Source organism: Podarcis bocagei, assembly GCF_964188305.1.
Source record: "Podarcis bocagei genome assembly, chromosome: 16".
Taxonomy (NCBI): domain Eukaryota; kingdom Metazoa; phylum Chordata; class Lepidosauria; order Squamata; family Lacertidae; genus Podarcis; species Podarcis bocagei.
Window position 1 is genome coordinate 29,693,651 of NC_138142.1, and position 139,862 is coordinate 29,833,512.

A 139,862-nucleotide genomic window follows, 5' to 3' on the forward strand; every position below is an offset into this window, starting at 1 on the left:
AGGTGGCCACTCTGGAGTGCCAGCAGTGTGCTGTACAGTGGTACCTCGGGTTACATACACTTCAGGTTACAGACTCTGCTAACCCAGAAATATTACCTCGGGTTCAGGATGAGAACAGAAATCGTGCTTCAGCGGCAGCAGGAGGCCCCATTAGCTAAAGTGGTGCTACAGGTTAAGAACAGTTTCAGGTTAAGAACGGACCTCCGGAACGAATTAAGTACGTATCCCAAGGTACCACTATAATTGGTTACCGTGTTGGACTGGGGCTGTCGGAGGCATGGGGTCAAATCCATACTTCTCCAAAAAGCTTCCTTGGGTGATCAGTGTGCCAGGCACTCTCTCAGCCTGGTCTTCCTCACAGGGTTGTTGGGAGAGTAAAATAGGGAGGCGGGGGAGAGAGGAAATCACATACATCACCTCCAGCTCCCTGCAAAAAAATTGGGACTATAAATATAATAAAGTGGGGGGGGGCAGACTCAGACTTTCAGCACATCCCTACCATGCAATAATTACAGGGGGTGTCATATTTGGAACGTCTGTATTTATTTAGAAATTCCTCAAGTGTGCTGGTTCTACTTCACTTCCAACATGGATGGGAGCTGCACCTGTTGAATTTCTGCCAATGTTAAAGCCATGAAAGATGCCCAACTATGGGGAGATGGAGGGAGGGATATGGCAATCCCACAAACCAGCTAGCCCTCCTTATCCCTTTCCCGCATCTTGTGTGCAGCATCTTGTATAGCGTCACCTCTTTTGACCTACCTTCGTCTCTAACCACAAGGCGCTGCTGCCGCTGCTGCTGCTCGCAGACCCTAAAAGGGAACCCTGGCGTCCTAGTTCCCAGGCCTCGCCCACCCACCCCATTTCCTGGCTCCGTCCCTCGGCAAGTGTCTGTGTGTGGGCCGGATGGCTGATTTTCCCACCCAAGCGCTGCTCGAGCGCGAAGCCCGTTAACAAGGACGCCCGCCCAGGGTCTTCAACGCACACTCTCCCGTTGCAGGAAATTGGGGGGGGGAGGGTGTTGCGTTTCCCTGAGCGATGGATTCCCCTCCCCAAATTTGGGGCAGGGGGTTGGAGGAGACCAAAGGAAGGTTCAGCTCCAATTTCAGAATAAATAAACACGTGGGATTGAGCCTCTGCAGCCTTCTTTGTCTTCCTCTCAGGGGAGGTCGCTGGGGTTGGCAGACCTCTGCACATGCTCAGAGGCACTCTTTTACTCTGGCCACCAGGATGCTGGACGAGTGGGGCTACTGGCCCGAGCCACAGGGTTCTCCTTATGTCCTTATGAACCTCTCATTTATTCACACTGTTCTAGCCTTTTTGGCGACCAGTAACTTGGAAGGGGAAGGGAATGGACAGAATTTGAACTCCAGACCGCCAGTGTCAGGTAGAAAACAGCCAGCCATCTGCATTCTTTCAGAAACTTGCAGGACAGTGCTTTGCTCTCTCCACATGCTTCCTCCACAAAAACCAGTCATTAATTAATTTCTTGCTATTTGAGGGCTTGGTATTGAAAAGAGGACAGTAGAGCTGGTTAAATTTCGGTAAACCTGGGACTCACTTGAGCAAGAGCTTGTGGTGGTGTTGTTGTTTTAAAGGCTCAACTAAACTGGTGCTAAACTGGCCTGGGAAACACACCTTTCAGTAAAATTAGCAGATGTACCCAGGCTCTCACCAAACACAGGCTGGCTGGCGAATGATAAGAGGTGGGCATGGCAAGGCCCTCAGCCAAAGAATTAAACTAGTACCCTTCCAAGTGGACAATACCCTGGGACAACAAATCTCTGGCTGTGGGCAACAGGCGAGAGAAGTCCCAGAGTTGGCTTACTGTGGGACACCTGCCATTTTAATGACCCACAATGCCCTGGGGCAGCATCGCTAAAATGGTGTGTGTTTCTGATATCCAGCTGCTGAGAACAGGTACAGGTGGGAAGGATAAATGCTGGAGCTGATGGTGGGTGCTGGTAGGGTGTTTGGGCCCTGGCAGCTGCCCCAAGGAGGCGAGTGCTGGCAGCAGCCCTGTGCATCAGGAAGCATAGCTATGTTGCACTTGCTACTGGTATATGTGCTCTCAGGGGAGGAATAATAGCTCACTGGAAGAAGATGTACAGTGGTACCTCGGGTTAAGAACTTAATTCGTTCCGGAGTTCCGTTCTTAACCTGAAACTGTTCTTAACCTGAGGTACCACTTTAGCTAATGGGGCCTCCCGCCGCTGCCACACCGCTGGAGCACGATTTCTGTTCTCATCCTGAAGCAAAGTTCTTAACCCGAGGTACTATTTCTGGGTTAGCGGAGTCTGTAACCTGAAGTGTCTGTAACCCGAGGTACCACTGTACTTTGCATTGAGAAGGCCCCGAGTGCAATCCCTGAAACATCCAGGTAAAATGGACCAGCTGGCAGGTAAGGGGACTCTGAAGGGCAGCTGCCAGAGGATGGAGTAGACTAGGGGTGGCGAAGATTTTCCAGCCTGAGAACCACATTACTTTCAGGGGCACACATGCCAGTGTTGGGCAGAGCAGTGGATATAACTTTTACCTTTTGCACAGTAGGCTTGTTTTGACACTCTGTTCTCCGTCCAGGGAAGCAAGGGGTGTGGGAGATGAGCAGCCAAAACTAATAAATGCATATTCTTGCTAGTTATCATGAGAAGGGAACAAGTCCACAGAGCAGTATGGCTGATAGGTAGATACTCAGACCATAGAAACGCAATTGGTAGAGAGGACTATGTGTGATGTCATTTCCCCAAAGGAACATGTCATACTTTCTCTTTCTCTTCCTTTGAACCTGTACTGGATTTGAACATAACCTCTGCTTGCTACAGCTTTAGACACATGCCTGAAGCTGGTTACACTGCAAATAGAAGTATTTTGCCTGCATAGTTTTTACTGCTGCCATTGCTGTCAACCAATGCATGATTACAAAGTAATTTTTTATTTTTAAACTTGCTTCCCAGGTTGTTGCCCGATTCTTTGTTAAGCAGGGTAAGAAGGGGAAAGCCAGCTTACTTCATTTGACTGGACTTGCTCAAAAGAAGACACCACAGCTTAATTCCTACGCTTTTAAATTTTGCTGACAAGGATGGGATTTTGAAACTCTCTTTAAGCCACACACATGGAGGGTCAATTTGCAATTGATATCTCTTCTCCTGCCCATTAAAACCTATCCCACAAGGGGCATGGTCAAAGTTTGGTGTTTGTTTGGTGGAGTTTTGGGGTTTTTTTAAAGGCTTTTTCAAAGGTTTCCAGAGGTTTAGAGGGTGTTTGCAGGCTTTTCCAGTGGTGTTCCCAATATACGTGATTTCCCTGCGTAAATGGGGAGTTGCCTTTAAATGTAATCAGTGAAAGGGACTGAAGGGAGGGTGCAAAAGGAATGCACTTGTAACCCCTTTTCCACACCCTTCCCTATTTCAGGGCTCAGTTTCAGAACATGTGAGGTAATGTCAACAGTGATCCTGAGCATGCAAAGAATGCCCTTCCTCGACTTCCACTTAGTCATTAATTCATGAGAAGCTAAGAAGGGCTTGACTGCTGGATCAGGAAAAAGGCCCATCTATAATTGTGGACAGATGAAAGCATTAGCAGGATTTTAACCACACTTGTAAAGTAACAAAACTTATGGACAATTTAGACTGATGGAAAATTTGGGTATGAACTGTAAACATTGTTTTTAGGAACCATGGAGGGGATAGGGTCTCAAGATTCAGAGTAATCTCATTTAATGGATTCTTAATTGATTTTGTTATATGTTTATATATATATATATTTAAATCAAATAAAAAAAATTACAACAAAAAAAGGGAAAAGGCCCATCTACTCCACTGTTCTCACAGTGGCTGGCCAGACATGGGCATAGCCAAGATTTTTGTGGGGGGGGGGAGCCTCAGTTTGCTATGTATTTTTATTGATTTGGGGGGGCAGCTGCCCCCCTCCAGCTATGCCCATGTGGCCAGACGCCCGTTATGGGAAGCTGAATTTCCCAGGTGCCCGTGGGAAGAACAAATCCAGACTTCCAAACCTCTTACTCCCCCAAATAACTCTGGAAACACTTTCATGCCCGTTTGAAATCAAGGTTCCCATGCCTTTTAACAGCTGCTGCAACAGCAGGCATAAATTTAACCGGTGCAGTGTGTATCTCCCCAATAAAGTATGACAATGGGGGGGGGGGGATGAAAGTCCTGCAGGATCAGACCAGAAGGGTCCCGTCCAGTCCAGCATCCTGTTCTCACAGTGGCCAACCAGAAGTCCATTCTGGGATGCCTGCAAGCAGGCCCTGGATGCAACTGCAGCCTCTGTCCATAGAGATAGGAAGCTCTACTGGATGAATTTCTGCCTGTGGTGCAGATGCTGTAGCCACAGAGCCCCTTTAAGAGGGGGAGAGGGACCCATGGCACCCCTATAAGGTCTGAAGGGTGATGGGGGCACTGGGACGGGGCCTGTGTGGGGAGGGGGCAGCCCATCCCTTCCAATGTAAAGCCGCTGCCCCATCTGTTCCTTATTAAAAGTCTCCAGAAAGCTCACATTCCACCCTAAGGCTGATATTAACCCTCTCTGCACCATGTGCAAGGCAAGCACATTCCTGCCAAGTGCCCCCACACCACACCACCCCCAAGAAATTGCAGAAACTGCAGGAACTGGGCCTCCTCATTCTAGCCACACATCTTCAGCTTTAACTCATGTTGAATTTGCCTGGGAGAGGCTTGGGTCTTCTTCTTATTTCTTTTAGGGGGAGGGGGGTTTCTGTATCACGCTTGGTTTAAGGGGAGATATTTGCGGGTTTTGTGGGGGGAGAGAAATAACAGAGCAGGAGAGCTAAGTGTCCCCAGACACCCGACACTTGCACACTCCAAAAAATATTGGCGTTCTGACAATGAAGAGGAGGGATGGGAAGGAATGAGTTAACAGGAGGGGCTTGGAGGGGCATGATCTGCGCCCCCCTAATAGCACACATTCCTTACAACCTCACAGATCCCCCCATCTCCTCAGTTTCCTTAAGGTCCAGGAATTGAACAAGTTCTTAGATCTCCCTCTCTAAGTGCCACAAAGGGTTAATGTATTCCAGAGTTTGTTGGGTGCCCCACAGCCATCGAGCCCCCACCCCAAAATTAGGCCAAGAGTTGCATTGCCACCACACCCATCCATGCAAACTACAGCCAGACTTGGTTAGGCTGACTCATGCAGGAGTGTGTGTGTGTGTGTGTGTGTGTGTGTGTGTGTGTGTGTGTTATAGCAATCCTGCTGGGGGTGGGCTGGGAATAGGAAGAGGGGGGTGGCCTTCTTCATCTGCTGTGATCTCAGTTTCTCTGGCTTGCTAAAAGCTACTCTCACGCCCTCAGCACCCACAGTCTAGGGGGGTGAACCTAATTTTTGCCCCAGAAACTGTGATGAACAGCAAGCTCAGTTCTGCAAGCAGCTAAAGGATCATAAAGGGGCAGAAAGCCTCTAGGCATGAGCGGAGTGTATTCCATTCACCTCCAGCTAGCTACATAAACAGACACATCTGATGTGTTTTTTTTTAAAAAAAGGGGGGGTCACATCTTACTGGCTTTGATTTCTAGGATGGCTTCTCTGGGCCTGGAAGCCACAGCAAGTCAGCAAACCGTGAAAGCCAGTTTTCTGTGTGGTCCCTTTACACTAGCAAAGTGACTACCTCTCCTCAAATGTGCAAAGCTTAGACAGACTCTCACCAAGTCCACTGTTCCCTATTTGCAGCCTGTCGCCATTTCCCCTGACTTCCATCTTAATTGGGCTGCTAATACTTCAGAAAAGGGGTGCGTGTGGATATGGGAGACAATGATGATGAAGACCTCCGGGGGATGGGATGCGGTCCAAGTTATCATCCAGACTTCCCCCCCCCCTTTCTCCAAAACTAGGGGCTATCAACAGGGCAAGCCGTGGGAAAGATCCTGGGAGGTCGCTGTGTCAGTTGTGGTCGATGTTTCTGGAAAACCAGGTCTTTAATTTTGAAATTATGGGGTCTGGAAGAGAGGCACAACCCTCTCTCTCCTCTGCTGTTTCTCCCCTGGAGCCTGATCCCACTGGCCCCACTCTGCAAAAAAAAGAAGCAGCCCACTAGTTATTGTCCCTCTCTCTTCCATGGGTTCCCAACCCCCCTTGTCAATATATTATATATAGCATTAGAATGCATGGACCTTTATCTCCCTTAAGCTCCATTTACTACTGTATGTATTTTTGCACATTTATATTGTAAACCGCCTTGTGGTTTTCTGGCGGAGGGCGGTATAGGGATTTAATAATAATAATAATAATAATGATTCCAGACTTGATGAGGTGCCCCTGGTCACTAATCTCACCTTCCCCTTCCTCCTCTTAACAGACCAGAATCCACTTGCTTTCCAGAGAAAGAACCAGCACCCAGATCTCCTGATCTCCCTACCACTTGGCATATTACTACTCTTCAGCCAACTAGTCCTCATGTCCCACCAATGGCTACCAGCCGGCCCAGGACTCTAAAAGGGGTCACTGTTGCCACCCCCTAACCATTGCAGCCCCCCACTAACCTAGGAGGAATCTCCCTGCTCTGAATCTGGTCACCTTAACCTAATTCTGCCCTGAGCGCTATAAATATGGGGTCCTCTCAGCCACTCTCTCTCTCTTTCTTACCCCCCACCCCGTTTCCTCCCCGCCCACACCACCACCACCAACTGTTCTCATAAGACTCTCCTCTCATTCCAGCCAGGTGGAGGCGCCAGCCCTTTTATTGGACACACTGAAGAAAGAAAGAAAAGAAGAAGGAACGGGGGGGGGGGGGGAATGAAAAAGAAAAAATAACCAAGGGGGAACAATTCCCCCACAAAGGAAAAGTACATCAGCAGTCACGATCAGTGCAGACCCTTTCCTGGCATGCAGAGATCTGCATTTCCAACCCCCAGCCCACCTCGGCCCCTCCATACTTCCTTCCTCCCTTCTACCCACCCTCCACCCCACACCTCGCCTCTTTGCAACAAGACACACATGTACCCTGCTGGCACCTGGGAAAAATCTGTCCTCCTCATTGGAGTGTTCTTTCTGAATCTGCCTCCCCCCTCCACTGCGTGGGCCTGGAATGCACTTCTTTTGCAAAGGGGGCGGGCGGGAGGGGCGGGTGCAAATCATGAATTGGGGTCCCATCCCAGCGTGGGCCTTTTCCTCATCCCACACCCCAACTCAAGAAGGGCATGGAGTTTTTTGCCTGCAATGAGAGGGGTTCTTGTGACCCAGAGGCTTCAGCCCAAGAGTGTCCCTCCTCCCTCCGGCCCCTCTGACCAGATGGACAAGGGGGTGGCGTGGAGGGGGAGAGGCATTGGTGTGGGCCCAGCCTCCCCCAGCTAGATACCCCTTTTCCTAGCTTGTGTGCACTCCAGGGGCATTAAAGGGGTCATTGGCATCCTGAGGCAAAGGAGCCCATTCCTAGGGGCCCGAGGTCCCTTCTCCCCACCCCAATAAAATATCTGAGTGGGCTGGGCTCCCCTAAAGTTGCTGGGTGTTGCCATTCAAATGGTGCGTGCGTGCCTCGTCTTGTGATCGTGGGGCAAGGCTTACCTGGGCCCCCCAATATGTTATTCAAGTCGGCACCCCTGTCCTGAGGTGACAGTGCGTCCCCAACTAGCAGGGTGTGCTCTGTGTGGCAGATCAGAGAGAACTGTGCACCCCCCACCCCGCCCCCCAAGGTGTTGGGGAAGGGCGAGCCTCCCTGGCAGAGAGCGCAAATGCAACAGGACTGGTTATGTTTTGAAGTCGCACGCCTCTCCATCTGCCGAAGGCTTCGCCCCCATCCCCATAAGACCCCCAACTTCAGTCTCAGATTGCCCAACTGTGCCCCTGGAGGAGGGGGAGGGAGGATTCTGCGTGAAACCCTGGAGAGGCGCTGCCCGTCCAGTGCTGATCTGGAGGGACCCCTGTTCTTAAAGTTCCTGGTTCAGACGTTCCCAGCATTGTATGGCGTCTCTTGTGTCCCAGCCAGGGAGGGACAGCTCTGGTCCAGTGTCAAGAGTCTCTTTGCCACAGCAGCCTTCCAGCTGGCCTGGCCTGGACCCCTGGGCTCTCTTCCCAGTAGCTCAGGGACAGAACATCTGCCCCACATTTCAGGAAGTTCCAGGCTCAATCCGTAGTGGCATCTCCAGGCAGGCCCGGAATTATCCCCCATCTAAAACCCAGGAGAGCTGCTGCCAGTCCGTGTAGACAATACTGAACCAGATGGACCAATGACCGGGTTCCTACGTTGCTCCAAGCCAAGTAAGAGGCCTCTGTCGTTTCCTGGTTGTGGTCAGATATAACTGGCCACATGTGGTGTTGGTTTTCTGAGGATCCAGCTTTCCTGCCAGCTGTGAGCAGCGGAGTGTTCTGTGCCAGCCAGGCGTGGGGGGGCACAGCGCAGCTGGCCGGCCCAGGGCTCAGACGCTGGTTCTGCACGTGGCCGGCTGGCCGGGCCTGGAGGCCGTCGGGGGAGCCCCTTTGCCCGCCGAGCTGATCACCCACCGGTAGCACTGGGTGACGCTGCGGCTCTTGGCCTGGGCACCGCAGCGGGTGCAGTAGACGATGCCCAGTGCCAGCATGATGACCACGAAGACGCAGATGGGCACCAGCAGCGCCACCAGCAGCCACCGGTCATCCCTCCGCTGCCGCCCGGGCGCCCCGTCGGGGGTTGGAGTGGCGAGGGGAGCAGAAGTGGGGGGCGCTGCTCGGACTCCCCCGACCACCGCGGGACTCTCCTCCTCACCAGGCGAATCAGCCGAGACGGGAGGGCGGTGGAAGGGAGGCGGAGCGATCGTCGGAGCGAGCGGGGCCGTCGGGGATGTGGGATCCGCCAGCAGCGAAGGGGGACTCGGGGTGTCTTGGGGGGCGTCCGTTACGGGGAACGGGGATCGGGAGGCAGTGGGGAGGCCCCAAGCAGCGGTGGGGGTGGAGTTGGGGGGCATGCGAGAACGTCGGGAGGAGGGGCTGGCGTCTAAAAGGGGCGCGGTCGACTTCGGGTTTGGGGGTTCCGTGGCCGGCAGCATGCGGGGAACCAGGCGGGGGTCTGCGGGGAAGAACGGAGAGGCGACTCTGGCGTCCTGGAAAACGGAGAGGTGCTCGGAAAGGGCCAGGTTGTGATCGCTGTCATCCTCTTCCTCGACGCCGTCCTCGAGCTCGCCCTCCATCTCCAAACCCAGCCCGTCGTCGAGGTGGTGTAGGAAGCCGGCTCCGCGGTAGCTCTGGGCGGTGGCCATCGGGGGTGGGTGGGGCGCGGGGCTGCAGGTGATGCCGTCGGGCTCCAAGTCGTAGCCCTCGGTGCAGTAGCACTCGAAGCCCCCGACGTAGTTGACGCACATCTGCTGGCACACGCCGGGGATCTGGCACTCGTCGGTGTCGGCGCAGCGGCCGGGCTCCTCCTCCGACGGGCTGAAGCCCAGGTGGCAGCGGCACACGAAGGAGCCGTCGGTGTTCTCGCACTGGTGCTCGCAAGGCGCCTCCGCGCACTCGTCCAGGTCCTCGCACAGGTGCCCGTCGCTGCCCAGCTCGTAGCCCGCGGGGCATTGGCACCGGTACCCGTCTGCCGCCTCCCCGTCGGCCACGCAGCCGAACTGGCACGGGCGGCCCCGGCAGGCGTCTCCGTCGGCGCCGCCGTCGTGGTGGGTGTGGGAGGCGCAGGAGTGTCCGTCGGGGAGCAGGAAGTACCCGGCGTGGCACTCGCAGGAGTAGCCCGAGCCCTCGTCCAGGCAGAGCTGCTGGCACCCACCGTTGTCCCCCTCGCACCAGCTGTGCTGATAGACGGCCTCCCGGCACAGCGGCGCGTCCTTGGACCAGGCCACGCTGCCGTCCTCCTTCTGCATGCACAGTACCGACACCGCCGGCCCTGCCCGGCCGCAGGTCACGGCAGCCACCGTGCCGAAGGGGACGTAGCGGAGGGCGCCGCTGGCCGGGCCGAACGGGGTGCTGTAGGCGACCGTCGAGGCTCCTCCACCTCCTCCTTCCTCCTCCTCCTCCATCTCCTCCTCCTCTTCCGCCAGGCCCGCGCACATCCCCTGGAAGGAGAAGCGGCAGAGGTAGCCGTCGACTGGGACGGTGCACGAGCCGTCGAGCCACTGCAGGTCCAGCTCGCCCAGCACCACGCACCGGGGCGCAGCACAGCTGGGTCCCCCGACGCCGCTGCTAGGCGAGCGCGCCCAGTTGGTGTAGGACGTGTCTTGGTCGCCCGTCGTCCAAGTGAAGCCCCGCAGCGGCCGTTGCGGGAAGCACTGGCGCGGCTGGCGCTGCAGCCCTATCCAGAGGAGCCGCTGCGGGCCTTGCGCGTGGCCGCCGCCCCCTCGAACATCGCGGAGCAGCTCGGCCACCTGGGCCGCCTCCTCGGGGTACTTCAGCGTGGCCAGGTTGCCCCCCAGCTCCCGGCACCCGCGCCAGGCGTCCAGGAAACTGCGGCGCTGGAAGTAGACGGCGTAGCAGCCGTCGGGGCCGCAGGCGGCCTGCGCCTCTTGCGCCCCGGCGCCGGGAAGCCGCCAAGCTACAAGCAGCAGCGCCAGCAGCAGCAGCCGCGGCCTGGGCCGTCCTCGTCCTCCTCTTCGCCGGAGCATCGCTCTGCCTTGCCGCGCCGCTGCCGTCCAGCGCTCTGACAGCCCGGGGGCCCCCCATTCCCCTTCCTTTCCCCTTTTTCCTAGCCAGGGTGGGATGGGGAGGAGCCGCAGACGGAGCGGGCGTCCCACTCCCCGCCTTTGCCCTTCTAAGGCGCCGATCTGAGCCCCTGCCAGGAGGGAACCGGAGTCGGGGAAGAATAAGAGAAGGAGGAGGAAGAAGGAAACATCCAGCCGCGGCGGGAGAGCGGGAGGCAGGCAGGGAGGGAGGCCACAGACAGACGGAGAAAGACCCCCACCCGGAATCCTGCCCCGGCTACTTAGCAGAGAGAGACTCGCAAAAGCAGCCCGGACCCTCTCAGTTCTTCTCTATCTTCCTCCAGCCCCTTCTCTTGCTCTCTAACTCAGGTGGGGAGCTTTTTTCCAGACAGGGGGCCACATTGTATTCTGGGTGACCTTCCAAGGGCCGCATGGTGAGTGGGGCCACAGGCAAAAGAGCACAAGGAGAACCCTCAGGTCCCCCACCCCTGCTCTAACCACTAGGTCCAACTTTATTCTGAGCCAGTGTGACCTCAGCTGAAGTACTGTGAGTGCAGGATGAGAAGTCCAGAAGCAGATATAGACAAGTTGGTTCAGCGTTGGATCATAGAATTGTAGAGTTGGAAGGGACCACATGGGTCATCTAGTCCAACCCCCTGAAATGCAGGAATCTGTTGCCCAACATGGGACTTGAACCCATGACCCTGTGATTAGGAGTCTCTTACTCTAATGACTGAGCTATACTGATTCAGCCCCCAAATGTAGGCTTGGGTTTAAAGGGGGTCTGGAAAGGTTGCAAATACCTTTCTCTAGCCTGCTGTTGTTGTTGTTTAGTCATTCAGTCGTGTCCGACTCTTCGTGACCCCATGGACCAGAGCACGCCAGGCACTCCTGTCTTCCACTGCCTCCCGCAGTTTGGTCAAACTCATGCTGGTAGCTTCAAGAACACTGTCCAACCATCTCGTCCTCTGTCGTCCCCTTCTCCTTGTGCCCTCCATCTTTCCCAACATTAGGGTCTTTTCCAGGGAGTCTTCTCTTCTCATGAGGTGGCCAAAGTATTGGAGTCTCAACTTTAGGATCTGTCCTTCCAGTTAGCACTCAGGTTTGATCTTCTTGCAGTCCATGGGACTCTCAAGAGTCTCCTCCAGCACCAGAATTCAAAAGCATCAATTCTTCAGCGATCAGCCTTCTTGATGGTCCAGCTCTCACTTCCATACATCACTACTGGGAAAACCGTAGCTTTAACTATACGGACCTTTGTTGGCAAGGTGATGTCTCTGCTTTTTAAGATGCTGTCTAGGTTTGTCAGTTTTTGTACAGCCCGTGGTACAAAAATAAAAAAAATGTACACAGATTTCCCAGGGACATGTGGCCCCTGGAAAGTGGCCCCGAAGGGAACGTGGCCCTTGGGCTGAGAGAGCGTTCCAATTCAACCAGCAGAGGCTCACATTTTAGGGGTGTTCCTCACTGCACTCACATTCACACGCTGCCATGTGTTCCTCTTCCAGCCTCTCCATTCAGACTGATAGGCGGGGGGGCGGGGGGAGGACTGGGAAGGTGCAGATGTGGCACAGGGAGGTCGGGGTCCCTCATCAACAGCAAGGAAATAAGTGGAATTCCTTTTGCGTGGGAAACGGCAGGGGAGATTTTTTTGGGGGGGAGGGATGGGATGGAGCACATATATTGCAGGGAGGGGGGCTGCTGGGGAGGGAAGGGAGAGGAGGGGAACCCTGCAGTTATTGCCAGCCTTGAATCAATTAATGCAAAGGCCTGCTAAGGAAATGAAGCTGATGCTGGCAGAAGCCCCCCACCCACCCACCAGACCCACCCGCCTTCCCTCGACCTCCTATCTCCATTGTGCAGAGACTTGGCTCTCTCCCTTTATTCGCACAACCGCACACAGGCCTCTCCCGGCCATTCCAAGTGTGCAGGGGAGGAGGAAAGGAGGTTTCCCTCCCCCCCCCACACACACACAATCCCAAGACGTCCTTCAGATGGGATGTCTCTGGCTTGGCTAAGGCCCATCGTTCCCCAGCTGCACCTATTTACCAGGGAGAGACCCTGTTCTCTGCTTTGCGTGTCCCCATAAATCAAGGCCTGCCTGTTATCGCTGTTCCTGCCCTCCCAGGAATGCCTTGTTAAAATGGTTTTGGCAGCGCGAAACCGTGTGGAAGCACTGAGCTGGGTGGGAACTCTGAAAGCGTCTCCTCGGCAGCAGGGGTCGCCAACGTGGTGCCCATGGGTGCAGTTGCACCTGCAAAGCCTCTGAGCTCCTGCCACAAATCACTGCTCACTTGGTCATGAGGTGGGGTGTGTGTGTGGCAGTATCCTGTTTCTCCCTTGAAAAGCGCATAGAAGGAAGGAGGAAGAGTGGTGATCTCTCCCACTTTTGTGCTCTTTCAGCTTTATGTGCTTTTCCAAGCGCAAATTAATTCTGTTGGAACGGATCCTGCTTATAATTCTGATCTTTGGAGAAAGTGAAATGCATGTATGTAGCCTTCTCTGTGTGTGTGTGTCTCTCCAGGAGGTGGGAAATCTGGAGGAGTGGGTGTGAATTGACTTGAATTTCTCCCCCCAGCCTTCCCAGCCATGGGGAGGGGCCCAGGCAGCAGAAGCCCCTCCCCCAAGGCAGCACCCCCATGGGCACCCTTCTCTGCCCCCCCCCATCTCCACCACTGGCAGAGAAGCAGCACGGGCGTCTGTGCTGATCTGGGGTGAGATTGTGCCCATTTCCGTCAAGATCTCGCCAAAATCGCATGAGATCTTGCAGCGTATGCGAGGTCTCATAGGAAATTGGAGCAATCTCACCAGAAATCAGTGCGGGCACCGCTTCTCTGCCAAAGCTGAGGGGGCAAGGTGGGCGGCACAGGCAGCAGGGCAGGGCAGCACCTCCTGTTTTGTCTCAGGCCCTTGCAATGAGGGCAACCTCAGACACACCTCGAGTTGGAAGTTTGGGTGCAACCCAGCCTGCAAAAGAGGGGTTTTTATGGATTTAAGATAAAGAAGAGAAGAAGAAGAAGAGTTTGGATTTGATATCCCGCCTTTCACTCCCTTTAAGGAGTCTCAAAGCGGCTAACAATCTCCTTTCCCTTTGTCCCCCACAACAAACACTCTGCGAGGTGAGTGAGGCTGAGAGACTTCAAAGAAGTGTGACTGGCCCAAGGTCACCCAGCAGCTGCATGTGGAGGAGCGGCGACACGAACCCGGTTCACCAGATTACGGGACTACCGCTCTTAACCACTACACCACACTGGCTAAAGTGAGGAACCCCCAGATTCCCATAATGTACCCATCTCTATGCTGATCTCTCCCTTTTCCTGCTTATTGTGGTTTAGGTTGCATCCTGTCTGCAACTTCCTCTTCCTTGTACGACTCTCTCTCAGACCTGGAGGTGAGAGGTCACACTTTACCCTCTTGAGGAAAGAAAAGCAGCAAGTGCTGTGTGCCTGTAACTTGTTCTTGTCTAAACTAGCTAGTTCACAACTAGACACCTCTTCTATCCAAGTAGTGCATTTCCTATAATAAGCAAATTTTTTTAATTTTTTTTCTGCTCTCTAACCAAGATTCTCAAAGGCAGACCCTGCTTACTTTGCATTCCAAATGGCTTCAGTATGCAATTGGTCCAGTTCTCCCATACAAAGCTCTCTTAACATAGCTCTGGGTCATTTTTGCAGCCCTAAGAATCTAGGGTTGCCTTGGCTCAACCGTCTTCCAAACCAGTCTTGTATTTTAATCATGCTGCTGAAGGCTTCGTCTTGAGCTTCTCGGAGGAGGGATTCATCAGCGGAAGAGTATCTGTTCAGCAATTGCATGGTATGTTGGATAAAAAATAACTAAATGACAAGAGACATTTATTCTCATTACACTGTTTCCTTTGGGTCATTGTCTCTCAAGGGGATGATGAAAGCAGTAATTCATTCCATGCAACACACTCTCCAATGAAAATAGGGATATCCTATTTTATGTTGTTGTTGTTGTTGTTATAACCCGCCCATCTGACTGGGTTGCCCCAGCCACTCTTGGCGGCTCCCAACATATATAAAAACATAATAAAACATTAATAAACATTCCCTATACAGGGCTGCCTTCTGGTGAATTCTAAAGGTTGTATAGTTACTTATCTCCTTGTCTCGGGGGTCTCATGACTCCATACCCTCCAACATTTCTCTGATGAAAATAGGGACAGTCTAAGGAGAAGCATGACATTCCGTGATCAAATAAGAAACTAGGATGGCTTCTGTAAATCCAGGACTGTCCCTGGAAAACAGGGACAGTTGGAGGAGTCTGAATGCAACAATTGCATGATATCATGTTTTAGGATCAACTGTGTTACTTGAACAACTCTCAAGTGCACTGAAAAACATTGTTCGTTTATTTCACCAACCACCAGGTGGCATCGTTCAGCTTCATCCTGCTGGCAAGCAACAACCTAACTTAAAAGAACGCTGAAGGAACTGGAAGGCTGTTCCCAGGAAGATCTATAGAGAGCCTTCTTTTAACAAATAGGGTATACAGGAAGCTGTAGACGGCTGGCTTTCTCACCAGTTTGGAGGCTCACCAAAACCATACCCTGAGCATCTTCTGGCCAGTGGAAAGTGGGGCAGGGAGAGGCAGTCTTGCAAGACGTTTTACTTGGGCTGGGCTTGTGGTGGTGGCTGAGGTCAAGCTGCTACAGGGCCGGGTTTGAAAATTTATGATGTGGATTATCTGATTTTCCTCGCCGAATGTTCTTAAACATCTTGTTTAAAACCTTGGGGATGGGGCGGGCTAGAGAGGGGAACGGGGAAAGAAAACATGCTGTCCTTTGCAACGCATCATGTCCTTATGTCAGGAGCTCCCACGTCGCTAATATGCTGGGGGGAAATGTATGCGCTCAGATGAAGGACATTAATGAATAAGCGCAGAGGCATGATGGAGGTCCCTCAGCGGCAGGCCGGGGGGAGGAGGTCCCTGGATCTCTCCCGGAGTTTAAGAATAAATAGTTTTCTTCTCCCTCGTGCTCCTCCTCCTCCCCCCACTTTTGCAGAATGCCTTAAACGTTTCTTGCGCACGTTGTCATGTTCTTCGGAGATGAACTTGTGACTTCTCTCTCCGTTGGCACAGCTTTTTAACCATTCTCTGGAGCGCCGCACCGAGAAGCAGGAGAGCATAAGGAGAGGCCTGCCAGCTGGATCAGGCCAAAGGCCCATGTAGTCCAGCGTCCTGGTCTCACAGTGGCCAGCCAGAGGATTCAATGGGAAGGCGGCAGGCAGGGCTTGCGCACAAGGGCAACTCTCCCCAATTGTAACGCCCAGCAGTTGGTGACATGCTGCCTCCAAGAGTGGAGGGAGAACTCAGCTGTCATGGCTACTGTGATAAGAATTTTGAGGTCTTGGATATATGTTCAATGTTCATAAGTGTACCAACCAAGCACGTACATAGATCAGCACAGGAAGACCGACCTGAAACCATTTTTGATTCCCAAACTGACCTCAATTATTTCTCTGCAAGGTCAAAATGGAAAAGCCTCCGCATTGTCTTTTCCTTCACAAACCCTGTCTTAAGGACACATTTAAGATAGGAATAGGGTGTGAGGCTGTGACCTGGCTCAGGAACTAAGTATTTATCATAACAAAAGACTGGCCAGGCTCCCCAGGCAATCCAATCAAGTGACCCTTAAACAGGTAACCTGTCAGACAGGTGGTAAACAAACCACTCAGATTTCTGATGTAAACCGCCCTTTCGGTGATGTAGGTGTGATGTATGGAGGGGTGGTCTTGGTCTACAGGATGGGAATTTCAAAAGTCTTTATAAGCCCTTGCACAGCATTTTTGTGGGTCCTCCTCCCTGTTGCAACAGATCAATAAAGATCAAGCTTACTAGCTGCTTTGCTTCTCAATATTCTCTGGTTGGCCTCTGTTATTTTCTCCTACCAATAGGGAACCTATATAAGGACTCTATATGGACTCTTGGATACCCCATAAGGGGAAAAGGGCAGGTTTTGTTTACAACACTACTACCCAGTGCCGCAAAGGAACACTGCAGATACTGTAGGCCCTTCCTATCTGCTATAGGGAGTTCAGGGTCTGGGCGTTGTATTTGGGGGTTTGGGCAGGTGATCCCTTTTCAGAACAAATTGAAAATTTAGCAAGCAAGTCCAGCACAGAATTGCAAGGGCCACAGCACCTTTCTTCTTCTTCTTTTTCTTCTTCTGTTGTTGTTGTTGTTGTTGTTGTTGTTGTTGTTGTTGTTGTTGTTAATTTTTGTATGTTTATATTAAGTGGGTTACCAGTACAAAATTAACCCATGTAATTAAAACACTCAATAAATCCGTTCCATCCAAACAGCAAAGCATCTGCAATTAGCGTGTGCAGTAAAACAAGCCAATTAAAACGGCATAACAATCACAAGGGTTAAGGCAGCAATTAGCACAGGCAGTTTAGGTCAGGAGATTGGGGGAACGCTTGTCTCAACTGGTGTGTCTTCAAGGGCTGGTGGAATGCCAGGACTCTCGTATTTCAGCAGAAATTATGCTCATCAGCTCTACGTTTGTAGCTACGCATATTAATTGCACAAATCTGGATCAACTTTTCAAACTAAAATATCGCCTTAGCAGCAAGGAGGGGTTCATCTGCTAATTTTGGTTTCCCCGTTTCTTGTTTTTCCAATATATCTGCAACAATTTGTAATAATAATAATAATAATAATAATAATAATAATAATAATAATAATAATAGATTTAAAACAACAGCAGCACATACATAAAGCCAGTCCAAATTCAAAAGATACCAAATGCACTTTACCCTACTGTATCTGTTTTTTTAAGATCACTCGGCTGAAGAACTGCATTGCAAAATTAAGAGAAATGCGAGTTTCAAAGGATGGCTACGTTGTGGTGGCAGTGGCAACAAAGCTGAATAGAATGTTTTTATTGATTTTTCAGTTACTCCGTAGGTCTTTTCAGTCCTGAATTATTATTTGTGATATACCTTTGTGAATGAATGTGCAAATATACTGCTTTTCAGCATGGAGGTGGGGGGTGGGGGTCCGTGCCTCCCTGTAGGAAAAGGGTAAAGGAGATCCAAGGAGCAAATAAAATACACCGTGGGGGAGAATGAGAAATATTATGAGTTGCATCCAACTAAGCAGACCCATTGAAATCAATGAACTTAAAGTTAGCTGTGGGTATTAATTTCCCTGGGCCTCCTCTGAGCAGGGCTTAGTTGGAGACAACTCAGTAGAAAGAACTGTATACAGTAATAGAAAGGCCGTGACAAATAGCTCAGGCCTGGATAGCTCAGTTGGTTAGACCATGGTGCTGATAACACCAACGTTGCAGGTTCAATCCCTGTATGAACCAGCTGCATATTTCTGCATTGCAAGGGGTTGGACTAGATGATCCCCAGGGTCCCTTCCAACTCTACAGTTCTATGATTCTATGATTCTAATTTTCAGAGATATAAATCCTCTCTTGCTCTTTACATATATTTTTTCAAGATCTGGGGCAATGAATACGGCACCACCTTGAGGCAGAGGGTGCAAAATACAACTCTTCCTTTGGGGTTTGTTCTTAATCAATCAATCTAAATAAATAAGAGTTAAATACTCAAGCTAAGTGCACAGGGAGCATAGAAATTAATAAATATTAATCTATTATCAATTACTCAATATGCCACTTAATGCCAAGATTGCTAAGTAGATTACAAATAAAATGCTAAGCAGTTTGCAAGTATGTAAAAGGGATTGAAGCATACACCCCCGCCACTTATGAAAAAAATGCACAATTAAAATTCATCCCATTAAAGCGTTAAATTATAATCATCCACAATTAAGATATGGAATGAAACAACCCCATTAAAAGAGGGCAGCGATTAATAGCAAGAGACGCAGGTAAGCAAGCAGGTGGGTCTTCAGTAGACTTGAACGCCGGCTGGTGAATTTGAAGCAGCAAGTCTTTTGGTTTGGTTTTGCTGGGTTCCAGCTGGGGTGAGCATTCGAGGGAATGGCATGGCTAATCAAATGGTCAGGGAGACTCTGGAGCAGAGGGCTACGACTCTGGAAAGTTAAAAGCTGGTTTAAACGGACTCTGGTCTGTGGATGGCATTCTGCTTTTGCCCATAATTTTTTGACTTTTTAAACGGAAAGGTCGTGGTCTGGGAGCAGAGGGCATTTAAGGGAGCATGACAGGTTCACCCGCCAAACTGAGAGAGCGCCAAAGGGGTGCCAGAACAATGATGGACAACAGAAGGAATGAGGAGGCACTGGATTTTGGTGTCGCACAGGGAGCTGCTGAAATGTTATAGTACAAATCCACCACCGCTGGGAGGGTGGTGATGTTTGTGGGGTGGTGGAAATAGTTAACCTTGTTCTCTGGGGCTGTTTGCAGTCCGCGGAAGGGCAGAGGACCTCTCATACACAGGCTTCATGATTTGGGGGTTGCAAATTTGTCTGAAGGAGTCGCACTCCCCTATAAGACTCTCTGGGGTTTGGTGTTGGAGGGTTGATGGCAGTTTGTGAAAAATATGAGGCTCCGTGGAAGGCTGCAATGGAAACAGAATTGCAGAGTTGCCAGTAGGTGGCAGTGGCGGGGCCTTTCCGTGGCCTCACTACACCACTAAACCCCGATGAGGAGGAATGCCAATGCAGATGGGGGTGTTTCATATTTCATATGTTCCACCTTCACTGTTGAAGGCAGGATGCCTTTGAATACTAATTCCTGAGAATCACAGGTGGGCAGAGTGCTGTGGTCCTGCATGAGACATCTGGCTGGCCACGGTGAGAACAGGACATGAGACCGGGTGGACTTTACGGGATGTTAGCATCTCCAAATTGCATATGTAAAGCGCTAATTGCAAGAGCTATAGAACTCTATGATGCCATATACCTCTGTGACGGTTATTTTCAGTTGATACCGTTATCACAGTTTTAACAGACCAGCAGGTATGTTATGTTGTGCGGCTGTCTACCTCAGTTAGTCTGTAACAGTTTAATCCAGTGTTTCCCAAACTTGGGTCTCCAGCTGTCTTTGGACTACAACTCCCATTATCCCTTGCTATCAGGATCAGTGGTTGGGGATTGTAGTCCAAAAGCAGCTGGAGACCCAAGTTTGGGAAACACTGGCTTAATCTATGTAAGACGTATTAGCAACTTGTAGAAAAAAGACAGTCACGGAACCGAGAAATTACACAAAACAAATGAAATACCGTGAAAATCCCTGAAACGAGAAGTAATCGACTAGAAATATTATCTTATAGAATTAAACTAAATAACAAAAATCAAAAAGTTTAACAAAGCCTTAACGGGATGCCAGCTACAAACTTCATTTCACTGAACTATTCAGTTTCCTCAGAAGGAAATAGAGAAATCATAAACCTTAAATGATTTTAAACAAATTCAAACTTTTTTTGTAAACTCAGGGGAGCATATAAGCAACTTAAGCATCACCTGCCTTTTTTGTATATTTTAATCTGCAAGTGCATGCACTAGAAGTTATTTGTTCTTTAAACTTTAAAAGAAAGTGTCGTTTTTCTAGGAGGGAAAAGATAACTAATTAAAGAGCCAAATGACCCAGGGCTGACTTCTGCTAAATGGGAACTGGAGCTCATTTCCCCAGACTTTTGGCCTGATCCAGCTGTGGGGCTCTTCTTCGTACGTTCTTACGTCTAGCTTGGAGTGCATCCTAAACACCAAACACCAGTTTGGCTTCAGAGGTGGCTGTCCCCAATATTCGTTCTCAGCAATTGGAACTTGGAGATTTGTCCTATATGAGAACAGAACACAGAAATTCCCCATCCGAAGCACACAATGGCATGGTGCTCAAGTCTGTGGTGCAGGAGCTCACCATGATGGCCGCCATAGCCCACGGAGGGTCCATAAGTGCTGGCAGCTATGCTGCTCCATTTTCCCACTCCATCCATTAAAAGTAGCAGTACCACAATGCTCAGCTTATTAAACTCAGCAGGACTATGCAGATCTCAGCAGTGCTTGCTGCCGAATGCCTGGGTTTCAACATGTACAACAAACGGAAATCTGCTAAAAGATCTTCAGCCACCTAAAATGTAAACCTTTAGGCTTTTAATTAGAAATGCAATGAATTTGCTTTAATGGACAAGTCACTGGCCACAGTTAACGCTGAGGCATCTTGCAGAAGATGTTCACTTAAGCCTTGATTACAGCACAGAACACTTAAAAGCACCAGCGGGAACAGCTGAGTATTCAGAACTGTTTTTATTGGAGGGGTGGGGCAGTGGCAGCATCTTAACCATAGTTAAGGGTTTGCATGTACCACTAAACTATGGTTAACATGAACCGAGGTTTCTAAGCAAACTACAAAGCTTAGTTAATGAGTGCCTTTTGATCACCGTCAAATAAAGCCATACTTAAACTGTTGGGCTAGATTCACACAATGCCAAACCACAGTTTAATGTTATACGCAAACTTTAGGTTCAGGGAAGGTAAACAAAGCCAAGATAACTTTAGGATAAGACGGATAAATTTTATTCAGTTATAGCAGAAGGAGGAAGTTATGCCCAAGAGAGAGAAACTCTGGCCCTCTGGATGTTGCAGTTAAGACTTCAAATCTCATCAGTCCCAGTTAACGTGGCCAATCATGAGGGATGATGGGATTTGTAGTCCAGCAACATCTGGAGGGCGAAAGGTTCCTCATCCCCGCTGTTATAAAACAAACTTGAAAGCCTTATCATCACCTCATTCAATTGCCAGAGCTGGGAGGGGCCACCGGTTACTATGGCGCTCTGGCAGATGATGTCAACACTTCTGTTCAGAGTGGTGGGGATTCCTAGAGCTTTGCTTACCAGTGTTCTCCCCTCTCTACTGCACCACTGTAAAAGTGTATGCAAGGAGGCAGAAATATTTCAAGACCCCAGTATCTCATTTCTCCAGTTTGAGGAGGTTTCTTCTGTCAGGAATAACTTCCATTTTCTGTCCTGGGAAGAAGGGAATGCAGGAAGCTGCAAGAGTAATCAGACTTTATATACAGACAAGAGATTCCACTTCTGTTTTGTTTGTAATGGTAAACTGGGACTTTAAAGAAGCAGTTTATTTTCCATAGGGGAGAAGAGTGCGCCTGTAAAGCTTGATTTTAAAAAAAATATATGTGACACTGGAACCCCTGGGAAAAAAATACAGCCTGGAACAAAGGCATGAACAACTCAGCCAGAGAAACCAGGAGTGGAGAAGAGGGCCTCAGCCTCACTTCCCAAGCCACACCCCACACTGGCCCTGCTCTGCATCTTCCTTGAGTGTTTTTGCCTGGATGGAATATGTCCTGGAATTCTGCTAATGCCTCTTGCTCACCTGGCTGGGGGGCAGACAGGCACTGGTGTGTGTGTGTGTGTGTGTGGAAACTAGCCTCCTGTACAAGGGTGGCATGTGTATCTCCACCTGATTCTCCCTCTCTCCCCACCCATCACTAACATGTGACACACACACACCCCAAAAAAAATTGCCCAGAAGGGAATTCAGTCCCCAGGCTGCAAAATGTTCCCCAGCCCTGATTTGCAGAATCAACACAGGGTGGAACCTTGCTCTGATGGGAAAAAGTGACTCATCACCAGATACAGTTACCCAGAGGCTTTGCCAAGGCAGATAGGCTTAAATGCAGCAGGGAATATTGTTATTCCTTTTGTAAATGAAGAACCTGCAGCTAGACCAGGTTTCTCTGCTGCAGCAGAAATCACCTTATCACAAAGTTTAAGTGCATTGCAAAAATGTGCTGTAAATTTATCCACTTAATTAAAAAACAAATGAACTGCAGAATTAATCTCTCTTCTTCCTACCACCCACCCTGTGGGGTTTTTTTTTGGGGGGGGGATAACTGTGCATAATAATAAAACTTGCAAAAAAACAAACAGAAAGAAAGATGTCTGGTTTCCAGGCCCTAGCCTGGATTATCTACAAACTTCCCGATTTTGTCCTCGGCAGACTAGGCAGGTCACATTGGCACTGCTAATGCAGCGATTTGACTTCACCTCCAGAGGTGCGCTCCATTGTCTCTTGAGACAGATGGATGCCAATGACAAAAAATTAAAAAATTAATTCAGCTGTTTTGAAAAGTCATGCAATAACCATGCTTGGCCTGCAGAGGACAGCAGAGCCCACTTTTTGACTGTTGCACGAGCTCATTTCCCCTGCCTGTCATTCTCAAGAGCAACAAATTCTTCCAATTTCTAATTAAGTTACCATGACAATTATAATTGGAGGGCAAGGGGAGGAGCTTAATCAGAACATGCACATTTCTGTGGGAGAAATGCTTTGCCCTGTGTTTTATCCATATATATGCGCCTGACACAAACAAGGGCACTGATGAGTTATTTTCCAAAATTACAAGGTTCTCCTACTCTCAGACCTTCTTCTTAGTCACAGCCTCTTAGCTTAAAGCCCCACCCAGGGACAGACAATCAACAAAAAAAATTAAAAATTGCTTAAAATATATATATCAAGGGCTGCATTCCCTCTGGGATAATCTGTTAGGGGCCACATGCTAGCCATGGGTAGAGGCAGAGATGAAAGTGTTTTGGATTTAAACCAACTAAACCATTCTCACCAGAGCTAGCTATCTCAGATTAGAATGGCCAGGCCTACCCAGAAATACGCTCTCCTGGGTTTGATGGGTTTACTCTCAAATAAGCATGCAATGGATTTTGTTTTAGTGCCAACGGACTGTTACCAGTAGTGATTGGGAATCAAAGAGAAAGCAATTCCTTTCTGATTTTCATCTAAACATCCAATATACACATGCATAAATAAAATATACTGTATATATTTTGTATTACACAGAAGCACTTCTTTTCCCTCAAGTCATACAACCACGAAAAAGGGGTGTTGGGGGGGGGGGAATCAAATAAAACACTGCCACTTCCAGTTCTGAAATTACACAGGAAGAGACATATGATTAAAATACAGGAAGAATAATCAAACAGGAAAGAAGTCTGATGGCAGATTGGGGTGGGGCACCTATGCCATACACCTTGTCCCACCAAGGGACTTATTTGGTGCTGAAGGAACTTTGTGCAAGCTCAGAGACACTTTTAAAAAGAAAACTGGGTCATCCTCCCTGCCCCACCCGCAAAAAGCCTGGGTCTTTGTGTGACTCATTTAGAAGTTAAGCTCCGCCTCTACCACTCAGCAAGAGAAAAAAAGGATATGCGTCATCAAGAATAGAGACCAAGAGTTGAGACTCCTTAACCACAAGTTCGCTTTAGGGCAAAGGGATAGGAGAGGGGGGGAATTGGTCTTTCAAAATGCGCTCAGGAAACTAGTCTCAGTTGAGCAATGTACAGCCATCAATAGCAACTTGCTCTTAAAAAGAACTTGCTCTTAAAAAGATTCTGAACTTTAAAAGGACAGATTTGAAAATGTGAAGCTAACAGCAGTGCCTCTGAGCATGTGCAAGCTATCTCCTGTCCACTGAGAGCAAACGCTGACAGACACCTAAAACCAGGAATGGGGAACCAGTAGCCCTCCAGATGTTAATGAACTACAACTCCCATCATCCCTATCCATTGACCATGTCAGCAGGGAGGCTGATGGGAAGGCTTCACCACCCCTGGTCTAAAAAATGAACACTTGATGGCAGATATTTAACACACTCTCACAAATTATGAATAATCCCAGTTACCAGCAGCTATAAAAGCAACAAAATACCACCACCACCATCCCCGGTCATTTCTGTCCTTAAACATTGTACAAATTGCAAGCACTTAGAAACCAGTGCTGCCAGATTAGGCCAAAGATCCGGCATCCTCTCACAGTGGCCAACAAAATGTCTCTGGGAAGCGTGCAAGAGGCAGGCAAACTCCCAGGCTTCAGTGCCAGAGAGGTAGAAAACAGCCTCGCCGTGAAATTTGCTTTAAAATGAAAGTAACAGAAACCACGGTCGAGAGGTGGTGCCATCAAGGTGGGACTCTGGGCCTGGCGACCAGGGCCTCCCTCAGAGAAGCTCCACAGGCTTTTGAAGGAAGTGACACAAGCCACATCCCCAGCTAATAAAAGGGTGGAAAGGCCATTACATCCAGCCTCTAATAATCATTGCGCCACGGAGGTGTGACGCTGAGTGCCGGGCTAAGATGGCTCCGGACAGCCTTGGGCCCAACACACTTTCAGACCAGCCACATTCCTCATGGGCCTGCTGTTGGAGATGAAGGACAGGATTCCTATGGAACGCCAGGAAGCAGTTACAGAACTGGACCACTGGTTCCTCCAACTCAGTGGTCCAGCAGCCGTTCCGCAGGGGTTCACGGGGACGATGCCCACCCCTACTTGTAAATGCCAGGAATCGAACCTGGAGCTTTGTGTAGGCCATGGGTCAGCAAACTTTTTCAGCAGAGGGCCAGTCCACCGCCCCTCAGACCTTGTGGGGGGCCAGACTATATTTTTTTTTGGGGGGGGGGAATAAAACAAATTCCTATGCCTCACAAATAACCCAGAGATGCATTTTAAATAAAAGGGCACATTCTACGCCGGTTCCCGGACCGCCTGCGGCCCGGATTTAGAAGGCGATTGGGCCGGATCCAGCCCCCGGGGCTTGGTTTGCCTACCCATGGTGTAGGCCAAGGGGTGCTCTACTAGAGTTAAAGTCTTTCCCCAGCATTTGAGCATGAGGCGAAGGAGAATCTAGCACCCGTTCCCCCACGAAGCTTGGGTGTTGCGCTGCCTTTCTGAACCGAGCCCCAAACCTCTTTTGGCTGACGCCCAGTTGGGAAGGAGAGACTGAGCAGTGCCAGTATGACTCAGCTTCAGGGATGCTGGAGGCACAGGAGATGGCAGTGAAAGCTGCGAACCCCACCCAGGACTTTGGTCTGCCTTGGCCGACAGCAGGTAACCGGGCCAGCCACACCCCAAGGAGAGATCTAAGCAGGCAGCTAGGCAGCTGAGCCCGCACTGTAGGCAGGGGCTGGAGGCAGCTCTTCCAGGAGTCTCAATTACTACAATGTGCAAAGGGCTTAGGTGGGCACAGAATCCTGCCTTAGTGGGATTGGTGCTCTCAAGTGCATACTGCACTAGCCCCACAGGCAGGGGCTGATGGGAGTTGTAGTCCAAAACATCTGGAAGGTATCAGGTTAGGAGAGGCTGCCTTCAAGAGCCAGCAATGGAATTTATATAGAGTTGGAAGTGACTACAAGCATCATCTAGTCCAACCCCCCGTAATGCAAGAATCTTTTGCCCAACAAAGGACTCGAACCCATGACCCTAAGTCTCATGCTCTACCAATCAAAAAGAACAAAAAACTTCAGCCTGGGGCCAAGTCACAATTTTAGGCAATCCGCTTCTTACAAATCTGATTACCCCCAGGAGTTGAAAGGGATCCAAAAGGTCATGGAGCACAACTTTTTGACAAGGGAGGCGATCTGCTCCTAGTGTCTGTAGCAGGTGAATATGCAGACTCTGCTTAAAAACACTGTAAGCAAACAGCCCATCTAGCGATGCAATTCCCCCTCCCCACAAATAACTACGTAATACCCTCTGCAAGTTCTTCCCCAAGTTTGGGCAAAATCCCTTCTCGTAACTTGGGTTTGGGGCCTATATAATTCACTTTCCTCCGTGAAGTGTCAATAGCACCTTCCTGATGTTACCATTTCTGCATCAGACTTAACGCAGCAAAAGAAAAGCACAAAGCTCGTCCAGTGTGCTTTCACCACACCCTATGGACGGACCAAAGTCCAAGCACCAGACTATTTTAAAAGCCTTCTATGATAGGCCTGTGTTATAAATGAGGAAGTGCCTGTTTTGTATTCAGCTTGTGATATATGTATGTACACACACACACTTCCAGCAGGCAAGAAGTTCTGTGAAACGTGAAAGAGCATATTTTGAAGGTTACAAAGAGGAGGTTTAACTACTGAAAGTTTCCCCAGCAGTGCTTGGTAAGCTATTAACTTTTTAAGCCAGCAGTGAGCAAGTCACAAGGAGAGGCGAACATTTCCTCCATTAAATTTTCTCCATTTCCTCAGGAGAGACTTTGGAGGGAAAGGCGATGTTCCATCCCTTCTGCTTTAGGAGTCTTAGATGAGACAGAACCTTTAAGTGTTTGTTCTAGATTCATGATCAGGTTTTATTTAAAATGAAACCCAAGTTTCTAGCTCTTGTGGCTAGAGAGATGGGGTGGAAATCATGTGGGCATCACCTGGTTAATGCTGGAAGCAAACAGGTGGATGAAGGTTTCTAGTACCGATGGAGGAAAGGGAGGGGGGATTCTGTCTGACCTCTGGGCAGAGGTAGAATTTTGTCAGAACAACAAGCAGATTTAGTGACCTGGCGCAACTCACAGGTTGAATGGGTTGCTTTTCTTGGCAGAGAATTAGGAAAGTTTTAACACCAAGTACACACAGCCCTGTGCTTAACCCCCAAGGCTCAGGTTGAGTGAGAAAGAAAAGGGGGGAGAGACAGACACACCCAAGAGGTAGCATTATTTAATTTTTTTATTGAAGATCATTGGTGCTGCTTCCATATTTTGTTAATTCCACCCCCAACATTGAGATGGGTGCAACTTTCTCCACAATATCTCATTTATACACAGTACTACGGACAAGCACAAAGCCACTATGGCGGTAAAGAGGGAGGGGTTGTGGGTCACTGGGAGGGGGGGCCGGGAACACAGCTGCCATTCCACATTTGTTTTCCAAAAACACACATACAGAGACCAAAAAAAGAAAAAAAATTTACACACTGGGAATGATGGACTAATTTTGGAATGAGGGGCCATGGAGACCCCTGCCTTTAGGTGCCCCCTTCCTTTTGCCCTCCCTCCCACACCATTTTCAAGCCTTGGCCAGGAGTGGAATCCTGCTTGAGAGTGGTCCCAAAGCTGGAATGGAGGAAACCAATGGTCCCATGGGGTGAAGGAAGCAGCCAAGAAGTGGGGCCTCAAGGAATGCCACCTTAAGAGTCTAGGCTTGGAGAGGGGGAGGAAGGATAGAGGATGGTTTGGGGGGCCGGGGAAGAGGGAGAAGGAGTTGTAGCTGGTTTGGCAAGTTTTAACAGCAGCCGCAAGGTTGGGCTGCAGCTGCTTTCATGAGAAGGGAGCACCAGAGGGGGTAAAAAGGTGAGAAGGCAGAAAACCGGAACCTAACTAAAACGGAGAACCCACCCCACGTCCCACCCACCGAACCCCCAAAAAATGATAGCACAGGGCCAATAATATGGAAGCTCCGAAGACGCTGGCACAACGGGGGAGGGGGTGGCTCACAAGGGCTTGCCCTCCAAGCTGATGACGGCACTGCCGCCCAATTTCTCCGCAAGGGTGCAGCGATCCTTGACTTCCTCGTAGCAGTTTGCTTGCAACTCGTGCTTGATCCCTGCAAGGAAAGAGGTGGGGACATGAGTGGCTCTTGCAGACCTCCATCATGTATTCCTGCCCAGCCAATTCAACAGGCCGATCCCCAGATCAAACAGCACCCCTTCCCCACTAGCAGCTACTAGAGATAGAACAAAAGCTGAAGAACAACAATGCCTCCCCCACACCTGTTATCCACCCCTTTAATCCCAATCTCTGTATTTGGTCCACCACCACAGCTCCCCAGTCTGAACAACCCACCACCTCTGCAATTTGTAGCAGGCACAAATTGCACTGGCGATTTGCACAGCCAAAGTCACTGTCAGGTGGCAGCTGGAAAAAGCTCTCAAGAACAGCCTCCACCAATGGTACCCTCCAGAAGATCGTGGACTACAGTCCCCGGCAAGCTGGGGCTGGTGAGAGCTGCAATCCTGAAACATCTGTGGGACGTCAGGCTAGTGAAGGCTGCCCAAGAAACTTATGAAGAGATGGACTTCTTTGTCTCAACGCTCCATTTGTAGCATCTGAAAAGTCATTCAGCCTGCTTAGCTGCTATTCAGATGCAGGGAGGGGGTCAGATTGGGGAGAACGGTCAAGTCAATTTCAGGTGGAGAGAAGTGTGGGCCGGTACAAAGTTGGGAGACAGTTGTGGGAATTAGCATGCTGTTTTCAGCCAATGAGTGAAGGTGAATGAGAAGGCAACATAGAAGGGACCAAAAGTAGGGTTTCAGCGCCCAATCAACTGTTTATTCAGGAAGCAAAGGCAGCCCTGGTTGGGGAAGTTTTTAATGTTTACTGCTGTATCATGTTTTTAATATTTGGTTGGGAGTCGCTCAGAGTGGCTGGGGAAACCCAGCCAGATGGGCGGGGTATAAATAATAAATTACTATTAAATTAATATTTCACCACTACATTGTTAACAGCCATTTTAAGGGCATTTCAAAGATGCATAGCGCTGAATCAATGTCTAAATCTGTCCCATTGATTTCAACATTGCCAACTTAATTCTGGATTCAACCCACAATGATATAACTGAAACATTGCTGGGGAGGCTCAAACCTCTAAATGAAGGGTGGTACCTGTTCCTGGACAACTCCCAGCATACCTGCCTATGCTGGCTGGGGCTAATAGCAGTCCAGCAACATAGTGTGAGGGCCATAGCCTGGCCATCCCTGCTCTATGAGCCTCTGAGCACAGCACTACCAAGCCTTAAACTTTGGTCCCTACCATTTGCCACTTCTGATCAATTGAAGGCCTTCTTTCCATTTTGGGAGAGGGGGGAGCCTTATTGCAGATGGGACCATGGCACAGGAAAGCAGAGGCCAGTGTCAATTTGATTCTCAAAAGGTCAGTTTCTGCCCCTCCAAGATGGTTGCAGAGAGGCAATCACAAGAGAAAAGCGTCTTACAAAATTACCATATATACTCGAGTATAAGCTGACCCGAATATAAGCCGAGGCACCTAATTCTGCCACAAAAAACTGGGAAAACTTATTGACTCGAGTACAAGCCGGTTCACCACACCACAAACCCCCTGGTGGGCCGGAGTGCGTGTGTGTGTGCCTGCGTGCATATGGCAGAGGGGGCTTCTCTCTCCCCCCCAGCCCCTCCCGTCCCCCTGCCTACTTCAAGGCCAATGGTAGCAGCGGCGGAGGAAGAACAAGCAGCCCAAAAGGGCTGCTTTCGGGCTGCTTGTTCCTCCGCCGCCAACAGCAGCAAAGGGGACCCTCACTCAAGTGTAAGCCGAGGGGGGCTTTTTCAGCATAAAAAATGTTCTGAAAAAGTCAGCTTATACACAAGTATATACGATAATCACTACACAGACAGTAATTACAGTGGCACTGACTGGCAGCTCTCCAGTATTTCAGACACAGCTCCCCTCCAGCGCGGGGCCATCTGCGTAAAAGGCCTGTGCTCCACTGCTGAGCTACAGCCCTTCCCCCAGCAGACCAGTCCCCAACTCCTATCCCCCTGCTGTGAAACAGGCAATCGCACCAGTTCTCACCTGTTAATTTTTTCTTGATGGCATCCTTAGAACTGGCATAGATCATCTTGCTCTTCAGGGGGGCACACTCAGGCGCCCTGTGGGGAGACAAAACAGCAACCTCAACATCAGGAGCGTGACCAGCCCCAATTCCCATGGGAATAACAAATATATATCCTCCCTTCTTAGTCTGAACAGGGTGAAAACAGCTCAAGGAGCGGACAAGGATAGAGGAGGGAAGATGCCTAAGGGTATAGCAGCTGCCACGTCATCCATATGCCTAATGGAGTCACTTCCTCAAACGGAATCCTGGGACAAAGACATTTCCCCCCTCACCTGCTGGAACAGAGGGTGGGGGAACTTGTGGTCCTCCAGATGTTGTTGGACTGCCTTCAGTCTCAGCCAGCATGGCCAATGGTGAGTTGAGCCCAGGAACGTCACGAGGGCCCAGGTTTCCCCAGTTCTGTGCTACAGATTCCATGACCTACAGCCTTTTAAATTGAAGACTACAACAGGACAGCCCAAATTTCCTTACACACTGTGTAGGGCAACAATTGCCTCTCATTCCTGAGTTGTGTATACCGCCCCCCTTACCTGAGATATACAGGGTGTTTAAAATGGTTGTGCTGTTGCCGTGCCACAATTTGATATTGGCACAAACTGAACTGCTTGGCAACAGATTTCTATTCTCCGCATCCCAGGTATATGGGAGGCGGGTGCATACATGTGGAGGGATGCTTCCCTAAAAGGACTTTAACCCCACGTTATCATGGCAACTGTGCCAGGAAGCACTGAAGGTGCCTGAGGCAGCAATCTACCCCTATCCCTAGGACTTCCAGGCAAGCCACATCAAAGCAGCTCTGCCCCCATTGTCAACTCTGAAAAGAACTAAGGTGCCCGGAGTGAAATCCTCGAGTTCTGCCATGAAAATCCTAAAGCCCTCATCCAAGCTCAGTCACTTGCTATCTTCTCCAGCGGGTTGCTGTCAACTCTTTCCAAGGCATCAACAGCCCTTGGTTTGACACCCGGGAAGAAGAGTGGCAAGACAGGTCCTGAATAAGCCTTTTCATGAGATCTGGAAGCAAGGCTAGACTGGGGGAGGGGGGTGGCTGGAGCAGATAGAATCCGTGTCCAGCTCAGAAAAAGTAGCCAGGGAAGTAGCCTCCGACAAAGGGTTCCAAACACACCAGACCCTCTGCTCTGATTGCATTTGCTTGGTAGCATTTTTCTGGCCAAAAGAACTACTCTTCAACATGATTCCGTGAGTACGGGAAGGGGGGGAGCCTGGGGGCAGGGGATATGGGGTGGCCTGGCAGTAGCTCCAGAGTAGGCTTTAGTTTGTTTTGTTTTTTAGGAGGGAGTCCTCACCAGAAGATGAAGACAAGGTCCTCCTTTTTGCTTTCCTTTGTCTCATAGGTGGCATCGTAAAGGGCATAGCGGCAGTCACAGTCCGGCAGCATCTTGACGAAGTAGAGGTAGGGGTCATCAATGGTGTCCCCCACATCCCCCACCAGGATCTCCTTCCCCTCTTCCAGGATGATGTTCTTCTTATCTTCGCTCAAGCAGAAGAGCACAGCTTTCTTGCGCTTCTTCACCTCTTCTGGGGTGGATGCTTTGCGCACCTTCATGTCATTGAAGACCTTGATAACTCCATCGGAGACGGCTACGCCAGATGCCTGCCCAGGGAGGGAGGGAGGGAGAAGGGAAAGGAGTCAGCCAATAGCCACACCAAAGCCTCCACATGTGGGAGAGAGAATAAGATGCACTCCCTCCCACTTTCACAGTACTGGATCTCTGGGTTATCCAATGAACCAGATGGCAGGAGAATCAGGACGGATAAAGAAAATACTTATTCGTGTGGTGCACAATTCATTTACAGAATTCGCTGCCACTTGATGTGGTGATGTGCACTAGCCCAGATGGCTTTGAAAGGGATTAGACAAGATTACTAGCTTCCCACACATGATGACTATGTGGACCCGCCCATGTTCAGAGGTGCAACTGTGCCTGAATATCAGTCACTGGAGAGAAACACCAGGTTGCCCTCATGGCCTGCTTAACTGTGGAAAAACAGGATGCTGGGCTGACTGGGCCTTTGGTCTGATCCATAGAATCACAGATTTGGAAGGGACCCTGAGGACCATATAGTCTAACCCTCTGCAATGCAGGAATATGCTGGTGTCCCATACGGTGCCTGAACCCTGCAACCTTGGCGTTATCAGTTCCATGATCTAACAAACTAAGCTATTCAGAATGACATCCAGGCTGATCCAGAAGAACTTACATTTACCCATGCAAATTAGCAAAGGCTCAAAATTGGATCCGCAAACTCACTTGCCATAAGAATCCTTTCAAACTCTGTAAAGCATGAGCCATCACTGCTCCCCCCCACCTTCTGAGTGCTTCGGAAGTAGAGCATGACACAGACCAGCCCCCACCCTCTTCCTGAGCTCAGAACTGGGGAGCAGAGATTTTCTCCCTGATCTTGCTTGCGCTGCAGAGGCAACTTCAAAGCACATGTGCAATGGAGATAAGCCTCAAACTCCCCATCCCTACAGGAAATGAAGTGGAAAAGGTTTAAGGCAACCACAAATTTTGGCCGGCTACTGAGCCCAGGCAGTTATGGACAAGATTCCAGAGTCTAAACCTAGATGCCTTTCCCTATCCTGGTCAGAGCAGGTTCTGTGAAGAAACTGACTCCCACAGAGTCATCTGAAGTTAAGCCACATAAAACTTTTTTTTTTTAAACAAGGACTTCTTCAAATGACTAGACAGTGAATTTGGAGCAGCCTTCTCTCTCTCTTTCTCTCACTCTCACACACACACACACACACACACACACACACACACAAAGAGGGGCCTATCCAATTGACCTTTTAAACAGAGTCAGAAATTCCCATCACTAAAATGAAGAGATAGAAGGAAATGGATTCAGGTTAAGGTTAGGATGATGATGGAAGGCAGGATTGGGAGTGGCATATACGGGCGATTTAACAGCCAGAATTGGAAATAAACCAACTAGGGAGTGTTTTTTTAAAGAAAAATCTCCTAGGTTCCATGCCTGCCCCCAGGAGAGGCCAGGAGTAGAGATGCCGGGAATCTGGCACTAGCTTTCTGGGGTGGGAAAAGCACAGAATGCAAGAGCAGAGACAGCAGGTGCCCCAAAGCCGCCAGTCTGGAGGGAGGTGCTTGGCCTCCTGCCTCCAGCACCAGAAAAGGAAGTAGACTTGTGTCGCAGGGGATGGGGGGGGGAGGGGGGAAGAGGAGAGAAGGTTAAGTGGCAGCATTCAGGAGATGCGTGCTCAGGACTGTGGTTTTTCTTAAGAGAGAGAGAGATCTATTGTCACCAGCAGAAGCTGGGAAGAAACACGGGATCTCTTAGGAGGGGTGCAAATCCCGGGCAAGGGAAGCAGCCTGTCCAGTTCAGAGTTTGGGTAGTGAAAAAGGGGGTGCGTTTTTACAACCAGCAATAGAGAGCAATTTTGGCAAGGGGGAGGGGAGGAGGAAAAAGGTGAGAGTATCAAGAGCCCAGGAATTTCTCGCCAGCACTATTAAGGAGTCTCTTGGCAGGCCAGCTCTTCGCTGCAGGAAGGATATATACCACAAGCCTGAGAGTGTCACTTGATAGACATTTTAGGAGAGGTGCCACATTCAGCCAGCATTTAGAACCTGCTCTTTGGAGAGGGAGCAAATAGTTTTATCCAGGCCTTTTGAGTGGGGTGGGGGATAAAACTGCTGCAATGCCACAGCCACGTGAAAGTCTTGACTCCCCCCTCCCCGCGCCGGGACTTACACACAATAGGCTGCTCTATATATCCCTCTTCCCTTTCAACCTGCATCTCCGTAGAGAGAAGCTGCTGTTGAAAAGGGAGGGAGAGAGGAAGAGCGGGAGGGACGGAGGCGGCAGGGAAAGAACAGAGGTCCGGGAAAGGAAGAGGGCAGCGAGTTCCCTTTGCGCAGGTCTTTCAAATTAAGTCATTTAAGAAGCAAGAAAGGGCAATGAAGGTTCGGAAAGCATTTGCACACCCCACACTTATGGGGGTCCTGGGTTCTACCCTCTCTCATCCAGCTCTACAAAATGGGGGGGGGGGGGTTGTAAAAGGAAAAAAAGAAGATTCCATCCAGCATCATACCCCGTCAGAAGGGTGATATATAGGTCGGGTGTGCTGGGGGGAGGGTGAGGAGATTGGGAGGATGAGGGGCTTCCCTTCCCCCTCCCACTACAGAAAATAGCTCCTCCCCATGTGACTGGCCATGTGACTGCCAGAATGCGGCGAGGGGGGAGGACAGCGAGGAGCTAAGCGGGGGGGGGCGCTACATCGAGCCACAGAGGCACCTTCGCCGCCAAAGCCAGGTGGGGCGGGGGGAAAGGGGCCCCCGAGAGCCCCCCTCAAAATGGCGGCCGGGAGACAAGATGGCGGCCCGGTGTGTGGGGCGGGCGGTGGGGGGGCGGTGGAGGCGAGGGGCCGCGCCGGGTCTTACCATGGTGCTGCAGGCGACGAAGGGAAAGGTGAAGGAGGGAGAGAAGGTGTGCGCGGCGTCGGCGGTGCTCTTCGCGCTCGGAGCTGCTGCTGCTGGTGCGGCGTCGGCGTCAACTGCTGCTTCCTTCTCCGAGGCGGCGGCTCCGACTCCGTCTGCGCGTCAAGCGAGGCCCGAAAGGAACTGCAGCCCCGCCCCGGCACGACGCTTCCGCTTTAAGGCGCCTCCCGAGGAGGAGCCGCTTCCGGTCCGGGGCGCGGGGCGCCATGGGAAACCGAGTCCTCCCCCCATTCTCTCTCTCTCTTCACTCTCTCCCCAAAAAAGGCCTCGTCTCCTTTCCACTGGCCTTTCCCATTCCCGACTCCCCCCCCCCCACAAGAATCCTGGGAAAGTAGTTCATTGTGACAGGCCGGAGTGGGGGAACCTGTGGCCGCCGGCGCCTGCTGGGACTCCAGCTCCCATCATCCATGCCAGGCAGCCTGGCAGCTGGAGCCTAGTCAACCTCTGGAGGGCCACATTCGGCAATCGGGGCGTTTTGAGCCGGAACTCGCGGGAACTGAGTTCCCTTACCTTTTAAAAATGAAATATATATTTTTTGTCTGGGGGTGCAGGAACAGATACAGTACACACCCAATGGCTGTAATCTATAAAGTTGTGGCCATTTCCAATCCAGATCATTGTCTGCTTGACTTTATTAATCACATTTTACATTTAGCCACTGCCCGTGTTGGGGGGGGGGCACTGTGACTAGACCTGCAATAAACAAAACAAACTTCATGGTGAGTTCCCCCACCTTTTTTCCAGAAATAGAAAGGAGCAGAAATATCTTGTGTTTTATCTAGGAATTATTATGTTGTACAGTCATACCTCGGGTTACAGATGCTTCAGGTTGCATTTTTTTCAGGTTACCGGAAGCTGTACACCGGCTCCCTCAGCCAATAAAGCGAGATGAGCACCGCAACCCCAGAGTCGGCCACGACTGGACCTAATGGTCAGGGGGCCCTTTACCTGCCGAAACCCGGAAGTACCAGAACAGGTTACTTCTGGGTTTCAGTGGTTGTGCATGCACAGAAGCGCTAAATCGCGCTTTGCGCATGCGCAGAAACACTGAATTGCAACCTGCACGTGCACAGACACGGCACTGCGGGTTGCAAACGCTGTGGGTTGCGAACACGCCTCCCGCACAGATCACGTTTGCAACCCGAGCATCCACTGTATTTAGTAATAAGTAAATAGTCCTTTTTTCTAAACAAAGTGTTTAGTGGTACTCTCATTTTGACTCAAGAAAATCACCACTTTATAGTTCAAATTGGGAAAAATAAATACAGTAAATGGACAAAAGTACAAAGATTCACATTTTTAGGGGTATGCATACCCCTGCATCCCCCCAGAAAAAAGCACTGAGTAATAATAATAAGCAACAGTAACAGAGTAAAGAAGGAGAGAGTAACATCTGTGGCCTTCCAGATGTTACTAGACTCCCATCAGCCCTAGCCACAGCAAGCCAGTGCCAGGAATGATGGGAGATTTAGTTCAATAAACATAGGGAGGCCAACATGCATCCCTTTCTTGGTGTGATAATATTATCTCCAGATGGCCAACCGTGTTAGTCTGTGGCAAAACCAGCAAAGATCATGTGATGTGTTAAAAACCAAGAAATATACCATAGCACAAACTATAGTGGATTGAAGTCCACTGCACCAGGTTGCCCAGGTTGCGTCGAGTGTAATCCTGAGCTACCTATGTGTGCTTAGGTGTGCTTGTATTGCAATCAGTGAGGTCAGAGACGCAGATAATTATGTAGTTGAAAGGGTGGTGGCTGACCAACTGCAAACATGCCTAGATGAAGCAGATTATCTAGCCCTGTTTCAATCCAGCTTCAGGCCTTTTTATGGCAATGGAAAACCCTTGGTCACCCTGCCTGATGACCTTTATTGTGAGAGAGACTGGAGAGAGCAAGATCCTTGTTGGCTCTCCTCAATCTCTCCATGTCTTTCAACACCACTGGCTGCACTTTCTTTCTGGAACGATTTGGGGTTGCGACTTGGAGGCTCTGCTCTACAGCGGCTCTACTCCTACCAGAAAGTACAGCTGGAATAACTGCATCTTGGCCGCATGGTTTGGGGGGCATTGGGATCCCTCAGGGGGTCCGTCTATTTTGCCTCCTATGCTACTGTTGGGAGCAGTCTTCCAGGAACCTGGGAGCTCTATCTCTCCATCTAAATCAGGGGAGGCTGTACAAGTGCTGGACCACTTTCTGAAGGCCAATAAACTGCAACTGAATGCCAGCAATAGCGCTAATGACAGGCAATTCCTATATCTGGGAACGAGGAAGACAATAGCTTGGGAATGATCATGGATCCATTGCTGTCACTGGTGGTTTCAGCAGCAAGTGTTTATTTCCAGCTCTGGCTGGTTTGCCTGTTATCCCCATTCCTGGACCAGGACAGCTGCGTTTCAGCAAGCCTTTCATGACTGGACTACTGCAGTGCATTCTACATGGGGCTACCCTTTAAGATGCCACTACTAGTCCCACAAGTGGCTACGCGTTAAGTCTTGCCTGGAGGGCCATATTTGCTAAGCCTAAAGTGGCTCACCCATACTATCGCTTATGCTTGTCCTTCGCACTGTCAGTATTTTGGCATGCATTTAAGACACATTTGTTTATCTTGGCCTTTGGAGGACAATTGTTGTCATAAGCCTGCTATTCCTTTTCTGCTGGAGTAGCAGTTTGACTGTTTTAGTTTTAACTTACCGTATTTTTCACTCTATAAGACGCACCAGACCACAAGACACACCTAGTTTTTGGAGGAGGAAAACAAGAAAAAAAAATATTCTGAATCTCAGAAGCCAGAACAGCAAGAGGGATCGCTGCACAGTGAAAGCAGCAATCCCTCTTGCTGTTCTGGCTTCTGGGATAGCTGCACAGCCTGCATTCGCTCCATAAGACGCACACACATTTCCCCTTACTTTTTAGGAGGGAAAAAGTGAGTCTTATAGAGCAAAAAATACGGTATTTTGTTTTTGGTTGTGTCTGTTTTCTAATGTGTGCTACCTTGAACTCCTTCAGGAGAAAGGGGAGGGAAGAAATAAGAATAAAAAGTAATATACAGTGGTAATTCACAAAACCGTTGTTGCTGGATGGCCAACTGTCATGGGTGCTCTAGTTGCGATTCCTGCATTGCAGCGGGGGTACGGGACACTAGCCAGTGTTGCCCAAACTTGGCTTTCCAGCTGTTTTTGGACTACATTTCCCATTATCCCTAGACAGCAAGACCAGTGGTCAGGGATGATGGGAATTGTGGTCCAAAAGCAGCTGGAGCCCCAAGTTTGGGAAACACTGGACTAGTTGATGCTCAGGGCATCATCCAACTCTACAATTCTATGCTTTTATGTTAACAGAGTCCAACATTGGCAAGCCAATAAAGACATGTGGTGGGGTTTTAAAACTGCTTTGTCTCCTCCCCATTCAACCCACATGATAGCAATGAACCTCTTGCAGTTTAATGGTTGCAGTTTCTCTTCAAACTGTTTGAAGTTTTAAAAATGGAAGTTAAGGGTTTTTTTTTTCCAGCGACACTAGGGCAGGCTTGTAGGTCTCCCACAGGGGTGGATAGGAGACGGAGTCCAAGTGGTCGAATAAAAAAAATGTGCGTTTGAAAGGATGTTTGGGGGTTTAATAGAATTCAAGGCTTCTTGAACAGTCAAGGATTATTTTTGAGGCAAATGTCTACAGATTGTGCACACCTAATTCCTGGCCTCATCCTTCAAGCAACATGTGGCTAGAGTAAGATGGAGCAAGGGCATTTATTGATGAAAACATTTTCATGCTACCATTTGGTCCTAACAGGGGCCCCTGAGGAAATTTAACAAAACCAAAAAAAACCCCAAAAAAATCCATTTAAACAGTAAGAAAATTAAAGCAAAAAAAACACCAAAAAACGAGGGGTACAGGAGCATTAAAATCCAGGTGGTAGAGACCCTCCTATGAAATTTTGGAGAGCTGCTGCCAGTCAGTGTAGACAATGCTGAGCTAGATGGACCCATGGGTCTGACTCAGTTCAAGTCTGCTTCCTGTGTTCCTGTTTGATTTGGAAGAGCAGAGCATCTGCTGTGCAGGCAGAAGGCCCCACAATTTCCTAGAAGGGTCTCTACCAACCCTAACAGGAGATACAGGGGTTTGAACCCAGGAACTTCAACAGATGCTCTACCACTGAGCTAAGGGACTGGCTGCGAGGTGCCTGGGATGAAGACACCCACGTTCAAATTACTTGGCAGCACTAGAATGTGCATAACTCAACCAGCCTCCCACCGCAGCAGAGATCCTAGCCACACGCTGGGGCAGGGGGTGTGGGGGGATGAAAGGCTGAGGGAAGCTAAAAGGAACACATTTGTTCTGTGCTTTGATTTCCAACCACCCCCCATCCCTCCTCAGCACCTCCAGTTTTAATTTCCCATGGTTTGGTTAAAAAGAATAAGGAGGGAAAAGAGAGGAGAAAACCGAACTGGAAATTCTGAAGAGATTTTTTGCTCTGGAAATAGAAGGCGAGGGAAATTCTTTGGTCCCCGACGATTGCCGAGCGAGTGAGACAGAGTAGGCACTCATAAATTATATGCCCATTTTAGGAAAACATAAAAAGTCTGGAGAAAAAAGATCCACATCTGCCAGCAGGAAAATAGCTCGGCTTAAAGAGGAGGTAGTTTGAAGGGCACAACAGCATCAGTGCTAGGAAGGTGGGGGGGGGAGAGAGATGCCATTCCATTCGCACTGTTAGATAAACCTGCCTGATGCACACTCTCCAAAACAATATGGGGGTAAAGTGTGCATGAACTAGTGAAAACAGTGCACAAAAATGCATTGCATAAAGGGAAATTTCCTTTGAAAAAATTAAGGAAAATTGCACACTAATATGTGTATGTTAGGAGAAATTCAAACTAAAACATTGTTGAATTTCCATGAGGACTTCAGTAGCCAATAAAATGCTCTGCAGGTGTTGCTGGGACTCCAGCTTCCCCCACAGCCAGCATGGCCAGTGGTTAGGGATAATGCTTTCCCCCAGTGAGGCTGGAAATAGCACGGAAGACCTAATGAGGCCTGGGGGGTGGGGCGCAAAGAGGTTCCCCAGTCCTGCCCTACAACGTACAGGAAATTTTCTTCTTTACAGCCCCATGAACAAAGGGCTCACTTGCACAAAGCTTAGAAAAGTTGTCCCTGGAAAAAGAAATTACATTAAAATGGTAGATTTCGAGCAGATCCACCCCATACATTGAAAGCACATCCAATACACATTGAAAGCACATGACTTCCACCAAAGAATGGTAGGAACTGTAATTTCTTACAGTTGCTGGGACCTGTAGCTCTGTGAGGCAGGCCCCCAGGATTCTCTGGTTGAAGCGATGTGCTTAAATGTGCATTGGATGTGCTTTATACCTTATTTTCCTATAGCATTCCTATGGTGTGGGTCTGCCCTTTGGTAACTAGACCCTCTCAATGGAATTGCTGACTGAGTAGAGTTGCTGCTCATCTTACTGCTTCCTGTTCCTGTTTTTATAGTCATTTGATCTGCAAATATTTTGATTTCTGCTTATAAAACCTAATGGCCCATTTTATTTTCTGATTGATTGGAAATCCTACTACAGTGCACAGATGGTGGCGGTTTTAATGCATCATTTGTTTATTATTTTGCAGTTTAATCGCTGTTTCTTACTCTGAGAGCCGGTATTTTGGGGCTGGTTGGAAGGGGATGTTTTGAACCTGTGGTGGGGACAGGCTCCAATGATGTAGCTGGACTACACGTCCCATCATCCCTTACCAACTGAGCATGCTGGTTGGGGCTAATGGAAGTTGGGAGTCCAACGACTTGCAAAGAGCAATAGTTTCCCTGATCCTTCTCTTTTTCCAAGAGAGAGGCCCAAAGGAACAGCCTGCTGATTAATTCATAGCACTTAATGGGTCTTAGTCCCAGGAAACTGCATATTAGTAGGGGCAGAGAATCTATTTCACTTTAAGGGCCACTCTCCATTGCATACAACCTTCCCAGAGCCAGAAGCAAAAGTGGTTGCGCAATGGACTCCCATACTGTTGTTGGCATCTGTCTGTCTGCACTTCCAGGGGTGAAGCCAAGCCGATGCGTGAATAGCAGCACCTAAGTGAACTGTTGTCTTTAATTAAAGCTATGGTTTTCCCAGTAGTAATGTATGGAAGTGAGAGAAGGCTGATCGCAGAAGAATTGATGCTTTTGAATTATGGTGCTGGAGGAGACTCTTGAGAGTCCCATGGACTGCAAGAAGATCAAACCTATCCATTCTTAAGGAAATCAGCCCTGAGTGCTCACTGGAAGGACAGATCCTGAAGCTGAGGCTCCAATACTTTGGCCACCTCATGAGAAGAGTAGACTCCCTGGAAAAGACCCTGAAGTTGGGAAAGATGGAGGGCACAAGGAGAAGGGGACGACGGAGGACGAGATGATTGGACAGTGTTCTCGAAGCTACCAGCATGAGGCAAGCTACGGGAGGCAGTGGAAAACAGGAGTGCCTGGCGTTCTCTGGTCCATGGGGTCACGAAGAGTCGGACACGACTAAACAACAAGTGAACTGACCTCCCTGGGGCACAAGCCTGAGTCGTGTGTATGGAGGTCCTGTACTGCCCAGACGGCAATACCCTCCTCTTAGCATCATTGATGTGGTCCAAAGGAAAGCCGAGCACTACATTCCAGCCACAGGTTTCACACCTCTCCATCCAGGCCACCAAGAGGCATTGCCACTCTTCACAAACACATTCCAGGGGTCAGGAAACACTCAAATGTGGGCAAGGGGAAGGACTGATAAGGGGTGAGGCCTGGAGAAAGGGTTGGGGAGAGTCCTGAGGGCCAGGCAAAGATGCTGGGAGGCACCCATTGCTTTTGATGGGACTGAGCCTTTTGAGGACTCACATACCTTGGAAGCCCCATTGGCTGTCAATTGGCTTTACTTCTGAGTAGACACATTTGAACACAGACACACACACCTAGATCATGTTGCAGCATCTTCATCGCTCTTTCCCATTTCCAAAAAGGCATTTAAAAAAGATTCTCAAAGAGAGAGGCGGTTGATTCATTCTGTGTTGCACCTTGGACTCAACTTGCCTGGGGTTAAAGCTCACTAAACTCAAATAGGCCTTCCTTACTTCAGAGTAGGCATGCCTCAGTTTGCACTGCCAGAGAGAAGGCCGCAACAACTGTTTCCTTATCCTTTGCAAAAATTAATTAAAAGGAGAGAGGTTCTTCATTGAGGGAGAAAGGGCTACAAGGCCTCCCCCACCTGCAGCTATTGACACCCCCTTGTTTGTGCCAAAACAGTGTTTTAAGTGGAACCCCCAGGATGAGGCACAGGCACACACAGGGTAGGTGCACACCATACATATAAAACACATGCAAAAAATACAACACACACAAAGAATCCTGGGGAATTTTTTCTGCCTCAAACAACTACAATTCCCAGTATCCTTTAACTTTCGCAGGATTCTTGGAGGGGGGGGGGAGAGATAGGCATGCACTTTAGATGTGCATTGGAGGTAGAGCGTGGATCAGATAGCCACTGCAGCAGCCCCTTTTTTGCTGTTTGCGAGGGTGGGGGGAGGCACTTGAAACCGAGATCAAGGAAGGCTTGGAAGGGGGAGAGAGAGAAATGAGAAGTACCCCTCCGCATTGCAGCAAATCTCCTTCACCCCCACCCTCCATCTCTAGGAAGGAAAGAAGGAAGGAAGGCTTCAGCATCTTTTGATGCACGCAATTCTAAGCCTTTGCATAGATGCACCAGAAAGGGACAAAGGGGGACTTGTGTAGCGGCGAGCCAGGCGCGCGTCCTTCCCTCCTCCCCCTCCTTTTCCTCTCTGCAACACACAGGCGCGTGCACGTTGCAGCTGCTGTTGGTGCTGCCTGCCTCTCCGCGCGCCCTGCCCCGACCGCTCGTTGCTCCCCCGCCCTCCTTCTTCTTCGCTTCTCTCGCTTCCAAATAAGGCGTCGCGCGAGCCAAAACCCTCAAGCGCCTCCCTGATTCTCACAACCTGATTTGCCCTTATTTGGGCATGTGGAGCGGCGGCGAGGAGGCGCAGCGCCTGGCACGCGGGCGCCCCCCTGCCGCCGTGGGTGGGCACTGCAGGGTTTCCTTTTGCCTTCTCTCCTGGGAAGGAAAAGCCGTGCAAAGAAAAGGAGGGGGGAGGGAAAGGGAAAGTGGGGGAGGGGAAAACCCTGGAGATTTCCACACGTGTGTGCGTGCGTGTGTTACCTTCACAATAGGCAACACCCAACAGGGAGCTGCAGATGGGATCCCAGTCATTACATCCGCCTCTCCTGTGCCCTGTTCTCTCCACTGATGTAAGATAAACAGCGGGATTGCTGGCTGGGCTCTGCTAATTGCTGCCATCTGGCTTTCCTTTATTAATTAAATTTAGAGCCTCATTCCCACTCACCTGGTGGAAGGACAGATTCCCTGATTGGCACATGTGACACACACATCAAGAGGCCTAACTGATTTTCCCAAGTGGCCTAGTAATGTCAAATCATGCAGCCTAGTGGTGTTGTCGCCCCCACCCCAAAAAAATTTCTATCTGGAATCCAGCAATTGCTGAACAAGCAACCCATTCATAAAATCATACCATTGTAGAGTTGGAAGGCACACCCAAGGGTTTTCTGGCCCAGCGTTCTACAATGCAGGAATTCATTGACATTTTTGAACTATTGGTGTGGCAGAAGTGGAAGGGTTGCATAAGGGTAATTTCCAAATGTAAACTGGGTACTTTTGGGAGCCTACGTTTTGTGGGAGAATGAGCCTGGAACTTACTTAGGCCCCCATTGGCGCTATAAAGCAGTATTAGACCACTTTAAGCAGGCTTCCCCCAAAGAATCCTGGGAACTGTAGTTTTTTTAAAAACAACAGGTGCTTGGATTTGCTTGTTGTTGTTTAGTCGTTTAGTCGTGTCCGACTCTTCATGACCCCATGGACCAGAGAACGCCAGGCACGCCTGTCTTCCACTGCCTCTTGCAGTTTGGTCAGACTCATGTTTGTAGCTTCGAGAACACTGTCCAACCATCTCGTCCTCCGTTGTCCCCTTCCCCTTGTGCCCTCAATCTTTCCCAGCATCAGGGTCTTTTCCAGGGAGTCTTCTCTTCTCATGAGGTGGCCAAAGTATTGGAGCTTCAGCTTCACGATCTGTCCTTTCAGTGAGCACTCAGGGCTAATTTCCTTAAGAATGGATGCATTTGATCTTTTTACTGTCCATGGGACTCTCAAGAGTCTCCTCCAGCACCATAATTCAAAAGCATCAATTCTTCGGTGATCAGCCTTCTTTACGGTCCAGCTCTCACTTCTATACATCACTACTGGGAAAACCATAGCTTTAACAATACGGACCTTTGATGGCAAGGTGATGTCTCTGCTTTTTAAGACACTGTCTAAGTTTGCCATCGCCTTTCTCCCAAGGAGAAGGCGTCTTTTAATTTCGTGGATTTGGGTTTGCTAGGAGACCCTATTCCCATCACAGAGCTACAGTTCCCAGAATTCCCTGGGAAGAGGGATTGAAGCTCTGAGAGGTGTTATAGAAGCTAGTATTCAAAGAAATTAGTGCCATCATAGGCCAATGAAGTGGTAGATGATACTATTCTGTGTTTGCTACCTGTGTTCTCAGGGGGCAAGTCTAATTTACCTTCAAGGGAACTCATTACATTTTGTTAGCAGCAGCCAGACAGGTGATCCCTCAGGGTTGGAAAGATGCAAACATTACCAATAGATTATTGCTGCAGTACATATATGTATACAGTATTTAATTACCCTGCCAGAAAGATTAAGATTAATGCATCAGTTGAAATTATGCAGGGGGTCAGTGGACCCAGAGTTTTAGATTGGTGGGATTTTATTTTGTATGAGAACATTAAAAAGTTGGATCACTACATTCCAGCCCAATACAAAAATGGTAGGTGGTGGTTGTTTTTTGGAGGGCGGAGGTTAAGGACTAAAGTATGACAATTAGTTTTTTATATAAAAATTGAACCTCTCCTCTCTCAATTTGTACACCTGTAATGACAGAAGACTTGGAATGTTACCATTTAACGTTGTTTTGTTCTTGTTACTTATCTGTGAAAATGCAGGAGTAATAATAGAAACCCCAAGTGTTTCACCACATGGGCGTAGCCAAGGGGGGCAGCTGCCTCCCCTAAACCAATAAAAGTACTTGAGGTTCTGCCCCCCCTAACAAAAGCCTGCCCCCAACAAAATCCTAGCTATGCCCATGTTTCAGCATAGTGGGGAACAAGTTGAGATTGGGGGGGGGGAGCAATCTGTGTGCCTGCTCTGATGGGCAACTTCATGCCCCCCCCCTTCTGATGATTCTTTCTTTTTAACCAGACTTCGATCAGACAGCCCTACAAACATTAAATTGAGGGACTGTCCTCTAAAATAGGGTACATGGCTACCCTAATTCCAGTGGCTCTGAAGGTCTTTCCGTGCAGTGATGTCTAGATGGATTGGGCACTAAGGTTTTTCCTCCCCTGTAAACTCCCCATTTTGGCCCCCTCCACCCTTCTACCATTTTGCCTGGCTAATCTGCAAGGATCTCCATCCATCCATCCGCCTGTCTACACACCGGATAAATTTACAAGCTGACAAATTCCTGGAGTTCATATAGTGGCGGCAAAATTCCTGGCAATAGCAGATTAGACTGCAAAGCAGCTGGTGAGAAGATGGCTTGACCTTACGGTCTTGGAAATCAGCCTTCTGTGCTGGGCTGCGTGGCTTTGCAGCAGGAGGTAAGGAGTAGCTAAAATTTAGCTGCAAAATAAAGCTTCTGGGTCCAGAGGCAGTAAACCTAAAGTACTGGTTGCTAGGGATCATGAAGGGGGAGAGTGGGTTATTGCCTAATTGCCTCAGAGTCACCTGGTTGGCTATTGTGGGGAAACACTATGATGTGAGGCTGTTAAAGGCAGCCTTGAAGAAGGGCTTGGATTAAAGTTTGCAATCTGACTTTGCAATCAGTTTCAAGGGCTTGGGCTTTTCGTGGACTCTTGTTTCTACAATTCATCCCTACTCCCTGGTGACATATGAACCTAACCAAATGCCATGATGCGTCAAAAACCTTGCCTCTCTTTTATTTATTTAATTTTTTACATGCCCTTTGCCATAATGTCCCAGGACAGGTTACAATTATAAATAAAAATGAAACCATTGCAATAATCCCCCCGTCAGTCTTTTTTCCCTTTTACTAAACACAGCTCTAGCTTGGGTCCCCCCCCCCATGTCTGATCCCTACTCAGAACTCACCAGTCACTGAAGCAGGCAGTGAAACAGAAGGTCAGCCCCCTGCCCCCCACTGGTGGTGCATAATAGAGGTGGACCACGGGGAACCCAGCTCTGGGACTCCTTTCAGAGCTGGAGCAATGGTGTCATCTGCTGGAGCACCAGGGTGACTGGCAGATGCTCTTTGTTTTGGCAAGTGAGGTGATAATGAGGCTTTCAAGTTTCAGAAGGAGGAGTTACTTAATTCAGTGTTTCCCAACCGGTGTTCCGCGGCACACGAGTGTGCCGTGAGACACCGGCTGGTGTGCCGCGAGATGCCTGGAGGGAGGCGGGCGAGTCGGGCGGCGAGAGGCGGGGCGGCGGCGGCGAGGAGAGGCCGCGCCTCCTGCTGCTGCCTGGCGCTCCTCCTCGCAGCCGGCAGCGCTGCCTGGGCGCCTCCGCGCGACTCTGCCTCGCTGGGTTTGGTCTCCCAGCAGAGACGGGTCACACGCGCACCTCCCTCCCTCCCTCAGCCTGCGCGGAGGGAGAGCCAGAGAGAGGCATCGCTCCTGTGCGGCGGGAGAGGGAGCAGCCGGAGCGATGCCCCAAACGAAGGCATGGGACCGGAGGGGAAATCCTCCCGGCGTGACGCTGCGCGCTGATGTCACGGGGCGGGGCTTCAATGGTGGTGTGCCGCGAGATTTTTTTTCAGTAAAGAGGTGTGCCGTTGCCCAAAAACGTTTGGGAAACACTGACTTAATTTATGTACCACTTCATATTTCAACATAAACCCCCTTAGCAGTTTACAAATCTGAACAAAAAGGATTTTTCCGGTGTTTTAAAATTTGTCTAAAGTGAGACATAGCATTATCATTGAAAGTGTTAGTGGCACGACTTACAGCAGCTTTATCAGGGTGATATTTTTCAACAAAACTTTGCACTTCAACCCATTTTGCACACATTTCTTTGATCAGTGCAGTAGGAACACTGTCTCTTCTCTTCTCCTCCTCCTCCTCCTCCTCCTCCTCCTCCGAAGACAATTCCTCAGTTGCCGCCTGTTGCTGCTCCTTTAGAATGTTCTGAAGTTCTTCTGTGGTGAGTTCCGTCTTGTGGTCCTCCACTAACTCCTCAACATCATCACTACTCACTTCCAAGCCCATGGACTTTCCCAGAGACACAATCTCCTCAACAATAGGAGCATTCTCTTCAACATCCTCAAATACACATTCAGGGACAGCTTCTGGCCACAATGTCTTCCATGCTGACTTCATTGTTCTCTGAGACACATCCCTCCATGCTTTGTCTATAAGATGTAAGCAATGTAGGATATTGAAATTATTCTTCCAGAACTCTCTGAGGGTTAGCTCTGTGTCTGAGGTAACCTCAAAGCACCTTTGAAACAGTGCTCTGGTGTAAAGCTTCTTAAAATTAGGTATGACCTGGTCCATGGGCTGGATGAGAGAAGTTGTGTTGGGGGGCAAAAACATTACATTGATAAAACTGAACTCTTCCACCAACTCTTCCTCCAACCCTGGAGGGTGAGCTGGAGCATTATCCATAACAAGCAGGCACTTCATTGGAAGATTTTTGTACTGGAGGTATTCTTTTACACTTGGCCCAAACACTTCATGAACCCACTCAATAAAAAATTGCCTGGTTACCCAAGCTTTGCTGTTTGCCCTCCACATCACAGGCAATTTGCTTTTTATGACATTGTTTTTCTTAAATACCCAGGGGTTCTCAGAATGGTAGACTAGCAAAGGCGTCACCTTAAAATCTCCACTTGCATTCCCACATAATAAAAGGGTTAGCCTGTCTTTCATGGGCTTGTGTCCTGGCAATGATTTCTCCTCCTTTGTTATGTAGGTATTCTTTGGCATTTTCTTCCAAAAGAGGCCTGTCTCATCACAGTTGAAAACTTGTTGGGGAAGGAAACCATCTGCCTCTACATAATCTTTAAATGCCAAAACAAATCGGTTGGCCTCTTCTTTGATGGCACTGGCAGCTTCACCAAGTCTCACCACACTGTGGATGCCACTTCTCCTCTTAAAATTATCAAACCACCCTCTGCTTGCCTTGAAAATATCACTCTCAGCACTTGTTCCAGGGGTGCTTTTGATGAGGTCAGCGTGCAAATGTAAAGCTTTTTTACAAATCATGCTCTCAGAAATGCGGTCACCCGCCAACTGTTTTTCATTTATCCATATGAAAAGCAATTTTTCCACTTCTTCAATTGTCTGTGTTCTTTGTCTTGTAAGTGTTTTAACACCTCTTGCAACATTGGCTCCTTTAATGGCTTCTTTATTTTTTAAGATGCTAGAAACTGTAGATTTGGCAATACCAAACTGCTTTGCCAGATCACTTACACGGACACCACTTTCATGTTTGGAAATAATTTCCTTCTTCACCTCTATTGTTATTCTGTTAAGGATTCTCTTGGCTTTGCAGCTTTTATCCATTTCTCACAGCACGGGGTGATTGGCAGAGGGCTCCTGAGATGAGATGAATACAGATTTATGCACTGGGTTCCACAGTCACAAAAACAAACTGGTTGCAAGAGAGCTCCTGAGATGAGATGAGCACAGATTGATTGCATACAGTCACCAAATAAGCCCAAATATCACCTCTGTGGTGCACGGGTGCCAACAGCTAGGCCTCAGGATCTTGCACTCAGCAGAAGCTGCGTGGCATGTTCGACTTCCGAGGTGTGTTCGAAAACCGAAGCATTTACTTCCAGGTTTACAGCATTCGTAAACCGAAACATTCGTCAATAGAAACATTCGAAAACCGAGGTCCCACTGTGTAAGAAACACAATACAATTTCCGCATTCAAAACCAAATACTGTACCAAATTATAAATCATGATTCCACATTCTAATTTAATTCAATAAATGTGCATGTAAGTGAAAGAACCAAGTACCACAAAAAAAAATCTTATACAAAACATCCAAATGCAGAAGACCCTTCGGAAGCTGCAAGCAGACATGCAGCGTGTGTTAGAGCTATGACAAATTGCAGGCAGCTGACTTCACAGCACCTCTCTGTTGCTCACGCGGCTTGCCTCTTATTGAATTAGGTGTAACCACACCTTTAGCACATACAGTGCCTCTGCCTGCCTGTTGATGAGCAATCTTCAAAGAACACAGGATGACTACACACCTGACAGCAGGAGCGGAAGGATGATTTCAGTCTTACTCCATCTACTCTCCCCAACCCCGTCTCATGAAGCATGTGCCACCTTGGAGGTCCACTCCTTCAACAAATTTATTGTGCTAGCCAGAGGCCATGACAATCACTTTGGAGATTATATAGAGAGAATCTATTCTGAAACATAGGAAGCTGCCTTATACAGAATCAGACCCACTGGTCCATCTAACTATATTGACTGGCAGCAGCTCTCCAGGCAGGGCTCTCTGCCAGCCCTACCTGGAGATGCTGGGGATTGAGCCTCTGGTATCTCCTGAATGCAAAAATTGTGGTCAAACCACTGAGAAATGGCCCTTCCTGGTTCACAGATGTCTTTTTAAATTTGCAAAGCGGAGCAGTGCATATTAAGGTTCTCTTAATAAGGCAGCAATCTTAATCTGTGTTATGTAAACATGAAAAGGCACTTAGGAGCAGAGTAATAATTGGCAGCTTCAGCTATAAGAATCAAAGTAGCAGGTGATGGGAAAGAAAGATCCTTCTCTGGTGGAAACCCTGGAGAGCGGCTGCCAGTCAAAGCAGATGCCACTGGCCTAGACGGACAAATAATTTGCAGCTTCTTCCCTTTCATGGGAGGGACTGTAACTCGGTGACAAAGTATCAGCACTGCATGCAGAAGGCATGTAGCATCTCCTGTTAGAAAGGGATTGAGCAGTTTAAATGTATCCCAGGTCCAAAGAAGGGAGAAGCAGCAGCTCATAGTAATCCATGGGAAAGCCTAATACCATCTTCCTCAAACTCGGCCCTCCGGATGTTTTGAGACTACAATTCCCATCATCCCTGACCACTGGTCCTGCTAGCTAGGGATCATGGGAGTTTTAGGCCAAAAATATCTGGAGGGCCCAGTTTGAGGAAGCCTGGTCTAATATATCCACATAATTGTGACTGGGCATTTAGAGTTGCTGCCAACTAATCTCTGTTCAGAGTAGATCCATCGTAACAAATTGGCCGAAGTGAGATCACGTTCATTATTATCAGAGCATCTACTCCAAGTAGGGCTAATACTGGATACAACTCTTAGTGCGTCCACACACCCCAAAACAGATCGCAGCAAAGAGGGGCGCTTCTGCTCTACCTCTTTCCTTAAAAAAAAAAAAGTTTTTCAACATACTCATAAAGTAGCCCAGCTAATACAAACGCACGTGCATCTCATTATTTCCATGGTGCAGGTTGGAGACTGTAATTGGGAGTGCCTTGCGACAGCCCTGCAGTGCAGTGTCTTCTGAGTACTGCAGAATGGAGGCTTGCCTGAAGCCGAGAGAGTAGTTTGCAAGGGCCCTTCAAAATGCACTCCAGTAGTAATTGGCCCCAATGCAGGTAGGGCCGAGACTGAAACAGTACAGTAGCTTGCAACAACCCTGCAGTGTTGCCCGCTATGACACCCCTACTGCATAGCTGTCAACGTTTCCCTTTTTTAAAGGGAAATTCTCTTATTCCGAATAGGATTCCTCGCAAGAAAAGGGAAAAGTTGACAGCTATGCCCTATTGCAGGAGGGGCTTCACAGGTCTGCGATGCTTACTGGTGGGAGGCTCAGGTGGGTCTGGTTGGCTTTTGTGAGCAAAGGCGAGTCGTATTTCTTTTTACCTTCCCCAGAGCCAAATCCAGCGCTCAGTTGCCTACGGGAGACTCATCCTGCCCCACCGACTCGCGGGCAAAGCGGCTGTCATTTTAGACCTGCCCAGGCGCCTCTCTCACTTTCGCCTCTGGAGAGAAGGCTGGTTGAGAGCGGGAACGCGGAAGCGACCGCTCTTCCCTTTTCATGCGTCTACGGTTCCGCCCGTCGGCCTCTAGGGGGCGAAGTGCGCGTGCGCAGTCGCTGCCTGGCAGGCCGCTCTGCCTTCCCCGCTTCATCTCCCCGTCGAGTTCCGGGTCAAAGAGAAAAGAGATACTTTCCGGCACCTTCGGAAGATGCCGAAGCCCACTCAGGGGGGCCCGAACCCCTTATTTACGCGCTGGCTCCAGGAGTGGCGCGATCAGGCCGCCGAGCGCGGGCGCCTCAGGAGCCAACGCGCCTATGAACGGGTAAGCCACGCCCTCTAGTGACAGGCCACGCCCTCCGGGTGTTTTGCTCCGCCCATATCCCCCTTCGCGCTCGTTGGATTCCCCTCAGTACCCAGTTTATAATGTAGTAATATAATGCTAACACATAATATTAAACTTCTTGGACTTTTCTCCCAGCTGGTCATTAGGATAACTTGCATCTGAAATTGTTTGTTTCCTCCTCTCTCCCAATACATTTACCTCTAGTGCTATGCCTTAAAATTATAAGCCTTCGGGCAGGGACCTATGAGTAAAGCTGCTAAGGGAGCTCTGTTTTTGGCTGAACAAGCAGGATCGATAAACATGCATAAATGATGGGTAAGATCTTGACTTGGAGTCCACCCATGTTAGTTACTAATTTCAATATGTATCTTCTAAGTATCACTTACAAAGCAATCCTGTACATATACTGTATACTGAGAAATAAGCCCCACTGAAATCTTACTCCCAAATAAAGTGAGTATCGGGTTGAAATTGAAGTCTGGACCCAGCCCTAAGTATCAGCAACTATGAACTGACCAAAGAGAATATGTATGGGTTAGTTCAAATTTCACAGAGTGGTTGTGGCCCCAGCCTGAACTGCTCTCCTTGTTAGTCAAAGTGAAGAGACAGGGGAAACCATGTGCACCTCTCCTTACTATCAAAACAATAAATCCTCTTCCTTGTGTTCAGGCGCTGAGCTCTCTCTGCAAATACCCACTCCCTTTGCGCAGCGGGCGTGAGGCTCGGATCCTCCAGTACTTTGGTGAGCACATCTGCCGCCAGCTAGACGAGCGGCTGGAGAGACACTGCCAAGCCCAGGATGGCACAGTGTTGACAGGTGAGTGGTGAGGCAGCCGTGTAAAGGTCCAGTGTGTGCTCGAGTCTGTTCCTTAAATAGAAAGTAAGGTTCCAGTCCTCATGGTACTGAATAAAGGGCTGGTTTAAATAGAAACATAGGAGGCTGGTTTATACTGAGTCAGACTGCCTGTCCATGTAGCACAGTATTGCTTGCCCACAGTGGTTTGCAAAAGCTCTCCAGAGTTTCATACAGTCCTACCTGAAGATGCCAGGGATTGACTCTTGAGATTTTCTGTATGCAAAGAAAGTACTCTTCCACTGTGTTTTGGCTCTTCCCTCTGAAACAAGTAGAGTCTTCTCTTGCCACTTAAGTCATATTCAAGGAGGAGCCTGGTGAGTATCCCCTGGAAGGAAGTTCCACATTTACATGCTGGCAGAGTGAATGTTGTGCTTTGGGTAGCCGACTCCTGCACATCAGAGGGATGGAATAAAAAGGAGGGTGTCAGGTGACGAGGGGAAATTCCAATGGATTCAGGCAGGCCTCACAGTGCAATCCTGTGTATGTCTATGAAGAAGCCAGCCCCACACTTAACTCCCAGGTAGCTGCATATTGGATTGTAGTCTAAGGCTGTTTAGGGCTGATATAAACAGGGCAGCATGGGAATTGGCATCATCTAGGTTGGGCCTTGGGGGTGTTCATTTATCACTAAAGCTGCACAGGTTTCTAGTCCTTATGGCTATGGTGAAATGTAAACTTGAAAACTGGTAACATTTCATTAAACGAACAAAAGCTAAGCAGGACGTTGGCATTTGGAAAGCTTAGTCTTTTCATGCATTCACGGCTGCTTGCTCTTTTGCCCCCTCTCTCTTTCTCTGTCTCTCCCTCTCCCTCGGGGGGGGGGGGCAGGGGGAAGAGAGAAGTGCACATATGAGCAAATCTCCTTCATTGGTCTCAGCTGTGGAATTTCATTAGTCTCCACTAAACATCTATTAAACAGAGTTTATACTGTGAATTCCAGGTCTGCATGCCACAGCTTCTTCTCAGAAGGATCAAGCGCTCCAGCCTGCCCTCTGTGCCACAGAGCCAGATCAAAACAAAGGACAGCGCTTAAAGGTCCGTGTAAATACCTTGCCCTTACAAGCAATTGAACTATTAGTATGGCCATGTCTCAACTCTCTCTGCCTGGGCGAGTTCCTCCTAAATTCAAGAGGCAGCCCACTTCCCCTCTTTTCCTCTTCCCGTCTCTTGGAGTGGGGCTGAGTGGATTTGGGGTAGGGTGACGATGCTGTGATCTTTCCCCATGAATCGTCCCAGCCACTGCTGCGCTGGCAGATTACCCAAGTCTGCTCATCCATGCCTGTCCCAACCGCTTAAAGGTGAGAATGCAACATGTGCATTATCATCAGAATGGGCTGCCAAACATTCATTGAATGATGGTGCAGGTCATAGACTAGAACAAGGGTTGGGGAACCTTTTCAAGCCTTCTCTCCTTGGCAACCAGCAGTGGTAGGTGCAGCCAGAGGCACAAGCGGGTGGTGCTAGAGTCAAAAGCGGGAGGACAAATGGGCATCGCTCCTAACCTTTGTACAGCAGGCTGCATTTCAGCCATGCAAAAGTTAGTGTTTTCTATATACTGTAAATACACCCACACTCTTCTCCATCCTCCACCAGGCAAGTAAGAGACATTATTAAAGTTTAAAGACACATTCCAGCACAAAGCACCCATGGTTCTGGTTTTAATTTACAAGGGGGTCCAGGATACCTTAAGGACCGCCTGATCCCTTCCTCGTCATTGATGTCTTCAGTAGAGTCACTGTTAGTGCTCCCCCACCCCCCGCATGGCTTGGATGCCCACCTCAAATCCACCAGGAGCTGTGCATTCAGCATTGTGACTCAGATTTTGAGGACCTCCCTCCCATTTGAGATCAGGCAGGCCCCCTCTCTGCTGAATGTCCAGCACGTACTGAAGACATTTCAGCTGGGATTTTGACTGAATTCTGATTTACTTACTGTATTGGTGAGTTTCTTGCACACCCCTTAGATGCTGTCATAATTCAGCAGTACAGTATATAAATTTTCTAAATAGATAGATAAATAGGGTGTTGCTTAGGGAGAGGCTCAGAGGAACACATTTGGCTTCCAAGCCTGAGTTTCTCACTCCCTCTTGGGCTACAGCTTCATGGATGGATTAATACCCATTCTTGCTGTCAACCAGAAGAAGTAAACATTCATCTATTCATCATTTGCTTGAACACTGGCCTGAAATGGAGTCCTGTGTAACTTGACAGCTTGTGTTGTGCAATTTAAACCACATGGTGCAAGCTTTAAAAGCTACTGCCTTCTGGTTCTTTGCTGTCCTGCCCCCCCCCCCCCGCAAAAAAAGTTTGATTGCCACATTGCTATGCCGCACCTCTGAGAGGTGTGGCTGAGGATCATGTAGTGGCCACGCACAGCTGCCTTTCATATTTCCATGGGTCCTGGGGCAGGCAGCTTTCCCAGTGGATGGTGCCGAAAGCACATTTATCCATTTCGCTTCTTAGCCCGCCCACCAAAATGCTCTCCTACAAAGCGCGCTCTCTGCTCCTCCCCGAATGGTCAAAGGCCTTGCAACATAAAAGACCTTTCATCAAATTTTGAAAAGAGGCATTGTGGCTGGCAGGGAAGCCGTCAGGGAAGGTAGACGGCCTGGTTTGCTCATGAAAACATGGAACAGTATTGGGTCAGTTCCCCCACCTCCCACCCCAATTTTCCACTTTTATCCCATAGAAGGCATTGAGAACTAGCTATGAATCAGGAAGTCCCTGGTTTAACTCTTGCTTCTGTCACATGCTTACCAAGTCACTTTGGGCTAGTGATGGGGAACCTTTTTCAATGGAGAGCCGGGTTCCTTTCTGGTCCACCTGGCAGGGGGCACATGTTGGTGGTGGGTGGGGCCAGAGGCGAAAGTAGACGGAGCAACAAATAATTTTTACTTTTGTACAGAATGCTAGTTTTTATACCCCCCCCCCACATCTCCCTATCTTTTATCTAGGCAAGTGAGAAACATTATCAGAGTTCATTTTTAAAAAAAAGATATTTATTAAAGTTTCAGCATATTACAAAAATAAGAGAAAAAAGTAAAAGAAAAAAACGAAAATGAAAATGAAAATACAAAGTAAAAACAGTTAAAAACAAATCAGTCTTTCCATATCTTATCTTTCATTTACTTGTTTCCCTGACCTCCTCACACCTCCCTTTTTGTATTCCAGTTCAATTAGTTAATTCAGCAAATCCTTTCCTTCTTTGATTTTATCTTGATCTGTTATCATAATATATTATAACTTTAGGTTATCACCTGTTAACAATCCATTTTTACATATTCCTTTATAATATTGCTGCTAAAAACCACTTAACTTTAATCCAGCATCATTCTAACATTCATTAATTTTGCAGTATTTCTGTAGATAATCTTTAAATTTCTTCCAATCTTCTTCCACCGACTCTCATTATCAGAGTTCAAGGCCACGTTCTGGCCAGGGGGAAAAACCTCAAAGCTTTCAGCTGGGCTGGGGAGGGGTGTGGCCTGGGGAGAGCCCTGAGGGCCAGAGAGACAGACCTGGAGTGTCACATTTGGCCTCCAAGCCTAGAGTCGTCGTCCCCGTCCCCCCCCCCCCCCGCCACCTTAGGAAAGTCCCTCCCACGCAGCCTCGGCTCTTCCAACTAAGCTATTGTGCTCAGGTCCTGCTTGCGGCCTTCCTATTGAGGCACCTGAATGACTACTGAGAACAGGATGCTGGGCTAGATGGGCCCCTTCTGGCCTGACCTAGCAGGGCTTTTCCTTGTGTTCATATGTTCTTAAGACTGGTGGAGTCCCTGAAGAAGACACACCTGGTTTTCCTTTTTCAGAAGAAGCAACCAGTATCACGCCAGCGTGGCCGGAGGTACTTCCCAGATCCCCGTTCTGGAGCCTTTGCCATTTTGGTGGCTCTGTACCAGGACAGTGTGGTAAGATAACAGCTGATGCAGAATACAGTAAGCTCAAAAACATAACATTTGGGGAGGGGGAGAACCTAGAGCCCACCTTTCCCGGAAGGCTTGTGGGGAAACCCCAGGTGCATGATGAAGACCTGAACATTGGAGGATTGTGGGAGTGGCTTTTGTTTTGGAATCCTCTTTAAGAAGTCAGCAAAGGTGGGGCAGTGTTAAGAGGTGGGAATCCTGGGAGGAAATGTAAAATCTATCCTGCCTTTTTGACCCTTCTTCCAGAATCCTCACTCCCGGGGTTTCCTGACAAAGCCGGAATTACAGAGAGCAGCTCAGCCGCTGTGTGAGAAATCTTTTTTTCTTGTGAGTTCCTGTATGATCTGTATTATTTTATTGGTTCTGTTGTCACTTTGGCTAGAACAAGAAACTTACAGTGGTGCCTCGCAAGACGAAATTAATTCGTTCAATGAGTTTTTTCGTCTAGCGAATTTTTCTTTTTTCTTTTTTAAAGATATTTATTGAAGTTTTACAAATTATATCAAACAAAACAATACACACAAACACAAACAAAAAAGAACAAGTATAATTTCAAAACCTTATTTTCTTAAAACTTACTTCACCGACCTCCTCATACCTCCCCTTTCTGCATTCCCATTTCAAATATTTAGTTCAGCAAATCTTCACCCTTAATTTTATCTAATTGTCAACCTTTCTTTTCTTTTAACTTAATCTTTACCACTGTACTCCGTTTAGTTTCTAAAGCCACATCATTCTATCACACATTAATTTTGCAATGTTTCTTAAGATAATTCTTAAATTTCTTCCAATCTTCTTCCGCCGTCTCTTTTCCCTGGTCTCGGATTCTGCCAGTCATTTCTGCCAATCCCATGTAGTCAATCACCTTCATCTGCCATTCTTCCAAGGTGGGTAGGTCTTGTGTCTTCCTCGTCTAGCGAATTTTTCGTCTTGCGAAGCACGGTGTCGGAAAAGTTTTGGAAAAGCTTCAAAAATCACCAAAAACCTCAAAAAAGGCTACCACACCACGTTCTATGAGTTGCTCCTCGAAGTCAAGTCGCAACTGTATTAACGGTGTTAAGAAAAAGGAAACAAACTTGCAAGACGTTTTTGTCTTGCGAAGCAAGCCCATAGGGAAATTCGTCTTGCGAAGCAGCTCAAAAACCGCAAAACCCTTTCGTCTAGCAAGTTTTTCGTCTTGCGAGTCATTCGTCTTGCGGGGCACCACTGTATATAGATTGATTGATGAATTAAGAAAATCTTTGGATACCTCCAAACTCTTAACTGTTTTGCAGGAGGGATTCCAGTGTGTCCCAGAAGTTTATGTTTGTGCAATTGAAATGGATTAGAACCCTTTGTCACCCTCGTACAACAATCCACTCTTTTAAGATTCAAAAGCTGACCTTTTGTGGTTAGAAAAGTGATGAGGAAATGCATGGAAAAATGGGGGAGGGATGAACGCTTAATGGGAAGACGTATAAAACCCTGCAAGCAAATGACCGTATTTTTCGCTCTATAAGACGCACCCGACCATAAGACGCACCTAGTTCTAGAGGAGGAGAACAAGAAAAAAAATGTTCCCTCCCTCTCTGCTCAGCACCTCTCCAGCAAAGTGGGAGGAGAAATGGATGGGGCTCCGTTTCTCCTGCCGCTTCACTGAAGGGGCGCTGCGCAGAGAGGGAAAGCTGCGCAGCGGCTTTCCAGCGAAGCCAGGAAAGCAAGAGGGATCTATCCCTCTTGCTCTCCTGGCTTCAGCAAAAGCAACGCAAAGCTTCCTGAGCAGAGCGGGAGCACTCCCACTCTGCTCAGGAGGCTTTGGGAGGCTATCACTGAAGCCAGGAGAGCAAGAGGGATCAGTGCACACCGATCCCTCTCACTCTCCTGGCTTCAGGGATAGCTGCGCAGCCTGCATTCGCTCCATAAGATGCACACACATTTCCCCTTACTTTTTAGGAGGGGAAAAGTGCGTCTTATACAGCGAAAAATATGGTAGGGCGAATGACCATTGCCATTTAACCTCTCCGCAAAGAGGTAGGAATGAGTTCTCAGTTATGACCGAACCTAGTTTAACACCATTTCAGTTTTACACAAGGAAATCTGAATGAATGCGCAATAAACAGGCCATTTGGAGGAGCCCTGTTGGAGTGATAATCTGGTTACGGAATATCTTAGTCTGCCTTATGACCCTGCACTCGCAATAATGCGGATACCAGTTTGCAGGAAATGTTAGAATACATTAAAAAAAAAATCAGCAGGGTTGGTGGGAAGAAGGGGAAAGTTCTGCTGCAGCAGGACATTTTCTCTCCTGAGATTATGTATATTGTTGTTGCTGCTTCTGCTTCTCCCAACAGGCTGATCCTGGGAGTAAGAACACTGCCTGGTCTGCAATCAGCACTCTGCTTCGCAAGGAGTTGGTCCTCAAGACCAATATCCCAGCCAGGTAAAGATGTTGCACCAGCTCCCTGGGAGGTAAGGGAGAATCCATAGATAGCACATAGCTTGTATTGGAGTGAGGTGTGCAAGCTTTTAGCATGAGCCACACATTTGCTTACAGCAGGCATAGGCAAACTCAGCCCTCCAGATGTTTTGAGACTACAATTCCCACCATCCCTGACCACTGGTCCTGTTATCTAGGGATGATGGGAGTTGTAGTCCCAAAACATCTGAAGGGCCGAGTTTGCCTATGCCTGGCTTACAGGCTCCGATCCAACTGTATGAACCTGCCGAGGATTGGGAACCTGCCTAGTGAAAGCTGAAGCGCAGCAGCCTTTTAACTCTGGAAACATCAACCAGATGGGAGAGAGGCTGGGAGGCCGGGTGGAGGCCATTTTGACTCACCCTCCTCTGCTCCGGCAGATACTCTCTGACAGACGCAGGGCTCACCTTAGCCCGGGAGCTGGCAGCTTTGAATGAGCCAAAGGACAAGGACTCCAACTCGCTGGCAGCTGAGGCAGCTGATGCTGGAGACCCCTTGCTTCTTTTGGAGGGAGATGATGAAAGCAAGCAATCTTCGGACAGGGATGCCTCGCCCAGGTAAGTAGCCTCCTTCCTGAGCAGCTACTTTTCTGCTCTCGGGGAGGGGAGTAGCAGAGGCAGTGAAGCTGCCCCAGGTGAGGCTTAGTGTGCAGGCTGTGTTCTGTCCTGGCCAAGCATGTTTGCTTTTGTTTCAAATTCTGCCCATGAGCTGCCTCTTGATTCCCAATCAGCACCACCGCCCCATACCCCAAAAATTTTGGGTGGTATGCCAGCCCTGTCCTCCGGCACACGTTGCCGGCAGAACATCCAAGGAACAAGGAAGGAAGGAAGGGAAAGGCAGAGACCTGTCTCTGTTATCAGGACCGTGGAATCCACTCCCTGCTGGAGCAGCGCACAGCTCACTCCACCAGATAGGATCTTGCTGGGTTATATAATTTGTATTTTATGGTATCATCATCTGCTAGAAGGAACAAAATGTAAGCTGCTAAATATTGCACTTTTAATGCTTTGTTGTTTTAATTTTGTGAACCCACGTTAGGATGACTTGTTGATTTTGCTGTCAAAGGGTTTTTTTTTTGCTGTTGTTTTGCTGGATTTGTTATATGGGTTTTTGTTACATTTTTTATTGTAATGTATTGGCGTATTTTGTTGTTGTTATACTTGTTATCTTTTAAAAAGCTCTTTTTGAACCTTTGGGAGCTGCCTTGGGGGCCTTTTCAGCTGAAGGGCAGCAAATAAACTCTACAAATAAAGTTCTATAAGTTGCTAAGAGAATTTTTATGTAGGAAGCAATTAAGATAGATGATAGATAGATAGATAGATAGATAGATAGATAGATAGATAGATAGATAGATAGATAACACACGTTAAAATGTAATAACGAAATAAATTTGCTGGTTTTTCAGGTCAAGCTGCAGAGAGCCAAGGGCAGGGCTCTTAAAACCCCAGTTTTCTTTTCACCCTGGGAACTTTGATGTTATCCTCTGTGTGGATTTCATTGAGACCACGGGGTGAGTGGCAGCTGCAGGAGTGAAGCACACACACACACACATGGATGTGGGGACTCTGTTTCTGACATGTAGGGGATGGGGCACTCTCCAGAACACATATGTCTGGATTAATTTACCCAGAATAAATGCCCCTTTCCCAATTTGGTTCCAGTTTGGACATGTAAAAAACAGAGCAGCAGAGGAACCAGCCAAGAGTTTGCGTGACAGGAGTATGCTTTGACTGCCTAGCAGCAGGGGTGGGCATCCCCCAGCCCACTGGCAAAAATGGCCCAATCTGGCCTGTGAGGCTAATTTCCCCAAACCACGCCAATCTGTCAATCAGCCGTCACTCTGGTGGGCAGGTGGTGACAGCTAATGGGTGGGGTTTGATTCTGCATGGGCTTACATGCTTTGGTTCCCTTTCTGGTAACTGCCACCCACAGCCAAAGCAGCAAGATCTCCTCCCCGTCAGCGGGTGAAATCCTGCTCAGTCCCCTGCAGGAACCAGGGCTGAACTCTTTGTTCATCAGCTGATGAGTGAGAGATCAGTCCTGCTTGGTGCTGCTTCTTTGGCTACTCTTGCCCCCACTCCACCTCCCCAGGTCAACTTAGACAGGTGGCTAGGACCACCCACCTATCCATACATCATCTAGTGTCACCTGATGATTGGCAGGTGTGTGGTCCTGCCCACCTGTCAAAGTTGGCCCATGGGGGTGTTGGGAAATACAGATCTGGCTCGCTGGGCCTGTCAGGAAGCTTCTAGAAACCATGCAAGGTATAGGTGCCGATCGGAGGGTTTCTGGTGCTGCAAAAGTGGATCTTAATAACCAGCAAATAACCAGCGTTTGACAGAGCAGATGAAGACAGTAGAAGCTGTCTCCTTGCCTATGTAGATCAGAAAATCATATTTTGGATAACAAATTACGTTTATCATTAGGACGAGATAAGCTTGTGTTACGTCCGTCAATTTTGTAGTGCCTTTGTGATAAAAACAATAAAATGTAGCTGTAATTTTTTTTAAAGGGAAGAGTTCAGTTGAAACCAGGATTATCATCTCAGGATAGCCACTTCTCTGATTTGTTGCTGTTGTTCTTGGCAGTGTAAATGTGCTCTAAAGAGCTCCACCACCCCCCCTATTTCCCCTTTAGTGGCCCCACGTCCCGGAAGCAAGATTTGGTGAGTGAGCTCCAGCGCCACAATGTTCCCTTCAGCATCCGGAAGCTTCACATCGGGGACTTCCTCTGGGTGGCCAGGGAGAGAGTCTTACCTGCAGCAGGTGAGTGGGGTGGGTGGTTTGGGCCATGCGATAGGAGGGTCCATTGGAAAAGCGTCTCAGGATTTTGCCTTCCCTCTGAACCTGCCACTTCACTGATAGCCCGTGTCAGTTTATCTATTTTTTTACATTTATCCTCCAATACTTTTTCCTCCAAGAAGCTCAAGCTGACGTACATGGTTCTCTCCCCTCCGCATATAACCCTGTGAGGTAGGTTAGCCTGAGAGGCAGTGACTCTCCCAGGGTCACCCAGGGAGGTTCGTGCCCTGGTGCCCTTGCTTCCCTGTGATGACCTCCTTAGGAAAACAGGGTCTGGTACCTTGAACACCTTTTCAATTACCTACAACTGCACCAAGGATGCGGGAAGGGGAGGAATTGCTCTGGTCCCCTTCCAACTCCATCCATGTGACCATGTAGGCCTCTCAGCGCTCCCTCTGCAGTTCCACACCTCCTCTCAGGAGCTAAGGGGCAGGTGGTGAAAGGACAGAGGCAGGGTGACAGTCCTCTGATCATTACAATTCCACCTACCTACCCTTTCCTTCTACTGCCAGAGGCTAAGATGGGCATTAGCATAGGCGCCAATTCCTTGGCCAAACACGGTGCAGCATCAGTGACAGGCTCCTCCTGAGCATGAGAGTGGAGGAGCTGCAGCCATTGGTGCTGAGTGGCACTGGGCCAAGCCCTTGGCCCCCTCTCGACGATGTGTGCACGTGACGTCACAAGACACGTCATGTGACACTGGGCCCCCCTCAGTCTTGGGCCCAAGCTGGAGCCTCTGGGCATTACCCATTTTGAAAAAGCTTTAAAGTCTAGAAAGTTGCCTTTCGTTGAATCACAGAACCTGAGGGTCATCTCATCATCCAAACCCGCCACCCCCCCCCCAAGCAAGATGAGCTTGAGTAACTCAGCCAATGCTTCGGGAAAAGGCTGTGGCTCGGGGGCAGATGGAGGGCAACCAAAATGGTCAAAGGTCTGGAACGGCTAAGGGAGCTGGGCATGTTTAGCCTGGAGAAGAGGAGGTTAAGGGGTGATATTATAGCCATGTTCAAATATATAAAAGGATGTCACATAGAGGAGGGAGAAAGGTTGTTTTCTGCTGCTCCAGAGAAGCGGACACAGAGCAATGGATCCAAACTACAAGAAAGAAGATTCCACCTAAACATTAGGAAGAACTTCCTGACAGTAAGAGCTGTTCGACAGTGGAATTTGCTGCCAAGGAGTGATCTTACTTGCTTGCAGAGGGTCCCACATTCACTTTGCACCATTCTTCAAGTAGGGGGCCTGAAGTCCTGGAGAGCTCTGTATTCCTCTGGTGGCTGGCATTGCTGGCTGATTGGCGCTGTGGGAGGAGGCTCTGGTTGTATCTCTCCCTTGGTTCACCAGGTTGAGGCTAAATCGACGTTCTTTTAAACAGTCGCCCTCCTCCCCCTTCTTTCGTTTTCCAGGACAGCCACAGCCACCTGCCGCTCGGGAGCTGGTGCTGGACTACGTGGTAGAACGGAAACGGATGCCGGACCTGTGCAGCAGCATCATTGACGGCCGCTTTCGTGAGCAGAAGGTGCTGCGCTGTGTCTGGGTGGGGAGAGTAGTCGCCTGGAGCCCCGTGAAGGGAAGGGACTGGGATCAGGCAGTCTGATGCAATGGTCGTGGCTCAGGGACCGCGATGAGAGCCACAGGCAGTAGCTGTCCCATCACAGCTGAAGGAATAGTCCCGCTTGCCTTCTCTGCTCCACAGCCTGATGGAACGGCCATTGCTCAGTGGCACTTAGGGAGGAGGAGAGCCCAAGGGAGCTGGTTGCTCAGCAGAGCAAGAGGGAGATGTCCTGCTTCCCTTCCCTCCCCCTCTGCCACTCTGCAACATTTCAGAAAGTGATTGCACTAGATGAGAGTTCCTCTGAGCATGTGTCGAGAGCCCTGGAAAGCAGTCGTTTTGTGTGTGAGAGAGAGAGAGCATGCACTTGGAGAGCTCTGAAGGCTTCTCCACTCCCACACCTGCAGCACCCCCAGCTCATAACTAACTGCTCACTTCTTCCTAGTTCCGTCTGCGGCAATGTGGCATTTCTCACCCCATCTACCTGGTGGAAGAATCGGGCTCCGCACAACACCTCAGCTTGCCCGAAAAGACTCTCCAGCAAGCGATGACCAACACCCAGGTAGGGGCTCCCTAGGAGAGTCGGTACTTCAGTCTACCTGGCTGTGTTACCTCAAGCCCAGGTAGGGCTGCCGCTGTGCATGCTTCCCCCAGGCTCTGCCAGCACTCAGCCACCCTGGATCCTGCCTCCATCCCTAACTTGTCCCCTGCCATGGCAACCGCTTCAGGGTTGCATATTTGGGGGGTTAGGGAAGGCTTTAGCTGCCTGCACCTGGGAAGGGGACTGGCAGCTTCCAGCAGCCGTGATAACCGTCGTCTTTCCAATATGGTTTAACAGAAAGCAGAGAGGATGGACCAAATGTCTCAAATAACCTTTTTCTAATGTTACTGGCCAGGACGTGGGTGGCGCTGTGATCTAAACCACTGAGCCTAGAACTTGCCGATCAGAAGGTCAGCAGTTCGAATCCCCGTGACGGGGTGAGCTCCCGTTGCTCGGTCCCTGCTCCTGCCAACCTAGCAGTGCAAAAGTGCACCGTTTACCTCTGGCAGGAAGGTAAACGGCGTTTCCATGAGCTGCTCTGATTCGCTTAGTCATGCTGGCCACATGACCCGGAAGCTGTAGGCCGGCTCCCTCAGCCAATAAAACGAGATGAGCGCTGCAACCCCAGAGTCTTCTGTGACTGGACTTAACTGTCAGGGGTCCTTTACCTTTACCTTTAATGTAACTGGCAGACGGAAAACCAGAAGTTTTCTAACATTTCTTACCCCTTTGTTCTTTCCCCTCCCCTTTCCTTTTTTGCTTTCTTTCTTGTCTTTTCAATTCTCTCTGTTATAGATACTATTTTACTGGATTGTGAAAACAAATAAAAATTGATTTTTATTTTTATTTTATTTTTAAAAGATAACCGTTGTCTTTCCCAGGTGGTGGATGGCTTCTTTGTTAAACGCACTCGGGACCTACGGGAATCCGCAGCGTATTTGACCCTGATGACGCGTCAGCTGACCAGACTGTACGAGGCGAGTTTGGAGCGGGGTGAAATGGGGGGGGGGCTGCTCACCCAGGAGAGTGGCACATTTAGTTTGTTTCTCTGCTGTAACTGCCTGCCTCTTCTGTGTATTTTTATCCTTTGGTTTTAAAAGATTTGACTTAAGCTCTTGCCCTGCTTCTTTTCTCCCAAGATGTGCCAAGACTGGTTGGGAGTCACTTAGTGCTGTGTTCGCAGCACTCTGCATCTGCTCAGGAACACTTCCTATTACTGATTTATTGTTGTGATTGGATCTTATTTATCCAGGCCTAGGCCTAGCCTCCAGCATACAGATAATCGGTGCACAATGTTAAATTGGCTAAGGTTATATTAATTGCTTTTAAATACCTTTCTGAGTGGCAGTTAAAAACAACAACCTCCACTCAGTTAATGGTCAGATTTTTTAAAATGCAAGCGTTTGGAATCACACAGGTAGGTTGTACCTCTTTTGGGAGGGAGCATCGGCCTCCACATGTACTTGTGCATCAAAATCAAATATATTTAATACGGTCAATGACCAACAAGGTACTTGTGCATCACCAGGAAGCAAAGATGAGGCTGGTTTGTCCACCACCACCCCTTTTAGAATGATTGATCTGTTCTACAGAGATTCAGTTAACTGGTGAAACCTCGTCATATTAAGGTTTATTTCAAGGAAGGGTCATAGCTCAGTGGTTGAGCACACAGATGTCCCCAGGTTCAGTCTCCAGCATCTCTGGGTAGGGCTGGGAAAGGAAGACCCTGTCTGAAACCCTCATAGTTTATTGACAGAGGACATTATTTGCATGGAGAAGGTCCCAGGTTCAATCCCTACAGCAGGACTACGAGAGAGCACCCTGCCTTAAACCCTGAAAATCCACTGCTGCTGGTGTAAACTTTGGGCCCCCAGATATTTTTTAGACTACAACTCCCATCATCCCTGATCACTGGGCCTGCTAGCCAGGGATGATGGGAGTTGTAAGTCCAAGGTTGGTGTAGGCAGGCTTTTCCAAACTTGGGTTGCCTGCTGTTTTTGGACTACAACTCCCATCATCCCTAGCTAGCAGGACCAGTGGTCAAGGATGATGGGAGCTGTAGTCCAAAAACAGCTGGAGGCCCAAGTTTGTAGACAAAGTAGGGCTAAGAGGACCATTGATGCGACTCAGTAAAACAGAGATTTCTCTGTTCCTTTTAATCCAGCAACAACTTCAGCAGGCAAGCCCATTTAGCTGTCGCGTGAATGAAATAGAAGTTCTTTGCTCGCCTGAGCTTACTTGGGTTTTCCAGGACTGAAACAAATGTTTGGCGAGTTTATAATGAAAAAGCTGGCCATCCATACGAGGGCGCTGGAGGCAGGGAGAAGGAGGAAAAGGTGGTGCTGTGAGTCTGAAAGGGGAGAGTGGAGGAGAACAAGGTTGTGAGCCCTGTAGCTGCTAAGGACTGTTCCTCCTTTGTCTTCCCTAGGACAAAACCCTTCTGAGCTGTACCAAGGAGGAACTGGAGCAGGTGCGCCCTCTGCAGCCCAGCGCTGGCCCCTGCCGGCTTCTGACCTTTGCTGAGTTTAACGAAGGGGCCATGAAGAACAAGGTAGTTTCTAATGTACTCCACATACTTCAATGATAGCTCAGTCGGCAGAGCACGAGACTCTTAATCTCAGGGCTGTGGGTTCGAGCCCCACGTTAGGGCAAAAGATTCCTGCACTGCAGGGGGTTGGACTAGATGATCCCCATGCCCCCTTCCAACTCTGCAATCCTATGACTCCTCATGTGGTTAAAGGCCACTGCCGTGTCTCCCCCTCATCTTCTCTCCTCGCGGGTTTGATTTGCAAAGTTCTCTCTTGTTTGCGCCGCCAACAGTCCTGAAAGGGTGCTTGCTATTCTTCCCTTTTCTCTCTTGCTTTCTTTCTTCTTTTAACCAGTGTGTGTGTGTGTAGAGCAAATTGAAGGTAGGGGCGCCTTTCTTGATCAGCCCAGACCCTGAGGTCCAGCTCCAAGGACCTTTTGGCGGTTCCCTCTGAGAAGTGAGATTACAGGGAACCAGGCAGAGGGCCTTCTCGGTAGTGGCTTCCCATCAGATGTCAAGGAAATAAACTATCACCTGACTTTTAGAAGACATCTGAAGGCAGCCCTGTTTAGGGAAGTTTTATATGTTTGATGTTTTATCGTGTTTTTAATATTCTGTTGGGAGCCGCCCAGAGTGGCTGGGGAAACCCAGCCAGATGGCCGGGGTATAAATAACAAAATTATTGTTACTACTACAACAACTACTACTACTATTACTATTACTATTATTATCAACTCTCTTACCCCTCCCTCTCCCAGGCCCAAACAGTGAGTGAGGTCTTTGCGCGGCAACTCATGCAGATCAGCGGCATCAGTGGAGACAAGGCAGCTGCCATCCTGGAGAGATACAAAACACCAGCTAGGTGCGGAGACAGGTTATGAAAGACACAAGGTCATTGGCTGGTTAGGGTGGTGGAGGAGGCTGTCCTCTACTGCATTGCCTAGCTCAGCATTTCCCAAACTTGGGTCCCCAGCTGGACTACAACTCCCATCATCCTCAGCTAGCAGGACCAGTGGTCAGGGATGGTGGGAATTGTAGTCTAAAAGCAGCCGGAGACCCAAGTTTGGGAAACCCTGGCCTAGCTTAATATAGAAACCTAGGAGCCCATCTGGGTCAGCCCAAAGGCCCATCAAGCATCCTATTCTCACCAGATGCCCCAATGGGGAGCCCTAAAGAAGGAGCTGAGCTCAACAGCACTCTTCTCACTTGTGTTTCCCAGGCTGCCTCAGATCCTGGAGGGTACAATATAGCCGCTACAACTCATAACTATTGATAGCCTTCTCCTCCTTGAAGCAGCCTACCACCTAATGCCATCCAAGGGGGTGGCCATCACTACTTCTTGTGGGAGCTGGTTCCGCAGTTGAACTATGCACTGCGTAAAGAAAGCCTTTCTTTTGCCATTCCTGAATCTCCCACAATGCAGCTGGGCTGATCCCTAGTACAGTGGTACTTTGGGTTACAGACACTTCAGGTTACATACGCTTCAGGTTACAGACTCTTCTAACCCAGAAATACTACCTCGGGTTAAGAACTTTGCTTCAGGATGAGAGCAAAAATTGTGCTCCAGCGGCGCGGCAGCAGGAGGCCCCATTAGCTAAAGTGGTGCTTCCGGTTAAGAACAGACCTCCAGAACGAATTAAGTTCTTAACCAGAGGTACCACTGTATTACAAGAGAGGCATTCCCTCTATCCATGCATACTTCTGTGTACCTCTTTCGTGTCCCCCCTCCCCCAGATTCAGGTGGCAGGGGTTGGGGAAGTACCTCTTACCTCCCGAGACCCTGGAAAGCTTCTGCCAATCAGAGTAGGACAAAATAAGCCTGGCCTAGCACAAGGCAGGCTTCCTTGCTCTGAGCCAGGGCATACAAAGGCTGTTAGACTCCACCTCCCATCAGCCCCAGCCAACATGACCAGTCGTGAGGGGTGGTGGGAGTTGTAGTCCAGCACCGTCCAGAGGCCCTCAAGTTCCCCATCCCTGCTGTAAGCCATCTGAATGGGTTTCGGTTTGCCATCCATGACCCCCTTCTCCCGCTTTCTCTCTTTCCCTTCAGCCTCCTGGCTGCTTACGCCTCTTGCCCAACGCCACAGTGCCAAGAGCAGCTGCTGAGCGATGTCAAATGCGGCAAACTGCAGAGGTGAGCAACAGAGCTGCATGTTTCCCCTCCCCTCCCCAGCTTCGGCGTGCAAAAGGCATCTTGTGCAAGAACCACACAGGATGTGGGTTTGGGAGCTCAGGCAACGGACAGAGATCTAGCAGAGAAGAGAGTCAGCAGCCTAGAACGGGGTTTTCACTGTGGGATTTTGGGAAACGAGGCCAGAAAAAGTACCGAGGGAGGGGTTGGTCGGTCTTAACCACACCCTGAGGGTCCAACCCTGTAGCCTGAACCTCGGAGAGCCCCGTTGCCTTGACAATTGTCCTGCTGTTGGCTCTCCTAACCTCTGTCCTTTTGCTCTCTTCCTTCCTCTTTTGCTTCAGGAACTTGGGCCCTGCCTTGAGCAAGACTTTGGCTCAGTTGTACTGCACATCAGGACCTCTGCCTTGAATCAGTGGGAGGCTGTGGGTGCGCCTGCGTGCCAACGATTCACCAGCCAACGTGGAATACGCCTCCCCACTGCCACCAGGGTTAGAGGAAGGCCTGTTGTGTCATCACAGTTACCATATTTCAGCAGCCAGCAGCTGTGGGAAGCTGGCCCCAGAGACACCCAGCACTGTTGCTCCTTGTAAAACACAGGTGCCAAGGAAAGGATGGGCTTGTCCTATTGCCTCATCACAGGGGCAGGGAACCCGAGGCTTTCCGGGCCAGTGAGCTTTTTCATTCAGCAACATCTGGTGAGGTACAGGTTCACCACCCCTGCTCTAGCATTATGTGCCAGATGTTTACTAGCCCAAAATGCACTTCCTTGCCACAAACTTATGAGGGGTCCAGGTTGACTCTGTCGGTTACACCACCCACAAGACTGTTTGAGGAAGAGCACCCCGACTGGGTATTTTGGGCCCCTTTTGGCTGCTAAATTAGGGCCTGCCAAGTCTCATCCCTCTTGGTTTTTTCTTCCTTTTTTATTTTAAAAAATTCTGTCGATATTCTAATAAAATTGTAACATTTTGTTTTGCAAAGGCTCTTCTTATTATGTCTTCAACCCCTGAGGTGCCCAGAAAAGTACTTTTTGACACCGCACACCTTCTTACGGAATTAGAGAGGGACAGCTTTAAAAGGAAATTATAGACAAATCCACAGCGACGGAGGGCAGAGCTGCAACCAGTTAGTAATTGCCGAGAAGCAGAGACCTGCTTAGGAGCATTAGGAGAAGTTTCGTAATGGCAGGAACTCTTTGGAGAGTGGAACCAGACTGCTGTGCGCAGTGCTGGGCTTCACCGGCTGGAGGTATGTAAGGAGAGCCTGGCAGGATTGAGTTGCACCCTGTATTGCGGGTCATGTGCTGAGCACTGGGTTGGGGCTGTATGGTCTCTGCGGTGCCTTCCAACTCCAAAATCCCATGATGACCTATCATACCCAAGGCTGTCTATGCACCAACATGGCTTCCCCCCAAAGAATCATGGGAACTGTTGTCTAAAGGTGCTGGGAATTTCAGCTTTGTAAACTCGCAGGATCCTTTGGGGAAGGCCGTGTGCTTTAAATATATGGTGTGTATGCAGACTAAATGGAACCTCAGATGCTAGAAGCATTAAACCTTTTGTTGTTGGAAGTGGGATTTGGTCTTAAGGACTCTTCTTAATTTGTTTCAAGACGTGGGCGGGCTCTTCTTTTTTTGCCGTAGGTGAGTAAATTGGAAGCAACTGAAAAGGTTTTAAAAGATATGCTGGGCAAATATTTAAAATGCTCATCCACCCCCCCCTCCCCCAAAATGCCCTGAAAGTGTTCTGTGTGGAAATTAATGGGAGAAAACGGGAAAAGAAGCAGTCTCCAGTATTTCCCCTCAGCACAATCATTGGAAGAATTTGTAATATTTAAATACAAATATTATGATTTCCCCCCCTTCCAAAGTTCAGAGTCAGAAACAGTCCATTTTTAGACTGCCTGTTCTAATTAAACACAGGGGAGAGGAAATATATGCGTGTTTTTTGCAGTCTTTGGGTGAATTACCAAGTTGTGCCCAGTGGCTGGTTTTGCCTGCCTGATAGGAGGAGCAACGTGTCCTGTGCTTCTTTTTTTGGGGGGGACAGCCATTTGGTTTTAAGAAATTCAGCCTCTGAGGCTGCAGTTTGAAGCAGAAGACCAGCATGGGGCGGGGGGGGGGAGGTCCTTGGTCTTTTCTTCTTGTGCCATTTCCCCACTGAAAACTGCCCCACCTTCCAGCTTCTTTGTGCCCCCCTATGCCTGCTGGGAAGAGCAGGGAGCCTCCGATGAAGCTGAATATGCTGGAGGATTCAGGAAAGACAAACGAAAGCCCTTCTTTCTGCAGGGCATAGTTTCGACCATAGAATTTGCTCCCACAGTATCAGGTAGCTTTAAAAGAGGATTAGAGAAACTCATTGATAAGCCTAGCAATGGCTACAAGCCATTGCAGGTGGGAAAACTGCTGTCGCACTTAGATCCTGTTTGTGAGCTTCCCATCGGGGCAGCTGGTTGGCCAATGTCAGGACAGGATGCTGCGCTAGACGGGGCTTTGGCCTGTTTCACCAGTGTTCTTATCTTCTCTTACAAGGAAAATATTAACAAGACTTGCATACTTCCCTAGGGAAAATAAAATGTGTGTTTTGGAGGTTGGGGGCAGGTTCAGCAGGGTGCAAAAGCCTTGGAAAAGTCCTTATCCCACTGTAATCTTCCCCTCCCAATTACACTCCCGGCAGCTATTCCTTCATTTCCAGTCTTGACAGAATACTGTCCACTCACAGAATTCCTTGGGACAGTTTACAAGTACAAATTTCAACTATAAAATGCAAAAATAACAGGAGCGTCACTTCGCCCGAGCCTCAGTGCCCATAAAGCACAAGCAAGGCAGGTTTGTGTAAAAGCTGCTTCGTTGTTGGCCTCTTCACCAAACGCCTCATGTGAGGCTCCCACCTGGTGAGTCTGTGGCCAAAGGGAGATTTGAGCCAAATACATGCCAGGTCAAGCTCTTGGCTATTTCACCTTTGTGCAGCCTTACTTTTGGGGCTTCTCAGCCTGGGTCACCTGGCCTGCCCCCTTCAGAGGTGCAAAGCTGTGCTGATGGGCCCTTGCTTCAGATCAGGAGAGGGGAACCCCAACTTTCTTAGTGGTGGCGATTCTCCAGGGTCTCGGACTGGGGACACTCCCTGCCCTGCCTGGAGATGCTGGTGATGGAACCAGAGGGCCCACAAAACAGATGCACCATCCTTCAGCTGCGGTCCTTCCCAACAGCTGTGGCCCATCCAGATGTTCTTGGGTTGCCACCATCCACAGCCAGCATAGCCAGGGGTCCAGCAGGGCAGAAGCTGGAAGTCCAACAACATCAGGAGGGCTACAGGTCCCCTGCTCCTGGTTCAAATCCACCCCTGCCCTTTTTGGTGGGAATGCGGCTACATAAGAGCCTGACTGCGGGACAAAGCAATAGTCCAGCATCCTGTTCTCACAATGGCCAACTAAACGTCTCTGGGGAAAGCCCACAATTGGAACCTGAGCGCAACAGGTGCGCACATTCGCATTTCGCCTGGTTTCTATGGAATGTGTGGTCCCTGCTGAAAATTCACGGCGCCTTGAGAGTCACGGAACGTTAAGGGTGAGAGGTTCCCCAAGGGTGATCTATAGTTCAACCCCCTGCAATGAAGGAATCGCAGCTAAGTTGGTACGATTGAGGTTCCAGTTATAGCTCTTCGGCTGCAAGGACTTGTTCAGTAGCGCTCTCTCCTGCTTGTGAGAAATGCTGCCTTCTGATCTTGGAGCGACAATACAGTCTTGTCCTCCGTGAATTTCTCTGACCCCCCCTTTTTTTAAAAAAAGTCAGTGGCCATCACTACTACTTGTGTAGGCAAATTCCATCGTTTAACTACAGTGGTACCTCGGGTTACAGACGCTTCAGGTTACAGACTCCGCTAACCCAGAAATAGTACCTCGGGTTAAGAACTTTACCTCAGGATGAGAACAGAAATCGCGTGGCGGCAGCGGGAGGCCCCATTAGCTAAAGTGGTACCTCAGGTTAAGAACAGTTTCAGGTTAAGAACGGCCCTCCAGAACGAATTAAGTTCTTAACCCGAGGTACCACTGTATGGCCATTGCGAAGGACGGCCTTTTGTCTGTCCTAATTCTTGCAACATTCACCTTCCCTGGATGACCCCCCCCCCCCCATTGGGTTCTAGTATCAGAGAGAAGGAGAAAAAACATCTCCATATTCACTTGCCGAACACCAGGCGTTAAGTATCGTGTCTCCAATTACTCACCTTTCTTCTAAGCTAAGAAGCCCAGAATGTTCTATCCTTTCCTCGTATGGGAGCTGCTCCAACTTTTCCTAGCAGTACAATATCCTTTTGGAGGTGGGGTTAGACCGGCTCTAGCATCTAGGATGGGTGTCTGGCTAGGAAAGCCTTCCTACCTGCTGGGGAGCCTTGAAGAGACTGAAACGGACAAGGCTTATTCCCCAAAGATTCTGGAGCGCTTGGTCCATTTGGGAAGCATCCAGACACACATTTGAATCATTTCCTTTCCACACACATAAAAAATCATTTTACTAATTTTTGTTTTGTCTTTCTCTCCCTCACTCTGTTAAGCAGAAAACAAACACGGAGCCTTGCTGCGAGGTTCTGGAGGCCCCTCTGTGCTCTGAGATGCAGGGGGCAGGGGGAGAAGGGGGCACGAGTTCCACTGCCGGGCAGGGTGGTGGCTCAAAGGGCAGTTCTGGAGGGGGGGTGGCACTCGTCTTTGAAGCCACAGCTCTGGGCCCCCAGTCGCAGCTCTGGTCCCTCTTCATCCAGTTGTGATGATGGGTGCTTCTTGGGGGTCGGGGAAGATGCAAAAGGCCATGACAGATCCCTTCCCTGGCCGCTGGGGTCGTGGCTTCTTGCCTCTCGGTTCCTCTCTTACACAACCCAACCCAGCAGATGTTTCTGCAATGGAGAGAGGAAGAAGAGAGTGTAACCATGCACTGCAATATAGAAGATCTCAGGGGTGGGGGAGTGGTTTGCACCAACCTAGGATGCTCCGCCCCCATAAGAACTGGTTACTGCTGAACTTGAAAGCACAGAATTTCCTTGTTATTACTGGCTCACATCTGGAATCTCTGAAATATTATGAAGAGTGCTTTTAAGCAGTAGCTCTAGTCTACAGGGTTTCAGGCAGGGTCTTAGTGCAGGAAAGGGTTAAAACCAGAGAGCTGGGTTCCTAGACTCACTTAAGCCACACACCCTCACCTCCAATGAGGGAAGAAGTGAAGCTTCTCTTCCTTTCCTCACTCGCTTCGTGCCATGTAACCAACCAGGAAAGATGTACTCCAAGCTCAGACCGCATGCTTGAAACTATCTTCTGCATTTTGTACCCAACAGTATTCTACATGTGTGTTCCTTGCTATTGCATGGAACAACACATGAATCAGACCTTTGGATTTTGTAAGGAAAGCATTTTAAACTTACTTAGCAGTGTGTGGTCTGTTCATTGCCAGAGGGGTAAAGAGAAGGGTTGCTGGCAAACTGAACAGGATATATGAAAGGGTCTAACAGCCCATTATTCCCATGCTATACTCCCACTTAATTTTGAGACTCTTCTAAATTCTGCTGGTGGCTCTCTCCCGCTAGAGTGTGTGTAAAGCCCTGCATTTTTTAATCTAGGGGTCCAGCCAATTATTTCATTACTTACCCACCCATGGGTCAGCTCTCTTTCTCCCCCCTCCCCATTCCTAGGATGAAGGTTCATTTGCCCACTCCAAAAGCCAGACTTACCCCTCCCCTCCTCAGCCAGGCAAGGGGAAGTGCTGCTGCTTGGCTAGAACGAATAGGCTCCCACAAAGACGGTGAGCCGCAACACCGAGCTGGAACGGTAGCTCATCAGGGTGTTCATGGTGACCATCTCCAAATCCAGGACAAATTCATGGGGCCCTGTCACTGGCCGGGCCAGGACCAGCATGGCACTTATGTTGTTGATTTGCTGTGGGGGAGAAAAGGAGGTTGAGCCTTGGGGGAGAGGGAGGGAGAATGCCAGGCCAGGGCTCAGTCTGTTTGAGATGGGCCTGGTAGCTGTTCAAGCTGGGAGTTTCTTGAAACAGACATTGCCTTCCCACATATAGGGTCCAGGGAAGAGGTGGGGGACCTCAGGCCCAGGGGCAAAATGGCACTTGTCGTCAGTTTGCATTTCTAGGTACAGAAAGCATTGATCTGATGTGCAGAGATCTTTCCTATTGGACTTAATTCAAAAAGGTTCTGGAAGCTTTTCTGTGTGAAAGAAATAAGCATGATGTTTGGGTTATTCCTTCAGAGAAGCTGAGTACAGCTGGCTTAAACTGGTTCTCTTATCTCTTCTGTCAAGGTCATGCTGACTATAAAAATAGGTGTCCTTCTGGTGTTGTGTTCTGTGCATGGTATGCTTAGTGTTAAGCTTTTAGACTTATTGTAAGTTTAAGCTAAGTCTGCTGCAACTGGATTTCTTAAGAACAGTGCCAATCCTGAATGTATTGGATTTGTGACCATTATGCTCATTTGCCTTCAGTAGCAGTAAAGCTCTGCTGAATGAAATACAATTGCTGCTGGTCTATTTTGGGGGAATCCTGCAACAAGCTTAAGTTTTTACTCTGCTAACTATACATTGGAATCTACTCTGGATCAATATTGAGTGGAATTTCAATGGCACTTCTATCTGTCCCTTCGGACTCTTTCGTTGACCACATCCCTTACAAACTGTGATCCAAACCCTCCTTGGGTGGAATATGCCCATGAATTCTGATCTTCCCTCTTGTTTCCCTGGACAGGGAGAGGTGTGTGGAGGTGCGGGCTTACTGCACAAGGGATATGTTGGAATATATATGTAATAACAGATCAACGGTTAAGATGGCAGCTGTGGGCAGGGGCCGCTCCGATTGGCTGCTGCTGGGAAGCGGGACTCACCCGGATATAGAACTCTCCTTGTTCGTTGCCCGAGCGGATCTGGAACGTGTTATAGGCGCCAGGGTAGACGCTTGTGGCCTGGATCTGGAATATGTCAGAGGGCACAGTTCGGTCAGCCGTGATACTCATGTATCGGTGGACGATGGAGGACGGATTATCGCGGCAGAGCGGGTTCGTGGCTGGGCAGAGGCAGCGGCTACAGCGGAAACAAATTGGGTTATGGGAGGGTGGGTGGAGGACAGTGAGGTGGCCAAGCTTGCCAAAGGAACTGAATTGTTCAGGGTTGTCAAAACAGAGAGAGATTGTCAAGAGCTCCAAAAGCACCTCTCCAAGCTAAGCGAATGGGCGGTGAAACGACAAGCACAATTCAGTGTAAGCCAAGTGTAAGGTGACACACGGCAGGGCAAAAAATATTAATTTCACATATACCTTCATGGGGTTTGAACTGGCAGTGCCACAGAATTGTAGACATCCAGTCCAACTCCCTGCAATGCAGGGATATTTCGCCCAACATTGGGACTTGAACCCACAGCCCTGAGATTAAGAGTCTCATGCTCTTACTGAGTGAGCTACTGTTGGGAATGGTTCAGAAAAGTGAAAACAGAATGGTGAAGGGGAAAGAGCGACTCTGCCAAGAGCAAAAGGTTGCAGCATTTCTGACTTTAGAGAAACGGCGAGTAAGAGTTGACACGGTGGAAGTTTTATGCATGGCATGGAGAAAGCAGATAGAATCATAGAATCATAGAATCATAGAGTTGGAAGAGACCACAAGGGCCATCGAGTCCAACCCCCTGCCAAACATTTTCCTCCTCTCAGAACACTTGTGGACCTCCAGGAGAGCTGAATGTCGAAAGATTCAGGAGAGACCAAAGGAAGTCCTTCACACAGCACATCGCCAAACTGTGGAACTTGCTCCACGGGCAGTGATGGCCATCAACTTGGAAGGCTTTAAAAGAGCATCAGCCGAATTCACAGAGGGTTTCAATGGCTATTGGCTGTGATGGAGGCTATGCCACACAGGGGGGGGGGGCACTCCATGCCGCTGCAACTTTTTGTCGCAGGCTCCATTTGTGCAAATAAGGAATCCTGCTTTGTTCCTAAGAAAGCAGAGTACAGAAGAATCCCCTCAGTTGCGTCCAGGTGGTGACGCTAACCCTGATCTCCTATTTATGGTATGAGGCCAATAGCCTAGCCTTGTAATTTCACCCATACATCTGGTAGACTGCCTCTGGAGGCTTCATTTCACTTTCAAAACCAATAGGTTTTTTTTAAAAAAAGTATCATACATAATACTTCTTCCCTTTGAAGTATACAAGCAAGGGCTGTTTCCCAGGACTTGCTACAGAAATACACGTTGATTTTGCTATCGTTCAGATGCAGGATGGTCTTTCTCTCTCACTCCCCTCCCCAGCCCCCCATCCTGACCTGCCCAGACTCACTTTTCAGAGACTTGCACATATGGTTCCTGGCAGCTGTTCTTCTCCACGCAGCGGTACCCACCGTGAAAGTTGATGCAATTCTGGGACTCTGTGCATTCGAAGGCTCCCGTCTCACACTCGTTAATGTCTAGGGTTGTAGAGGGGAAGGAGGAGAGGGAGTAAATAAATAAATAAGATGGCGCCAGGCATGTTTCTCTAGGGAAATCATTCCACTAGCGGGGAGCCACCGTGGAAAACATGACCTGTTTATCAGTTAACGTGCTTTCAATCGAGTGGCACCCCTAGCTAAAGGCACACAAGGGGCCTGACCTGTGTCTAACATCCTTGCACTAACAACTTAGGATTCTATATACAACTGCTCAGGCGCCAGAGGGTGTCCCCACCCCCATCCCGAGGCAGCTATGCCTGCCCCACACTTACCTTGGCAAAGGCGTGTGCTCAGCTGCTGGTAGCCCTGGGGGCAGGCGCAAGAGAAGTGTCCCGGCTCGTTGACACACTGGAATTGGCACAGATAGGTGGAATAGCTACACTCGTCAATGTCTGGGAAGGAGGGAGAAGATTTAGGACAGGTTCTGGAGTCACTGGGCTTGTTTTTGCTTTCAGGATTTCTGCTGCTAATACACACACACACACACACACACACACACAGAAATTTTTTTGTGTGTGTGTGTGTACATATACATAAATACATATACAGTGGTACCTCGGGTTAAGAACTTAATTCGTTCCAGAGGTCCATTCTTAACCTGAAACTGTTCTTAACCTGAAGCACCACGTTAGCTAATGGGGCCTCCAGCTGCCACTGCACCGCCAGAGCACAATTTCTGTTCTCATCCTGAAGCAAAGTTCTTAACCCGATGTACTATCTCTGGGTTAGCGGAGTCTGTAACCTGAAGCATATGTAACCCGAGGTACCACTGTATACAGTCATACCTTGGGTTACAGACGCTTCAGGTTGTGTTTTTTGGGGTTATGGACCGCCGAAACCCGGAAGTACCGGAACAGGTTACTTCCAGGTTTCAGCAGTCGTGCATGCACAGAAGCGCCGAATCACAACCCGCATGTGCACAGACGCGCCGCTGCGGGTTGCGAACGCTGTGGGTTGTGAACGTGCATCCCGCACGGATCATGTTCGCAATCCAAGCATCCACTGTATATGTATACACACACACAATTTTTATTAAATTTTCTGTTTTACAATTTAAAGTATTCGTTTTTACATCTTTAAGATCTCAATGACTTCCCTTCTTCTCTTTCAATGGTTCATTTTACATATCATAAATCCCTGCATATTTTACAAAAACTATACCAATCAGTATTCCATTATTGCCTCCGTCAAAACTTCTTTACACTGTTGAATTTATCTTAACGCTGCCAGCATTTTCAGCTGTACACAGTTACTTCCCATATATTCAATAAACATTTTCCAATCTTCTCTAAACATATGTTCTTCTTGTTCTCTTATTCTATATGTTAAGTCTGCAAGCTGTGTATAATCTGTCAACTTAAGTTGCCGTTCTTCTTCAGTTGGGACCTCGCTCGTTTTCCATTTTGGGGCTAACAAAACACGGGCCGCAGTCGTGGCATACATAAATAACATTTTCTGACACCTGGGAGTTTCAGTCTGAATTATCCCCAAAAGCAAGGATTTCTGCTGCTTCCTTGTTGCCCTCTTCCTTATCTGCTCTTCCATAACTGGGCAGTGTGTCAAGTCACAGGATTTGGGAATCCTCCCTGTGCCAACTTTGAGTTTCATGCCATTAGAAGCCCAAGATCTAAGACGGCTGCGGATGATGGGAGTTGTAGTCCAACAACATCCATGGAACCCAAGGTTGGAGAACTCCGGAGCAGAAGGGGCAGAGGCGGAGCTAGGAAGAAGGGGGCGAATAAATGGGGCAGAGACAGAGCCACCTACCGTTGCAGGTGAAGCCGTCCTGGTCCAGCTCATAGCCCTGGTTGCAGCGGCAGATGAACGTACCGTACGTGTTGAAGCAACGCTGCTTGCAGGGGGCCCCCATCTCGCACTCGTTTACATCTGGAGGAGAGGTTGCAAAAGCTTAAGTGGGGTTGAGACGCCATTGCCAGGTGGAAACGGCTGGCGGCAGTTTATGCATTTATGGGGCATGCAGGGAACACACACCTTACCCCTGGGATAAGCGTTTTCCTCTTACGGCCTGTCGACAAGCAAGCCCCAAGCTATCAGGAGGCCTCCTGTTCCTTTCAAGGGTTTCCAGGCTGTCTCCTTCACTCCCCTTTTTACCCCTCAGTCCTGCAACTTGCTCCCAGCACACTGCCTCCTTCAAATCCTTCCTAAACATCCAGCTTTTCTGAGAAGCCTTTGGCTGACTGCAGGTGCTTGAAAAGTGATGCAATCCATGGCGATTGCCTGCAAAGACCCTTCATGGGGAAGAGGGGTCGCTAGGGGGTAGAACAACTGCTTTGCATGCAGAAGGTCCAGTATTTTGGGGGGGTGGACTAGATGACATTTGGGGGGCCCTTCCAACTTTGTGTATCTATTGTTCTGTGACCTCAGAAGGTGGTGGGATCTCCTTCCTTGTTTTTAAGCAGAGGTTGGGTGGCCACCTGTCAGGGCTTCTTGAGCTACAATTTCTGCATGGCAAGGGGTCAGACTAGATGACCCTTGGAAGTCCCTTCCAACTCTACAATTCTGTGATTCTATGGTTCTGTGTTTCAATCCCCTGCAGCATCTCCAAGTAGAGCGGGATGGGGGAGCAAGAAAGCCTTGCTTGAAATTCTGGAGAGCTGCTGCCAGTCAGTGCAGACAATACTGAGCTAAATGGAAAGCTGGATTCCATGTAAAGCAATTTGTTTTCTTCCAGCCCTGCTTCATCTTTACCTGAGCAGGTAAGCAGAGCTTGGTCAAAACGATCCGGCAGGTGAAATGGGGAGTTCTAGTGGGCCTAATACGATCCTCCAGCCTTGCTTAACTCCTTAGCCTGACTGTAACTAAAATTAAGTAGTTGGGACGCGGGTGGCGCTGTGGGTTAAACCACAGAGCCTAGGACTTGCCGATCAGAAGGTCGGCGGTTCGCCAGAAGCGGCTTAGTCATGCTGGCCACATGACCCGGAAGCTGTACGCCGGCTCCCTTGGCCACTAAAGCGAGATGAGTGCCGCAACCCCAGAGTCGGCCACGACTGGACCTAATGGTCAGGGGTCCCTTTACCTTTACCTATAGCCACATACATTCACATTCATTCCCTCCTTTGCCTCTGCCGTTTCCTCTTAGGAACACAGGGAAGATGCCTTCTACCAGGACAGGCAATGTGTCCATCCAACCCTTATACTGTCTACTCTGACTGGCAGCAGCTCTCAAGGTCCCAGGGAGAGAGAGGTCATTCCCATCAGCTGGGACCTGATCCTTTCTAACTGAAGAAACTGGAGATTGAACTCATCCTTCTGCCAGTGAACAAAGGCCTTAATCCTTGGAACGTAGAGAACTGCCTTATACAGAATCAGGCTCTTTGTCCATCTAGCTCAGTGTTTTCTACATTGACTGGCAGCAACACGCCAGAGTTTCAAGCAAGAGTGTCTCCCAGTCCTACCTGAAGATGCCCCAGGTATTGAACCTTCTGAATGCAAAGCAGATCTTTGACTGCCGAACCACAGCTCAGATCAAGCTAACCGTCCACCTAGCCCAATACCACCTGCTCTGACTGGCAGCGGCTCCCCGGGGTCTTAAGCAAGGAAGGGTCTTGCCCATCATGTGCTTCGTGGTCCTTTGAACAGGGGACCTTCTGAACATGAAGCTTGTGTTCTTTCCCTCCACAGCATTTGGCAGGATTTGAAAGGAACGGCAGTTCTCCAATAGGGTAAGTGGCCATCTCTACCAGGGCATCGAAGACCTGCGAGGGACCAGGGCAGGACAAGGACATTCCCTGCTTACCAACACATGAGCGGTTGTTGCTGGCCAGCTGGAACCCGGGTTCGCACTGGCAGGAAAACGAGCCTGGGGAGTTGACGCAGCGGTGCTGGCAGTAGCGATAGCGGCATTCGTCAATGTCTGCAAGTGGGAGAAAGGAGAGGGAATCCTCAGCGGCTCTGGCCCCCCTCCCGCCACCTCCCTGCTGTGCCTCTGAGCATGAACAGAGTCCCTACCCAGAAGAACTGCAAGAAATCATTTTCGGCCGGGAGAAACTCAAGGGATGAGGAGTGAGCAGGCTGTTATGTACTGAGTTGAATAGGATCCAAAAGGCGGCAGTCTGATTGGTCCTAGAACAATAGGATTCAGAATGCAGCAGTCTGATTGGTCCTAGAACAATAGGATCCAGAACGCAGCAGTCTGATTGGTCCACAGGAGCCACCCAATCCAGCTCCAGGTGGAAGTGAATCTGCAACCTGATTGGCCTACAGGAGAATCCCGGAATTAGCCAATCACGTGGGGCTCATTGTGTAAATAATGTATATAAAGCAGACATTCTGAGGGAACTTCCATTCCTCCTCACCACTATGAGCTGAATAAAGAGCATGAAATCCACTCTCGACTCCGAGTATATTTCACAGGCTGAATGGCTTTGGAATGCCCCATGAGTGCTGGTGCCAAGGGGGAATGAAAAACAAGACAGGGGCAGAGGGAATGAAATGGAATATACAGGAAGAGGCTGGCCGGCCCTCTGCGCTGCAATATTTTGTTGCGAACCCACATGTTCCATTCCTTTCAGAGCCCCATTGCATTGCATGGAGCCCCGGCAGAAACTGAGGACCACCCCATGGGCACAGTCCTCAGGCACACTGACCCACACACTCTGTGCCGATCTTCCGATAGCCGTCCGGACACTGGCAATGGAAGCCCCCAGGCGTGTTGATGCATTGCTGGCTCGGCTGGCAGTCGTGCGAATCATATTCACATTCATCCACGTCTGAATGGGACAAGAAGAAAAACACAGCTGGGGCTCCAGCATGGCAGCAAGGGGAGGGGAGAGGGAGAGAAGGGGCAGGCTCCCCATAAGAGACAGACAAACACAGAGGAAGGAGGTTGAGAGGCAGGGGGTGCCCAGCCACTCTGCTTGCACTTCCTGGAATCAAAGTGCACCCCCATCATCCAGCCCGGACACTGAGGTCCAGCGCCGAGGGCCTTCTGGCGGTTCCCTCGCTGTGAGAAGTAAGGTTACAGGGAACTAGGCAGAGGGCCTTCTTGGTCGTGGCACCTGCCCCGTGGAACACCCTGCCAGCAGATGTCAAGGCAATAAACAACTATTTTACTTTTAAAAGACAACTGAAGGCGGCCCTGTTTAGGGAAGTTTTTAATGTCTGATGCTGTATTGTTTTTAATATTCGGTTGGAAGCCGCCCAGAGTGACTGGGGAAACCCAGCCAGATGGGCGGGGTATAAATAATAAATTATTATTATTATTATTATTATTATTATTATTATTATTATTATTATTATTATCATCCCATTCACCAAAGACGCTACAGCAACCAAGAAACACCCAGCCCCTCCTGGCTCATTTTTTAAAAATGCATGTCAGATATAGGCCGAATCACTGCAATAACTTCAAATTAAGTTGCACACCATCTTTTTCCTGCCCAAAGAGCCCCAGTCTGCATAGATTGTAAAGTCAGAAGGAATTCTCCCAAGGGTTATCTAGCCCAACCCCGTGCAATGAAGGAATCGCAACTAAAGCACCCTTGACAGGTGGCCCTATCCAACCTCTGATTAAAAACCTCTAAGGAAGGAAAGCCCACCACTTAAAAATGGAAAGCGTAATGCTGGTGGTCAATGAAAGAGGTTTAAAGACTGTCTCAAGGCAAATCTTAAAAAATGTAGTACAAACACCAACAATTGGGAAGCTCTGGCCTGCGAGCACTCCAGTTGGAGAACAGCCTTTACCAAAGGTGTCATGGGCTTTGAAGACACTCGAACTCAGGACGCAAGGGAGAAACGTTCCAAGAGGAAGGCACGCTTTGCAAATCCACACCGTGATCAACTCCCACCCAGAAACCAATGTCCGCACTGTGGAAGGACGTGTGGATCCAGAATTGGCCTCCACAGTCACTTACGGACTCACTGTTAAAACCGTGTTTATGGAAGACAATCTTACTCGGCTATGAGTGATTGCCAAAGAAAGAAGAAGAATCCAGGTATAGGTAAAGGGTAAAGAGACCCCTGACCATTAGGTCCAGTCATGGCCGACTCTGGGGTTGCGGCGCTCATCTCGCTTTATTGGCCGAGGGAGCCGACATACAGCTTCCGGGTCATGTGGCTAGCATGACTAAGCTGCTTCTGGCGAACCAGAGCAGCGCACGGAAACGCCGTTTACCTTCCCGCCGGAGCGCTACCTATTTATCTACTTGCACTTTGACGCAGTGGCGTAGCGTGAGGGGTGCAGGGGGGGCCGGCCGCACCGGGCGCAACATCTGGGGGTTAGGGTTGGGGGCGCAAATCCACGGGTTAGGGGGCGCAAATCCACGGGTTAGGGGGCGCAAATCCACGGGTTAGGGGGCGCAAATCCACGGGTTAGGGGGCGCAAATTACTTGCCTTGCCCTGGGTGCTGACAACCCACGCTACGCCACTGCTTTGACGTGCTTTCAGACTGTTAGGCTGGCAGGAGCTGGGACCGAGCAACGGGAGCTCACCCCGTCGCGGGGATTAAACCGCCGACCTTCTGATCGGCAAGTCCTAGGCTCTGTGGGTTAACCCACAGCGCCACCCGCGTCCCTTAAGAAGAATCCAACCACTGATTAAAAACCTCCACCACCTTCTGAGAGTGTCCGTTCCACTGTCAAACAGCATTTACCACTGGAAAGCCCCTCCTAATGTTTACTCGGAATCTCCGTTCTTTTATTTTGAATCAGTTGGTTTGGGTCTTAGTCACTGGAGGAGCGGAAAACAAGCTTGCTACATCTTCCATGGGACAACAGCCCTTCAGATATCTATCTATCTATCTATCTATCTATCTATCTATCTATCTATCTATGTATCTATCTAATGGCTATCATGTCCCCCCCTCTCAAGTCTCCTCTCCTCCAGGCTAAACATCCCCTGAGATGGGGGGTACCTGTGCCCTGAGATCTCCCTCCTCCCTCGCCCTCCGGGTTGCTGCTGCCGCCCTACTTACCCATGCAGGATCCTTGTCTGTCCGGCTCGTAGCCCTGGGGGCAGTTGTTCTGTACGAAGTACTGGGCCTGCTGGGGGGGCCTGGGCCTGGGGGGACTGGGGGGAGGGGCCCTTTCGGAGTTCACGTCGTTGATCACAGAGGCCGAGCGGGGGAGGCACAGGTACCCCCCATAATGGTTGATGCACTTCATCTCTCCTTTGCAGGCATGGGGGATGGTCTCGCACTCGTTCACATCTGGCAGGCGGGTGGCGTGGGAGGAAGAGGAAGGAAGCAGAATCAGGTGGGGGCAGGATAAGGGGGAGACGGGGGGAGGTGGGCACCCAGGCTCCCTCCTTCTTCTTGTCAGTTCCAGCTCGCTGTAGGAGACATCCTAGCCAACGCTGTTTCCACGTTCAGTGGAGGCCTTAGGCCAAGACAACCCCAGCGATGCCTGAACTCCTTGCCACTGTCACCACTTAGGAACCAGTGTTTGAAATTAGCTAGGCACCTTTTGCACCTAGCTTCCAACCACTTGCGACCAAGTGAGGATGCCTGGGTGCCAGGATGGCGCATGACATCTCCATCATCTAAGATCTTGGTTCTGGACTGTATTCACACGCTAATCCCACATGCTGTAGAATTCTAACACTTATATTTTATCTGCACAATTGGAATGAATTCCGGGAACCCAAATACTTTTTCTGTGCAGCCAGAGCAGCGACTGTGCAGTCGCTGTTAATAAAAAGAAGTCGGAAGAGGCCAATATATATGTTGACTGTCTTTGGATCAAGGGACTTTTCTTCTTTAAGTTCTCAAAGTTCTTAACCGAGGCTTAAGGCTGTCATCTGAACCAGCCAGATGTTAATCAATCACAGTCAATCCATCTTTTGAAAAATAAGACTTTAGACATTCTGTTTTGGTGATTGAAACCTTGGTTTAAGGAGCCATTTGGTGCCTGGCTGATGTATCTGAGCTTTTAACACTGCTGCTTACCCAGCCTGTGCCACAGCCTGAGGGCCACATTCCCTTCTGGGCAATCTCCTGAGGGCCGCAGGACAGCAGTGGTTGGACAGAGGTAAAAATGGGCGGGGCTACAGATGTAAATTTTGCCTGTAGGCTGGTTTCTACAGACTCTCTCTAGCTTCCACCCAGGCCAGAAAGAGGCTTCGTCAGCATGCAAGGACACATCATGGCCAGAGAAAAACACTCAAGAAAGGTGGGGAGCCTGGGCAGTTAGGGGGTGTGGCTGGGGAGAGACCCAAGGGCCAGCCAAGAGAGTGCTGCAGGGCCACATTTGGTCCCTGGGCCCAAGGTTCCCCATCCTTGGTCTCTAGGCACTAGGAAGCCAACAAAGGCACCCAAGAGGATGGGAGGCTCACCCCAGGTTGACCTACAGCCTTCCTCCCACAATGCGTATTATTCCCCCAACCAGGTACGAGGAAGAGATTTGCTCTGCTCACATGTTAATGCGGACACCACTGTACTTGCACTTCCTAAGCCAATATGCAAACCGAAACCAAACTGTCCCTCAAGATTCGCAGTCCCCACCCCCCCTTGTTTAAAAATGTGGTTCTTCAACCAAGGAACACACACAAAAACATGGGGAAATGTTTGGTGGGGAAATTGTGCACCAAAGTGAGAAAAGCATGCAAAAAAATTACGATAACTGGGAAAACAACATGTATGAAGGCAAACTATAAAAATTTTCATGTGCGTTTATACTAATACACACATTTCGGTCCACAGTTTGACCTCACGCATGTGCACAAATTTTCAAGAGGAGTTTTCTTTTTTAAAAAAACACAAAACCTTAAAATGGAAAGAATAAGGAACCAAAAGAAACCCAAACTGTCCAATTTCCCCGTTCCTGTACTCAACAAGATGGCTATCTGGAATGCCAGGCTGTACCTTTGCAATGTTGACTCTCCGCATCCCACTGGTAGCCGTCAGTGCATTCCTAGGGCAGAGGTAGGACATATAGGAATGAGTAAAAGATATCAATCAGGCCCCCGACTTGGGGACTACCATCCCCTTTGCCACACCGCAAGACAACCGGTGAAGGATGCTCAGTCCTGCTTAAAACACCATCTTCTGTCTTGCAAGTCCTCTTCCTTTTTGGTCTACCCATGAATATTTAGTGGCCATTAAGAGCCAACGTATCACTGAACATATCGAAAATGTATTCTGGGGCTAAGGCCTGGCATGTGTGCAACTCTAACCCAGAAACAACACTGACCTAGAAACCACCATCACCACTGCTAAGGCAAAATAGGGTGGAGCTCCTGCCCCTTTAATAGTAGTGTAGAACAGGGCATTTCAAGGAGTGCACGATTAAAGGGGCAGGAGCCCCTTTCTATTTTCCGGCCTACGCTTGCTCAGAGGCGTTACTGTATATCCAGAGTTTTGTGCACCCCAGTCCTGTGCCCCCAAAATAGTTTGGTGGAGGGGGGTACAGGCCCCCCCTTCTATGAGACTGTTGGGCATCTTCATTTGCGCCAAATTGTTATATCATCCTATACACTAATAAGGGCTCCTAGTGTGTTGTCATTATGCAGCCAAATCATCCCCACCCACACCAAAGAGGGAGGGACCAACAGGCTGGAGGAGGGGGGCAGACTCCAAGGTTTGCAGAACTACAAAAACATACTGTGGTACCTCGGGTTAAGAACTTAATTCATTCTGGAGGTCTGTTCTTAACCTGAAAGTGTTCTTAACCTGAGGTAAAAGGTAAAGGTAAAGGGACCCCTGACCATTAGGTCCAGTCGTGGCCAACTCTGGGGTTGCGGCGCTTATCTCGCTTTATTGGCCGAGGGAGCCGGTGTACAGCTTACGGTCATGTGGCCAGCATGACTAAGCCACTTCTGGCGAACCAGAGCAGCGCACGGAAATGCTATTTACCTTCCTGCTGGAATGGTACCTATTTATCTACTTGCACTTTGACGTGCTTTCAAACTGCTATGTTGGCAGGAGCAGGGACCGAGCAACTGGAGCTCACCCCGTCACGGGGATTCAAACCGCTGACCTTCTTATCGGCAAGTCCTAGGCTCTGTGGTTTAACCCACAGCGCCACCCACGTCCCTAACCTGAGGTACCACTTTAGCTAATGGGGCCTCCCACTGCTGCCGCTCCGCCGGAGCATGATTTCTGTTCTCATCCTGAAGCAAAGTTCTTAACCTGACGTACTATTTCTGGGTTAGTGGAGTCTGTAACCTGAAGTGTCTGCAACCCGAGGTACCACTGTATTTAGAAAACAAAAACCAGAAAGGGTTGGAATGACGGGGCTCCAAAGCAGTCCAGATACCCAGATAGCATGGAATGCTTACTGACTATTGAGGGTTTATGGGAACTCTGTTGGGGGTGGGAGGGCGATGGAATGGAGTATCCTGCAAGGAGGCATGGCTGGCTTGGCAGCTGGCACCCTATAAACAGAAGCACTCCACACTGTGACATGTGACATTTGTAGCCCGCCTTTCCTCCAAGATGCTCAAGGTAGCATCCTCCCTCCATATTACCCAAATAACAGCCCTATGAGTTACGCCATGGTGAGAGATAAAGTCTGTGGCAGATGATGCAGTGAGCTTCACGGCCAAGTGGGGATTTGAACTCAGGTTCCCCCTGTTCTCCTAGTCCACCTCTTTCACTGCCATGCTGGCTCTCTAGCCCCTGTCATGCTCCACCCCAGATGAGGATGCATCTCTTGCATCGAAGCTGAGCAGCATTAAGAACCACCTCCTGGGCGCACCTCTGTGTGTGTGTCTGCATGCCTGTTTTGCAGCTGGAACCCCTCCTGCCCTACAGCATCCACTCCGGCATGGTGGGAGGCCCAGGCCATTTACCGTGTAAGTGTCGGGTTCCTCCAGTTCCTGTGAAACTGCAGCTCTCAGAAGCGTTGCCAAGAGGAGACATGAAACAGACCTCATTGTTCTGCCTGGGGGAAAGGAGGCCGGTTAGAGGTTAAGGGCAGTGACAGCACGCAGCAGTTATTTGCCCGAATGGTAGGCAAGACGCAAAGTGGGGTGCCAAGTGACCGCCTTTCTATGTCCCCAAAGGGAGGCTGCTTTTTGGCTGCTCTCCATAGTACTGAGACACTAAGAGCCTCTGTGCATGTGCAGAGCTCATCTCTCCCCAAGAGAAAACCTTTACAGGGCTGAGCAGGACTGAAAAGAAGAAGAATGGGTGGATATTACGCCCAGGTGGCAACTCAAGTTGCTTGTACCCAAGTTGGGGATAGGCAGGCTTCTGAGTTCTCAGGAGCTGTTCATAAGGTAGAGTAGAAAAGGGGAAAAATTGAAATACGAGATTTTAAAGGAAACGATCCGCAGATGGCTTTGAATGCAGTGCCAGAGAGGGCTGCAAAAGACCAGTTTCTGCACACAGACCTCTCTCTCTCTCTCTCTCTCTCTCTCTCTCTCTCTCTCTCTCTCTCTCTCTCTCTCTCCTTCCTTCAATGCAAGCAAAAGGCAGGGGCAGAATTTACCGTACTTTCCATGTATAAGACTAGGTTTTTTTTACTGTTGAAAATGGGGGGGGGGTCTTCTTATACACGGATAGTAATATTTTCATAATTTGGAGTCCCCCAAAGTAGGGGGTGTCTTATACATGGAGGCGTGTTATACACAGAAAATTACGGTATATTCCAGCTAGGGGAAGGGGGGAGGGTCAGAACTAAAGGAGGGTGCAAAGCAGTGGAAGTGAGGGGTGTGGCCTGCAGAGAGGGGGTGTGGCTAGGGAGAATGTCCTCTCTCCAGACAAGCCATGAGCTAGTCTCTTAGCCACTATACTGCATCAGCCAGTGTATGATGCAAAGTCCACTGTAATCCCCCCTGCAGCTTCCAGTGAAGTACCCCAGAAAAGTAAGTACAGGGAGCTCCCAGCTCCCAGGGATTAGAAGAACAAGCTTCCTGATCCAGACTTAGCTTCAGAATCTGCAGATCAACATTTTATATGCCTGGGCAACAATTTAGAAATGATCACTGCGATTTAAAACAGAAATCCAATATATCTTACTGTAGAAGCAAGGATGGCTGCGACTAGGGTTACTTCCAGAGGGGTGTTTATTGCAGGAGTGGTGCTCTCCTCATTCATGCAAGCTGTTCGCAGTGCCCACATGACTGTGTTGGCATCAACATAAAAGGTAAAGGTAAAGGGACCCCTGACCATTAGGTCCAGTCGTGGCCGACTCTGGGGTTGTGGCGCTCATCTCGCTTTATTGTCCGAGGGAGCCGGCGTACAGCTTCCGGGTCATGTGGCCAGCATGACAAAGCCGCTTAGGGCGAACGAGAGCAGCACACGGAAACGCCGTTTACCTTCCTGCCAGAGCGGTACCTATTTATCTACTTGCACTTTGACGTGCTTTCGAACTGCTAGGTTGGCAGGAGCAGGGACCGAGCAACGGGAGCTCACCCCGTCGCGGGGATTCGAACCGCCGACCTTCTGATTGGCAAGTCCTAGGCTCTGTGGTTTAACCCACAAGCGCCACTCTAATTCCCTCCTCCATTTAATTCAAATTTACTATTTTTGTGGAAATTCCAGAACCTTTTTTTATAAAAAAAAATCACCTGTTGCCAACGGTCTGTTTGCGATAACTGACAGACCCATTTGAAATATTAATCCCCTGCCTAGCAGCACCCTAGGATGAATATGGGCTCCCAAATTTGCAGTTCAGGTGCTACTAACAGTAGAAGGACAATGGCAAGGCCCTCTGATGCTCACCCTTCTTTATTATTGCACTGGAATTGGAGCAGACAACTCCTCTATTTTGTTTTGTTTCTTTATTGAGCTAACCACAACGACAGCAAGAAAAAGACACATTAGGCTGGTACCAGAGAATAAAAGGCTGGGTATACTTTTAAAGGTAAAATAAAATAAAACCCACTGCTGTCATGGGTGGGATTAATCTTAAAAGAGGAAAAATATATTTTTTACTCAACCCAATCCATTGATAATAAGCAGAGGGAGGTAACAGACCATGATATATTTAATAAAATCAAACCAAACCCCTGAAAATCTATCCTTTTCGCATTTTCCCTCTGGAAATGCATAGTTTGTTGGTCAACGTTTCTCAATGAAGTTCCCAAACTTCAGAATACCAAAAAGAAGTATTGGCTCCATTTGGATCTCTCCAGAAACGAGCCATTGTGCCATCCCAAACAGAACAGCTAGCTTTTTATTACGGTATATACTCTAAGATCAGCTTCCTCAAAAATAGATAGCACTGCAAGGTGGGCAGGAGGAATAACATAGCAGTTCAAAATTGTATTGATTGCTTTAAAAACCGTAGACCAAAAGGTTTGTCCCTTTTCATGTTGCAGATATCGGGCATGTCACCTCCCTGACTCGGATCAGGCCCCTGACTCCCTGCCAGGCCCTGACTCCAATCCAGCTCTGCCTCCTCCTCCTCCTCCTCCACCTTTCATTAAAAACAGAACAAAACCTGGCAAGGCAGAGATAACATTCCATCAGAGAGGTGATGGGGAACCTAGCGTAAAGAAGAGGAGCCGTGCTGGATGAGACCCATCATTCATTGATTGACTGATATACCACCCTTCATCAAAATATCTCAAAAATAAAAGTACAAGGAAAAAGCAACAAATAAACAGTTAAAACAACATAGCAATACCCCCCTCCCACATTTAAAAGGCTGTCAAATATTAATCAGCCAAAGGCCTGGTTGATTAGGAGGAACGTTTTTTGCCTGGCACCTAAAAACATATAACTAAGATGCCAGTATCTCGCCCAGCACAGGGGCCAATCACATGCCCACCCCCTGCAAACAGGATCCGAGGGCAAGAACAGCTCTCCTCCCCACTTGCAATTGCACCGTCCCCTGAGCACTAGAATTGAGTCAGTATCAAAGGAGTAGTTAGGAATCAATGCAGGTCTGGGTCTTGGCTTGTTATTGCAGGAATGCACCTCTTTCAGGTGATGAAAGGGCCCCGTGTGTTGAATGTTGCTTCAAGGCAGAAATGGTCTCCAGGCAGTGCTAAATATAACCCTTGTTTGGGCTAATGTATATATACCTAAAATACAGCCAACTCGCTGAGTTTTGCCTCGGGCACGGCTAAACCCCATCATCAAGCATCCTCTGGGTCTCGCAGGAAGAGTGGATGAGGCGACAGCCAGCCTCTCGGAGGAAAGCAGGGGTGCCGATGGTTGAATAGGGCACCTCCATGGGTGCCAAGAAAGAGACGAGGCCCTGGGAGTTCCAGGTCACCAGAAGGCGTCTCCTTGGGGGCAAATGAGGACAGAGGGCGAGCAACTTTCCACCACCGTCAAGTCGAAGGCTGCACATTTGGCTGGGACAAATGCGCCTAGCTGGGGTCACCGAGATGGCACCCATGGGTGCAGGACTTTTCTTGGTGCCCAGGAAGCCTCTTCCTCACCCAGTGCCAACTCCACCCTGGTGAGAACGGTGACTCACTCAGCCCTCAAAATAAGAGCTGAAGTCCGAAGAGCTTTGCGTTTTTGCAAAGCTCAGGTCAGCAGGTGGGAGGCAAAGAGCAAAGAGAGTCATATGGGACATTGCGGGCAGGGGGAAGACCGCGAGGGTGCCCTAGAAGTCAGGAGCGAGAGAAAAAGGTGGACATTGTGCACAAGCAAAAAGACATTGTAATTGCCCTGGTGCACATAAACAGATTATTACTTCACATTTTCAGGACGGAGCCATGCTGGATCAAATGAAACAATCATTTTTGTTGGTTGGAATACTTTGTTCTTTTAATTTAGAAAAGGAAATCTTTTGGATAATGAAAAAATAAAACTGATTTTTGCAGTGAGGAAAACCGCATGCGACTGGAAACAAGTGTTCCTCACATTTCAAAAGCTTTCGTGTGTTTAGTGTTCTGGCAATGGATGTGTAGGAGTAATTCAATACATCAATTCCCTCTACTCAGTTTAGGATTTGGCAGAAAAACATTAATCCATTTCCCTTTGATGAAAAATCTCTGAGAATCGGGGTGGGGGGATGGTTTATTGTTTGGTTAGAGGGTGGATGGGATTTACCTAATTTACAGCTATATTATTTGGCTAGCCAGCTGAGACATATCCTCTCTTTGATTAATGAGGGTGGTACTAAGTCGTGGACACCCCAAAAATCTGAGCAGGTAAATGGCATTCCCTTTAGTGCATTCTTGTTTTTATCATCCAATCTCAAGAATAAAACTCACTTTCATAATAGGCTCTTACAAGTGACGTATCAGTGTTGGTACTGGTGGCTCGGAATCCTTGTCCAGAGTCTTCCTCTAACTCCTTTGACTTCCAGAACCACACATTTGATCTGGTTGAGTGGAGGGTTAGGAGACTTTACTGTCTCTGTGATTTTTATAAAAAAAATAGCAAACCCACAATGAAGATGGAAATGGAGAAGAAACTGGGGCCTACCTCTATCCCACGGTTGTCATGGCATCAAATGTTTGCATTTTTAAACAACAGCTCAATGAAAATGCACTGCGACCCATAAGTCGACCAATTTTGAGAGCTTAAATTATATCCACTTCTAAAGACTCGAAGGGTTTGGTTTCTGGGTTATGTAAACTTTCACTGAAACAGGAACGGAATAAGCAGCTTGGTTTAAGATTAGCATGGAGCCAAGACATGGGTTGGGACACAGAGGACAACACCTGGCAGAGAATGTGGGCTAAGCCCCCTCTCCACTCCGTTTCAGCAAAATGTAAGGAATTGTTCCTACATGCAATTCATAAATGGTGTATAACTCCCCAATGTCTGTTGTACATCAACCTTTCTCTTTTCCCAAGATGCTGGCCCAGTTACTGAATCATATATTCTTTTTTTTGGGGGGGGGGGAGGAATAAAAGAAATCAGTTTGAAAAGAAATGCAGTTTTAAAAGCAATCAATACAATTTTGATTTGCTATATTATCTCTTCTGCCCCACTTGCAGTGTTATCTATTTTTGAGGAAGCTGATCTTAATATACATGTGGAACACATTTCTAAATAAGTGCTATACGAAGTCCTCCTATTGTGATGAAAACAGCAGAGTTAAAAATTGCAGCCCTACCAAGTCGAATGTTACCAAGCACCACTGACAGCAAACTTTCTTATTTAATTCTAATTCTAAATATGACGACCTAATCTGGACCTAACACTGTTTTGCACCGGCATAGTTACAGTGAGGTACACCACAGCTGGGAATTGAAGCTCCGTGACGGGCACAGGAGCCTCTTAACAACTCTCTTAGAAAACTACAGTTCCCAGGTTTATTTGAGGAAAGCCCTGGCTGTTAAGGAGGCATCGCTTTAAATATATATATATATAGTATGGGTAAGACATTGGTTAGCACAGGCTATAGATCAGAGGCCAACCTTCCCCACCAGCTGAGCAGAGAGCACGCCACAGACATTTTGGACTTTTTCACATGTGCAACTGCCACAGAGCCCTTCAGCTTTTCTCTCCGTACCCCCCAAGAAACTCTGTGGTTTCCGAAGCTGGGCTGGACAGTCCTGGAAGGCTGGCTGGCCCTGGGCGGAGGAAAACTTCAGAAGCAATTCAGGAGGGCAAAACAAGCCTAGACGGAGCCGCCACCTTCACCCAGCGAGAGAGGGGCACAGGGTGCCGGGGGTGGGGGCAAGCAAAGTGATCCCTGGAGATCTGGAGAAGCTGAGATCCTACATTGTCTCCGATGTAAGAAGGCACCTTGAAACTTTTCACTTAGTTCAAAGGTCTCTCTCCCCCTCCTCAAACATCTTTGGCTTGGCACAGTGAGAGGGGGCCTGCCTGGCACCTCCCACGGCAATGAATCTGGGCTCTCCCCAGGATGGGATCACCAACTTTGGGAGAGTGCGCAGGGATGTTTTCCTCTGGCGCTCTCTCTCTCTCTCTCTTTCAGGCCCGGGCCTTCTCCTTCTTCCTCCAGCCCCTTCTCCCTCCCCACCCCCAAACCCCACATCCCGTCACTCACCACGCTGGCAGCCGCCTGGCACCCCCCGGCACCCTCTCTTGCCTTCTCCAAACGCGCCCCGATCCCGGCTGCGTGCAGAGCGCGAAGTGTTGGGCGCGGGCTCCCTGGGAGACTGTGCGCTGGCTCCCCTCTCCAGCCCCCCACGCTGAATTCCTGGCCCCCCGCCAGGCAGCCGGAGTTGCCAAAAGGATTCCACCCAACATCTGGTTCCACTTAGCTCCCAGCGAACACCCTTTCCTGGCCAGCTGTTCGCAGCCATCATCGCCCAGCCTCCCCTGCAAAGGGCAGCAGGGTTGAATCCCAAAGGCGCCGCGCACGCCCGGGCAGGAAGCGCGCGTTCAGGTCGGCGCCCCGGTGCTATGGGACCATCTGGCTTGGGCCAGGGTATCTCGCCTTCCTCTTGCCAGTTGCCCCACGGGCGCAGGAATCGGCCCAGGGCAGCGTTGGAAGCCTGAGCGCCGTCTTCGCAAAAGCATCTTTCTAGTCCTCAAGGCGCAAGAGCGGGCTTCGATGGATGGAGCGGAAGAACTGTAACGAAATCTGTGAGCAACGACAGAAAGAGGACATCTTCGCTCTAGGAATGGCTTCCACTGCATTTCAAGGGAACTGCACGAAGGGAAATGTTAGATGCCATTGTACTTGATTTTTAAAAACCTGCTTTGGGGGAAATTTTCACAAATGAAATGAAATAAATATTAGGTGGTGTTTTTTTGTTTGTTTGTTTTTAAATCCCAATATAAATAAATTTATATTGGATTGGAAATTGCTTTTATTGTCATTGATTTTATCACATTTTATTGCTCACAGCACCAGTGATGGAGGTGGGTAATCCCTGCTCACCCTACCCATGTCCCTTGGGATGGGGCGTAGATTGGAAGGGGTTCAAGCATCACCGCATCGCAAAATCCTTCGCCAATAATATCTACCCCCACCGCTGTTTCTCCCTTGCCCTTCCATGGTGGCAATCCCAGACCCCAGACTTTCTCTTTCCATCTCTCTTCTTTCTGGTGTGGTGTTCTGTATATAGGATTAAGGTTTAGTCTTATAAGTTATTGTAAGTTTAAGTTAAGTCTGCTGCAAGTGGATTTCTTATGGACAGGGCCAATCCTGAATGTATTGGATTTGTGACCATTATGCTCATTTGCTTTCAGTAGCAGTCAAGCTCTGCTGGATGAAATATAATTGCCGCTGGTCTGTTTTTTGGGAATCCTGCAACATGTTTAAGAAGAGAAGAAGAAGAGTTTGGATTTGATATCCCGCCTTTCACTCCCTTTAAGGAGTCTCAAAGCGGCTAACAATCTCCTTTCCCTTCCTCCCCCACAACAAACACTCTGTGAGGTGAGTGAGGCTGAGAGACTTCAAAGAAGTGTGACTGGCCCAAGGTCACCCAGCAGCTGCATGTGGAGGAGCGGAGATGCGAACCCGGTTCCCCAGATTACGGGACTACCGCTCTTAACCACTACACCACCACCGCTCCTTAAGTTTTACCCTGCTAACTATACACTGGAGTTCTGCTCTGGACCAATATTGAGTAGAATTTCATGACATACACATGAAACAAACCTGTTTTTTATGGGTGGTGATGCTGACTTAAATAGGAATATGGGAACAGGCCTCATTATCAGTTCAGACCATTGGCTGATCTAGCTCAGTGAATGTCAACACTGACTGTCAGCAACTGTCCAGGGTGTCAGGCCGGGAATCACTCCAAGCCTCACCTAGAGATGCAGAGGACTGAACTCAGGGCCTTATCGCTGAAAAACAGGTGCTCTAGCATCGAACCACGGCCTTTAGTCTGTCCCTACTGCCTCCCCAACTTGGGCCTGTGAAACTTGTGAAACTAGAATCCCTTTTACTCCTGAGTAACCACACTTCTCCATACCCACAAAGTGGAATTGGGGTTGGTGGGTAAAAAGCAGGGCACCCCACCCCTCCACTCTGCACCACCAGCTCTGCCTCACTGCTAGGCCCTGCTCCCATCTGATCACTAGGCCTAGAATCCGGCTTCCTGCTTCTCCTCTGCTACAGAGAACTCCTTGCAGACCCATGCCAGGTGCAATGATGGAGAGAAAACTGTTCCCGCCCGCAGGGTTGCTAGAAAGGAATGAGGAAGGGAGGCAGCTGGCTGGGGGGCACGATTAACCTGCCTGTAACATCCCGATTTCTGTCTCCTCCAGCAGGGCAGGTGCGCAGGAGGGGGTGAGATGTACAGGGTTGTACAGGATGTAAAAGGAAAAGTAGTCAGTGGCAGATGAAGATGATGTACTTTTGGGAGCTTGCTGATCTGACCGGAAGAGTCCGTGACCAGAAGGAGGAGGAGTACCAGGAGGAATGGAAGAAATTTAAAGACTATTTAGCTAAATACGTTAAGATAACTTAAATGGAATTACTTGTAAGTATTGGATTGGCTTAGGATTTAAATATGTGATGTTATAGAATAATATGTTTAAAGTTAAAATGATAAGAAAGAAAAGAGGTTAATTGATTAAGTAAATTTTAGGGGAAATTAGTTTTGGAAAACTGCTACAATGATATATATGGAAATTCAGCCGGGGGATTGGAGGAAGTCACCCAACAATGTTAACAAAAGTGGAATTATTACAGTTAGGATTTATGTTTGCTTGTTTGTTTTTTGATGTTTTCTTCTCTTATTTGTTGATAGGTTTGTTATAAATTTGGAAAAGTAATTTGAAACTTTTTTGGGGGGGGGAGGAAGAGTAGTCAGAACCCACCAGGGACAAAGGGGGGAAAACAGGCAAATTTACCTATTTACAGTAGGTCAGTTTCACACACAGCACTCTATTCCCCCATGCAGGCATGCACGAGTCATTAATATTTTATTTATTGCATTTATATATCACCTTTATCTTCCAAGGACCTCAAGGTGGTGCATATCGTTCTCCTCCTCCCCATTTCATCTTCACAACCACCGTGTGAGGTAGATTAGTCTGAGAGGCAGTGACTGGACCAAGGTCACCCAGCAAGCTTCATGGCTGAGAAAGGATTTGAACCCGGCTCTCCCAGGTCCTAGCCCAACACTCTATAACCATTATGCCACACTGGACACAAGGTGGCTTGGGGAGAGTCCCAAAGGCCAGGAGGAAAGGTCTAGAAGGATGCATCTGCCCCCTACCCCATGGGTTCACAGCACTGAGCTACATACACCAAGCGTCTGGCTCTGGGCAGCTTCCTATGTAGTAAAGATGCACACCGGTTTGATGTGCTGAAGAGAAAATTCAAACTACCTCAGATCAAATGCTCTTAAGTAGGAAATGTGGGAGTTGGGGAGAGGGACTATGATTCAGTTTACATTTAAAAGGTGAACCTATCCAATCCTCCACTTTCCAAAACTATATGAGAAGCGAAACACAGGCAGCCTTTGAAATCTGCACCTCTCCAAATTTTGCAATGTCCAGGCAAGTTATGTGTATAAAAGATGCACAGACTGAGGGAAAGCGTGCATGGGTTCATGAAAATAAAAACCAAAACCCCGCAACTGTATTATATTAGCAAAAAAATCACTTTGCAAAAATGTGGGCATTTGGCAGAATCGCATACAAACATTGGAGATGAGGAGAAAGTTACATCGTAATGCTAGCAAACAGTTTGCAACAAAATATTGCAAATGGTTGTGGAAACATGGAGAACGTAACTCAACATGGGGAAAACAAGAAAACAAGAGAAGGAAAAATAGATAGATTTGCCGTGGGGCCTATTCACAGTCAGGCCATCCAGAATCAGACAAATCAAGCAACATCCGTGAGGACTCCTCCTTTATTTCTCAATGCCAACAACAGTTTTAACCCTTAATTGCTGAAGATGTAGAGAGAAAAGAGTGACACTTGGTGGTCGGGCCGTGTGTGGACACACAACTGTGTGTGTCTTTGCAGGACAGTCGCAGCCAGCAAGCGAACAGCAAACGTCTCCCCTGAAGAAGGGCTCCGGGTTCTCTTTTGCCTGGAACTTGTTGCACCTAAAGGTGATTTCCTCCCCTCCCCCCCCCCGAAAAAATAAAGAACTAAGTGCAGAGCTCAGTCGTGGTACATCTTCAGAAGGCAAGCTTTCAGCGTCCCCATGTATCTTTCCCAGAGAGCTTGATGCCTGCAGGAGAAGGGGAGGGGGAAAGTGGTTAACCAGATGGCAGGACAACATGACCTGATGGCCGCCATCTTGGATGGCTTTAAGAGGGGATTTGGCAAATTCATGGAACGGAAGGCTGCTAATCTGTGGCTACCAGCCACAATGGCTATGTTCTCCCCTCCACTGTTGGAGGCTGTTAAGTTTCTACCGGTTGCTGGGGAGAGTCGCCGTGGCACACAGGTCCTGCTTTCAAGCATCCCATTGGCATCTAATGTCCAGAATGAGAACAAGGATGCTGGATTAGATGGGCAAGGGGCCTGATCCATCAGGGCTTGTCTTATGAGAGGAGGACAACAGCTCTCTCCCACTCTTGCCTCCCAATAACTGGTCCAGCGCCGAGGGCCTTCTGGCGGTTCCCTCATTGCGAGAAGCAAAGCTACAGGGAACCAGGCAGAGGGCCTTCTCGGTAGTGGCGCCCGCCCTGTGGAACGCCCTTCCAGCAGATGTCAAAGCGATAAACAACTACCTGACATTCAGAAGACATCTTAAGGCAGCCCTGTTCAGGGAAGTTTTTAACGTGTGATATTTTACTGTATTTTTGGTTTTTATGGAAGCCGCCCAGAGTGGCTGGGGAGGCCCAGCCAGATGGGCGGGGTATAAATAAATTATTATTATTATTATTATTATTATTATTATTATTATTATTATTATTATTATTATTATTCAGTGATACTGGCACAGTGATCCTGCAGTTAGCGCATCACCTTGCCCTCCAGCAACTTGTCTGAGCTTTTATTGTTTATTTATTTCATAAAATTTATCACTGTTTGGCTGTAAAAAAAAAAATACCAGAAAAAATTAAACACCCTCAAAGCGGTTTACAAAAGTTGAAGCAGTAAAATGCAAGGGGGGAAATTCACAACACTACTTTTAAAACATACAATAGTTAAAATACTAATATGGATTAAAATTACCTCAATCTCCTAAGCATCTTTCTGAACAGCTTTTTAAAGCTGTCCAAGCTGGTGGTTATCTTGTGTTAGCAGATCCCAGAGTTTTACTCAAAAGGTGTGGGTCTTTTGCAAAAGTTAGCCCTACTTATAGAGTAGACCGGTTGAAATTAATGGACATGGCTAGCTTAATTCGTGTCAGTGGACCTGCTTTAAATACAATTTATTTGGAAGCGATCCTGTGTGAGAAAGGGAGAAAATGTTTTTACTGGAAGACTGAGAGTGGGATCTTTCCCCCTAAAAAAATAAAAATACGGAGGGGGGCTGTTTTGCAGGAAGAAAGGCAAGTATAAAGGCAAAGAAAAGGACAATTATATAAGGCTTTACTAGTGCAAGTAAACAATTCATTGGCAAAGGTGGGGAGGGAGGGAACAGAGGAGAATCCAGGTGTTGGGAGCTGGTTGGGCGCTGGCGTTCCTACCAACCTGAAGGCATCCAGCGTGTGAGCACAAGCCGTGTACTGTGTCAGAAAGAGACGCACGTCGTTTGGGCTCCATTTGTCCGACCGAAAAGGCTCAACAAACTGCAATGGGAGATGACAAGTGTCAAGGCAAGAGTGCGGCAGCACATCTCACAGGACCTCAGGCCTGAGGAACAAATGAGGGCCTGCAAGTCTCTCTGCATGACCCTCAGGACCCTCCCCGCATCCCCTCCCCAGCCATGCCCCCTGTCCCTGGTCCACACACCTCTGTTTTTTTATCCCTATATGATTTTTTCCTAATTGTTGGCTCCTTGGGACAGGGACCTGCCTTCTTATACTCTGAAAAGTGGCAGGCGTGCTTAGGCTCTAAACACATTTAATCATCATTTAATTCATTGGTGATTTTTTATTTTTTATTTTGACATCCCAGCCTCCAACCACAGTGATTCAGGCACAATCCACTGGCGGGAGGCGGTGCTCAGATGGGGAGGGGAGACTGCTTACCTTCTCCACCAGATCCACAAAAAAGTCACGGACATCTTTGCTGTGGGTGAGCTTCGAGGCAATGTTGATCAGGGCTCGGGAGAGGTTCTGCAAGGGTTAATGGAAGGGTCACAAGAGAGCCTTCTTATGCTGCTGCCAAGCCACCCCACCCCAGTTTGTGTCTGCTGGGATTGAGATTTTCCAAAGGACAACAGCCCCCTCTGATGGCCAGGAGTGAAGTAGCAGGCCAAGTGCACCAACAAATATCAAGCGCAAAGTTCGTATCAGCCACTTGGAGGGAGGGAGGAGCTGCTGGAAAGAGGGTCCCGAAACTAAAGAATGTATCCCAGTGAGGGTCCCTCCATGCCATACCTTGAAATTAGCTTCCACCTCGTTGTACACAGAAATCTTTCCCCGCAAGGATGTGCACACCAAACTGGATGGGGAGGGAATAAGGAGAAGAGGTCAGAGAAGGCCTTAAGTGTCTTATTTTACAGTGGCTTATGATTAGGGCTCTAGAAGCAGGGTGGGGGTTCCTGGGGCCCTCCAGAAGCTACTGCACTCCCATTGTCCCTGGCCATTGGCCATGCTGGTGGTGGCTGATGGGAGTTGTAGTCTAACATCTAGGAGGAGACGTAGGCTCCCTACAACCCGGGCTCTAGCCCTGAAACCTCAAAGGGCAAATGGCAAAGTGCCAAATTCCCCTTTGCTGCAACCACGTCCTGGTTGTTTTGCAAACAGCCCCCACCCCAGTCGGCTAAGGCTGCATCCGTGGTACCTCTTGTGCAGATCTAACAAGTCTTTGTCAGCAATCAGAATCTTTAGCTCCTTCAGGCCCTGCAGGAATTCCTTGTCCAGGTCGACATCCATATCATCCACGTTTGTATCTGCCAAGGCAAGACAGAGGGCATTTGGAGAGAGAGGCTGGACACAAATGGGCAAATGCCCAGGTCTCCCAGAGAGGAGACATTTTGCTCTTTCTACAGCCCTTCTGCTGCTGAGCTAAGTCACGGTTTGGCTTAGCATGGCGGTGGAGAATCGATGACCCAAAGGCCGAACTTAGTCTGCTGGGCCTCTCCAGCTGGATTGTGAGACTGTTTCCCTCAAGCCATGCCCAGGAGCCCCACACCTGATGTCATAGGCGATGTCACAGAATTGTAGCATTGGAAGTGACCCCAAGGATCATCTCGTCCAACCCCCTAAAACGCTGGAATCTTTTTGCCCAGTGTGGGACTCAGACCCACGACCCCAGACAGCGGTGCAGCTGGATGAAGCAGGATTGAGCTGCCTGCATGTCAGATGACGAAGGAGGAGTTAGGAGCAATCTCCCTCCTGACCCCCGCGAGTCAACTTTGACAGGTGGGTGGTCCCACTGACCTTGCAAAGTAGACCTGCCGAGCATGTGTGTGTGGTGGGGCTGGGAGCAGGGAGATGAAGATCAAAAAGGATTCCCCATCCTACTTGGCATGCCTGGACCCACAATTTGGCTCCCTCCAGACAAACCACAAATCTTTTCCAAGACGGATATAAGGAAAGGTGGCGTAACTTCCCAGTTTCCGCTTCACAAACGCGAGGACGAGAATCTTGCTACGTGGGTCCAAAACTCACCCACCGCCCCCAAAGTCCAGTTCTGAATCATCTGCTCAGCACAGTACGCAAAGTCTTCAAATGTCAGGTACTGCAGCTTCTTTTTGCCTGTCTCAAATCGGCTGTTGGCGAAGAAAACGATGGCTGCATAGTCCCTGTGGGGCGGACGGACAGATGGAGGGGAGGTTTAATGCTACTAAGAAACCCACTCCACTAAATCTCAGCCATTGCCTCCCTGTCACCCCATAAACCTTTTCTGTGGAACATCCTAGACAAGTCAAGGGCCTCACACAACCATGTTGTGGGGCTCCTTTGAGTGTCCTCTGCTGCTGTAAGGAGTTGGGCTGGCCCCATAGAAGATTGTTATGTCTGATGTTTTGTACAGCTGATTTTAGACACATTTCTTAGGTTGCCTGAACATAAACTGATTTGCTACTTGCCCTGAGATCGGAAGATAATATATTTAAATATACTGAAATGAACAAACAAAAATCCCAGGGCACAGTGCCCTCCCGCTGCCCCTTACCCGGCTAACCGGTCCGAGAGCAGGAAATGCTGCTGAATGTTTTCCACCAGAGACCCGCGGAGCTCTTCCACGGCCTTAAAGACCCGCTTGAAATTGTCAAACTGAAACAGAGCAGAAACAGACAGGCCTCATCGACACCACAGGCTTAAATAGGTTCAGCAGCCTCACCAAGGGAAACGCAGGACTAGCAACCTCTGATAAATCTTTTGAGAAAGCGGGTGGTTGGAATTGTAGTCCAGAACAACCGGAGGGTGCCAGGTTGGGGGAAAGGTGCCCTGTGCGACATTCCTACACTTCTGACACCCAGGAAGTGCCCTTTTATTTCCACCCTGCCCAGGCATCCTGGGAAAAGAGTCAGAGGTGTTCCATGGGGTTCCCCTGCCACCCACAAAGGGACGAGAGATTACCTGCCGCCGACAACTCTTGAGGGTCACCCCGGTTTTGACGCTGATGTCGTCCAGGTCTTTCTTGGTGCCTTTGGAGAGCTTTTTGCCCAGCACCTCCCGTACAAAGGCCTCGTCGAAGGCGTAATACCTGCCGCCAGAAGGGGCAGGCAAGGAAGAGGACAAGACAACAGAAGGTAAGCTTAGTACCTGTGGCCCTCCCGATACAGCCAGACTACAACTCCCATCATTCCCTGCTGCCCTATATTGTTTTATAGATGCCGTATGGATCTGTTAATACACCTTCTGCTGCAATTGAGATGCTTAGCTCATTTTTAGTTACTGTTTTGTCAATAGCGTTGATATTGCTTTATAGATAAACATCATATTGATCTATGACTTTTGCTGTACTTGTGACTCAGCTTATTATTAGTAACTGCTGTGTCAATAGCGTTTCATAGATTGTAATTGTTTTATTGGTGGTTTGTTAATTATTTTATATGGTTTGTACTGCACAGGTGATGTTGTATCATGTTATTGTTATTTATTGTTTGTAAGCCACTGTGGGATTCATTTGAAGTGGCACAGAAATTCATACACACACACACACACACACACACACACACACAGTCAAACCTCGGCTCCCAAACGCCTCCGTTTTGGAACGTTTCGGCTCCTGAATGCCACAAACCCGGAAGTAAGTGTTCTGGTTTTTTAATGTACTTTGAAAGCCAAACATCCGGCACGGCTTCTGCTTGAGTGCAGGAAGCTCCTGCAACCCATCAGAAGCTGCGCCTCGGTTGTCAAACATTTTGGAAGCCGGACGGGCTTCCAGAACGGATTACGTTCAGCAACCGAGGTTTGACTGTATTCTTTATTGAAAAATAGAAAAGAAGAAAAAAGTGGCATAGAAATTCAATCGATCAATCAACCAACCCATGCTGATGTATGAATACGCCTGCCTCACCCTCCAACCTTTGCCTTTCCCCCAAGGGATCCTCCACCAAGAATCCTGCCCCAATCCCCCCTCTGGCTCCCCCTTAACATCCCTGCCCCCTCGCCCACGCCACCCTTGGCTTCTTCGCCAGCTGCCCTGCCCCACCTCTCGATCAGCATGGTCTGGCGACAAGGGGGGATCTGGAAGAGCAGCTGGTTCAGCAGCTTGGGAGGCGAGTGCAGGAGGCGCTCCAGCATGTAGAAAGTGCGGTAGTGGTCCATGGTGTCGCTCTGGAGCACGTCAACCGTGGCCCCCGTCTGCTCCAGGATCCCGCTGCGGATGCGGCGCGTCACCGCGTCGTTCACTGCGGGGGCAGGAGGCAAGTGTCCGTATCCGGAAACATGTGATGGGTGAAATCCACAGAAGGGGGTGGGGAAGCCTGTCAGGCCCCTCTGGGTGCAGTGGGGTTGCAACTTACAGCAGCAGGACCAGGGGTCAGGGAGCTGTAGCCCCAAATCACTTGGAGAGCCGCCATTCCAGAAATACAGCTTATAACCCCATTCATGACTCTCTGCTCCCACTTTCCTTCAGGACAATAGGAAACTGCCTTATGTCAGGGCACAGCAATGAGTCTATCTAGCTCCATATTGTCTGCACTGGCTCTCCAGGGTTTATGTTTTGTTTTGTTTTGTTCCGTTGAACGGGCCTTTTCTGCAGTGGCTCCCCGTTTGTGGAATGCTCTCCCCAGAGAGGTTCAGCTACTGCCTTCATTATATTATGGAAGACAATTTTACTCGGCTACGAGTGATCGCCAAAGAAGAAGACATCGTTAGGCGCCAGGTAAAAAATGTCAGCCAGCTGAACCCAATAACCCCCCTCCCAACACATTTTTAAAAGGCACTGGGTGTTAATCAGCCAAAGGCCTGGGTAAAGAGGATCATTTTTTGCCTGGTACCTAAAGGCGCATAATGAAGGCACCAGGAGAACCTCCCTAGGGAGAGCATTTCACAAGCGAGGGGCCGTCATAGAAAAGGCCCCGTTCTCGTGTTGCCACCCTCCAGACCTCTCATGGAGAAGGCACATGAAGAAAGGCCTCAGAAGGTGATCTCAGGGTCCAGGTAAGTTCATACGGAGAGAGGCGGCCCTGGAGGTATTGTGACTACCACTGGCGTGCGGCTCCCAGAAGTCTGCCTAGAAGGGAATGTGGCCCTCAGACTGGAAAAGGTTATCCACCTCTGTGACTTCAACCATTACACCCTACCTGTGAATGAATGAGAGAACAAAAAACTGGGATCCAGCCTTACCTGTGTAGCCATCCAGCCAGAGTTGGTAGACCTCCTCATCAATCAGGGTGGTGTTGCCCACAAAGATGTCCAGGTTGCTCGTCATGGCCCAGGTAATCAAGTTCTCTTGGAGAACTTTGGGATCTGGCACTAGTTCCCCAACCGGGTCTCAGGAGATCAGGCAGGCAGCTGTCGGGACAATAATGAACATCAGGAAAGCTTGGCTACTGGATCAGGCCAAAGGGCCACATAGTCCCAACCCCCTGTTCTCATAGTGGCCAAACAGATGCCTCTGGGGAGCCCAGGACACAAGAACACCAATAAATAGCCTTTCCCACAATCCCCACAACTGGTGCTCATGCTCAGGGGCATAGATCACGTCCACATCTTAAGAGTCATGGCTTCCCCCAAAGAATCCTGGGAACTGTGGTTTGTTAAGGATGCTGAGAGTTGTTAGGAGACCCCCTCGGAGAGCTGCAGTTCCCAGCACCTCTAATAAACTACAGTTCCCAGGATTCTTTTGGGGAAAGCCATGACTGTTAAAGAATGAATGCGACAATACTGCCTCTGGCAGCAGTGCTCCCAGTTCATGAGTAATACTCATCTAAGGGTCATGGTTTACACCCAACATATTTGACAGCACTCCATCTTCACCCAAGGGTGCCTCCCAGACCCAGAATCCTACCGTCATGGCCATCACTTCCTTGGTTACTGCTGGTTTATTGTTTCCCCCCACCCTGACAATTTAATGTATTGTAATTTGCCCTGTGCATTTTAAATCAAAGAGTGGTACAGAAAGAGTGGTAACAACACATAACAGGAAGAGATGTAAATACACTCAGAGAGAGAGAGAAAGAGTATTCAATGTTTATTGTACTTTATATTCTGTAGGATAAAAAAAATTAATAATAAAAAAGGAAGAAAGGACAGCACTTTGCAGCAGGGGTAGAGTGAGGAACACGGACTCAGCCTGCCCGTCCCCAGAAGCACACTGCCCTTGGGAAAAGATCCAAATGGCTTTGCCCAAGAAAGGTGGCACTCTGTACATGCTCGTAGGCACCCAGTCAGGAGCACCAGACATTTTGGGGGAGGAATGGCAAAGTCCAGCACCTTCGCATTCCCCCCTTCCCCTGGCACTTTGCCCGTGCTCAGAGGCACCCAGCCTGTGGCACCAGAATTTATGTGGGGGAAACGAGAAAACACTCAGAACCTTCATATTTCCCGCTTCTCTTGGCACTCTGCACGTGTTCAGAGTCACCCAGCCTGCAGCACTAAATCCTATGGGGTGGCGGAGAGAGCAAACCCCATAGCCCCCACCCACCCCATTTCCCCTCCCCTCCCTTTTGCATAGTAAACCCAGCAGCTCCGACTCCTCCGGCCACTCGGCAAACCTGGGTCGGCTCTCGCCCTCCAAGAGAACCCGGGCGCCGAGCCCCTCTCCTCGCGCCGGCCATTCGCCCCCTTCCAGCAACTGGTACCGGCCCCCTTTCAGCTGCCCCTGAGTTGGATAGAGCCTTTGCACATGACCCCGCCGGAGCGATCCTCTTCCGGGTCACGTATATGCCGGAGTCTCTCTCTGCGCACGCGCCCTCGCTGCCATCTTTGTGACTGGCGCGGTATTGGGAACTGGCATCAAAGCGTTAAAGCGCGCTGGGATGCAGCGATGGGCTGAGGACCAGGAGCCTCGTTACGCCTGCATTGGTGCTTTGCTTTTATACCTTCTCCGGGGCTGGAAGCATCATTTATTCGCTTGTAACACATTTTTTTCCAGTGCGCAGCACTGTGTCTTATTTGCGTGCTTTATTTGCGAACGCGGAGGGAAGAACGCAAGCATTGCGGAGGTGGGGTTAGACTGGATGGCCCTTGGGGTCCCTTTATTCCAACTCTCCAATTCCATGATTCTAAGACCCTGGCTGCTGGGGCCCGTCTAGTCCAGCATCGCTTTCTCACAGAAGCCAACCAGATGCCTCTTTTAGGATGCCCACAAGCGGGACCTGAGTGCTACAGCAACGCTCCCAACTTGCGATTCCCTGCGACTGGATTCAGAGGCACTTCACTGGCTCCGACACTGGAAGGAGAACCTGGCCATCGTGCTCAGTAACCGTTGATAGCCTTATCCTCTACAAATGTCTCTAATTCTCTGGCACCCAGCGGCATACCTAGGGGCTGTCTAAGTTGCCCTCCACCAAGGGTGCAGGCCCGGGGGGAGGGGCGCGCAAAAACCATGCCTCTCCAATCGGGCTTGGAGCGGTTAGTACAGTGGTATCTCGGGTTACATACGCTTCAGGTAACAGACTCCGCTAACCCAGAAATAGTACCTTGGGTTAAGAACTTTGCTTCAGGATGAGAATAGAAATCGTGCTCCGGCGGCAGCGGGAAGCCCATCAGCTAAAGTGGTGCTTCAGGTTAAGAATAGTTTCAGGTTAAGAACGGACCTCTGGAACGAATTAAGTACTTAACCCGAGATACCACTGTACAGGGGTAGGCAACCTAAGGTCATATGCAGCCCATTCGCCTTCTCAATCCGACCCGCGTACGGTCCGGGAATCAGCGTGTTTTTACATGAGTAGAATGTGTCCTTTTATTTAAAATGCATCTCTGGGTTATTTGTGGGGCATAGGAATTCGTTCATATTTTTTTTCAAAATATAATCCGGCCCCACCACATGGTCTGAGGGAGGGTGAATTGGCCCATGGCTGAAAAGAGTTCCTGACCCCTGGTTAGTATAACCTCCAACATTTCCCTGATGAATTATTATTATTATTATTATTATTATTATTATTATTATTATTATTATTATTATATCCCACCCATCTGACTGAGCTGCCCCAGCCATTCTGGGTGGCTTCCAACATATATGAAAACAAAATAAAACATTGCACATTTAAAAACTTTCCTACACAGGGCTGCCTTCAGATGTGTTCTTGTATACTGTAGTTACTTATCTCCTGGGCTTGGGGGTTGCATAACTCCATACCCTCCAACATTTCTCCAAAGAAAATAGGGACATCCTAAGGAAAAGCAGGACATTCCAGGATCAAATCGGAAACTGGGTCGGCTTCTGTAAATCCGAGACTGTTCCTGGAAAATAGGAGGGTCTGGGCTAGGAGCCCACCTGGCCATCTGTGCACGCCCCAGGCCGCTGCTCTGGGTGGGCCAGGCAAGGCACACGGACTCCTCTGGGTGCCTCAGCAAAGGAATCCGGTGGCTGGTATATGGCACTATTAGAAGTGTGAACAGAGCACCCAGCGGAGCTCAGAGGGAAGAAAGATGGAGAGAGTGGTCGTGAGTGGCAGGAAGAAAAAGAAAGCAATGGAGGAAGGAAGCAGAAGACAAAGCAGTGAGCAGAGGGCAAGCAGGCAGATGGACCATCGAGGAGGAGGAGGAGAGGCAGAGCACAGCAGACCCCAGTGGCTGCGAAGGAAGTCACTGGCGCAGTGCGAAAGATGCTGAAAAGCACACTTTTGGAGTTTCTGGCCTATGGTCTCTCCCAGCTTCAGTGGCACAGATATATCTCCTTATGGAGGATGCAAGGCATAGGGGCCACCAATGCAGCTCCTTGGCAAGGCCACAAGGGAGCCCAGGTATGCCTCTGCTGGGGCCTTTGCAAATGATGCAACAAATTAGTTAGCCTCCGAAGCATTAGGACTGGAGAGAGAAACCCAAATGCAGCCAACGCCCTCCTCCTGTTCCCGCTCCCCAAGCACCTAAAATAATTAGGTGCCATGAACCATTAAGCTTGAGATGTTAGATTCTCTCTAATGTCTTCTGACACTGTGTAATACCTGCTGCTAAGCATGCCGTTAGGCTTTGAAAACTTCTGAATCTTCTGTAAGCTTCAATATTGAATAATAAGTCGAGATACAGAAATATGAAAGGTGCACTCTGAGAGCAGGACTGCCAAAAATGGCTAATTAAATACTTCACTCTGGTGCTGGACTCGCCTTCCTTGAAGGTTTTTAAGCAGAGGCTGGACATCCACCTGTCATATATGATCTAGTTGAGATTCCTCCATTGAAGAGGGATGGACCAGATGACCGTTGGGGGTTCATATCGGAGTTCATTCACATGCTTCTCTTTCGATGTGATCTAGTCTACATGCCACCATCAGCCAGCAAAGCTCATCTGAATTCTGCATAGACCAACAGGCCAGTCCCTAGAAATGCACAGGAACCTGATCCTGTCATTAGGTAGAGTGAGGAGGCTGCTTCAGGAAGTTGCTTTTGGGTGTTGTGAAACGGCAGAGTTTAGAGCTGCTTTGCCATCTGTTGAATTTTATTATCACGGTCACAGACCAGTTCCCAGCTCACTTACAATATCAGAAAAATCATAAAACACAACAGGAATACATTGGATTGCAATTGGGTATAACAGAATCAATTCAGATATAGCGGCAGTTAAAAATATATATTAAATTTTGATCATTAAAATATAACCTAAAATTGTCATTTAAAACCTTAATCATTTGGGCATCAATAGGCTGATGCCAGGGGTGGGGTGCAGAGGGTGAACAGAGCTCTCTGATGCCACTGGATTCTAAGAGGGTGCAAGAGGGTGCAACGAGGTGCCTCCATGACAGATGTCCTGCAGAGGCAAGCCGTGCAGGGGCCGGGCCTTTGGGGCTGGGATGGTGCCTCCTTCTCCTAAAGAGGCAGTGACATAGCATGGTTGCCAGTGCCTGTGGCCATGTGGAAGGCTGGGTAGGAGGGAGGGAAACAGAAGGAGTATGCATGCGCATTCAACTGCCTAATGGTGCCCGCATCACCTAGGAGGTCACAGCCACAGAAGTAAAAAAAGGAGAGTCGTTCCATTGTTTGGAGAGGTCACTTTCTGGTTCACTTGAAGAAGCTGTTTTCAACGGAGCCCAGCGATGGAAGCGTGCAGCTGTATTGAGGCAGCACTGGGTGTTGAAATTGTGCTCCCTGAACAAATTTGTGCCCAGGGCAACTGCCCCTGTGCACCCGCCCTACGCTACGCCACTGTCCGACCCTACCTGGAGATTCCTGGTACCTTCTGCATGCAAAGGTGCTGCTACTACCACCGCTGAGCTTTGCCCCATCTCCCCAGTAATTCTAGAATTCTGCAAGTTCCTTGGAGAGCTTTTCAATGAAGCCAGCAAGTGCCATAAACAATATATCCTACACTGACTGCCCCTGGCAGCACCCTAGAAGCAGTGCCTGACTTTGCTCTCCATGGAGTTTGTGGGTTTCTCCTTTCTCTTCCAAAAGGGGGGCGGTGTGCAGCATGTGACCCATTGCAGACGCGCCCCACATCTGATGGCACCAGTCCCAGTGCCAAAAAACCCAGCTGAAGACAAAGGCTTTTCCCACCCCCACGTCACACAGGCATTCCAGAATCTTGGATCTGTTCCCTCCCGCCTACAATTTCTGGCAGGACTCCTGTCCCATTCATAGCAGTGTGTCAGTGTAACAGTTCAACAGGTGAAGCTTCTCCAGGAAGCCCCTTGTGGATCAGGAACCTGTTAATTGGAGGAAGCAGCAAGCAGGAATAGGCAGACAGTTTTCTAAATGGAGAGGACTAGAAAGTGGAATTCCCTCAAAGATTTGGCTTTGGGAACTTGTGCACAAACGATCAAGATGGGTGAGCCATGAGGTGGCCAACTTTGCTAGTGATACTAAAACGTACAGGGTTATTGAAACAAAGAGACTGTGAAGGTCTCCAGAAAGACCTCTCCCCTAGCTGAGTGAAGGGGTGGCAAATGCAGTTCAATGTATACAAGTGCAAACTGGTGCATGTTGGCACACACACAAAAACCTGAACTTCACATGGGGTCTGAATTGGCAGTGACTGACCAGGAAGGAGACCTTGGGGGTCCTAATGGATAGCTTGATGAGGATGTTGACCCACTGGGCAGCAGCTGTGAGAAAAGCAAACTCCACTCTAGGGATCATTAGGAAAGGAATTACGAATGAAACTGCAGGCATCATAATGGTGCGACTGCCTTCGGAATATTGTAGTGCCCAGGTCTGTTCGCCTCACCCGAAAAAGGATAACGTTGGGAAAGTTTTGGAAAAGGGCAACCAAAATTATCGGGGGGGGGGTATAGCGACTACGTAATGAAGAAAGGTTGCAGCGTTTGGAACTTTTTCATTTAGAGAAAAGACGAGCAAGAGGTAGCTTATTAAATTATGCAAAATGGCATAGAGAAAGTGGACAGAGAACCTTTTTTTCTTCCTCTTTGGAACTCATGGACAGTCAACGAAGATAATGAATATCTTAGACCAATATTTCAAACTGAGCCCCTGTAACCCTAATACTGTCCACTCAGAAGTAAATCCTAGCTAGCTGCATAGGGTCAATTCAGCGGGACCTGCCTAGGCGCAAATGCAGTTGAAGTCAACGGGGTTTACACCCCAGTAGACACGAACAGGGGAGAATGCGATGCTGCTGGAGTCCTGCCAGTTAATCCACCATAATTAAAGCGGGTGCAGTTTTTTCTCCCCCCCCCCCCGTCTCCTTTGCATTTTGGAAAGGTTTTTGCTTGTGCTGCGCTTTGCCGAGCCTCGCGGCCTTATGATCACTGGCTTCATGATTTTGTACAAGAGAAGCCAGGGCCTCTGAGTGATGGCGGCGGCGGTCTTCATTAATCCGGATTAAAGCCATTTGCGCGGCCTCTTAATCCTTCTGCCGGCGGGAGGGAGGCGCCCTGCCGGGCGCTTGGACGGGATTCCGAAGCTGCTGCAAATGCATTCCTGCTGCTGCTTCCTTCTCTCTGCCAGCCTTTGCATCCCGCCAGCGCCCCTCTCGCCCCTTCCAGAAGGGGAGTCCGCGCATTCACACACCCGCTAACGCTCCCCTATGTCCGCCCGCCCCGCTTTCTTTTCTCTCTCCTCTACCCCCACCCCACTCCGCCCCCATTCGGCGCAGGCGCCCCTCTCGCAACCATGCACCTGCTCCCCTACCGTTTAACCCGTGCATTTGCAACGCCGAGGCAGCGCGTCGGCTTTTGGCGTCGCTCATTTGGCGGGCCTCCCGTCCGTGCGTCCCGTTATCCCGGGGAAGCAGCAGCAGGAGGAGGAAGGAGAGAGGGGAATCTCCGCCGCCGGGCAGGATGTCCTGCTGCTGCTGCTGCTGAGCAGGGCGAGGAGGGGAATCGTGCAAGATGTCGCTGCTGCTGCGCCTTGGCTGGAGGTGAGCGCGCCGCGGAGGAGCGAGTCCTCTGTGCGCCCCGGCGATGTTCCCCGCCGCCCGCGAGGCCGCGCCGCCGGCCGGACCCCCCCAGAGCCCGGAGACGCCTCCGACGACGCCGGGGGTCTGCTGCCCTGCCTTGGCCGAGCTGAGCGACGCCGAGCTGGGCGTGTGCAGCAAGGAGGAGCTGGTGCGCCGCTTGCGCCACGAGGAGGCCGAGAAGCTGGCGGCGCTGGTGCAGCGCGGCCGGCTCATCCAGGGCGTCAACCGGCAGCTGCAGGAGCACCTCCGCGAGATCCGCGAGCTGAAGGCCGTCAACGGGCGCCTGCAGACCGAGAACCGCGAGCTGCGCGACCTGTGCTGCTTCCTCGACGAGGACCGCCTGAAGGCCAAGCGCCTGGCGCGCCACTGGCAGCTCTTCGGGCACCACGCGGCGCAGGTGCTGCGCGACGAGGTGGCCGCGTGCCTGCGCAAGCTGGCCGGCCTCGAGGGCCTCCAGGAGCGCCTGGCCAAGGACAACCTGGAGCTCAAGGAGCTCTGCCTGGCCCTGGAGGAGGAGTGCGCCTCCGCCCGGCCCGACGCCAGCCCCAGCCCCGGCGGAGGCTCCTCCGAGCTCAACCTGCCCTGCGGGCCCCGCGACTTGGGCGACGGCAGCTCCAGCACCGGCAGCGTCGGCAGCCCCGACCAGCTGCACCCCGCCTGCACCCCCGACGACTGAACCCCTCGCGCCGCCCGGCCCGTCGACTCGGGTCAGCCAGGACAGGGCGCCCGGCCTTCCTCGCCTTCTCTTCCCATCCCCAGCCCCTGTCGCTGAAGATTTCACGCCTCGGGGAGACGAGAACCCGTCCGTTCCCCCCCCCCCCCCCATCCCAAAGCAGGGCAACGGTGGATGCATTTAATTTATTGCCACCGGTTTTTTTCCGTTTTCTTAAAAAGTGGTTCCTGTGTGGTCCATGCTGCATCGGTGAACGCAGCAAGCTTCGACATCACACAGAGCTCTTGTTTTTTCAAAAAATATATAAAGCCATAACTCTGGCCAGTGTACAGAGCTTTTGGATTGATTACAGGTGTTTCGTTTTTTTAAATAAAGCCATAAAATATCGTTGGAGGGCCCCTCCCACCCCCATCTTGCCACCCCCGTGGCTGACATCCTAACACTCCCCTGGAGAAACAGGGACTTCTAAATCGTCCCAATGGAAATTGTTCCAATCTAGCAAGGTCGGGTACAGCAAGGGTCTCTCTGCTGCCACATTCCCGCTTTACCGGAGTGAGACCTTTATATGTCATGAACCATTTTGGTAGCGAGCGGGTGGGGAGGTAGCACGCTTTTGGAGGGGTGTCTGCAATTCCATGGCTGCACTTGGCAGTATTTAGAAATGGTGCACTGATTCTGGCAGTGGGCTTCCCCTCTTGAAAGGAGAGGTGTGGGTGATGAGCCTCTTTCTCCCTGCCCTGGAAAAATCCTCCATTGTGTGCGTCTCCTCCTTGTGCAGCAATAAAACTGCTAGGACCTTTGCAAAGCTAAGCAGGTTTCAAATTGTATTTCCTGCATTGCAGGGGGTTGGACTAGATGACCCTGGGGGGTCCCTTGCAACTCTCACGATTCTGTGTGTACACAGGGTTGGAGGGGGATAGGGGAAAGCAGCAATGATGATAATTTGATCCTGGCTGCTTCGAAGGGAGGGGGGTGTTTGGAGGTGGTGCTTTTGTGGCGTCTGAATTTGGCTGGAGTGCCTAAGAAGGCAGGTTTCTTATGCAAGAGGGGATGAGAGAGTCAGGCCACACTGCAGGATTTTTCAGGAATCCACCCCCCCCACCCACTTTGCATGCTTCTGTCCCCGCTCCTCTCATTTATTGAAATTGGAAAGGAACCCAGAGGCTCAGTTGACTGGAACTGCCTGGAGGGAACACCACCATCCCTTGAAAACAACAGCCCCTCAAAAACTATTTGGGAACCTCGTATTGGAGCAGGATCCAAGAGGCTGCAACTCTCTCTCCTTGGAGGGTAGGACCTCAAAAGGAACCATTATCCTGTTTTTGAAAATGCGCCCTTCTCCTGCTCCTTAGGGAATAAACAGGGATCGTGGGGGGAGGGGGGAGTTGGCTGCTGGGTCCCCAAGCCAACGACTCCCCGCAACTTGAAAGTGAACTTCTGAATAGCAATAGCTTCCATGATTCAGTTTTGACTGAGAACATGGTTAAACGTGGTGGTCCTTGGAACTCTCCTCCACTTGAAACACTAGGCCCTTTGTGGCAGGATATATGCTGGAAGGGTGGAGGATATTTTAACCTTTCCCTGAGGGGCTGCTGCGATGGTCCCCCGTGGAGTGAGGATGAGAAATTGTTGGGATGCTGCTCTTTGTTGGAGAAATGGTGGTGAAAGCAGCAAGCTTCCACCATGCACAGAACTCTGTGTAACGCAAGAGACCTGGAAGAAACGTCTGCCTCTGTTAATAGTGTTTCTTTTTGTCAACATCCTGGGACTACAGGACACAGAGGCTGGGGAAAAGGCATCCATGCCCCAACCAGGTCTCCTTGCTCCATCTCCTTTCCAGGGTGTAGCAAATGGCGCGGAGGATATCCATTTTATGATGTTTATGTTTGTCACCCTCAGAATGGAAAGGATCACACACACACCCTCCCGCCCTGAAAAGAAACCCAGGACTTGAGCAATCTCCTCTTTCTTTCAGGGTGTTAATAAATGTATTAAATTGTCACTTTTGGAGAGGGCCTCATTCTGCTTCATGTATGTCCTGATTTCTGGTACTCCTTTTAAGCTCTTTTATCAGCCAGCTACTCGGTGTGGAGCAAATTGGGTGTGTGTGGGTGAGAGAGAGTTAATTTGTGCAAGTGTGTGTTGCTGTCTGGAGGCCTAAACCCCTCGAGTGCTTAGTAGTTCCATAGAGGGAAACTTAATTAATTTATATACAGTACTGCTTATATTTAAACAAAACTCTTAAGCAGTTTACAACATCTTAAATAAACAGCAAGTGCATATATATATATATGAATATAAATATAATTCCAGGGGGTTTTCCACATTCTGTAAAACATAATTACAGTAACAACTAAACAGAGCATATTTAGGTTGCGCTCCTGCACACATTTTTGTAGGAATTCTAGCCGCATTGAACTCTGTGTGACTTCTGAGTAGGCGTGGATGGCTTTGTGTTGGAAGCTTGTGTGAAAACTATCCCTAAACTATTAAGAGTACTTTGCACATGTGTAGGGTCAATTTATTCCTATTTTGCCTAGCCTTCCTTGACCTGGTGCACTGCAGATGTTTTGAACTACAACTCCCATCTATCAGCTTTGCAGCTTGGGTGGTGTGGGGAGAATAATGCCTTGTGTTTTGTATGGATTTGAAGCTCAAGGAATGCCTTGTTACCAAAATGCCACACACACCCCACCCCGTAAAAGTCAATTCTAGTCAGCCAGTTTATTGAACATTCATCCTGATTTTTGTGGAGAGGTCAGACAGCACTTCATCAACTCAAGAGTTATCCCGCATTTCCACATTTCCCTGTTACAGTGGTACCTCGGGTTAAGTACTTAATTCATTCCGGAGGTCCGTTCTTAACCTGAAACTGTTCTTAATCTGAAGCACCACTTTAGCTAATGGGGCCTCCTGCCGCTGCGCTGCCGGAGCACGATTTCTGTTCTCATCCTGAAGCAAAGTTCTTAACCCAAGGTATTATTTCTGGGTTAGCGGAGTCTGTAACCTGAAGCGTATGTAACCCGAGGTACCACTGTACTTCCCTTCTTACGAAAACACCGGGGGGGGGGGATTTTCGGCTTTCATTCTGTACTGGCTTTCATTCTGAAACCTGAATTTGCCAGATCATGACTGCATCTCACACAGAAATGGCAACCGTCTGGAAGCTCCCATGTTTTGTGCGTGAAGTTAGTGGCAGAGTCCGTCCTCCTGCCTGCGTTTCAGCTGCTTGTTCAGGGAGGGTGGCGGGAGGGGGGTGTGGAAGAGAGAAATGGGCGCTGTGCTTCTTCCTTCCTCCAGTACTAAACTTAATCCTGGTGCACCGGGGTCAGGAGAAGGCCAGCCATGGTGGGCTGGGGGGGGGCGGGTTGGATGGAAAACCGGATAAGAGAGAAATGTTCCTCAGAGGCCGGTGGAGACGGGGTGGAATGCATTCCTGGCAGGTTGCTGGCTGGGGAGTTTTGAGGCAGCTCCCAAAGGCTTAAAAAGATCCCTTCCCCCATGGCAGTGTGGTATAGTGGCTAGAGCGTAGAAGGACTGGATTTACAGCGTCCATTCAGCCACAGTATGTAGTAGGTTCCCTAAAGCAGTGTAGTGGTTAGATAACCGGGGAGACCGGGGTTCAAGTCCCCACTTGGTCGCAAAACTCATCTTGGGCCAGTCCCTGTCTTTTCTCCACCTAACTCGCAGGGTTGTTATGGGGGATTTAATGAGGTAGGGTTGCCATATGTCTGGAATTTCCTAAACATAACCGGGATTCAGTCATTGGAAACAGTGCCCCTGGATGGAAACCCATGTCAGAAGTGTAGATTTTGGTGAATTCCCTTTTTTTAAAAAAATAAAATGGTGGGTTTTTTTAGATTTTGCAAAAAGGACCTCAACAGCTTTTGTCAAAATGAGGAGGCAAAGAACCGTGCAGGCCAACTGGAGCTCTTTAAACACAGAGACCATTGGAGAAGAGGGTGTGTTAACCTGACGTCTGCGACTCTCTACACGTGACACACTTAGTATCTTTGGGGTTGGTGGTCTTGCTGCTCCCCTCCCTGAACAATAGCACCCACAATATAACTGGCTGTGTTTAACTATATAAATTCTTTATACATCATATAAACATACCTCTTTTCGCGTTATCAAATTAAGTAGAAGCAATTAAAGACCAACATTTTGAACAGGAAATACAAATACAGTGGTACCTCAGGTTACATACGCTTCAGGTTGCATACACTTCTGGTTACAGACTCCGCTAACCCAGAAATAGTGCTTCAGGTTAAGAACTTTGCTTCAGGATGAGAACAGAAATCGTGTTCCGGTGGCGCAGCAGCAGCGGGAGGCCCCATTAGCTAAAGTGGTGCTTCAGGTTAAGAACAGTTTCAGGTTAAGTATGGACCTCCGGAACGAATTAAGTACTTAACCTGAGGTACCACTGTACTGTAGATCAGTTCCTATATACGTAATGTCCAAATAGAAGCTTTTTTGTGTTCCACATATGCTTTACGAATACAATGTCAGACGCGACAACTTTAAGAAGCAGTATTTGCAGAAAATGAACTTTTTCTTTGTAATGTTCCACATATGCCTTTGCAAAGTGTAGTTGTTGTATGCAGGTATCAGACGAAAGAACTTAAGACAAGGATTCCCGGAATAATACCTTGTTTCGCCCTGAAAGGCTTCGTCAGCTGTGTATACTCATATTTTGTGTATCAGAGACATGGAACAAGTGACATGGCGGATTCCCTCCCTGAACAAGCATTCTCCCATAGAGCAGGTGTGGGGGACCTGTGGTCTTCCAGATACTGCCAAATGGCAGCTCCTCACCCCCCCCCCAACACTGGCCCTTGGCCACGCTGGCTGGGAGTTGTTCAGCAACATCTGGAAGGCCAAAGATTCCTTGCAGCCGCCCACCAGTGGCTTTTGCACTTTGGGGTCTTGGCTCAAAGGTGAGGACTTTGTTTCTCTGAGCCGGGAGAAGCCCATTTGACATCCTTCAGACATTTGTTGGGCTCCAGCTCCCATCATCCCTGGATCCATGTTGCCTATTCCTGCCCTAAGCATTTGGTGCCCACGTCTTTCTTTGCTGAGTTGCCATCGTTTTGCAGGTATGGCTTTCGACTATATTGGTTAGAGCGTGGTGCTGATGCCAAGGTTGCAGGTTTGATCCCCGTATGGGGCAGCTGCATATTCCTTGCAGGGGGTTGGAATAGATGATCCTTAGGGTCTCTTCTGCTCTGCAGTTCTATTATTCTGTATATTAGGATGTGTATTTAGAGTGCCTTGAGACCACTGTGTTACAGAAAGTGGCCTATACAGTGGTGCCTCTGGTTACAAACTTAATTCGTTCCGGAGGTCCGTTCTTAACCTGAAACCGTTCTTAACCTGAGGTACCACTTTAGCTAATGGGGCCTCCTGCTGCCGCTGATTTCTGTTCTCATCCTGAGGTAAAGTTCTTAAACCAAGGTATTACAGTGGTACCTCGGGTTACAGGCGCTTCAGGTTACAGACTCCGCTAACCCAGAAATAGTACCTCGGATTAAGAACTTTGCTTCAGGATGAGAATAGAAATCACACAGCTGCGTCAGCGGGAGGCCCCATTAGCTAAAGTGGTACCTCAGGTTAAGAACAGTTTCAGGTTAAGAATGGACCTCCAGAATGAATTAAGTTCTTAACCCCAGGTACCACTGTACTTCTGGGTTAGCGGAGTCTGTAACCTGAAGTGTTTGTAACCCGAGGTACCACTGTAAAACCCTCCTGTGTTGGTGACGATCGCCCTTGCACTGTTGTGTTTGGGGACCCCTGTGCCCATTCTGCTGAAAGGGCCCCCCGAATCTGCCCCCAGATCTCTACTCTGATGGTACCACTGCTTCTGTGTTTCCTACTTTTGCCGTTGTGGGAGCAAGGCACCCTGCGGACGTGGCACAAGCGCTGGTCAGCATGTCCCCCCCCCAAAAAAAAATTCATTTTGCCGTTGTCAAGAACCAACCCGCAAGGCTGAAAAGAGAGAGCAAGCAAGGAAGAGCCCCTGTCCACAACCCCCACCACCCTCTGCTTCCTGCCCAGCCAAAGTGGAGACAAAGGGTCTCCAGCCAGGAAGCAGATGGCCGGATCCTGGCTCTCCGATAACGAGGAGTCAACTCAACAATCACCGGACATGCTTGTTGCTCTGCAGCTGGATCTCCCCAGGCTCAAAAAGGGCTGGCTTGTGAGTGTGAGTTCTAACCTCAGATGTTCCCGCCCTGCTGGAGAGAAGGAATCTGCCGTGGCCCCACGCCGTGGAATGTGCAGAAGGTTTCGGTTTTAATTTAAAAGGTGTATATCGCTTCCCAAGGGACATGGGTAGCGCTGTCGGTTAAACCACAGAGCCTAGGACTTGCTGATCAGAAGGTCGGTGGTTTGAATCCCCATGATGGGGTGAGCTCCCTTTGCTTGGTCCCTGCTCCTGCCAACCTAGCAGTTCGAAAGCACGTCAAAATGCAAGTAGATAAATAGGTACCGCTCCGGCGGGAAGGTAAACGGCATTTCCATGCGCTGCTCTGGTTAGCCAGAAGCTGCTTAGTCATGCTGGCCACATGACCCGGAAGCTGTACGGCTCCCTCGGCCAATAAAGTGAGATGAGCGCCACAACCCCAGAGTCAGTCACGACTGGACCTAATGGTCAGGGGTCCCTTTACCTTTACCTATTTCGCTTCCCACCAAAAAAGCCCCGAGTTGTTTCCACAAGCTGATGTGGAGGAAATCCACCATGGTATGAAGCACTCTCTGTGCAACTTACAGGTGGGAGCTGCCCAAAGGAACCTTTCTTGGCTGGCCGGGCAAAGAGATGATTTGCCAAAGCACAAAAGTCTCTTGCAGAGGAGATTTTCAGAGTAGTGGGGTTTGTGGTAGGGCCATAGAGTCCCCATGGCCAGAGAGAGAGAGAGTCCTGGAGGGTCACAGTTGGCCCCTAGACCTGAAGTTGATCACCTCTGATTTAGGGCCAGGCCCGTTCTTCAGTGGTGGTGGTGGTTTGCTCAGAAAAAGGTCCCGAAACTGAAAAGCAAGGAAAGTCAGATTCCCCTTTTCTAGGTGGGGTTTAGAGGCTGAGAGAAGCAACTTTCAAGGCAAATGTGGCAGGAAGAACAGTTTATTGAGGGCTGTATGAAACCTTCAGCTGCAGAGGCAGTGTATCTGAATATCAGCTACTGGAGCTCTTGCTTTCAGTTTCCTCTGGTGGCCTCCTAGAGGCATCTAGTTGTGGCAAAGAGGATGCTAGACTGGATGGGCTTTTGGTCTCATCCTGATGTTCACTCTTCAGCCCCCAAAGAAAGGAGATCCTCACCCCACTCCTCACTTGCAAATAAAGCACATGCCGTGTGTTTTATATATATATTTGTGTTAATTTTTATTGGTCACTTTTTACGCCGAAGCATCTCAAAGCGACTTGCATAATAAAAAAAACAGGAAGAAGCCATGAAAACCAAATATAAAAAATAGCAATCACACACATATATATATATATATGAACAAATCCCACCACATTGAAAACAATGAGCACAAAAAGAGACATAACTAGTTACTCTTCTGGTTAAGAACCAAACACCTGCCTGAGTAAACAGAAATCGTTTTACTGGGCTCCTGAGGACAGGCAACCAGGGCGCCAGGCATGCTTCCTCCGAGAGAGAGCATTCCAGATGCAGAGAGCCACCACCGAAAAGGCCCGTTCCCATGTTGCCATCCTCCACGATGTGGAGTGTGCAAGTTGGTTCATATGGGTAGTGGTCCTTGAGGATTTGTGATACATGCTCAGACCATCTTGCCTCCGGGGTCAGCAATCCAGCTGCTAAATTCTGCACTAGCTGCAGTTCCCGAACAACCTTCAAGGGCAGCTCCATGTATACCGCATTGCAGTAATCTAACACAGGAGGTTATCAGAGCATAGGCAACAGAAGCTGAGGGAAGACACTCCTCTACTGATGCTACTTTTTAGCCTTTGCCAAAACATTGGTCCTGCCATGTTTCCCCATCCCGTGTAGGCAAATAAATTGGGGGCACAAATTTCACTGAATTTCTCCCGGTAGAGGGGAGATCCTGTTTCTCGGTATCTGGGGTTCACCTGTCACACGACAGTACCAGAACTTCTATCTTGTCTGCCAACTGTGGGCACCCAGGTTACCATTTTACATCCCCCATAATGCCCCAGAACTAGCATTGCCCCAGGGTATTGTGGGAGAAAAACTGGGGTGGGGGATGGCAGACAATATTTTGGGAGAAATCTTCAAAGTGACCTTTTCCAGGGAGGCAAGAAAAAGAAACCCCCAAGCGTTATTTTTAAAACATCTGAGGAATTTCGACTCCACTCTCTATTTTTAACCAGCGGCTCATGAGGACTAGGAACTTGGGTGTTTGTCTTCTAGAAAGCTCAAGCTTTTCAATTCTACAAAGCAAACTTTCCTGTACCCAGGATAGACAGATCCAGATTCCCTGACATCCACAGAGCCCATCAGGCTCCCCGTATTTTCCCTCAGAAAAATCCCTTCCACAAACCCAGACTTGTGGTTTGTGCTAAAGGAGACTTTGATCAGCTGCCTGATCAATTCGCAGGGGATTCCTCTCCTCCTGCCCTCCCAACAGCACAACAAACACTCCTCCTGTTCATCTTTAGCAGGATAATTGTTCCGAACCAATGAAGTTGCCGCCTTCATTTTGCCACAGGCTTTGTTGACAAAGGATGCACCCTCTTAGAAGAGCAAAACAACACCCAAATTAACTAAATGAGACATTAAGACAAGGCGAAGCAGTGGGACGTGTGAGTTTATAATAAAAAATATCTGTCTTCAACCGGCTCCACCCCTGGGTGACATAAGGGTATCCCACCTCATCCAGGAGATGGGAAATAATTTTGGGCACAAAGATCAGTCTTTGGTGGTTCACGGAAGATTAACATCAGTGTTTCTATGCCTGGCTTTGAAGAAAGCAGATTCTACAATATTTTGAGAAAAGGAAGTGGAAAGGTGCACAGTAAAAGGCTTGTTTATTCTAAAACCACTAGGATATCAAGGGTAAGGGTTGTGTGTTTTTTTAAGTGTTGTGAAAAGTCATAAAACAATTGGAGGGGGACATTTGAGGCCATTGAGTTCCACCCCCTTGGCTGAAGCAGGAAATCCCAAACTAGAGCCCACCCCACAAAGAGATGGTTGTTCTGCCTCGGCCACCAGCAAGGAGAAACAAGGAATGACTTGAGTTCTGGCAGGGTGGGAGGGAAGATGGTCTGGCCCTTCTTGAGGACCGGCAACTTGACTCCAAGCACTTGGGCGCAGGTGGCAGAACGAGAGGCCTATGAGGTCTCCGGCCAGCAGAGGAGGCAAGGACCCTGAATGAGGTATGTATACAGATGACCAGGAGAACCGTTGGCAGCAAAAAAAAACCCCCAACCCTGGGCAGAAGCAGCCTAGAAACCGCAACGGTCTGGAGGTGCGCTCTCCGGACTGTCCCGCCATGGAGCCAGGGGGTCCCTCCTGGTCCTCAGAGCGCCAACAAGGTGGGGGAGTTGAGCGAATCGGAGGAGTGGTCGCCGCTGCTGCTGCGCCGGTGGGCAGAGGAGCAGGCCTCGTGCGGGAAGCCAGAGCCCGAGGGGCCATCGGGGTCCCCCGGTGTGGGGTAGGTGAAGACCAGGCTTGGGGTGAAGGGGGTGAGGGACGGCGTGGGCATCAGGGTTGGGGTGTGCAGAGCCTCTGGCTCCAGCAGGCCGCTGGGGGGCAGAGTGATGCTGGGCGGCACTGGAGCCGCTCGTCGAGGGGCGCTGGGGCCCGGTGGGGACTCCCGCTTGACCGGAAGCTGGGCGAGGGTCCCCGGCCGGCTTTGGCCCTCTTCCTCTTCCCCCGAGGACTCCTCAGGGACTTTGCAAGCCGGTCGATGAGCCTCCAGGACCAGCTCCAGCCGCTCCTTCTGCTTCTGCAGTTCCGCAATCTCCTTCTTCAGCCCAGATTGCTCAGCTTCCAGCTGGTCTGTCTCCTGGGGAGGGGGAAAAAATGCAGATTTCTTAACTTTTTCAAAGAGGGCAGGAGAGAAACAGGCAAAAGGGAACTGTTGAGTACAATAACATTCCCTAGGGCAGAGTGTAGAAGACCCTCTTCACATTCCTATCTAGGCAATCTCCAGGGGCCACAAGCCAGTGGTGGGTGGGGCCAGAAGCAAAACAGCCACCACAGCTGGTGAACCAAGAGGCCTGGTCAGAGTTCAAGGATGATACTTCAGGCAAGGAGAGTGCCAAGCAAGATGGGGGAGGGTTGGGGCCTGTGGAGAGGATCAAGGGCCAGGTATGAAGGCCCAGGGGGCCACCTATTGCTTCTACCACTTCACTAAGAGGGCTCTCTGTCTGTTTTTGTAAATTGTATTTCTCGGGGACTGGAAACTTCCCACTGAGTATTTAAAGAACTACTATAGGTAGCTGAAAACGCGAACAGGACTGGAAATAGGAGCAATCTTATTATTAAGACAAATAGGTCCAGTGGAATGCATTGAATGGTATAGGCGAAATAAGCAGCATTTAAGGGTAAATATGTGGCGCTGTGGGTTAAACCACAGAGCCTAGGACTTGCCGATGGTCAGTGGTTCAAATCTCCATGACAGGGTGAGCTCCCATTGCTCGGTTCCTGCTCCTGCCAACCTAGCAGTTCGGAAGCACGTCAAAGTGCAAGTAGATAAGTGCAAGGTAAACCGCGTTTCCGTGCGCTGCTCTGGTTCGCCAGAAGTGGCTTAGTCATACTGGCCACATGACCTGTACGCCGGCTCCCTCGTATGACCTGTACGCCGGCTCCCCTGTATGACCTGTACGCTGGCTCCCTCGGCCAGTAAAGCAAGATGAGCGCCATGACCCCAGAGTCGGTCACAACTGGGCCTAATGGTCAGGAGTCCCTTTACCTTTACCTTATGGAAACCATGGAAGTGGAGGATGAGAAGTCAATGGATAAAGTAACTTACGGCTTATGTTAAAATTTGTAAAGATTCTTGTTTTCTTTGTGAAAAATCAGTAAATAGGATTATGTAAAAAAAAAGAAGATTGTATGCCTGTTGGTAGTGATTGTCTTGGTTCTGATTCTGTGCAATCTGCTCTGGGAGCCTTTTGGGGGGGGGCTGAAGATTGGGGTGCAAACACTAAATAACTAAATAAAAGAGTCCATCTTCCAGAAGTACCAGGGAGAGCATGTGAGAGTCACTTACGGCTTGCAAGGTGTCTGTTAATTCCTTCCGGCGATTCCGGCACTTGGCTGCTGCCAGCTTGTTCCTCTCCCTCCGCAGCCGCCGCCGCTCCTCCTCCTCGGGTGTCAGCTGCAGAAGACGGGCACATCAGAGGCTGCTTCACACCAAATCACAAACCCCATTCATCCACCTAGCTCAGTTTTGTCTCCAGAGTTTCAGACAAGAGTTTCTCCAAGCCCTACCTAGGAGATGGCAGGGATTGAACCCAGATCCTTTTCCATGGAAAGCAGGTGCTCTACCGCTGAGCTATGGCCTTTCCCCCTTGAAATAAAGTTGCCAGTCCACATGGTCCTGAACTGAGTTGATTTAAACAGGAAGTTGACTCATCATAGCTCAGCTGGTGCTGATAATGCCAAGGTTGCAAGGTTGATCCCCGGATGGGACAGCTGCATATTGGGTTGGACTAGATCAGGGTCTCTCAAACTTGGGTCTCCATCTGTTTTTGGACTACAACTCCCATCATCCCTAACTAGTGGAATCAGTGGTCAAAGATGATGGGAATTGTAGTTCAAAAACAGCTGGAGACCCAAGTTTGAGAGACCCTGGAGTAGATGATCCTCAGGATCCCTTCCAACTCTATAATTCCACAAGTCTATGACTGGAGGCAGCTCTCTCTCCAAACTGGAGTACCGTCTATGCGCTTCATGGACAGCAGAGGGCGCAAGTGCCTACGGAAACGCAGCTGAGATGGTCCACCAACAGCTTCTTGGCCTTAATCTCTAGCGAATCTCTAGTGAAAACATGTGTCCTTTTCTTCCAGTACTGCTTCTGTGCCCTTCCGCAGCTATGTGATGGGCAGAAAAGCTAAACAGGCCCCACTCCTGCTGCCGCCTCTCCAGGCCATCAAAAAGAGATAGCTGTCAAACCTATGCCTGTTGCACGGCTATGAAAGATCCCACCAGGCAGATCAAAAAGCAGGCCATGTTTAATTTACACTAGTGGCTCAGCCATTTTTGGAGACTGGACTCTGCTGGAAGCGCCCTCTTGCACTTTCCTTGCATGTGCCAAGGTTTAGCAGGCCTGCACTCTGTGCATGCCCAGAGGCCCTCTTGAAGCATCTACAGACTGCGTGATCATGTTCATTCAGTGCTGGACGCAGGTGCATTTCAGGGGTACTGTGCACATGACATAATCCCCACCCCACACTATGGGCTGATCATTCCCCCCCAAAAAAATATAGTCCAGCCCCCCACAAGGTCCGGGGGACAGTGGACCGGTCCCCTGTTGAAAATGTTTGCTGACCCCTGGCCTAAGCCCATGCTTATTTTGCATAATGGTTAATCCAACCCTGACAAGAGGGCCTTTGGCCATGTCCAGAGTGCAGGCCTGCTGAGTTTATCAACATGCTGAGGATATACAAAGCTATGTACACATGAAGACTTTGAAATGTGCAGGGCTGGTTTTCTTCCCAGAGTGCTTTGTGCATCGTACTTTGCAACAGTACATCCCTTTGTGTTATCATCTTGCTTAACATGGGAATTTCTATCCCAGCTGTCTGCCCATGCAGTTGGGTGTTTCAAAGGATGTCGGCTTGTATCATGTTCTGTGCTCCCCTCCCCTTAGTTAGTCCACCCATAGGACGTCACACCTTGCAACCAGGCTGCTCCAACCTCACCTTTATATATGTATAAAGGCGAATCCTAGAGTTGGAAGGGATCCCACAGATCATCTAGTCCAACCCCCTGCAATGGAATAAGGCACCCATATTATCAGCAACACACTCTAACCAAAGTTTTAGTTTTGCCCAAAGCTGACCTTTTTATTTTATTTTATTTTGCAAAATCTAAAAAAATAAAATGAAGTTTTGGAGCTATTTTTAAGGAAATCAGGGGAAATCTAGACTTCCGGCATTAGTTGCCATACATCTGAATTTTCCTAGACATTTCAGCGATTTCCGCCAGGACACTGTTTCCGATGGCCGGATCCCGGCTATGTCCGGGAAATTCCGGACATATGGCAACCTCGTGTGGGTGACACAGCCCTGCAGCATCCCTGGGCCCAACCTAATAGGAGTAGACCTAAGAAAATGGTTTCTGTGGCCATGAAGGGGCAACAAGTGCTTGAGAAGCACGTTCTTGTTCCAAAATGGAGTAAAATGTTTCCCAAAGAGCATGCTGTAGATCAGGGGTCAGCAAACTTTTTAATCAGGGGGCCGGACTATAATTTTTTTTGGGGGGGGGGAATGGACGAATTCCTATGCCCCACAAATAACCCAGAGATGCATTTTAAATAAAAGGACACATTCTACTCATGTAAAAGCACGCTGATTCCCGGACCGTTCGCAGGCTGGATTTAGAAGGCGATTGGGCCGGATCTGGCCCCCGGGCCTTAGTTTGTCCACCCATGTGGTTCTCAACCTGTGGGTCTCCAGATGTTGTTGGACTACAACTCCCATCATCCCTGAGCTCTGGCCTTGCCAGCTAGGGGTGATGGGATTTGTAGTTGTAGGGGTGATGGGATTTGAGAAAGGCTGGCTTAGGGCATCAAGGGAAGCAGGGAAATTTTCATTGCCGGATTTTTAACATTAATGGTCATAAATTACTCAGCTGAGTGTTTCTTTTCTCAGTTGAAGTTTATTAAAAAATCCCAGCGGAAGAACTATGCAACAAGGCAGGGTGGATGCCTTATCTCTCTACCAAGCATAGGAGCAGATGTACTACGTAATATTCATTCTGAGGACCAGGGCTGTCTTTAGCCTATGTGCCGCTGGGCTGCAAAGATCCACCCAGCACCCCCAAATTTAGTTTAGTCCCCAAATTAGCGCCACCACACACAAACTTATAAGTATTGTTTAGGCACCGACTTAGGAGAAACATCGTGTCAAAGGTGCCACTGACCCTGCTGCCGCATAGCAGCTCAATACAATACGTAACATAATATTTTGATGTAAGAGTTAATTTCGCATGCACGGCATCGTTGTGAATGACAAGCGCCGCTGCTGGTGCAGTGCGTCTTTGGTAGATGAGCGCACAAAGTCAAAAGTCCTTTAGTGAAACAGTAGGTATACATTTCGGTAATACCTAGGTATATGTGTATTTTTTTTTCTAGCTTGATCAAAATTATTATTTAATAACAGGTAGATAGTTAAGAGCTTAGGCGGCTTAGGTGCCCCGCACCCCTTGCACCCCCAGGTAAAGACGGCCCTGCTGAGGACCTGATCAAAGTCAATGCCATAAGAAAAAGCAGGAGAACATTTTTTCAAATATAAAGTAGAAGTACAGTGGTACTGTTCTTAACTAGAGGCGGGCTTTCGCTAATGGGGCCTCTTGCTGCCGCTGCGCTGCCGGCACACGATTTCAGTTCCCATCCTGGGGCAAAGTTCTCAACTCATGGTAACTCTTCCAGGTTAGCAGAGTTTGTAACCTGAAGCATTTGTAACCTGAGGCGTTTGTAACTCAAAGTACCACTGTATACAAAACCAAAGATTCTTATCCATCTTATTGTAGGTTTTTTTTTGTTTTTTAACAGAATTTCATTTTACGGTTTATTATTTGCTTATACAGTGCTACCTTGGGTTAAGAACTTAATTCGTTCCAGAGGTCCGTTCTTCACCTGAAACTGTTCTTAACCTGAAGCACCACTTCAGCTAATGGGGCCTCCCGCTGTCACCGCTGAGCAATTTCTGTTCTCATCCTGAAGCAAAGTTCTTAACCTGAGGTAATATTTCTGGGTTAGCGGAGTCTGTAATATGAAGCGTCTGTAACCTGAGGTACCACTGTATTTTGACATATATGGGGGCACCAAAATCTTTTAAGTGCTTCAGGCCTCTTAATCCTGCCTCTTGTGCATTCTTTGCATGTTCCAAGCCTGCCCTCAGAGTCTCTTCCCTCCTTTTTAACCTCCTCTATCTAGGAGGCAACAGCAGATCTTTGCCACACTGAAATGTCGCTGCACAAATGCACTAAGCTTCACATATTTTTCAGGAACCTTCTGCTGTCATCTACCCACTGGGCCTTCCACATTCCCTCCCTGCCCACCCCCCCAATACTCACATGCTCCGAATGACGCCTCCGCGGTGTCAGGATTGGCCCAGCAGTGCGGATCACACCCGGCCGAATGCCTGGAGGATAGTGCGGGCAACGGTAGGGTCGCGGGTAAGGGGGGATTCCTGGAGAAGCGCCCATGATGGTGGGCTGAACCATCCACTGTAGGTCGTGGCTGGTGGTGATGGTGTTGAGGTTGGGGACAAAGCCGGCGGCGGCACTGCTGCTGCTGCCGGCCCCGGGATCAGACGGGTACTTCTGCTGGAGGGGAAGAAGAAAAGGAGGGTCACAAACAGAGCTTGGGTGTCTCTGCAGAGAGATCTGCCGGAGCTCAGAAGCCACCGAGTGCACAAACTTTCCTAGGAGGAAAAGGCACTCCGTACAGCCTCCTTTCACAGCCTGGGTGGAATCTAGACATGTATAAAAAACCGCTGTGAAAATGCTTTTTAAGAAAAATTGAATTTGCCATTAGCTCACCATCGCCATCTAGTGTCACATTTGTATAATGCACTTAAAACATTATATTTGCAGCTGTACAGCTGAGTCCTTGGTGCCTTCCAGATGAGTTGGACTGCAACAGATTGGCCATTTTAGAGACTGCACTCTGGGCATGCCTAAAGGCACTCTTTCAAGCGCTTTGTATGTTCTGAGGTTTTGCATGCCTGCCTCAAAAGGAAGTCCCCCCCTTGCCCCCCTTTTAACCCTGCTGGAGCAGGGGGGCGCAGCAAATCACGAGCTTAGCAAAATTAAAATGGCACCAGGTCAGGGGAAGGTTGCTGGACATGTTACCCTAGACTTCACCAATAAGGTTCCCTCCAGATGTTTTGGACTACATCTCCCATCAGCCACGGCTGGCAGTCATGTTGCATGCCTGATGGGAGTTGTAGTCCAAAACACTACATTGGTGAAGGTTGCTCTACTCAAATTCTCACCCAGATTACTAATTTACTCCTCCCTTCCGGTGTTCTGACCAATGACAGTGAAGCTGCTGGTAGAGGAGAGAAGTATTTTGCCACCTCTTCCCCATTTTACTACACAAAATAATTTAAAAAACCATACTTCTCCCTTTTTTAAAAGGCAGGCTGCTCTTGCCCCCTTTTGCATTGACTTCACCTCCACAGCTTTTGGAACTGGCTGAGTTTCAAAACCAAGCACAGAGGCACGCAGGTGCAACTGGGCCCATAGCTCAGTCAGTAGAACACAAGACTCTTAATCTATGGGTCATGGGTTCGAGTCCTACATTGGGCAAAAGATTTCTGCATAGATGATCCTCTACAATTCTCCCATCCAAGTACTAACCAGACCTGCCCCTGATTAGCTTCCGAGATTAGACGAGATTGGGCATGTTCAGGGTAGCATGGATAAACAGTGGCGTGTGGTGAAATTTTTCGTAGGGGAACAGTTAGCGCCAGAGGGAACCAGCTTGTGAGGGCAATTGGAAGGGTGACATCACAACAGTGACATCCAGTGCCGGATTTACGTATAAGCTAAACAAGCTATAGCTTAGGGCCCCACTCTCTTGCCCCCCCCAAAAAAACCGAAAAAAAACCCTGGATGTACATTTCCAAAATATAAGATAAAAAACAAATAAAATAAAAACTACATACAGCAACAGTGTTTTGTGTAGGCTCCTATGATGTAAGTAAGGAGCCCCGCCTGCTAGCTTGCTCCCTAAAATAGGGTGCCTACCTTCTGCATGGACTGGTTGCGTGGCAATATGTGCAAATGGCTTTAGATACCTATTAGGTCCATAAATTACCATATAGCATATATTCAACACAAAAAACAGCGGCAATTTGTTGGACCTATAAAGGGCCCCACTACCTTCAGTAGCTTAGGGCCTCATCAAACCTAAATCCGGCCCTGGTGACGTCACAATGTCACAACATCACAACAACGCCCCGTGTGTGCGTATTGTACCTCCCTCCCTAAACCAGATAGAAGCTTCCTGGGCTTTGGGAAGGAAGCACCAAGGGAACATTTAGGGAACTAGCCTTGTCCACCTAGTCCGCTGACCCGCACGCCACTGATGGACATAGACCCAACTATAGAATTCTATTCTACAGTAACAAGGGCTTCTTCTGAAAAGAGAACAAGCCTCTCTTCATCATAGCAATGAAAATGTGAATGTCTTCCTTCCTTCAATTTCCACCCCACCAAAGGTGCCCAGTGGTGCAAACAACAACAATGAAAACAGTACAATCAATTTTAAAACATTAAATAAAAAATCAAATAGCATAAGAACATAAGTTAACCTGGCAACTAGATCAGCCCCCATTATAATTCCAAGCAATTTGCTTGCTACCTTCCAACAGCAGAGCCACAGCAGAGCCACTGGGAGCCACCAATAGTCCTATACAGATACCCTCATAGAAAATAAATTCAAGGTTGCCAGAACCTCCCAGGCATCAAATGGCCTCTTAAATCTGGAAGCCCTTCTCCTATCTCACACAGGCTGTAGATAGATAGACAGACAGATAATTTATTACGGTCGGAGACCAGATTATAAAACACACTTGGGGGCACAATCCCAGAAGGAAAACAAACATTTAATTCAATGTACAACAATAAATTTAAAAGTTATAAATGCAATAAGCATATAGACACTTAAAACTTTAAGATAAGCTACCACAGAGAGATGACCCAGAGTCACCCATGGAACCGAGTTTGGGGATTTTCTTAATGAACTAGCTTGGACTGGGGGATGGTCTGTGCCTACAGATCTGTACACAGAATCTGGCGACCATCCGGGTCGTCTTATGATCTTTGCCTAACAGGAAAAGGTCAAATTTTTGCTTTTTTGGGAGGTCAGTGAGCCTCACCAGCAGGGGATCAATGGTCTCACTACCTGCCTCTTCATAAAAGGGACATCTAAAGTGCTCTGAGCTTCCTATATCCCCCAATGAACAGAAGCAAAGTCTCTGAGCATATGGAACTTTTTTAAACACAGGCTGTAGATTTCGGGACAGCATTGAGAGCGGCAGACTTGACCCGCAGGGCCCAATCCACTGGTAACCTTCTCCTGCACAAACCATGTGCATAGGATAGCTCGATGGGTAGAGCACAAGACTCTTAACCTCAGGGTCGTGGGCAGAAGATTCCTGCATGGCAGGGGGTTGGACTACTGGACCCTCGTGGTTCCCTTCCATAGACGATTCTATGATTCTAGGACCAGGAAGAGTTGCACAATAATGGGAGATTCGTTTCCATGAACCTCGTGCAAGATAATTTCCTGGAAGAGAGAGCCCTTGCCTGCCCAAGATACTTAAGGAAGAGAGAATATGAAAAGAGATCTGCTGGATCCGGCCAACTGCCCAGCGAGTCCAGCATCATGTCCTCTCAGTGGTCAAATAGATGCCTGGGTAAAAGGTAAAGGTAAAGGGACCCCTGACCATTAGGTCCAGTCGTGGACGACTCTGGGGTTGCGGCGCTCATCTCGCTTTATTGGCCAAGGGAGCCGGCGTACAGCTTCCGGGTCATGTGGCCAGCATGACTGAGCCGCTTCTGGCGAACCAGAGCAGCACACGGAAACGCCATTTACCTTCCCGCTGGAGTGGTACCTATTTATCTACTTGCACTTTGACGTGCTTTCAAACTGCTAGGTTGGCAGGAGCAGGGACCAAGCAACGGGAACTCACCCCGTTCATGGGGATTCAAACCACCGACCTTCTGATCGGCAAGCCCTAGGCTCTGTGGTTTAACCCACAGGGCCACCCGCGTCCCATCTAGATGCCTGGGAGAGGTCACCAAACAGGAACCAGAGCGCAATGCAACTTTCCCGGCTTGCAGTGCCCAACAAGGGTTACTCAGAGGCAGAGAGAGCACAGCCATAGCAGCTAGCCGCCATTATTAACCGTTATTCCCCGTGATATTTGTCTAACAAGTCATCCAAGCTGGTGACCATCTCTCAATCTTGCAGGAACAAGCTGCTTTTTTTATTTCCCACCTCTGGAGCCGAACTGCCTTGGGATAACAATCTGCCTTTCCCCTCATATCCCAGCTGTGTGAGGCTGCATGCTGGCCCTCTGCACATGCTCAGGAACATATAGTCAAAGGAAGGACTGCAGCAGAGCTCAGTTCCCAGTCTATTCCCCCACCGCACAGTGGAGCCATTAAGCCCCAGGGCAGAGAGGAGACAGCTGCCTCTCTGCCCCCCGGAATTACGCACCCAGTGCCCTTTTCACACACCCCTTGACCTACTTCCCCAGTAGCCTCTGCCTTTCCCTGAGGCATGTTGGTACACCTCTGGGGAGGCCCGCCCTGGCCTTCTACGTGGGGCAGCTGGCGTCATCTCACGACTCGCTGGGAGCGGCCTCAAAACCTACACAGACTCATTGCCTGCTGTTTCTCTGACACATCCTACCTCCAGCCCAGGTGAGGGTGGGGGAAACCCAGAGCCACCTGTCTCGAGACAAGGCTGTTGCAGAGGCCCAGGTAGCCTGCTAGGAAGCAGGACTCCTGGGTTCTTGGCCAGAATTGGGGGTGGGGGAAGGGTTAGAGCAACCTGAAAGAGCCTACTTCCCAATTTTTTGGAGGGGAGAGTCACGATCGGAAAACTTCGTTTTATTACACTTTTAATTTGCTTTATTTATTTCGTAAAATTTGTACACCACTTAACGGGGGGGGGGGACACATTACTGGCAAAATTGCACCCTTCCACCAAGAACCAATTATACCAAGATCCTTGGTATACCAACAGCTCAGTTGACTAGAGTGTGGTGCCAAGGTTGCAGGTTCGATCCCCATATGGGCCAGTTGCATTGCAGGGATTGGACTAGATGATCCTCAGGGTCCCTTCCAACTCTACAGTTCTAATTGTAAGAGGATGAGAACAGCAGATTTTATTCTTTCCATTTTCTGTTTAGTCAACCAGTGAGCTTCAAGACTGAGTGGGTACTGCTGCCATCTGCATCTTCCATCTCCTAGTCTAACACGCTAACCACTAACTACACTGTCTGCAATTTCATTGCAAGGCCGCCACTCTCCCTTGAAGGATAAGTTGGGTCTCTTGGGTAATACACCCTGCTCCTCAAGGGGAGTGATGCGCAGTGGTTAGAACAACACAGGGCATGAGTTCAACATATAAAAAACACATTTATAGCCCACCTTTCCTATAAGGAGTTCAAAGTGGAGCACATTATTCTCCTCCTCTCCACCTTATCCTTAAAAGCAACCCTGTGGCTGTGTCGGGATTTGAACCCTGGTCTCCCAGGTCCTAGCCCAACACTCTGACCATGACACATTACACTGGTAGAGGCCCAGGCGGAAAAGCCTGGATGCTACAGGGCCAGGAATGGGGGAGGGGAGTGGCTATCAGCCTCTGGATGCTGTTGGACTCCAACTTCCATCAGCCTCAGCCAGCATGGCCAGCAGTGAAGGATGATGGGAGTTGGAGTCCTGCAACACCCAGAGGTTCCCCAGTCACTGCTGCAGAGAGACACCGCTCCCTCTGTCATCATACTGAACGTGCAGTGGGCTGCATGCAACTGAGTCCTACTCAGAGTAGGCCCCCTTGGCATTAATGCACCCAAGTTTTTCATGTTTATAAATTCCAACTCTGTGTCAGATTCGCTTTGGATACAACCCACTGCCATCAGACATGCTGATGCTGTTCTGCTGATTCACAGAAGGTAGGGTCTACCACATGGGTAGGCAAACTAAGGCCCCGGGGGCCAAATCCACCCAATCGCCTTCTAAATCCGGCCCACGGTCTGTCTGGGAATCAGCGTGCTTTTACATGAGTAGAATGTGTGCTTTTATTTAAAATGCATCTCTGGGTTATTTGTAGGGATTTGTTCATTTCCCCCCAAAAAATATAGTCTGGCCCCCCACAAGGTCTGAGTGACAGTGGACCGGCCCCCTGCTGAAAAAGTTTGCTGACCCCTGGTCTATCATGATCTCTGAGGCAAACCTCCATGTCCACAAGAAGTCTACCTCAGTCTGGGTGCCAGATGTGGAGGGCAAGTCATGCCTCGGCTAGAGGGCTTCCGGCTGGCAACATATTGGACTGGATAGACCCACTTTTCAGAAGGGTTCAGCGGCCAGACAGATGAAACAGCAGTGACTCTCCTCTGGAAAGCACCATTCCCACAACACACATCTGACACAAAGGGAAAAGAGTTTACATTCCCCTCTCGGATACCCCCTTTTGTTGGTGTTTTTAAGAGAACATTACCCTGGCAGATTTAAAAGACAGACAGCGTCATGGAAAGACGGAGACAGAAGGACCCGTCACAAGGAGGTGCTGTAACAAATACTACCAGGACTACTTAATTTAACTCTCCCTGCTGGGTTTAGAGAGCACATCGCATAGGGGGTCAGGGGTGGGGAATTGGGTACCCTCGACCCCCCAAGTCCCATCCTCCCTGACCATTGTCCAGACTGGCTAGGGATGCTAAGAGATGGAGTGCAACAGTTCTTCCATGCGCATCATCCGCCAGCCTTGCAAGGTAGGACGAGAGCTGGCAGATTTTTTAAAATTTATTTTTTATTACGTTGAGCCGGTTCCCAGGGGCATTTCGCAAGAGGAGAGGAAGGCGGATTGGGGAAGAACAAAACTCCCAGCTGCCTTTGAAACGGGATCCGAGGAAGGAACGGGAGAGGGGAAGGGCGCCCCACCCTCGCTGTCTGTCGAGCGGGTGACTCGCACTGACGACTGTTCTGATGACTCACCTTGTTATGACACAGCACAAGATGACACAGCAGAAAAAAAGGAGAGCCCGGCCCCTCCCGTCCTGTCCCAGGGAAACGACCCAGGTGTGGATTTTTTTTGCGGGGGGGGGGCAGAGAGAAGTCGCCACTAAGCAAGGACCGTCTGCCCCCCATTTAAATACACGAACCTTTTCCCCCTCTCTGCTAGAATATGGATGTAGGAACAGAGGAAGCTGCCTTATAGCCGGTCAGATCCAATGGTCCATCTAGCTCAGTATTGTCTGCACGGACTGGCAGCAGCTCTTCGGGGGTTTCCGGGGAGGGGCATTCTCAGCCCCACCTGGAGATGCCAGAGATTGAACGTGGGAATCTTCTGCTTGCAAGGCAGAAGCTCTCCCACTGAGCTGTGGGCCTTCCCCAAATAAGATTCTTGTTGTGAAGGGATGACTCAGTCGGTCGAGCATGAGACTCAGGGTCGTGGTTTCGAGTCCCACTTCGGGCAAAAGATTCCTGCATAGCCGGGGGTTAGACTAGATGACCCTTGGGGTCCCTTCCCGCTCTACAGTCCTATGAAAGGGGAACAGTGACTTTGACTGTATTAGGTGGGAGGTTTCGTTCCCAGCCTTTCCTGGAGGTCCCGCCAGGGATTGAACCGGGGACCCCTAAGCTATGACTCTTCCCCCTTATTTCTCAATACTAAAATCTCTATTTTTTTCTCCAGTAGAGCGTTTCTGATCCAAACTGTATTTTAAAAATGATAATATACCAACATTCTTTGTCCTAGGATCCCTGTACAAGGCAGAAAATTCTCTCCCAATCCCCAAGGTGGCAGTTTTATGTTCCTGGTTGAAGCCATGATCTCCCTTCCTGCTTACTCATGATGAGTTGCAGGAACTCAGGTTATTCCTGGGCAATTTCTGAAAGCACGATCGGCTTAAGGAACTCCTTGCCACAAGGCAGGATGGAAGCCACCAACAGATGGGGGGGGGTAATGCAAATTCATTGAGGAAAAGTCTATGTAAGGGATGGAGGGAATCTGTGGCCCTCAAGATGTTGCTGGACTCTGGGTCCCATCAGCCCCAGCCAGCATGCCCAATGGTCAGGGAAGATAGCAACTGAACAACTTCTCGAGGGCTGCAGGTTGCCCATCCTTGAGATCCAAGGCTCTCTTCCACCAATCCCTCACACTTTGCCTTCCACCAGACCTCCCTCTGCCTGATGAAGAGCCCCATGGGGTTTAGATGCTGGCATATTTACTTTCTCGCCAACAGTAGCTAGTTTGAGTCATCAATTTATCTTGTTTTCTGGGTGAAAGACCCCCAGAATTATCAATGCCAACACATAATGATGACTCTGTTTTATTCAATCTAGCCACATCTCTGTGGATTTAGTCACCAAACACCTCACACATACAGCAATCCACTAAAATCCACCCCGTCTGTCTCTTCTTATAGGCCCAGCTCTTTCCCTTAACCCCAAATCCCCATTTGCAACCAGAATAAAGGACAGATGAGACATTAGGCTTGTTCACACATTACACTGACCTAGGCTCAAGCAATCTCTATATAGTGTTTGGTGTGAGAAAGGGTACACTTTGTTGATTGGTAACAGCTCACCCACTCTGTGCACAAGGTACACAGACCGTACTCTCAATGTGAGTAACCAAATGAGTGTACAGTACAGCTATTTGTGCACACAGATTGTACGCTTGTTGACTGCAACATGTGAACATCCCATAATGATTCCCAGATCCTCCTTCGTGTCCCCTGTAGAGTTATCTCCCCATTCCACTGTATGCAGGAATCTTGGGTTCTATTTTATTTTTTGTATTGAACAAGATTTATATATCACTTAATCTTAAAGAAACTCTAAAATTATGGATAAAAACCAGATGTTGTTATTCTGGTTCCCCTCGCCCCCCTCCCCAAAATAAAATATTTATTTTTATCTAATAGGATTTCTATGCTGCTTAATCATAAGAAATGATGAAAACGCACCCGAAACTTACATTTTTAAACCTCTGCTGTGTGCCAGGCGCTGTACACATACGCTCGCTGTGGATGGGGTTCAAAACTAAACTCCTGCTATCTCTTTCCCTGCAGCTTCCCTCTTGCAAAACCACCAGTTGTCAAAGCCATTCGAAGAACCCACCTCTCTGTAATCTCTTTTCAGAGCTGACACTGAATAGCCAAACCTTCATTTGAGAGAAAAATCAGATGCAAGGCGCTTTTACGCACTATGGAAGCCGGGCGTGAGCTACCCCCTAGCGGCCAAAACCGGCACTGCTCCAATAGCCAAAGCGAGCAAAGCGGCTTCTTAAACCCGGATTTGCTCCCGCTCCTTGTTTAGTTTGACCTCCCTTGCCCGTGCCTCTGAGCACATTGAGAGTATTCTTTTTTCTATAGCTGGAAATCATATTGCAATCTAATAAAGCGTGTTTATAATTTTAGTAGATAACTATATTAAATAACCTAGAAAACACACACACACAATAAATTATCGAATGGAAATAAACCCGGCATAGAGGCACCTATAAAAAAAGGGCCACAAAATTCCCACGACGCCATCGCTTCATTTTAAGCGTTTGGACAGGCAATACAACACAACAAATACTTCTCTCTCTTACACCACCCATTTTACAGAAGCAACCCCTCTTCACCCCCGATTTAGGGGGAAAGGCGCTTGAGATCAGAGGCAGACTGGGGCTCCCCAGGAACAGGGAAACCCGAGCACTTATTCAGAAATTTCAAACCGGAGGCGCGGGAACTATATCATACCCTGGAACTATAAACCCCTCTCCTCCCCATGGGACTCCTGACATAGGAGTCGCGGTCCCTTCGTCCCCTAATAAAATATTGGAGGGGGTCAGCGCTCCCCCCCCCCGCTGATTGGCATTGCCATTCAAATAGTGTGCGTGACCCACGTCTTGTGATCGATTATACCTGCCCCCCCCCAATATTTTATTCAAGTTGGCACCCCTGGCTCCTGAGGCTTCTGTCTTTGGGGCAATCATCAGTTTCAAGCCTCTGCCCTGGAAGACGCGTGGGGAGGGATCATTTGCCCGGCAATGGCACACTAAAGAGTGTCCAGAGTTAGGAGAGAGTAGGGAGAAAAGCCTTACCTGCTGCGTCCCTGGGCGCAGAGTGGAGGGCCGATGACTCCCGGGAGCAGGTGCCCTTCCCGCTCCGTAACCTTTGTACATCTCTACCCAGCCTCAGCCCAGCGAACTGTCTCACACGCTGAAAAGAGCGCTTTCCATTTGCCTGATTTTTATGAATGGGAGCTCCCAGCCCACGCTATTCTCTAAGGAGGGGGGGGGATGAGACATCGCTAAACTGCCACTCGGCGTATTCGGGTAGGAAACCCCTCCCCTGAGACCTCATTTCGACAGGGAACCCGATGAACTGTAGAGATGACACCCCCTGCGGGCAAGAAAGACCTCTTAAAATGCAATCTAAAGGTTCAGTGGACTGCAGCCTCCCCTAGCTAAAGCCGCACTTGGTTCATTCCAAAGAGTGAGTCAGAGAGCGGTGACGTAGATGCCCTTAAATGGCCTGATTTCTTCCTGTTTGGCGTTCCTCGAAAAGGATTCCCTTTGCCCAAGCTTTCACGTGTGTGGTAGAAACCCTGTTTCGACCGAGAGCGCTTTTGGATTAGGAAGGACACAATTTGGGAGACTGAGATGAGAGGTTCAGAGATTCAAACCTCACTGGAAAATCCCTCCTTTCGGCCTCATAGTCCAGCTCTTCTTAATCTGAATAGTTCACTTACAATGGAGAATGGGGCACTCTGCACATGCTCGGAAGCACTTTTAGGATTGTTATTTTTCTTAATAAAAAGAAAAATCTGGTCTAGGGCTGAATTTTGTTCTTGGGAAAAGAGGGTTTCGGAGCTGGACACCTTGCTCAGGAAAAAGGTAAAAGGCGGATCTACACGGATCCTCGTGAATTCATATGATTTTTTCATTCAAATTAAATAAAACCACCATGATGTTGTAGACCATGTCTTACTCTGTAGAAAGCATAAAAAAAATCACGCATCCACTGTTTCGGGGGCACGCAGGGGCGCAAAAACATGCTTAGAAAACACGGATCCTCATGGATCCTCATGATTTTTCCACTAGATCAGCCCAAAGTCACCATCAGATCAAAGATCATGGCCATGGGCACAGCATCCACCACAAAAATCACGGATCCACGGCTTCCTGGCGAAACCGTGGCCCAAAAACGTGGTTTTCAAGAACGGATCTTCATGGATCCACACGCTCTCTGCATCGGGCCAACCCAAACTCACCGTCAAATCACACATCATGTCCAGGGGCACAGCCTGCACCACAAAAACCGAGATCCACGGCTTCCTGGCAACACCATGGCCCAAAAACGTGGTTTTGAAGCACGTATCCTCATGGATCCTCATGCTTTTGGGATTGGGCCAACCCAAACTCACTGTCAAATCACATATCATACCAAGGGGCACAGCCTGCACAACAAAAAACTCGGATCCACGGCTTCCTGGCAAAACCGTGGACCAAAAACGTGGTTTTGAAGCACGGCTCCTCATGGATCCTCACGCTTTTTGCACTAGATCAGCCCAAACTCACCATCAAATCACACATCATTCCCAGGGGCACAGCCTGCACCACAGAAAACTCGGATCCACGGCTTCCTGCCCACTCCATGGCCTAAAAACGTGGTTCCGAATCACGGATCCTCATGGATCCTCACGCTTTTTGCACTAGATCAGCCCAAACTCACCATCAAATCACACATCATTCCCAGGGGCACAGCCTGCACCACAAAAAACTCGGATCCACGGCTTCCTGGCCACTCCATGGCCCAAAAACGTGGTTCCGAAGCACGGATCCTCATGGATCCTCACGCTTTTTGCATTGGGCCACCCCAAATTCACCGTCAAATCACACATCATGTCCAGTGGCACAGCCTGCACCACAAAAAACTCGGATCCACAGCTTCCTGGCCACTCCATGGCCCAAAAACGTGGTTCCGAAGCACGGATCCTCATGGATCCTCATGCTTTTTGCATTGGGCCACCCCAAACTCACCGTCAAATCACACATCATTCTCAGGGTCACAGCCTGCACCACAAAAAACTTGGATCCACGGCTTCCTGGCCATACCGTGGCTCAAAAACGTGGTTCTGAAGCACGGATCCTCATGGATCCTCACTCTTTTTGCATTGGGCCAACCCAAACTCACTGTCAAATCACACATCATGTCCAGGGGCACAGCCTGCACCACAAAACACTCGGATCCACGGCTTCCTGGCCAATCCAAGTACCAAAAACGTGGTTTTGAAGCACGGATCCTCATGGATCCTCACGCTTTTTGCACTAGATCAGCCCAAACTCACCATCAAATCACACATCATTCCCAGGGGCACAGCCTGCACCACAGAAAACTCGGATCCACGGCTTCCTGCCCACTCCATGGCCTAAAAACGTGGTTCCGAATCACGGATCCTCATGGATCCTCACGCTTTTTGCACTAGATCAGCCCAAACTCACCATCAAATCACACATCATTCCCAGGGGCACAGCCTGCACCACAAAAAACTCGGATCCACGGCTTCCTGGCCACTCCATGGCCCAAAAACGTGGTTCCGAAGCACGGATCCTCATGGATCCTCACGCTTTTTGCATTGGGCCACCCCAAATTCACCGTCAAATCACACATCATGTCCAGTGGCACAGCCTGCACCACAAAAAACTCGGATCCACAGCTTCCTGGCCACTCCATGGCCCAAAAACGTGGTTCCGAAGCACGGATCCTCATGGATCCTCACGCTTTTTGCACTAGATCAGCCCAAACTCACGATCAAATCACACATCATTCCCAGGGGCACAGCCTACACCACAGAAAATTCGGATCCACGGCTTCCTGGTCACTCCATGGCCCAAAAACGTGGTTCCGAAGCACGGATCCTCATGGATCCTCACGCTTTTTGCATTGGGCCAACCCAAACCCACCGTCAAATCACACATCATTCTCAGGGTCACAGCCTGCACCACAAAAAACTTGGATCCACGGCTTCCTGGCCATACCGTGGCTCAAAAACGTGGTTCTGAAGCACGGATCCTCATGGATCCTCACTCTTTTTGCATTGGGCCAACCCAAACTCACTGTCAAATCACACATCATGTCCAGGGGCACAGCCTGCACCACAAAACACTCGGATCCACGGCTTCCTGGCCAATCCAAGTACCAAAAACGTGGTTTTGAAGCACGGATCCTCATGGATCCTCACGCTTTTTGCACTAGATCAGCCCAAACTCACGATCAAATCACACATCATTCCCAGGGGCACAGCCTACACCACAGAAAATTCGGATCCACGGCTTCCTGGTCACTCCATGGCCCAAAAACGTGGTTCCGAAGCACGGATCCTCATGGATCCTCACGCTTTTTGCATTGGGCCAACCCAAACCCACTGTCAAATCACACATAATGTCCAGGGGCACAGCCTGCACCGCAAGAAACTCGGATCCATGCCTGCCTGGCCATACCGTGGCCCAAAAAC

At 49.2% G+C, this 139,862-nt stretch overlaps 7 protein-coding genes and 1 long non-coding RNA gene across 15 annotated transcripts; 3 read left to right on the forward strand and 5 right to left on the reverse strand.

Annotated features, from left to right (window-relative positions):
• Positions 1-6,687: 6,687 nt before the first annotated feature.
• Positions 6,688-10,689, reverse strand: CD248 (CD248 molecule). The gene has a single exon (XM_081175427.1). It carries the CDS (start codon positions 10,545-10,547, stop codon positions 8,391-8,393), a length of 2,157 nt encoding a protein of 718 aa, XP_081031553.1. The 5' UTR covers positions 10,548-10,689; the 3' UTR covers positions 6,688-8,390.
• Positions 10,690-19,839: 9,150 nt separating this feature from the next.
• LOC308575602 lies at positions 19,840-27,217 on the forward strand. The gene is made up of 2 exons (XR_014002878.1): positions 19,840-26,150; positions 26,187-27,217. It is a non-coding gene; the product is annotated as an uncharacterized lncRNA (long non-coding RNA).
• CFL1 (cofilin 1) lies at positions 26,984-34,509 on the reverse strand. Of its 2 annotated transcripts, none has more exons than XM_081174352.1 (4): positions 34,321-34,506; positions 31,207-31,514; positions 29,860-29,936; positions 26,984-27,877 (listed from the first exon to the last, which is right to left on the reverse strand). In XM_081174352.1, exons 1-4 carry the CDS (start codon positions 34,321-34,323, stop codon positions 27,765-27,767), a joined length of 501 nt encoding a protein of 166 aa, XP_081030478.1. In that variant the 5' UTR covers positions 34,324-34,506; the 3' UTR covers positions 26,984-27,764. The 2 variants fall into 2 exon arrangements, with proteins under 2 accessions (XP_081030478.1, XP_081030479.1); XM_081174353.1 differs by lacking the exon at positions 26,984-27,877 and adding an exon at positions 29,704-29,763 and having other exon boundaries at positions 29,816-29,936; positions 34,321-34,509.
• Positions 34,510-50,657: 16,148 nt separating this feature from the next.
• Positions 50,658-68,579, forward strand: MUS81 (MUS81 structure-specific endonuclease subunit). Its single transcript, XM_081174105.1, has 16 exons — positions 50,658-50,791; positions 51,482-51,629; positions 52,609-52,703; positions 55,476-55,574; positions 55,836-55,916; positions 57,920-58,008; positions 58,425-58,601; positions 59,450-59,554; positions 60,682-60,809; positions 62,252-62,364; positions 62,843-62,959; positions 63,820-63,915; positions 65,367-65,489; positions 66,224-66,327; positions 67,516-67,599; positions 67,941-68,579. Exons 1-16 carry the CDS (start codon positions 50,678-50,680, stop codon positions 68,005-68,007), a joined length of 1,740 nt encoding a protein of 579 aa, XP_081030231.1. The 5' UTR covers positions 50,658-50,677; the 3' UTR covers positions 68,008-68,579.
• A 3,498-nt stretch (positions 68,580-72,077) lies between these two features.
• EFEMP2 (EGF containing fibulin extracellular matrix protein 2) lies at positions 72,078-95,052 on the reverse strand. Of its 4 annotated transcripts, none has more exons than XM_081174131.1 (12): positions 95,029-95,052; positions 86,806-86,893; positions 84,878-84,926; positions 82,991-83,224; positions 80,666-80,788; positions 79,816-79,932; positions 77,826-77,945; positions 76,331-76,450; positions 75,911-76,037; positions 74,472-74,667; positions 73,314-73,518; positions 72,078-72,485 (listed from the first exon to the last, which is right to left on the reverse strand). In XM_081174131.1, exons 2-11 carry the CDS (start codon positions 86,887-86,889, stop codon positions 73,357-73,359), a joined length of 1,332 nt encoding a protein of 443 aa, XP_081030257.1. In that variant the 5' UTR covers positions 86,890-86,893; positions 95,029-95,052; the 3' UTR covers positions 72,078-72,485; positions 73,314-73,356. The 4 variants fall into 4 exon arrangements, with proteins under 4 accessions (XP_081030257.1, XP_081030254.1, XP_081030255.1 ...); XM_081174128.1 differs by lacking the exon at positions 95,029-95,052 and adding an exon at positions 92,886-93,504 and having other exon boundaries at positions 86,806-86,897; XM_081174129.1 differs by lacking the exon at positions 95,029-95,052 and adding an exon at positions 92,886-92,981.
• Positions 95,053-96,641: 1,589 nt separating this feature from the next.
• FIBP (FGF1 intracellular binding protein) lies at positions 96,642-105,143 on the reverse strand. Its single transcript, XM_081174228.1, has 11 exons — positions 104,987-105,143; positions 103,617-103,784; positions 102,478-102,676; positions 101,400-101,526; positions 100,993-101,093; positions 100,488-100,621; positions 99,658-99,766; positions 99,252-99,315; positions 98,901-98,987; positions 98,401-98,498; positions 96,642-96,986 (listed from the first exon to the last, which is right to left on the reverse strand). The coding sequence occupies exons 2-11, from the start codon at positions 103,699-103,701 to the stop codon at positions 96,917-96,919; spliced, it is 1,074 nt and encodes a 357-aa protein (XP_081030354.1). The 5' UTR covers positions 103,702-103,784; positions 104,987-105,143; the 3' UTR covers positions 96,642-96,916.
• A 5,508-nt stretch (positions 105,144-110,651) lies between these two features.
• On the forward strand, positions 110,652-113,469 carry CCDC85B (coiled-coil domain containing 85B). The gene has a single exon (XM_081174356.1). It carries the CDS (start codon positions 110,791-110,793, stop codon positions 111,460-111,462), a length of 672 nt encoding a protein of 223 aa, XP_081030482.1. The 5' UTR covers positions 110,652-110,790; the 3' UTR covers positions 111,463-113,469.
• Positions 113,470-120,227: 6,758 nt separating this feature from the next.
• On the reverse strand, positions 120,228-136,724 carry FOSL1 (FOS like 1, AP-1 transcription factor subunit). Of its 4 annotated transcripts, none has more exons than XM_081174600.1 (4): positions 136,447-136,724; positions 126,684-126,932; positions 122,653-122,760; positions 120,228-121,443 (listed from the first exon to the last, which is right to left on the reverse strand). In XM_081174600.1, exons 1-4 carry the CDS (start codon positions 136,525-136,527, stop codon positions 120,955-120,957), a joined length of 927 nt encoding a protein of 308 aa, XP_081030726.1. In that variant the 5' UTR covers positions 136,528-136,724; the 3' UTR covers positions 120,228-120,954. The 4 variants fall into 4 exon arrangements, with proteins under 4 accessions (XP_081030726.1, XP_081030725.1, XP_081030728.1 ...); XM_081174599.1 differs by having other exon boundaries at positions 126,684-126,935; XM_081174602.1 differs by lacking the exon at positions 136,447-136,724 and adding an exon at positions 135,334-135,508.
• Between the last annotated feature and the right edge of the window lie 3,138 nt (positions 136,725-139,862).

Bases quoted from the DNA above. Each gene is read 5' to 3' on its own strand.
- CD248 (XM_081175427.1), bottom strand. From the start codon at position 10,547: ATGCTCCGGCGAAGAGGAGGACGAGGACGGCCCAGGCCGCGGCTGCTG.
- MUS81 (XM_081174105.1), top strand. From the start codon at position 50,678: ATGCCGAAGCCCACTCAGGGGGGCCCGAACCCCTTATTTACGCGCTGG. The intron at 55,917-57,919 runs GTGAGTTCCTGT...TTCTCCCAACAG, and splicing joins GTGAGAAATCTTTTTTTCTT to GCTGATCCTGGGAGTAAGAA. The intron at 60,810-62,251 runs GTGAGTGGGGTG...TTCGTTTTCCAG, and splicing joins GAGAGTCTTACCTGCAGCAG to GACAGCCACAGCCACCTGCC.
- FIBP (XM_081174228.1), bottom strand. From the start codon at position 103,701: ATGACGAGCAACCTGGACATCTTTGTGGGCAACACCACCCTGATTGAT. The intron at 98,499-98,900 runs GTAAGCAGTCTC...CTCCCATTGCAG, and splicing joins TTGTGGATCTGGTGGAGAAG to TTTGTTGAGCCTTTTCGGTC. The intron at 96,987-98,400 runs GTTGGTAGGAAC...CTTCTCCTGCAG, and splicing joins CACACGCTGGATGCCTTCAG to GCATCAAGCTCTCTGGGAAA.
- EFEMP2 (XM_081174128.1), bottom strand. From the start codon at position 93,147: ATGATGGCTGCGAACAGCTGGCCAGGAAAGGGTGTTCGCTGGGAGCTA. The intron at 74,668-75,910 runs GTGAGTCTGGGC...TTTCCGCTGTAG, and splicing joins TATGTGCAAGTCTCTGAAAA to CCGCTGCCTCTGCCCAGCCA. The intron at 73,519-74,471 runs GTGAGTCCCGCT...TCTCCCCCACAG, and splicing joins AAGGAGAGTTCTATATCCGG to CAAATCAACAACATAAGTGC.
- FOSL1 (XM_081174599.1), bottom strand. From the start codon at position 136,527: ATGTACAAAGGTTACGGAGCGGGAAGGGCACCTGCTCCCGGGAGTCAT. The intron at 122,761-126,683 runs GTGAGTATTGGG...CGTCTTCTGCAG, and splicing joins GGAGGCGTCATTCGGAGCAT to CTGACACCCGAGGAGGAGGA. The intron at 121,444-122,652 runs GTAAGTGACTCT...CCCCCTCCCCAG, and splicing joins TAACAGACACCTTGCAAGCC to GAGACAGACCAGCTGGAAGC.
- CFL1 (XM_081174352.1), bottom strand. The intron at 29,937-31,206 runs GTGAGGACTCCC...GTCTCCCCACAG, and splicing joins GACCTTGTCTTCATCTTCTG to GGCGCCTGAGTGTGCCCCCC. The intron at 27,878-29,859 runs GTGAGAACTGGT...CTTTCCTTGCAG, and splicing joins CATCAAGAAAAAATTAACAG to GGATCAAGCACGAGTTGCAA.
- CCDC85B (XM_081174356.1), top strand. From the start codon at position 110,791: ATGTTCCCCGCCGCCCGCGAGGCCGCGCCGCCGGCCGGACCCCCCCAG.